Source organism: Bicyclus anynana, chromosome 17, assembly GCF_947172395.1.
Source record: "Bicyclus anynana chromosome 17, ilBicAnyn1.1, whole genome shotgun sequence".
NCBI lineage: Eukaryota > Metazoa > Arthropoda > Insecta > Lepidoptera > Nymphalidae > Bicyclus > Bicyclus anynana.
Genome location: NC_069099.1, coordinates 4,186,875 through 4,318,735, shown reverse-complemented (window position 1 = coordinate 4,318,735; position 131,861 = coordinate 4,186,875). Strand labels below are relative to the sequence as shown.

The following is a 131,861-nucleotide window of genomic DNA, read 5'->3' as shown; positions in this document are numbered from 1 at the left end:
TCAGCATCAGTATTTTTCAAGTCATGCCATGCTTTAGTGAGGCGAAGGTAATCTTACTAAAACTTTTGATAGGGTCCACCAAGGGTCCACCGAGATAATCGAATTAATCACCTAAAGCACTCTTGTTCATTCACACCTTTACAGAATATATTGAAAAAATGCAATAAAATTCCGCAAATCAATGAAAATAAAACGAGGGCTACATGATTCCTACGATTTTTCCCGCCAAATTCTCATTTTAATTTTAACTTTGAGTTTGAAATATAAGTCTAGGTTTTACTATTAACGATCAATCCGTCTCTATCAAAGTAGGTATCTAAGTATATATTTATTAATTTTGATAACATAATTTTAACAGTTTTTTTCTAATATATTAGGCATAGAAGCGGGGTGATCACTAATCCACGCACCTATTAGGGTAGGTAATCGATATTTCTATGGTGGGTATGTGTAATGTACGTACAATAATATAAAAATTCAAGCAAACATATTACCATGGAATAAAATATTATTACAAAAAGCTAAAGTAAAGCCTGACATACATACTCGTACTGATTGAATTTCGTACTTGTTTTAAAATAACATTAAGGTTCGAGTTCACCGACATTCGTTTAAACATAATCAACCGTTTAAATAAGTTAAACGCCGTTAAGTCCAAATTTCCTGTTCACCACAGCTCATATGCCGGTTAAGGACGTAAATCGGGCGTTTATCTTAACCGAGCGTGGATACCCCGGTTAAGACGTCTTTGACAGACATAAGTGCAGGTTATGTTTTTGTAACGCTCGCAAGTTTCGCGAAGATTACTTTATCAACTACCAAAATGCAAAGGACCCCTAAAATTATAGAAGAGTTTATTTTTCATTTCAGAAATAATTCATTTTCTCTCAAAAATAAATCACTTCTTAGCTTTGAGGTTTTATGCCACTGGATGCAGGCAGCTTCGTTTTCGAAACAAAAAAATATAACAAAATGACAATCATTTATCAATTAGACATGGTACATAATAAATCGGTGTAGCCAATACGTATTTTTATAAATCCCTACAAATCGAAGCAGAAACTCCCCAAATTGGGGAAAGAACATACCGCAATTTCCCATAAAATCCCCGCCATTTGGGGAATTCCTCGCAAGTTGGCAATGCTGTTATAGATAATAAATAAATTGTTCATAAATCGTTCACTCGTAGTTCTCCATCGCTCGGTTTACAAACCAGAGTCAAAAATCGTCTGGTGAACAGGAAAAAAACGCTCCTTGTTCAAACTATGTTTAATATTTGACGGGCCGGTTCTGCAAACGCCGTTTATATGAAAGTCGGTGAACTCGGGTCTTAGAACTACATAACTACCTATACCTCACATCTCATCCTAATGTAAAAAAAAACATTGTTGTTGTGATGACGTTATGTTCGAAAAGTTTGGGAACCTCAATTTTAACGAACATTTTTTGTTTCCAGAGCGAGATAGTTGCGCTGCTTGCGTTGCACCTTTGCCGCTATTACCGCCACCTGCACCAGCGCCACATTAACTCCAAACAACAGACTGGCCATACGATTCAAGAAGCTATTGATAGATGGCGCTGTAAAACAGACAGTTAAAATATTGCCATACGCTAAAAATAATACTTAATCTGATAATAGTGAAATTTATTGTATTAGTGCTACGTTATCAAACTAGTCGAAGTAACAGTTTAGTCACGTAGAATATTATTAATAAATGTAGATATTATTATAGACTTATGAAAGAAAATACCAAAGCAATCAAAATGAATTTAATTCATGGCAATTTTAATTGTTTCCTCAATTTATTTATTAAAGTCTTGAAATCATTTAGTTTTAAAATGTAAACTTGAAGTAAATAATAAATATTGTACATAGTGTTAAATATCAATGGATTGCAATTTACATCAAAATATAATACAAAATAAATGATTTAAGTCTTTAAGTAGCTGTTAATACACAGTAGACATTGTTTTGATCAAATAAACTATTTTTAAAATGAAGATGTGTGAATTGACCTTATAATAATTCGTGTGTAAAAAGTATTTCAATCTTCAATACATATCATATCTGTGTACTTTGTAGTGTATAATGAATATTGATAGCAATATTAATATTAAAACTTTAAGTTAATTTATGTATCTATTTAGATGTAACTTAGCAACACAATTTAAAGTACATTAACTATATATTATAATAATACATTAAAAATAATTAAATACAATGAGGTGTGTTTTTTATTTTTGATTTCCATGATCATTATTTTCTAAAAAAAAAACTTATTTACTACTTTACTTCAAATGACTAGAAAATATGTACGTCAATATATAAATACATAGGGCAGAAAAATGAGCGAAAGTTCTTCTGATCACATGATAGATATCAGAACACACACCTTTCTTGATATTATACAGGGTATACCGTAATTAATGAACACAAGTGGGAAATACACCATCTAATTATCTAAAAATAAGTATACCTACCAATACCTAGTACAAACGAATTGTTTTATCAGTTTAAAGAAATTATGTAATTGCTGTAAACAACGTGTCCCAAAACTCAACGATAAGCCTAGATAATGGTCCTGCTTACAACTACTTGACGAAAAATACGCTCGAAAAACATTACCCTCCTTCTGACGCAGTCGGTTAAAAATGATAATATTTCAATAATATGAATGGAATATTGATATATGAAATATTTTGTTAAAAGTTTTAAGAAGATGTAGCACAGAAGTTTTGAAATTACCAAACGCTAAACTTCAAAATCGGTCAATAGACCCCCATTCGTCTTTAAACGCTATTATAAAATATTGTACCTATATCAGAGAAAACATATGTACAACTACAAAAGATTCACTCCGCAACGTCATTAAAATAAATAGCAACTCTCGGTACGATACAATACGGCGCCATTAATTCCAACAAAATTATTAGTTAGCTGTTTTATTTACCTACAGTTCTTATCAACATTTTTAGTTAGTGATAACGTCACTAACGTCGTTTGAGTAGATTTAATTCATAGTAATGCCATTCAAGTACATAAACTGGCTTTTTCATGATGCTCTATAAACGACAAAAACGATTAAAACAATGAAACATCGATTCTATAGAAAAAAAATTTATAAACACGTTAGATCATTGATCTTTGACAGAGGGATAATATCTAGCGAGTCAGGTCCTTTTATAATTGGTCTAAGTACTTATATACTGAATACTTTACTATCTTTTTAGAAAATAAACATAACGTAAATATACGTTATTTTATAGTAACGTTATAGATATTGAATGTAACGTTTTATCTGCGTAGATTGTTATCTATTCTCTTATTATTCATATGGTAGCACTAATCAAATGTCAAACTTCAAAGTTTAACTTCAAACGTATCTGTCAATTTTTTTTGTCTATGCCTTTTCCTGAATAAAATTCTCTTGAGAGGTTGGTTTCGGAATTTATAAAATCCGATTAAATCTTAAAAAGTATTGAATTTTTAAAGTAAAATGTCTGTGAAATGCGTCATTAAAGTGCGCGCTATATTGCGTTGTGTATATTTTGGTGTTTCTGTGAGATTGCTACGTGAAGCAATTGATAACCTTAGTTGGTGTTTTGTGACTTAAAAAAGCCGCTCTGTTTCAGTAAAAATGGGTCGTTATTCTCGAGAGCCGGATAACCCTGCGAAGTCATGCAAGGCGCGCGGGTCAAATCTCCGCGTTCACTTCAAGGTAACCTTAAACTTTGGTTTATTTAGGTTTTATTCCTACTGTCCACATGGAATGTTTACCTGTTAATAAATGTGCCAAATAGACAAACGTTGCACGAAATTCCTATGCGACATCCGATAACAAACAACAACAATACAAAAGGGACCTTTGCCTTCAATTTCTCAACAGTTATTGATAGAATCAAACAATCATGAATATAGATTCTAACTCTACTACCCATCACTGTACTACACATTAAGCATATTCTACAGTGTCCAATTCACACACATCTAATAATCAGTAGGCCACTTGATGTGATGTAAATAACAGATAAATAAGGATTAAATAATCAAAGTTCATGAGCAAAGGGACTTCTTTTTGTATAATGTGCCTATAATTAGTCTTCTAATATTCAAGTGTAAAATAAAAAAAATACATAAAATAAAATAGCTTTTATTCACTGCTTATTACAAAAAAAAATTATACTATAGATCGTTTACATTCCTACAAAATCCACGCTTATAGTGATCCGAATTTAGCTTCACCACTGAGCTACATGGGATTAAATTATATGGTATTATAAATTAAGCTTTTAAATTTCCAGAATACCTATGAGACAGCAATGGCAATAAAGAAGCTGCCTCTGCGCAGGGCGGTCCGTTACCTCAAGAATGTGGTTGACAAGAAAGAATGCATACCATTCCGCCGGTTTAATGGTGGAGTAGGCAGATGTGCACAGGTAAGATTTGCTCTGTGTTCGTTATTTGCAAATTTGTTTCTACTAGCTGTGTATAAAATAATGGTATTAGAAATGGTTCTTTCTTCTGTGCTGTTACCGCTATCCTATTAAAAAGTGAATGCACAATCAGCAAAAAACATCCCCACTCAATGAGTGCCCAAACACTACTTCTTGGCACTCAATTTGCAAATTCAAATTAAAATTCAATCCTTGAGGTTGAATTTGCTCTGAATTTGGAATTCTATTGAATATTGAATATTGTTTACCAATAGTTCTAAACTCTAAAGCTGTCCTTGTGACGGAGTAAAGTGCCATCTGTTAGTATGGTGACAAAATGCATAAAAAATGTGCTCGCAAAAGGTTCGTAGATATTGTGTGATATTCATCAGTAAGCACCGGATGACATTTCTACATGAAATTTAAATTTTTTCAACTAGCATACATCAAATATAGTGAATAAACTTGCTGGTGTTAATGAGTTGATTTGCCTTTATGCTTGGCAGTGTACATATTATTGTACATATTGTTTTCTAAAGGCAAACAGTAACAGTGACAAGCTTACCAAAGGATAATTTAATTTTATTTGTCCTTTAATTTATTTATTTTGTTACTTACACTTTTTGTTGGATATTTTAGTTTAATTTACTTACTGAACCATTATTTTACCTTTAAACATTTTGTTTTTATTTTATTTAACTTTTACATATTATTTATTTTACCAAATTTGGATAGGTGGGGTGAACAACACGAGCAGAGAAGGGGAGTGTTGTTCGATCGTCAAGGAATTCCTTAACCCTACATCCAGTAGTCACAAGTCCTGGACTTTGCTTGGTGTTTTTCTCTCTACCATGCGATGGACTCGGCACCCGCACAGTGAATCCATGGAATGCTGAGATATTCGTCTTTACTTATTTAATTAAAGATTTATTATAAACTTTATAATTAAGAAATTAAATATCACATGTCTCAATCGGTGAAGGAAAAACATTGTGAGGAAACCTGCATACCAGAAAATTTTCTTAATTCTCTGTGTGTGTAAAGTCTGCCAATCCGCATTGGGCCAGCGCGGTAGACTATTGGCCTAACCCCATTCTAAGAGGAGACTCCATTTCAGCAGTGAGCTGTATATGGGTTAATAATGATGACTTATTTTACGCTTTTAGCTAGACAAATTTTATACAAGGTAGATGGACGGTCTGTCTGTCTGTCGGTAGATCATAAAATCAGTCAGTGTTGTTTAATTTGTACTTCTTAAAAAGCTCTTCTTTAATAATGTTGCATAGACTTCAGACACTTTAACATGAGTTTTTAATTTCAAGATGGTTACTGGTGCAATATAAGCACTCAGTGCTTACACCCTTTATTGTAGCTCCTTAAATTTTAGTGTATAAAAAAAATTCAATAATCATCGCAAATCAGTCGACAAATTGTTATTACAGACTCAGACTCAGGTCTCTAGCTTTTCTACGCCATCCTTTTGGCAGGTCGTCTTCCCATCTTTTGGCAGGTTGTCTTCCCATCTTTTGGCTGGTCGTCTTCCCATCTTTTGGCTGGTCGACGACCACACAAAATATAGTTTTAATTGAATATTATTTTTAATTCTTGTGTGTTGGTTCCTCATGACTAAGGACCGTGACCACCTTGGAGAGTCATCTTTTGGTATTCAATACTCCTCCATTGACAGAGTGAGAGAGAGATATAGTCAGAGGCCATTTGGACAGCACTGTAAAATGTGTGGGCTCCTGTTTCTTTGAGAGGATCCGATCATTGGGTTGGGGATCTACCTTGTGGCAGTTTGCCTCCCACATTTCCCAGTGCATTCATTTTTTTCCAAGTTCTCGTTATCACGGCATGTGATATGTCCAAAATAACTGAGGATGCGCTGTAGACAGATGGCTGAGAGTTAATAAAATTAATTAAAATATATTCATATTTTCAATAAATTTTTTTCAATTTCCAGGCTAAACAGTTTGGCACCACACAGGGTCGTTGGCCCAAGAAATCGGCAGAGTTCCTGCTGCAACTGTTGAGGAATGCTGAATCTAATGCTGACTACAAGGGCCTTGATGTTGACAGACTCGTCATTGATCATATACAGGTATGTACTTGACAGAACAGTATTGTTATGTACTAGTTCCAGTATTTGGAATAAGACACCATTTTGTTATATCCCTGGTTTTAAGGTTCAGGAGTGGACAGTAAGGGGCATGAAATCTCTTAGGGTACTACTTACTGTGGTACTTTATTGTGGACGGACATGACAAACATGCGGCGCAGTGCGTTTTTTAATTGTGAATGGATTATTTTGTATATGTATGTACATTAGCTAAAATGTAAAGCTGCCAACAGATGGCGCTATATCATTTTATATCGCGCTTCAAGAGTTCTTATTTTTTTATATTTCTTAAACTAGAACCCAAACCCCCATTTCAACAATTTTACATTTTTGACGCCTAAAATAAAAACTGTCAGATTTCATAATTTTTTGAACAGATACCGCTTTGGCGTCTGGCCGTTATTGAAAAAAAATGCCACCCTACTAAATATGTTTTTTTAAAAATAATATTTGGTAATTGGTTCAGGCACATGTCAGGCATTGTCCTTTCACCCGAATCGGTTCTGTGGTTTATTTGTGAAAAGAAATAATATTAGTGTGGATTTTTAAAAGATACCTGTAGATATAATGTGTAATCGCGGACAAAACAAATGATTTTTTTTTGCATGGTGAATTGGGGGCGTTTTAAAGGCATATGGAGGTTAGGCCCAAAATGCTGCTGCAATGCAGGTTGGTGGGCTTAAGGTTTGGGTAACGTTTACGCATTTGTCTGTTTTGTTAAAACTTTCTTTGAAGAAAGAGATGTACAGCACTTCAAAGCCTGAACCAGGAATTGAACCCAGAAGCTCGTGATCTGAAGCCCCATAGACTAACCACCGAACCACTTTGCCTGTTATAGCTTGGCAAGTTCGTTCGTAACACTCCCGATGGTCCGCGCGGGCCGGGAGGGGGGTAGCGATGCCCGCACAGTCCTTCTCCCCCGTCGCCCGCATATCATGGTGTCACCAACGGACTTGCCAAGCTTTAATCAACTTATTATAAGCTTTTTATTATAATCAAATTCAAGTTTAGGCATGCCTTTATGCTTGGCAGTGTATATAACTATTATACAATTTGTTTTCTAAAGGCAAATATTATAAAAGGTAATAAACATTACTTAGGGATGATTATATTTTTATTTTTGTCCTGTTTATTTTGTTACTGACAATTTATTATTTATTTTCTTTTATTGTTTTATGCATTAAATTTTTTCGCATTGTATTGATTTTTGTCGCCAATTTACTTTCCTTGAATTACCTGAAGATCGGAGTGCAAGCTTAAAGCAGTTGTTGAGTCCAATTCTTTTTAATAGGGTAGTTGACTCGTATCAAATTTCATATAATCAATATTAATTTCGTGTAGTAATAAGGGTGCGAAATATATTGATATCAATTAAGAAAAGTCGAGGAGGGGTGAATTTTTTTTTTAATTTTTAATAGTGTTTTGTATATACATATACATTTAGATTATTCAGTCGTGGGTTGTAAATACATAACAGCTATTTAAGACAAAACTATAATTCACAACTATTATCAGAGACAATTTATTAACAAATTCATCAAAATGAAACCAAAACTAAACAAGCTCTAAAGTAATCACAATAAATACGAAACACTGAATTCACCTCACGAGAAATAGCACTGAACACTACGACGGTTGGGTAACGAATGTTTTTGCTTGCACCACGAGCGCCGTTATATCCAAAACAAGAGCAAAGAGACGAACGAGTCACAAAGGGTTTTTCTTCGAATACCCTCTAACCCATTGATTCCCAAAGTGGTCTAGGTGGACCCCCAGGGCTCTACAGCTAGGGTCTACGTTGACGTGACATGAAAATGGGGGTCCACGAATTTTTTTCTGATTTCATATTGAATGAGGAGTTTTCTAAATAAAATAATATGTGAATTGATTGCTTCCTTGTGCTGTGAGTAGATATCAAATATTCAAGTTGGCTGAAATAACTTTTCCCTGGACAATTTTACTTTTCACAGCACAATTAATTAATTAATGAACCAAGTAATAAATTCTAACAATTTTTTCGTGAGGTGGCTGTTGACTCAGCTATAACGAAAATTTCCATAGGTGAATCTAATCACATTTTTGTTCGAGTTTTGGATAGAAAATTAGCACGGGGTCCACCGGAACCAGTTAAATTAGAAAGTGGTCTATGATAAAAAAAACGTTTGGGGACCTCTGCTCTAACCTAAGAATATATTATTGAAGTCGGTAATGATGATGATGTATTATTCGCAGGTGAACCGCGCCCCCTGCCTGCGCAGGCGCACGTACCGCGCGCACGGCCGCATCAACCCCTACATGTCGTCCCCCTGCCACATAGAGGTGTGTCTCAGCGAGCGCGAGGACACGGTCGCGCGCGCCGCGCCCGCCGACGACGCGCCCGCCAAGAAGAAGCTCTCCAAGAAGAAGCTGGCGCGCCAGAAGGAGAAGATGATGAGGGAATAGACGTTTAGGGGTTAATAAAAACACAATCAAAACTTGTTTTGTTTTATTGCTTAAACTGCTCCCCAACTTCATTGGGCTCCGACCCACCTGACTGATTATTATTGCGACCACAGAGTAACCAGCGTGAGTCTTTACAAGCAACGCACTGAAGCTGGTGAAAGCCATTAAAAAATAAACGTCACGCGTATCCTTGATAACCGCGTATACAAACTTTTTTCATAATTTGTATTTCAAAATTCAACATTAACAATTACATAAATTAATATCAATAAAAAAAATCTCCATAATAATGTTAAAAATTACTGATGCGACCATAGATTTACGAGTCTGTACAAGTGATGCGACGCTTTGTGTCGTACTGACTCGAGGATGTATTCGTTTTTTGAATTTTGTATTTGTGACGGGTACGACACCGTCGTATTCCGTACGCTCCATTTGTATATTATTTGTATTATTAATATGTGATTGACACTTAAATTGCATATGCAATTTCGAAAAGGGCACATGTGGGATATTCTGTACATACATCACAAATATTTAGGGTCTAGTTCTTTTAATTTCAGTAGTTTTTCGAAGGTTAATTTAACACCAAAATGTAACAATAGTTACTTTTAGGAATTATACGCTGGTGGAAAATAATCGGTTTTTTTATAGGTTTTTTAAATTCTTTAGACATGTGCCCTTTTCTAAATAGCACAATCAATTAGAATTAAATCAATAAACATATATTTCCTTTTCTAAATTGAGAATTTATCATTTATTCAAAAATACTTTCCAATATAATTCATATTCAAGCGTCAACCTTCCAACCAGGTGATAACAAACAGCACTCAATCTGGATTCCGGACATTGATACGTAACAAATAATAGAGTTGACTACCAAGAAAACTTCTTAATATAAGTTGGAACCCACCTCTTGACCGATTTAAAAAGGTGTTATAAAAATATCACAGAAACCCTAGTCATTGTGAAACAGTCTCACGGCGTGGACCAGTAGACTATTTTGAATTACAGTGTCACAAACTTATTTAGCCTAGTGAGGGTGTCTCTATTGTCAGGCTTCTTAGTATAATGTTTTGCAAAATGGCGACGTTATTAGGCCTATTTTGATTTTTGGATGGTAAATCCAAACATTATTCGTACTCACCTAAAATACTAAAGTAGTCTGTAGTACGACCTCTTATTAGTTTCAGTTTGCAGGTATTATTTATGGTTCAAGTTTTGGCCACCGGGTCAGATAAGTTGGCGACACTACCTATTAAAATATAAAAGATTTTTAATATTGATATGGTCAATATAAGATGTTGTTAGGTCAGCTAATTTCATAATAACTTGAAACAGAAGGTCCTTAATATTAAGGACTAAATAATGTAACCGTCTAGGTATTACATGGATCTCACAACTTTTTACGGTACTTTAATTAGGTACCTAGCTACTTAACTAATTTTAATTAGGTACCTAAGTACAATGATATTTAAGGTTCACTAGTGATGCTTTTGGTCTTTGTATGATATTTATTATTAATAACTGTCTACAAGCAGCCTCCGATTTCATAACGTTGATGTGTGTTCACTAAAATATAAACCTGCCAACAGATGGCGCTTTATCATTTTATATCTCGCTTCAAGAGTTTCTATAGAATACATGATATCAAACGACCGACACAAATTCATTAATCAGACAAATAGTCAAAATCAAGTATATAAAATTTTTGACACGGATACCCTTTTTTAGGTATCTGTACGGAATTCATTTAAAATTTATCACGGTGGGTGCACTTTGCAAAGAATCAGCGTGAAGTAAAATTATTAATTCTTAATTTCATATATCCAAAATCAAAATCACAAGAAAAAAAATACAACCGACTTCATTTCAAAATTCAAATCGAAAACAAAACGAAAAACAAAAATATCACAGAAACTCTAGTCATTGTGAAACAGTCTCACGGCGTGGACCAACAGACTATTTTGAATTACAGTGTCACAAACTTACGAGGGTGACCCTTACCCATATAAGACTGATTTTCTGGCGACACTACCTATTAAAATATAAAAGATTTTTTAATATTGATATGGTCAATATAAGATGTTGTTAGGTCAGCTAATTTCGTAAAAACTTGAAACAGAAGGTCCCTAACATAAAGGACTAAATAATGTAACCGTAAAGTTGTGAGATCCATGTAGGTATTACATGGATCTCACAACTTTACGGTACTTTAATTAGGTACCTAGGTACAATGATAATTTAAGGGGTACTATTTGATGCTTTTGGTCTCTGTATGATATTATTGATACCTGTCTACGAGCGGCCCCGATTTGTGTGTTCACTAAAATATAAATCTGCCAACAGATAGCGCTTTACCATTTTATATCACGCTACAAGAGTTTGTATAGAATATATGCTATCAAATGACTGACTCAGATTCATTATCAAACAAATAGTCGATATCAAGTATATAAAATTTTTGACACGGATACCCTTTAGGTATCTGTACGGAATCGTAAAGACGTTTATAATCAATCACGGTCGGTGGCTCGGTGCACAATAAAAATGCAAAGAATCAGCGTGAAATTATTAATTCATAATTTCATTTCATATATCCGAAATTCCAATTTCCAATAAAAAAAAATACAACCGACTTCATTTCAAATCGAAAACAAAACGTACCAAACTACCAACCAAACTAAAAAGCGAAGAATAAGAAGATGATGTACCTATTAATTCAAGCCATGTAAGAATATCAAAGATTTGGATTTTTCAGACAGTGTTCTTTCAGAAACGGCACCACATATATTTATATTATATATTATATTTGCACCGCCTTCAAACTGATCAGTAGGTAGAACATAATAATATGATCTTATTTTACACTTTTTAGTTTAGTCGGTACATTAAACCGTCTTAAAACCGTGGATGCGGTAACGTTATCTCACTGGCCTACTCATTAATTTGTTTGAATCTATTAAACAAAAAAACAGACTCGAATTGAGAACCTTTTTTTTTGAAGTCGGTTAAAAATTATGTGTTAAATAATTACCTCCTGTCTCAATAACCTCCTCTATACAGTAAAAACCTCGTTAGAATCGTTTATTGACGCATGATAAACAGTGAGTTTTACATTACATTACGGCACAATGGGGATGATGACTAGGTTTGAATATATTGATTTTTATGATACATTCGGGTAAATAGGATCAATGTTAACTAATTTATACATAAAAAGCAAAGATTGTCTGGATATTTGCAAAATAAATGAGATTATAAAATTTCAAAAACTATTAAAATTTTTTTATCGTAATTAGATGAAAATTCATACAGTTTTAGCTTCCTTACATTAAATGTGACATTTTTTAATAAGTGAACTATAAAGATAAACGCACAAATAACAAAGATATTAGTAATTTTGTTTGAACGCGCATACAAATCTAACGATCATTACATTGCCTATGACGTCATTTTTTCGAGCCATTTTGTATGGGACGTTTTTCAGGGATTCGCGGCAGCGCCGCAAATCTGACCCTTTAAATCCCTGTAACTCCGAAAGTAATGATCGCAGATACCGTGTTCCTTTTACAAAATTGCTTTACTATTAGTATACTCTTAATTTTTATACAATTTAAAAAACTGTCATCATCCCTATTGTGCTTAATACATTACGATATTGGAATTTGTGATTTAAGAGACATTTTGGAAGCAAATGTGTTATAAAATAACTTTATGCAGTTAAAAATCATAGTTATTTTGAAATCACATACAGATCAGTCTTCAAGCTTCAGTTTTATTTAAACAAGGTATGTAATATTTATTTATTATTTATATAAAATATATCTCTCTTTTTAATTTTTTTTAAAAAGAAGTGCGAGTCTGGTTGACGTATTTTGATGCGGAGTTTTCTCCTAATTTGACAATTTCTTCACGAAGTTTGGTAATGTCTCTATGTAAGTAATAGTTTTGTTCTGCTAAATTTTCGGCGTTATTTCTCGCTTCGTTTCGTTTTAATTTAGATAGTGCAATCTCGTATCGCAGCATATCGTTTTCATTTTGCAATGACTTTATTTTGTCAAAGATGTATGACATTTTTTGCATTTAATTATAACACATGCAAAGTTAATGTTTTAGGTAGCTTCCTTTTACATGTTTTTTGATTAGTCTCTGTAAAAAATAATATCGGTTGTTTATTTTACATAGATGTAGGGTAAACATAACATCGGTCCACTTATTGGGGGGTCGCTATACCACTCACACCAGCACATTGGAATCATAACGCGACCAACGCCCATCGGCTCTTCAAACTTCCTAACTCATTGAGATATGTCAATAGTTTTGGTTCTTCTAAGGATCTCCTCATTTCTAATCCAATTATACTTGTAGCTCGTCGCATAGTCTGAGTGACTCTGAGTTATAGCTTGACAAACTCGTTCGTAACACTGCCGATGGTCCGTGCTGGTCGGGAGGCCTGAAGCGATGAATGAAAAACCCACGACTGATGCAACTCACTTCCCCGCACGCACGATTTTACACCCGTCGTTCCCCCCGTCGCCCGCATATTATGGGAGTGTTATCAACGAACTGGCCAAGCTATAGCGACCAAGATTCAATGTGCAATGTAACGATGAATTTGGATTCTTACCGATTTCTTAATGATTCCCTTAAAATATTAGCTTCCTTTTCTACTTCTTTCAACTGCTTCCTTAATTTGCAGTTCTTTTCATACAGTTCGATAGCTCGGGACATTTCTTGGTGTTTTTTTGTGGTAGTTTCATACAACTGATTTATCAATCTCCGGTTTTCTCTACAGGCGCTGCTCAATTTATCTATGAGGGTTAAACTTCGTTGGGTTCGTACGTTTTTGTGTGATTTTACGAACATAACAATACACTTTTTAATTTTTAAATTGAAATTTAAGTTTGCTCAAAATTTAGATTGTTTATTTGACATACCTGTGTCAAAATATGCTTGCTATGTCAGTCAACTGTCAACGCTATACTCATTTGAATTTCTTTTTTATTCTACACAAGCCCTTGACTACAATCTCACCTGATGGTAAGTGATGATGCAATCAAAGATGGAGGCGGGCTAACTTTTTAGGAGGATGAAAATCCACACCTCTTTCGGTTTCTACACGACATCGTACCGGAACGCTAAATCGCTTGGCGGTACGTCTTTGTCGGTATATTTTGAATGCAAAATCAAGGATGTAAGTTCTTTTACTGTATAGTCAACATTAACTCGTGCGCATTAACTCGACACCTGGCTACCAAACACAACCAAACAAAAAGTACACCTATCATTCGAGTCAGGTGTCATGTTAATCTCCACGAGCTCTACCTACGACTATGACCAAAAGTGATATTATTATCTCAGAATACATAAAACACCAGAATCCACGTTTAGGCTTTAGCACACATTGTGTCCAAAAATTGTACCTATATTTCACACAACACGGCATACTCAGTGTTTCTAATCGCTTGTTCGTGAAATTCTACCAAAATAGAGTAATTTTAACGGCTTTATTTCTTTGCGCGTTAACACTTTCTGGAGTTTTCTGTATACTGATATTACCATGGATGTTACCGATGTTAGGTAGTTACCAACATGGTACCAACGACTCGAGGCATCAGTCATGGGGTACCTACTGGTACGGGGTTCTCCTGAGACTCCTGGGTCAAGTTATATAATATTTCTTTTTAGTTCTTAGTATAAATGCTTAAGTAGGGTGTTACGGGTATAGAACTAATGTTGGACGCCAGGAGGGTTTGCGTTTAGTTGTTCTGCAGGCACCCTACCAAGCCTTTCAATAGTGCTAGCTCGGAGCTGACCCTCAGGGATCCGGTTTGTGAATACAATGTGATACAGTTCCCTCGTGCTGAGAAGGCGTTTCAAGAGGCTAAGAACAATAGAAACAACATCATGTTTAATCTAATCGTTACCTACGTATTAAGTAATGCGCGAGTTTTATATTAGTCTAACACTTACCCTTCTCAACACATCCAAAATACACTTTAGACAATTAAAGCAAAACTAAATCACTGACAGTAATTATTCACAAATGTCTGTACACAGTAGTAGCTTTGAAGCGACGACGCCTTACACAATGCAACCGTCTGACCTCAACTCAATCTCTCCACAAAATGGCCGATACAATAATACAATAATTTTAATTAATTGCAAATAACTAATACACGTCATACATATTCCCTATAAATTAAAAAAGACATTTTGACATTTTGGCTAGGGTTCGAACTCACGACCATATTAATTTAGGTCCGACAGTTTACCCACATTGCTGTGCAGTCTTTACTAAGCTATGTGGAAATGTTCTTCGTATTTGAAATATTCCTACTCATTGAGCTGCTATTCATATCAAGGGTAACATATCATTAAGTTCTCGCATGTCGAATTCCCCGTGCTTTCGGAAGCACGATATGCCATCGGTTTCAGCCATAGTGATTACAAACTTAATCATTATCTACTAGCAGACGCCGCGGTTTCACCCGCGTGGTTCCCGTTCCCGTAGGAGTAGGTACAGAGATAAAATATAGCCTATAGCACTCGGGGATAGTGTAGCTTCCTAACAGTGAAAGAATTTCTAAATCGGTTCAGTAGTTCTAGAGCCTATTCAATGCAAATAAACAATCAAATCTTTCCTCTGTATAAATAATACAATATATTAGTATAGATTAACTGAGTCCGTTAACTCACATTGAAGCAGCGTGTTGGGTCAACGCTAGACGCTCTACAGAACACTCGGCTATTACAACTCCGTTAGCCACATGACGCGATGAAGTAACAAATCCGTGAGATAATTGACAATTAGACGGCAAGATTGCGGCACGGCGTACCGCATAACAAAACAAACACTAGTCAGTCAGTCAGTCACTAGACACTAACTCACTAACTCTAACTCACTCGTGTCCCAGTGGCCAGCCCCGCCGCACGCATGTCCCGTGCCGCCGCCTTACTCTGCGCGTGCGCGCTCGCCGCCAATGTCGTGTCTCCCGCGCCTGCGCCGCCTCGACGAACTGATACCAAAGGTAACCTAAAAATATACATAAAACCTATAAATAGCACAATATATTTTTGAACATCTTCAACGAAAGCTGAATAGGCATTTTCTAGGCAAGAGCGCTAACTTAGATCTCAACATTGCTATCAAACAGGCAGTCAAGCAAAGCTCATAATATTCATAAAAAAATATATATTTCTAATCTTGTATAATAGTGAAAGTGACATCTGAAAATCAGTTTGAAAAGTCAGTGATCCTTAGCTAAGCTGCGATAAGTGCATCGCAATAAAGCGGATCACTTAGGATATTGCAATGATTGGCCGTTTGAAGGCCTGCTACCTCCCAAAGCCACCTATGGTAGGAAGCTGACAGACTACTCTTATAAATTGACGAAGTTCCGGCAGTCCTGGTTTAGCATAAAATTTATTTAAGCAAATGTATCGAGACGAAAATGAAAAAAAAAAACGAGCACACGAAAGTTAAAATTTCATAACCCGCGTGTTAGAAATTGACTCGTATATATTACATATTGCCATAAATACCTTTATTTTTTTATTTTGTTGCCTCACGCCTGATGCTAAGCGATAATGCAGCCTATGGCGGAACGCGCTTGCCTAGAAGATGCCTATTTACTCTTGACGTGAAGATATCCATTTTTCAGTACCCAGTAGGTGGTGGGGAAAACGGAAGCTGGTAGAGCATTCCACATCTTTGCAGTGCGTATTAGGAAAGATGAACTAAACCGCTTAGTACGCGTCCGAGGAATAGCTTAGACGACGACGTAGCTACGTAGCATTAATTTAATTTAGTCTAAAATGTAACAAAATTGTCTTAATGCTATATTATTGTTAAAGTTATTTCTAAGAAAATATTATTTTAGTTAAAGTTATTTTTAAGCTTAGTTGCAGATGGACACCAAGGTCAAATCTTTGTGATTTTTGTGGTTGTCCGTTTAATTTACCTTTTTATGTTATGTAATTTATTTTTAATAAAACAAAAAAAAAAAAAAAAAACGTAGCGGTGCAGATCTCTACAATGACCAGCAGTCCTGTGGTAGAACGGCGAAGCTAGCACAAGATCGAATAGTTCCTGAGTGCACTCCCCGAAATATATTTTGTAGAACACCGATAGACAACCTTTCGGCGATGCTCTAGATTTTGAAGTTCTAGAGTTTATTATTGCCTCATTGCCAAGAAAGCCTTCAACTATCTATTAACATTTTTTGAAGTAAATTCTATAAAGTTCACTTAAGGGTAGGAGAGCCCCGTATGGGTTCGAAACTAGTCGGGTATACTCCGACCTAATATCACGTTAGTTTTAGCCGTGTTTTATAATAAATTCTTAGCGTCTATGAATAAACAATGTGCAGGAATGTGAACCAAGCGCGAACCGCAGTAACAGATAAATCTGGTTCAAGTCCCTCCGAGGCATTACGTATATGGATCATTGACACCGAAACACTGGCGCGGCGCCTTTGATCGAGATGACCCACATCCCTCGCATCTCGCGACACATAACACTGTCCCACGTTACGAGGCAGACACCATCTCACACCCTATTTTAAACCTGATGTTCTTATGGGAAATTGATAAAGGTAAATCGCGAAAGTACCTAAACTTTAAAACATTTGTAAACTAATTGTCTGAATCAAATGTTTTAAAATACTTACCTTAAAAACTTCAGTTTTTGAAGAAGAAGAAGAAGAAGAGTTTAATCTGCAAATATATCTGTAAATTAAATCTATACTAATATTATAAATGCGAAAGTAAGTCTGTCTGTCTGTCCGTCTGTTACCTTTTCATGGCCAAACGGCTGAACCGATGGGATACTTTTTGAACCTAAAATAAAAACATAAGGGGGGGGGGGGGTGAAATATGAGTTGAAAGGTTGTATGGGAAGTCTTTCATTATTAGAATTACAGTCTTAAAAATTTGTTAATTAATCATAAAAAAAATACGCAATTTAATGTGATACAAGAATTTTCAAAGTTCAACCCTTAAAGTGGTGAAAAAGGGTTGAAAGTTTACATTTATTTCCACGCGGACGAAATCGGGGGCGTTCGGTAGTATTATATATTTTGATCATATATTTTTGTCAATGTGTTTTGTGACTCCGACATCCGAAACGGGTTATTTGCCGTGAAACTTAATTTCTGCAATGCGCAGAAAGCTGATTCTAGAGATATGATGTATGTATTTTCTGAGATAATAAATTTATTTAAACTATTTTATAGCCCATTTGAAGTTAAGTGAAAAACCAAACCAGTAAAGACATACATTTCGCAGGGTATAACTATGCACTTTCTTCCGTTTATCAATCTGAAGCATGATAAGATCAATCAAAGATGACTGAATGAATGAATAAATGAAGTACACTTTATTGTACCTATACCAAAAAAAAAAGAAAATAACAAGCAAGAAATTAACTTAAACAACTAATGTACAATTGGCGGTCTTATCACTGATGAGCGACAAGAAGCAAATGAACAATTAATCATAAAAGAGAAAATAAATAAAAAGAATAATGATGCCTTTCAATAAGCTTCATGTGCCTGCAATTTCGCCGACTGTGTCATTTTTAGAGCATGGCAGCAATTCTACGTGTTCTATATAAAGTCCTATTTATTCTTATTGTGAATTGCATAGCAAGAAGGTGAAAAAGAATATAGGTCAAGCAATTCAACAGTAGGTAGGTAATTGCTCCATTTATATTTTTGAACGGTAGACACTCAGGCAATGATTTTTATAGTCAATTTCATTTCACTTCATCTGATCACCAGGTCAGTTGATTATATCAGATGTGACCCACTTATTTTTATGTTCTTGTATTATCTCCTGCCCACTGTGAGAACTGAATGGCGTATGAAAGTACCTATTTAGTTATTAGAGGATATGACTAAGAGTTATAGTTTATATTTGAAGCTATGTTATTTTATATTATGGAGGTATTTTACAGAACTTTGCTAAGATAAACTCTAACTATGCATGATATTAGCCTACTAAGAAAAGTACCCGTAGCAGTATTAAGCAAAGACCAGTAAATAATATGAAAAAAATAAGTAACTTGAGTTCGTCAAAATTTTAAATAAATAAATCTAAGCACACAAGGAGTAAGTAATATGAAAGAAAAATGAATTAAATCCTATCAAAGTTTTAAGAAAACAAAGTAAAGCAAACAATCGAGATAAAGTTAAATAAAAACTAACTAGACTTCGACAAAGTTTAAAAAGATAAATGAAAGCAAACAAGGAGACCAGTAAATATTATGAATGAAGAACTAACTAAAGTTCGTCAAAGCTTGAGTAAAGTAAAGCAAACAATGAGACCAGGAAATAATACGAAAGAAGAACTAATTAGAGTTCGACAAAGCAAACAAGGAGAACCAGTTATCAACATGAAAGAAGAGCTAACTAGAGTTCGTCAAAGTTTGTAGTAAAGTAAAGCAAACAAGGAGTACCAGTTAACAATATGAAACAAGAACTAACTAGGGTTCGTCAAAGTTTGTAGTAAAGTGAAGTAAACAAGGAGTACCTACTAGTTAACAATATGAAATAAGAACTAACTATAGCTTGTCAAAGTTTAAATAAATAAATTAAAGCAAACAAAGAGTACCAGTTAACAATGTGAAAGAAGAACTAACTAGAGTTCTGTTAAGTTTGAAATAAATAAAGTAAAGCAAACAAGCAGACCGGCAAATAATATATGACTTTACGTCCAGACGAGATCCGATTCAATTATCTATTTAACTGAGGGTAGGGGGCGATACTGATTTCTTTGTTTCGAGAAATAATCATATGCTTGCCGTCCTGTTGTTGTTTATAAAACGTCAGACTATACAACTTGAGACACTGATTTTAATATTTCAAGATCATCATCAAAAAAAAAGAATAATAAAATATATTTTTGTTATTCTTTTTTTTTATGATGATACCTCATACATGAATTACAAATAATTATTGGTACATACATATGTATTATACATAAAGTTAGGAATTTAGGTAGATATTCCGTTATTTTCTTAATTTTAGGAATTATTTGTAGTTATTATTAAAGGTTTAACCATGGTTAGCTGTGCCATAGATTCTAGTGTTTAGATTCGATACCACATAAAAACTTGTCAGGGTATTAAAGTATAAACCTTCCAAGTTGCAAGTTAGGGTTTTTTTAGATTACTTCACTTAATTCGTTTGCTATCTAGCTAACTTATTGTTAAATTAAAAAAAAAACATAACCATTAACATTATAATGATCAATAAGAACTAGGTCCTATCAACAGGTAACGGTATCAGTAGGACTACAGCTCGAGTAACGTTTAATGGTCTAAGATCCGATATTAAAAATATATACCCTCATCTGTTATTCATTAATGTTTGAAATAAATGATAGATAATGTTCACAGTGACACATTGCAAATAGGTTGCCAAGTTAAATTGCGGCCAAACACATTTTTTATACAAAATCTAGGAAACTATGAACTTGATCAAAGGTAATACAGTTAAATTATGCATAAAATAAGCTTTCATTCGACATATTAGAATACTAAATAACTTATGAAGGTATATAAATAACTGTTTATATCTGGCAACTCCACAGTTGGAGTGTGGAAGCAGACAACCTTTACTTTTTTTATTATTTACAATTATTTTGGGTAGGTATATTTTATTAATAGTGTACGTTTTTAAATTAACCAATGAGGAAGGAGATTAGATAAATTTAAAAAATTAATCATTTAAATCTGTTCGGCTTAATTTAACTATCAATCTGTGTGCAATGTGTCAATGTGAATATTTTTCATCATTTATTTCTTATCCCAATCAAATAACAGATGAGGGTATATATTTCTTATGCCGGACCTCGTACTATAACAACAAGTGATAAATTGTAACACTTTACACTTCCCTACTACGCGTGTCATTATCTCGTCCACGAGCATACTTGTAGGTACGCACGAGCAGTGACCGTTCAAGTGTTTGTTTTTGAGTTTTCGTGTGTTAATTTAGCCGAAAAAAGTTGAGGGTCTGACCCCTAACCCTCGAAATCTCAAAAAGTCAACACTTACTTAGGTATGTATCTAGCACCTAATACCTAAGTAAACGTTAACTTTGGGACTTTAAAGTAATTAAAGGTTTCAAAGGAATAAGTTAATTTTTGATTTTTATAAAATAACGAAAGTTTGACCATATCAGGCTCTTTGACTATTCACGATGAACGAGAGTTTCATCTATACTATAATATAATTTGTGATGTTGTAGAGGGTAGGTAATCTCTGGATCTACTGAACCGATTTTAAAAATTCTCTTACCAATAGAAAGACACAATATTTGCAAGTATCATATGCTATGTTTAATCCCCATTATTCCCATTTGAACGGGAACTACACAGGTGAAACCGGTGGGTATCTGGCAGTACTTAAAACTAAAAAACTGAAGAGTTCGTTAGTTTAAACGCTCATGAACCAAAGTAAACCTGACACCTGAAACCGCTGGTTTTTTTTTATGATGGATAGTCCATTTATCATAAAAGACATAATGCTACGACTAATAGTATTGTAGTGTCAATGAAGAATATGCCAAAAATAAAATTCAATTACTCCCTAAGAGCTTCGATTGAGTACATTTGTAAACGGTTAAAGTTACGCAAAAATCAACACACAACGCAATTGTTTCCCTTCAAAAGTTCTGACATATTTTCTACGCGAACGAAGTCAAAGACGTCCGTAGTTTGAAAATAATGGACGTCGCGACGTCCAAATACGTACACAATTTTCATTACCTTTCTTTTAAAACTGTAAGATTACCAGTTTTTAGACTTCCTGGCAGTACTTACACATAAACTTCTAAAGTTGGAACGTATACGGATATCTAATTCATTCTAGACAACGTACCAGACAGTTCTATGTCTGGACGCTAAGAAAAACATTCTTATTCGATTACACCTATAAATCTATGACGTATCAGCCGTTTTTACTCTGCGCTCTTAAGTGAAAAATAATGGCTTCACACCTACCTACCGGGAAGTCTCGTTTAGAATGTGACATTTGATATGATTTTGCATATTTAATACCTGTGATCTGTTTGTCTTACTTATTGTATTCGTGTTCTTAATTTATGTTTATTATGACAAGTTCGCCCTTGACTGCAATCTCACTTTTACAATGCAGTCTAAGATAGAAGCGGGCTAACTTCAAAGAATACAAGTTTATTCTACGGCTGAAGGTTTCTATGCGGCATCGTTCTGGGGCAATTATATGGCGGAACGTCTTTGCAGGTGACAACTAGCCAGTTATTTTTAATAGTTAAAGAAATTAACATTATCACCTTTTTCCGAAACTCGCGTGGCGAGTATAAGTGTTACAAGTCCCTCGATTACAGGTGGTATTAACATTAATTATTTAATGGTATTAACATTATTATTGTAGACTGGAGGTATCAGATTTTGTTTAAATAAGAGGGTGTTTATGACTTGAGCTCAGTTGTTTGTGAGGCAGCGTAGACATGGCCACGCTGTCAGTCACGTTAATGATTTTGTGCAATATTGTTTATCATAAGTTGTTTAGTTTGGGCATAGAGAACATGTCGGGCAGGAAGGGTGAGTGTTGGCTAGTCGGAAGAGATCCCTTAAACCTACTTTTAAGGTCACAAGTCATGGGACCTACTTGTGTTTCTTCTACCACAATCGCTGTCACTTCTACCCACATAAGCTCCATATCTCCAAGAAGTGAGGTCCCGTAATGAGCCCGTAGGCTAATAATGATAATGATGAGTAGATCTTCTAAATGGGTGACAGGATCAAAATTTGTAGAAGGTTGAAAATACTCAAGTACAGAATGACAAAAACATTGACATTGCAAATCTTCCTAAGTACCAGATAGACGCTCAGACCTGAAATATCTCTCTACTAGTATGTCTTCTAAATCGATGACAGGAGCGAAATCTGTAGCAGGTTTAAAATACTCAACTACAGAATGACAATAACATTGACATAGCAAATCTTTCTGGGTACCAGGAAGACGCCCAGAACTCGTAGGTCTTCTAAATTGGTGACAGGAGCGAAACTTGTAGTAGGTTGTAAACACTCAAGTATAGAATGACAATAACATTGACATTGCAAATCTTCCTTAGTACCAGGAAGACGCCCAGTCCCTTCCTCATTCGTTTGTTGAACTCGCGCGTACTTGCGTTATGTAATAGGATATCAACCTACGTTGTCCTGATTGTATTATTGTCCAGGTAGGTTACGTAATACATTCTTAAATGTTTAACTGGAAGTTTCTGTTTGCTACGGAAACTGACGACGCTTACTGTATCTCCACTTTGAAGTACTACGGCAAGTGGTGTGCATAAAGTTTTTAACTGGGGTATGCGTCACAGAACATGGAAAACGTAACGGTTTAATTGGATTTTTTTGGTATTTGTTGACGGCCTGCGTAGCGCAGTGGTATGCCCGGCTGGTCCGAGTGAGGTTTTCTTAATTGATCCAGGTTATGCTGGTAGGAGGCTTCGTCCGTGGCTAGTTACCATATATATATATCATATAGGCAAAGACGTACCGTCAAGCGATGTAGCGTTCCAGTACGATGTCTTGTAGAAACCGAAAGGGGTGTGGATTTTTATCCTACTCCTTCTTAAATATTGTATTATGTAATAATAACCAGTGCACAGTAAAACCAACTGTGGTTTGTGTTGCACTATGGTTAGACTTAATTGAAATGTGTTCTTTATAGAATAATAAATAAATAAAATAAAAAATAAAATAAGCTAGCCCGATAGAAGATTTAATTTCATCTGTGATTACAGGTTTGTCTGTGTAGGTACCATTATGGATAAAAGTGATAGACGTGTGTTCGTTAAATACACATTAAACATAAAACATTAATTTTTTTATTGATTATAGCTTAGAAAATTCGTTCGTAACACTCGCGATGGTCCGTGCGGGCCGGGGAGCGTGTAACGATGAATGAAAAACCCACGACTGATGCACCTCACATTCCCGCATGCTCGATTTCATACCCGCAGTCTTTCCCCCCGTCGCCCGCATATCGTTGGAGTGTCATCAACGAACTTGCCAAACTATAAAATCTAATATTTTAAATATTGGATAGACGCAGGCGTTACTTTGCTTTGGTTTATTTATTTTACTATTATCCGCGAAAAGTCGACGAATCCATGTGACAACGTCACCCAGGTCCGACAAAATACTCTCTACGTACGTTTCCCGAAAACGGAGCATCCTCAGGAGATGTTAACTCTACAACGTGCAATTGCAAAAGTATTTTCTCGGACTTGGGTGACGTTGTCGCGTGGGTTCGTCGGCTTTTCGCGGATGATAGCAAAATAAATTAATCATTATATAATCTAATATTTTGTTAATTGTTACAGATTTACAGAACATGGCGCAGGAGAGATCGATAGTGATACGAAGGGTGCCGAAGGCTTATGCGTATCCGTTCAGTTTGTGGCCGCTGCCGAAATATCCTCCTCTCCAAGGTAATTTTAAAATATTTGAAGATAGATGTATAGTGTATAGTCTGCCATGTCTTAACCCATATTCGGCCTACTGCTCGAGTCTCCTCTCAGAATGAGAAGGGTTAGGTCAATAGTCCACCACCCTGGCTCAATGCAGATTGGCAGACTTCACACACGCAGAGAATTAAGAACTTTCTCTGGTATGCATGTCTCCTCACGAAGTTTTTCCTTCACCGTTTGAGACACGTGGTATTTAATTTCTTAAACTGTACTAAACTGAAAAGTTGGATGTGCATGCTCTGGACGGGATTCGAACCGAGTTCGAGTACAACTCTAGGTTGTACGTGTATACCAAGGCATTCCAATTGCGCCAGATCCATTCATTATCTTTATTTATAAAGGAAAATACACATTATAAAAATAAAACAATAGACTTATTACTAGTAAGTTACTACTAAGTTTACATGTATTATAAGTATATACTTTGTGTAAATCAAGAAAATTAATAAAATGGAAGTTGAAAAGCATGAATCGTGTCGCAACTTCCATCGCTCTTCCATCAATATGAAATTTTACACCATTCAAAATTTTATTGAAAATTTACAAAACTTTTTAATGATAGAAAAAAAATTGATTTAGATAGATAATAAAAACAAATAGTATAGTGTAGTAAGTTAAGTGGATATTTTTAAATTATTATGTCATTTGTTACAGCGGAACCTCAGTATGAATACTTGTACAACGGCAAAACGTTTAAGAAAATCAGAGTGGACGACTATAACAGATGAAAAATATTTTTTTTAGGATCTTTGCACATGGCGATATTTACAAAAAATGCAGTAGCTTAATCATACACTATACCATACGTGGAGCCCGTGACATATTAGTCAGATGAGGCCCCAGAATAATAGTGATTTGGTTTTTAACACGCTTATACTAGCTTCAGTTATAACTATGTATGTAAGAAAATCTCGGAATCTTAATTTGATCCACTTCCCGGTTTTCGATTAGGATGAAATTTTGCTCTGAGTTCTGATGACAATACAAATGACTAATTTAGAAACGTCATTACAAATCCAATATGTCGGCCTCCCCAAGATGGCGGATTGGCTGATTGACCTCCATGATATGGATATCAAATGAAAGGGCTTGCTGTCAGGAATTAGAAAATTAGTGCATGCTAAAAGCGTGTTTTTTAGTTTTTTAAACTATTATATTATTTGATTGTTAGATTACTTCTGAGCTTTCGGCCTCTAGGGCCGGGGGCATGTCTAGTCAGAGAATTGTGGAATTTTGTTAGTCCTGCCAATCTAAATAGTTAGTTTGGTTGGCGTAACCCAGGAAGTTACGGCATTGAATCTATGTAGCATAAATGTAAAACTCTTGTAAAGTATTCGTGACTAGTGTATTCCTTCTGCTTTCGATTCTTCAATGGTCTTAAACAGAGCTGTCTAAACTTCGGCCCATATGCGTCTCACATGTTAAATGCAAAATGTCTTCGGTCTACCTTTAGCCCTCATTCTCACGAGAGTTTTCATAACGGACGTTAAAGAAGCGTTCAGCCGTCTGGAATCAACTATAATAATTGCTAATTTAAGCATTATTTATTAGTTAGTATATCGCCATGTGCAAACATTACCTGGAGTGTGGTTCAGAATTAGATATAGTCATAGGTATTTTAATTAAAATAAGTGTATTTTACGTACTTTTGCATTTTGAATGTTATATCCAAAGGTTTAAATCACTAGATACGACAGAATACGCTGTATAGTCATCGATCTTTGTCTTTATTTACTAGCAGTCGCGGTTTAACCCGCATACTCTCCGTTTCAGTGATAAAATATAGCCTATGTTACTCGCTGATAATGTAGCTTTCTATTGGTGAAAGAATTTTTGAATTCGGTTCAGTAGTTTCAGAGCATATGCAATGCAAACAAACAATCAAAGCTTTCCTCTTTAAAACATTAGCTAGTTTAAAAATAAACCTATGCAACATCGATTGTGTTGTTAGGAAAGCTGTAGTGTATTTACTGAATTAAACTTTTGGAAATTATAATTTGGTAATCAATTACCTATTTGAAAACGACGAAACATGATCTTATTAGTGTAATTTTTTATTTTTATGTTTAGCTTAAGTTGTGGTTTTGATTAAAATTAAGATTTTGTACATCGTTTTTTATTTACCTACCTTCACCAATGATATTAAATCCTGCTAGATGTGTTACTTGCAAATGTAAAGTGAGGCGCCCAAAAGAGGAAATTTATAGTCAACTCAATGTTAGTTGTGGTCAACAACGAACGTTATTAAAACAAATAATACCTAAATATCGTACAATGTCGAAGTGTAAAAACTATATATACATAAATATATGTATAATGAAATTAAAAACAAAATGTGCATGTGTGCGCTCAGTGTTGTAGCCTATTATTACCTACTAGCTGACGCCGCGCGGTTTTACCCGCGTGGTTCCCGTTCCCGTAGTAATACGGGTATAATATATAGCCTATAGCCAACACTGAAAGAATTTTTCAAATCGGACCAGTAGTTCCTGAGATTAGCGCGTTCAAACAAACAAACAAACTCTTCAGCTTTATGTTATTAGAATAGATTCGGATCACTTTTACAGTGATTTTGTAGGAACGTAACCGATCTATAGTATAAAATTATAATTGTCCTATACAATATATACCAATTAAGTACAATATAATTTAAGATATATTCCTATATAGATCTGTAAAACCTGCAACATTTGCAGGTCCGTGTAATCCATATACCTAGATAATAGGTAGATATTAATTTCATTTTAATAGCTGAAGCTTTGAAAATATTTGTTACCAAGTTAAAATTAAACATGAAACCCCCGAAGGTGAAATTCAGTAGAATAATGACTTTTATGCCAGATATTCTTTCCATCATAATAGAAAAGTTTAATTGGTGTTGCAATATGTGTACCAAATAAAATATGCGTACCAAAGCAAATTATTTTCTTTGATCTAGCTTATCGATCAAAGAAAATAATTTGCTTACTGGCTATCGAATGAAATAAACCGCATCGAAATCGGTCCATCCGTTTGAGAGTACGATGATAGGCACACATACATTGACAACAAACTTCTAACACTCTTATTTTTGCGTCGGCGGTAAAATGGAGGAAATCAGTAGGTACGAGCAAAACTTTATTATTTAGTTTGATAATTAACTACAGAAATAAACTTGAATTTAGAACATGTTGCATCACGATATTAAATAATATACTTGGGTATTATTAAAAAAAAAACAATACAAGTGCAGTGGTGCTCTGTCTTCCTTGTGTTAAGCAGTTTATTTTTATTTCACTGTTCACACGTTATTGTGAGAATCGTAATAGAAAATGAGCATGAGCATGGGAATCATATTGTTATTGTTTATTAGTATGTAAGGTACTAAAACTATTCACAGAATATTATCAAGCTTTTAAAACAGTGCCATCTATTGACGCTACGTGGAACTTCTAGTTCCACTTTCCCCCACTGCAAGCGCTGTTGTCTACGGGCGTAGAGTATATTGATTACGCGTGCGTTATGCACTTTATCTCAGCTCACAGCATCTTCGTAAATATTGTCGAAAGGAATGCGCCAAAATGAAGTTAACCTGTGTCGTGGGATTGATATTTAGCATATTTAGGAGTTGTTATGGTGAGTGATAATAATTAATTAATTATTTTTTCTGATTCGTAGTACTATGTTAAAATGCATGAGATAAAATTTATATATGGATGGTTGATGGAAGGATAATCTGCGCTTTACGTGACACAATTACTTAAAAATAAGTGCGTTTTTTACCAAAATATTCTTACATAGATATTTATATAAATTATTATAAACACGCTTCTTTCCCGCAGGGGCATAGACCTTCACCCTTCCACTAAGCTACGTTCCTTGCTTATCGTACTTGCTTCTTCCCTTCTTATTTATCTTTTCATACAAGTTCGTTGGTAACTCTTGGAGTTGGTAACCTAAAAATTGTGTTTGATTACAATATTAGAATGGTGTGTCATATTATAAATGAAATAGCAAAATTCCAAATAGTTGACCGTATTAACGCCATAAGTTATAAAAATGTGGGTAGATATAGAGTTTCACCAAAATGGTAGTACTGTTTTTTTCTAAGCTTATTATGAAGCAAAAGGGTCGCTATTGTTACATTTTATTTCAATTAAGAAACATAGTAGATATTCTAAAATCTAAATTCAATGTCTATTCATTTTACAGTTAGTTTCTTTGAACATTTGTTTCGTTACATTTACGCACCTAAAAAAAATATTTAAAAAATCGAATTAATTTCAGACGACAAGAAAACAGAAAGCTACATTATCAATACGTGTTATTTTATTCACAATTGAAACTATGCGAAACCGCGGAGGGTACTCTCGTATTTTCATAAAATACATTAATTGATTATGCCAACAAAAAGGAATCGATACTTCTAAAATTGTCTTGTTTAAAAATAAATTTTCTAGACAAAAGCGAACAAATTTTGAACAACATATTGTTGTAACGTGATCAAGATCTGTCATTCCCATACATTTTTCTAGTTTTCGAAACGTTAGCGATCGTAGAAAGAGAATCGACGTGCCACTAGTTATAAATCGAGATGTTTCTATTGTCTCAAATACTGCCTTTGCGTTTTGTGGTAATTGTAAGACAAAAGTCTGAAATCGTGTTCCAGGTGTAAAGCTACTAGAAGCAAATCCAGATGTCAAAAGACTCTACGATGACCTCCTCAGCAACTACAACCGACTGATCCGACCTGTGACCAACGTGAGCGACATACTGACGGTGCGATTGGGCTTGAAGCTGTCGCAGCTTATGGAGGTCAATCTGAAGAACCAGGTCATGACAACCAACCTTTGGGTCGAGCAGGTAAAGATAGAGCTATTGATATTTGATTAGATTTCTAGATAACTTTATTTAACAAAGGTGTATAAACCGTCGAAGGAAACGAATTTAGGCGTTTGTTTCTTTTATGGCAACATTATCTCTTTACAGACCTTTGCCTCGCTAGAACTGTAGTAAGTTAAGTAGGTAAAGCTATATGAAATATGGTTGGGCAGGGAAACCAAAGGAACGAAGAAGGGAGTGTTAATTGATTTTAAAGGAGCTTCTTAACCCTAGCCGTTGGTTACAAGTTTAGGGCTCTGCTCGGAGATTTCACTCTGCCACGCATGAATCATTTCTTGTATCCATGGAATGCTAAGATATTCGTCTCAAATCTCCATGTTTAGTTTTATATTTTTTTTTAACAGGAGAGATATATGAACTGCTCAGATTTTTAATAAAACGTTATTCTAATAAAATCATTATGTTATGCTTTATTATGCTTGTTTTAAAATATGGTCATTGTTAGAATTATTAAAAAAATTGTGTTGTTCGTAATTCCAGAAATGGTTTGACTATAAGCTGCAATGGAATCCTGACGACTATGGTGGACTTGAAATGCTGTATGTGCCCTCGGAACATATTTGGCTACCTGATATCGTCCTTTATAATAATTGGGACGGAAATTACGAAGTAAGTTATAATATTGACAATATTTTTATTAGTAATAGTTTCCGGAACAAAAATGTCCCATCTGATATAATCAGTGAAAATTCATCGCCTACACAGCATACTTCGGACATGCTTAGAGCAAGTTTTACATTCATCATCATTACCAATGGACGTTCTCCCTGCATTACATTACCTGAGACATAATTTGTAGCATATTTTAGAGCAATTACAGCTACAAAGCTACACTTTTCTGACAATATACAGAAATACATTCAGAAATAGGCATCGTCTTAGTAGTTTCCCTAATAAGCTCTGCCACAAAGGGAATTACTACAAACATTGCCGTTTCTTTTATAGTTCTAGAAGGGATGATACTAATTATTCGGACTATCGCAACAGATAACGTCTAGCAAGGTACTCTAGAAGGTTTCGTCAAAGACGCCGCCAACCCATGCCCTGGAAGGGTGGGCGTCATTAATCTGTTAACATACTCTTCAATCTAGAACGCAAAGGCGGCAGAAATGGGCGTATAAAGGCGCATGGCGTACAGTAAAATTCCTCTTGGGCTCTGTTCATTATTGCTGAATTGGTAATTTTGAATTAAAGAAATTTTTCAAAACGAAATTGCATTTTAATTGAAATAACTCAGAAAATATTTATCAGCAAAGGACACGAAAAGATAAAGGAACAAAAGAGAGGGAAAGTTTTTAGTTAAACAAACAAACAAATGATGAGATTAATTTAAAACTGGCGAATTAAAATATCAATTATTATATTACAGGTGACACTAATGACAAAAGCAACATTAAAGTACACGGGCGAAGTGAATTGGAAACCACCAGCGATATACAAATCATCGTGTGAAATAAACGTAGAATACTTTCCGTTCGACGAGCAAACTTGCTTCATGAAATTTGGCTCGTGGACTTATAATGGAGCACAGGTAACATTATTACTTATTAGATAGTATCATGAAGATTATCAGCATAATATAGAACGAGAATAGGAAAACAAATTTAACCGATTTTATTAACAGGTGGACCTAAAACATATGGACCAACTGCCTGGTAGTAGTCTTGTGCATGTTGGAATAGATCTCAGTGAGTTCTATTTGTCTGTGGAATGGGATATACTTGAAGTACCAGCCACTAGAAATGAGGAATATTACCCATGCTGCCCTGAACCTTTTTCTGGTAAGATACTAATTTATTTGAATAAACTAAAAATTGATATAAATTTGCATAGTTACTTCGCTGAGAAAGTTTCTCGTTGTTTTAATTATTGGTTGTGTTTATTGTAAGTACACTCTATCGGCCCTATTTGTAAACATGGAATAGAATATAAACCTCAAATATCTTCAAAGTAAACTTTAAACAGTAGTGATTAGGACCACTTTACTTTGAAAAAAATTGTGGATTAAATTTCAATCCACATTAAATGAATTGAGAGTATGTGTCTAAATGATGAAAATTTCATTCTTGAACCTTGCCCACGAGATAACCACCATGTGGATTGTTGAGTCAACCTATATTGTTTCGATAGTCATTTAAGTCAATATTATAGTAAAAAGCTGCAACTAACAGTCCAATATCCTAAAAAGTTTTTGCTTGACTGCTTGACAAATTGTTTTCCTAAGTTTCTTTATTGTTGCCTAAATTTAATTCATCAGTTATTTTTGTTTCAGATATAACATTTAAATTGACAATGCGAAGAAAAACTCTGTTTTACACAGTGAATCTGATTATTCCTTGTGTTGGATTAACGTTTTTAACTGTGCTCGTGTTTTACTTGCCATCCGATTCTGGTGAAAAGGTAACGTCATAAAATTTTGTGTGCTTATTATTTGCATTATAATTTAGACGAGAATCAGCAATAAAAATTATATTAGATGTGTATGTGATGTCATGTGATAAAGGTTTTATAATATTGATGTCGTTAAACACTCGGTATAATGTTGTTACATTTGTTTTCGGTTTACGTTTGAATCTTGATTTATTTATAGAGGTATAAGATGCTGAATACGTTGATTAATCAAGCCCTGTCATTAGTCGATAGTAAGTCAGATTAAACGTGATTGACGAAATCCAAAATATTTAACGCATTAGTGTTAGATTAGTAAATCAATTCTGAAATTAATAAAATCGAAAGGTCTACATACAGACTCTACGTACGTTAAAGTTCATAGTTCACATTCTTAGTTTTTAGACAATTTAGAAATTTGAGTGATTTATTTCAAAATTAGTTACTAGTAATGTAAAATTTGTTCATCGTCATAAACGTTTTCAGCAACTTTAACTCCAATCTGATCTATCATACAAACAATAGTCATTTCAAAATTGATTTGCACGTATGCATTTGGTGTTTTTAATTATAACAAAATACAACCAATCATTTCATGTATTTCCATCCTTCCATCCGTTCGTAAGTCCAACCTCTTGCCTGCTCCAGCTATGGTCTTTTTTGATTCATTAGTTAGTTGTGTGGGTGTGCTAGTATCATTTATATGATTTTGCTTTTCATTTATTGTTGTCTTTCCACTAGCTATTACTACTATAACTCTTCTACTAAATATATAACTATCTCTATATTATTTCCTAGTAAATTAATTATAGATTTTTCTACTTGCGTAATTTATTAAATATTTATTATCTGTATGTACGTACCTAACTTTCATGCCAATTACCGATTAATAACGCTAAAAGATAAGTTAACTTATCTTAGTACTTAAGTGCAAGTTATCTTAGTAAAATATATTTACAATAGCTTATGGATACTTAAAAGTTTTCAACGACTGTCTATTTAAAAATAGTATTTATATTATTTGCTTAGTCTTGGATAAAAGTGTTATTCAAACCAAATTGTGCTATTAAGGGCCATAAAATGTATCTACATTTATGAAGATATTTTAGATTTTTTAGTACTTGTGGAAAGACAATGCTATTATCAAAATTGTACGTTGTTAAAATTTTAAATAAAAACGCTTGAACTCATGCTTTTATTTGATTAAAATCTGACCGACTAGTTTAAACTGTAATCAAAAGCCATCTAAACTGGTGCGTATTGATAAATAGTTAAGTAGCTAAAAGTACTTAATCCTACTGGCCTTTTCACTAACTTTGAGAAATCTAGTGGATTTACTAACTAGCTATTGTTAGTAATTATTAATTAAAAGAATTTCGTATTCACTATTTATTTATTACTAACTGATCAAAACTACTAACCAATGTGTTTGACATTGTGAATTTCGTTAGCAATAATAGCCTTTACGGAATACAATAATTGCGGTTGTTATTGATTTGATGTTAATTATAGTTGATAGAACAAAATTAGTGAATAGGCCAGATGAGTAATAAACTAGTCGGTTATACACTGATCATTTAATGCCGTGAGTACTGTCGTGTTTATTTATAACCAAGAATGTCACTCACTTTAAATTCTAAAACTGTACAATGTCATTCAAAAAGGACTTTTCTCCTTTAGATATCGCTCTGCATCTCCATCCTGGTGTCCCTCACTGTGTTCTTCCTTGGTCTGGCCGAGATCATCCCGCCAACGTCTTTGGCGATCCCCTTGCTCGGGAAATATCTGCTATTCACAATGATTCTCGTCTCGCTCAGCGTTTGGGTCACTGTATGCATTGTAAACGTCCATTTCAGGTAAACTATATGATATATTTCTTTCTCTCTCGTAGATATCGTTAAGCATCTCAATTCTGGTATCACTGACCGTGTTTTTCCTGTTAATGGCTGAAATTATACCGCCCACGTCTCTAGCCATACCGCTGTTAGGGAAGTATTTGCTGTTTACGATGATTTTGGTGTCGCTAAGTGTATGGATGACGGTATGCGTTCTGAATGTGCATTTTAGGTAAGTGTTGTAACCATTGGTAGCAGATCTGCTGTCCTGTCCCACTCTGTTTTAATCTCTGTCTCTATCTCTCTTCTAGTAAATTTCTTTGACTTCCGAATACTGAATTTAAAATTAAAGAAATTGTACAGTTTCTAACTAATTTTAATTTAAGGATTTACTAACGAATAACCACCAGAATGTCGTCATTTTGTAAATTTTAAAATTTTGCAGCCCATTTTCCTTCCATAGCAAAATAGGTACGGAGGGTGACTATGGAGATTTGTTTTGATCTAAATTATCTCGTAGAAAATATTATAACAAGATACCTACGTAATATGATGATTAAGGTTTTGCATTTTATTACCTGTTCTTTAAAAGGCGCCATGAGACAAAGTTCAAAGTTGTCCATGTTAGAAATATGGACTGCTAAGTTTCAAACGCTTTTTGAATGTCTATGGTCATCACGTTTTCAGACCAATAGCATATATTATATGTATGTAATATTTGAGTTTTTGCCAAATAACGTTTCAGTATACGGAAGTTACTCCTTTTGTAGATTTAGCCCCTACCTCCACTGACCCGCTGTTTTCACATTCTCTGATTTACAACACTTTTAAATTAGGTTTTTAATAAATGAAAATGCACATCAGATTAATATAAAACTTGTCAACTTTAGCCAATTAGTAGTATAAAGTATTTTAATATACACTGTCACGGTCTCAAATATAACCACGTAACAGGTTTTGGTTAGATTTGTGTTTTTTTTATTCTTTACAAGTTAGGGCTTGACTACAATCTCATCTGATAGTAATTGATGATTCAATCTAAGATGGAATGGCTAATGTCTTTTTGGAGTTATTGAATGAAGTATGATGAAAACAAGATAATTAAATTCTTAATTAAAAAAAATAGTAAAGCAGGCAGAATGAATAAACAATTTTAAATAAATTATTGCACAACCCTGAATAGCATGTTTACAATTAATTTTATATGCTGCACTATTTACTTTATTAAGGCATTAAATAGGGCTTCTGAATTTATTATTAATATAGGATAAGAATTTAAAAAAGTAGAGGCCTGCAATAAATGGGACATTAATAAAGGTGATGATAATGGGTGTATGCTATGACAACATGAAACTTTTGACGGCCTCCGTGTCGCAGTGGTATGTGGTGGACTTACAAGTCGGAGGTCCGGGGTTTGAACCCCGGATTATGTTCAACAGATAATTTACCTAATAAACAATCACAGGACACAAATATACAAGCAGCAGAAATGAACATGGCGGTTAGATTGCACCGTGCACAAAGTTAAAACAATCCCACATTTGGGTGTAAATACTTTATGGTGACGGTTTTGGCGAAACCGCACGTTAGCTTGAGGTCGTGTACCCCTACCCTTAGTGGCGTGCACAGAGCTTTTAACTACAGTATGCATTATACGTATATGTCCCAATATTTTTAATTTTTTTTATATTGAATAAGCTCGCGCTTGACCACGATCCCACCTAATGGTAATTGTAGTGTGGCCTAAGGTGGTTCGCTTACCTAGAAGATGCCTCTTCTTAAAGATGCCCACGTTGTAGGAAATTAGGAAACACTGACCTCGGGGGAGAGATCCATACCCTAGCCATACGAATAAGAAACGAAGAAGAAAATCTAGGTTCTAGGGATGTCAGTGACATAGGGAGGGAAACCGATCCGGTGTCTTGCAGTGCGATGGTAAAATAGTAACAGTGGTACGATTTACCACCTATATTTTGTAAATATAGGTTCAAAATTATTCCTCCGGGTAGGTAGTGTATTAATGCATCTATGAAGTGCACTGTTTGCTCAAATATCTGTTGTCGACTGTAAGCTGGCCGGAAGTCATGGAATATTGATTTGAAAACTAAAAATATATGAAAATGACAGATCCGGTCGATAACTTGATCACGTAAACTGTCTATAACGAATGTCATTTGCATACAATATTTAAATTTTGAAGCGTTTGCGATTGTAGAAAAAGAATCGACGTGCCACATAGCTAGAGGCCCAGGCTCGCTTTGCTAGTAGTCGATCATGTGTTAGCAATTACCCGACAATACAAATAAATGAAAGAAAGCGAAAAATGTAGCAAATAAGATGATTTAACCAGTTATTTTTTTATTTAACCTTTGATGGCGATTTTACTTAATGTTAAGGAACGATGCAGTCTAAGATGAAAGCTTATTCAGAGAAGGCACTCATCGGAAAGCTAAATCGATTGGTTACATCTACCACTAGATCGGATCTGCCCTCTAGCCAAGTGGCACGTCGATTCTCTTTCTACGATCGCTAACGCTTCGAAAACTAGAAAGATGTATGGGAATGACATTTGCTATCGACAGGTCACGTGATCAAGATCTGTCATTGCGAGGCTAGGCTTACTTAGCTAGGGAGGCTGAAACGGAATCGGATTTTATGAGCACGCGTCAACAGTAAAAAAAAATGGACATCAAATTCTCAATGTCAACCTCAAAAAGTTTAGCCAGCAAGGGAAGTGCTAATTAAGTGCAAGTATATTAAGCCTGCTACCTTCTACGCTAAGCTACCATGGTCTAAACGTCATATTTAGCTACCCTAGTCTTCATATCAGCTATGGTAGGAGCATAGGCTCACAAAGGAGAAATCCAGTCTCCATACAAACTTGGGCCCAAAAAATTCAAACGATACAAAGCTGAATAGTTACACTAAATTAGAACTTAATAAGAAAATCTCACGAGGCCATTTTCAGGAAAATCTGCGTTGGATAAACCAACTAAATTACTTGTTATATGTGCATTTGCACAACTTGATCGGATCCGTTTGATATCAAATTCGTTACATTATCTGTATCAAAATTACAGTTTTTCTACAGATTTGACATTAATTTGACATATTATGTTATAAACTTATTCTTTACAAGTTAGCTCTTGACTACAATCTCACCTGGTGGTAAGTGATGATGCAGTCTAAGATGGAAGCGGGCTGACTTGGTAGGAGGAGGGTGAAAATCCACACACCTTTCGGTAACTACACGACATCGTACCGGAACGCTAAATCGCTTGGCGGTACGTCTTTGCCGGTAGGGTTGTAACTAGCCACGGCCTCCCACCAGCCAAAAATCATTTGGAAAACTGTCAGTTTGATTTTTTTTTTTTTTTTTTTATTTGTCCCCAACTTTGGGACAGGCAAAGATCGTTGACCATACAGCCTGTTCAGACGTCAATGAAGTTCTTTCTTGAGTTTGTATTTTATTAGGCATAGCCTTGTCTATCGTGTGTTATGTTATAGATTTTCTTCTATAAATATTAATCTTTGAAGATTCATCTGATTGTATTAATAAGTATAAACTTTCCGATTTCCGATTGGTCCAATCCAATCTTGTAATGTCATATTTTTATCTTTAGAGTCTTATCTGTGATGTATTATATCTTTGGGATTGGCCCATTATTTTCTCATATTTGGTAGGTATTTCCGTGATGTCAATGTCAAAGTCTAACTCTAAATAGTAAATCGTAAATCCGTGATCAAAATTAAATTCAAATTTCTTGAACTGTGTTAATAATAAAGTGATATAAGTATTTATAATTTAGAGGATTTTTTAACAAATCTTGCAATGAGCGCGGCAAGTCTTCTATCTTTTTGTAAATACTGATTAAGTGATCAATCAGCATTAGGCGCTGTATGCCATGCCATGGCAACTTAGAAGAACGTGAAATCTTTATGAAGCAGCGCCATCTACATCCTAGATTTAAGATTCCAGGATAGTAAATTCAATTACTTATGGTGTGTATGTATTATAATGTTTTTAGAGATTCAAACCCTGTAAGTATGGAAAAAAAACCAAAAAAAAAAGAATTATTTATCCTTTTAATTTTGACGCGTAATAGGAAGAATGTGTTTGTATTTCTGAAGCAAAAGGATTATTAAAGAAAGACAGTAACCGTACATTAATTTCAACGATGTTTCATATAGTTATTTGGCCTAGTGGTGCATGACAAAGGTACGAACTAATAATCCTGAGTTCGAGCCTGGGGGTAACAAAGAAAACTTTTTGTCTTTTTTTTTTGTTTTTCTCAATTGGTTTCTTCAACTATTACAAAATCAAAAATCTCTCCTTTACAAAAAATATGCATTATTATTTTTATAACATAATGGATACTATACTAAAAATTCCGTAGCTAGACACTAGATGGCGCTATCACAAGCGTTCCGAAAAAAGTTAGAGTTGCCTATCTATTTCCAATAATACATTGTAATCTTTGCTGTATGCCGAATGATGCACAAGAGAAGAATATGTGATCTAGTGTCTGAGATTCATTGCAATTGCAGAAGTTACATGATGATGAATCAATTAATTTTAATCGATATAAGTGTGAATTAATGCGGCAATGTCCAAATCTTAACCTGCAAATTATTGTATAGTATTTTCTGTTCTTATAAATTGTATCTTTACAAAACCACGGCTTTTTATTTATATTATCTTTGAAGTTATACCACAATCCTTTATTTACATGTTCAGGGGAGTTCCTTATCTCTTGCCATTCATTTACAAATCTATTTTTTAAATTGTTATGAATATCTGTATATGGGACGGCAGCGCAACTTTTGTTAGTTTGACAGTTTTGTATGTTGTAATTTGATATGGTTTTTGCTAAGAAATCAGCATTTTCATTGCCTCTCACTCCTGTGTGTCCAGGAACCCAAACCAAAATTATACAAATTCCATTTAAATAAAGCTGATGAATTTTATTCCTAATTTCATATAATATATAATTACTTTTAGCATAAAGCCTGCAACTGACTAGAGCCTTAAGAACACTCATACTATCGCTTGCAATCGTCCAATATGAAGTGTAGTCTTTATGATTTCCAATGTATTGTAATGCTGACAGAATTGCAAGTGCTTCAGCTGAAAAAATGCTTGTACTGTGATCAATTTGCTCACCAGAGCCAATCTTTGACTTGCTATCATAAATTGCTATTGAAGTATTGTTATCATTCTTTGATGCATCTGTATATATAATTCTGTGATTTGGCCAATTTGAAATCTTATCATAGAATGTCTCTCTTGAAGTAACAGAACTATCTATTTCTATATTAATATTAAAAAATTTGGAATCATAAGTTCCATCAAAGCATGGCCAGTTAGTTTCTGTTCTGTGAATATTAAAGGTTTCGAGGAACTGTAAATACTCAGATAAACCATGGAGCAAGAATGAGGAATTTGTGTTCAATATTATTGATTCGGCCCTTTTAAGATTCTTTAACAAATTATTGGATTTTAATGAGTATATTTTTAACAAAAATTTATTTTTTAAATAATTAAATCTAGCACATAGAGGAGGAATATTGCATTCTATTTGCAAAATATTAATTGGAGTTGTTTTGAAGGCTCCTGTAATAAGGCGTAAACTTGAGTTTTGAATGACTTCAAGCTTTTTTAATAAGTTTTTATTGAAAGCATAACATAAATAACCATATTCAAAGTGACTACGGATTAATGACTTATAAAGTAAAAGTAAAATTTTAGGATCAGCTCCCCAATATGTTTTGGTCAGTGATTTCAAAATGTTCAAAGCTCTAGAAGCCTTGACTACTATGCAATCAACATATTTGTTCCATGACATATTACTAGTTAGTAATATACCCAGGAACTTCACTTCCAATGCTGCCATTATGCAAGTATTATTGTAATAAATGTGTGCTAAAGGGAGGGTTCTTTTTCCAAAAGTAACTACTTTGGATTTTTCTGAATTGATATTTATATCTAAGTAGTTAAAATATTTTTGCAATTTGAGTAAACTCAGATTGATTCTGTTTGTTATTTGGTCTATGGAATTTCCAGTTGAATAAATTACTAAGTCGTCTGCAAACTGTAGATTGTTGATGTAAGGATCTAAATTTACATTTATTCTATGTATGTAAAGTATAAATAACAAAGGACTCAATATTCCTCCTTGACATACGCCTTTAGAAGAATATTGAGGACCATACAAACTGTTATTCCATTTAACAAATACTTTCCTCTCATACAAGAAGCTAAATATCCAATTAATCAATTTTTTAGGTAATCCAATGCTGGAAAGTTCATTACACAGTATATCCAAATTTACATTATTAAATGCTCCCTCTATATCAAGAAATACAGAGACCATAAGTTTTTTTTGGGCTATTGATTTCTGAATATCAAGTTGTAATAAGCTGATACTTTCTTGAGCAGATTTTCCTTTTCTAAAACCAAATTGGTTTTCAGGCAAGATAGAGTTTGTTTCGATGTAGTATTCAAGACGTTGTTTTAAAAGCTGTTCAAATATTTTACCAACACAAGACGTTAAAGTTATTGGACGGTAAGAGTCTTCGTGAAATTCTTTTTTGTGAGGTTTTAATATTGGTATCAAACAGTCAACTTTCCAATCTTCAGGAATGAGATTGTTTGTCCATAAGTTATTAAAAATGTGACACAAGATTCTCAATACATTATCATCCAATTTTTTTAATAAAATATATGGAATACCATCTAAACCAAATGCTGTGTCTCTTCTGTAATGTATTGCTGTTTTTAACTCTGTAACTGTGAATGGGTTTAAGAGAAAGCTGTTGGTAGGATTAATAGAATTGTCAACAAAGTTTAATCTATTTATATTTACATAGTCAGGAGTATATTTATTTAAAAAATTTAAAACCCACTCTCTGTCATTGTTGTTAAATTTTTTTTTATAAGAATATGTTTTATTAAATTTTTTCATAAATGTCCAAATTGTTGTTAAAGGAGTGGTGCGATTAAAAGATTGACATAACTCATGCCAACTAGCTTCTCTTTCCCTCTTTAAAGTTAGTTTTTTTAAAGCTTGTAATTTTTTAAAACTTAAGTAATTTTCTTGTGTTGGATCATGTTTAAATTGTATGTATGCCTGCTTACAGTTTTGAACAGCGTTGGTACATTTGTTATTCCACCATGGAAGACACAACTTTTTTTTAAAATTATTTGGGTATTTTTTATGTATTTTTTTTTTGGGGTAGATTTTTGCACAACTTTATGAATTAAGTTAATAAATTTCATATATGTATCCAATGGCGAATTTTCCTCCAAAATAAAACCTGAAATCATGTCTTGCATTTCTTTATTAAAAATATCCCAATTTATAGTTTTATAGTTGGGGAATTTTGGTAAATTGTGACCTCCTCTTATATCTTCAATATCATTCTGTCGTACTAGTACATTTAAAATTACAGGCAAATGATATGATCCAAGAGGGTCATCATGAACAGACCAATTACAATTCAAAGCAAGAGATGGAGAAACAAGAGATATATCTAAAACATTAGGGCGCCAAGATAGCGAGCCAATAGTTGTCAGCTCCCCGTTATTTAATAAGACTAAATTGTTATCATCAATGACCTCAAGAAGATTTCTACCTCTACTGTTAATATCATAACTTCCCCAAACTGTGTGATTAGCATTAAAATCGCCACCAAGTATGAGAGGCTTTGGAATATTTTTAATTAATGAATCTAAAATACTTCTGTTAAAATTAGCACTAGGTGGGCTATAAAAACTAATAATACTTATTTCTTTATCATAAATCTTAATTCCTATGCATATATTTTGATGATCATTGTCACAATAAGTGTTTATATTTGTGTATGATATACTTTTGTGTATAATGATTGCGACACCATTATGTTTGCTGCCTATATCTTTTCTTTCAATATTGTAGCCCCTGATATTCAATTTTTTTTCTGGCTTAAGCCATGTTTCACATATTAAGGCAATGTGAATGTCATGTTCATATAAAAATTGTGTTAAAATATGTTGATTACATAGCAAACTCTGAGCATTCCACTGAACTATGTTAATATAATCCATTATTTTTTGGAAGATGGCTTTTTACTGAATGTTTCAAGGAGAATGTTTTTTATATTATTTGTACTAATTGGATTATTATCTGTTTTTGTTGCTATGATTTTAATGATTGATTCTACTAATAAATTTAAAAAGGTGTCAGACTTGAAAGCATTTTGTAATTGCTTATTTGGATCATTATGTAAGGGTGGAAATGACTTTTCATTGAGTAAATCTGAGTACTTAACAGCTCTCGCCTTTATTTTATTTTCGTTAATTTTATTCTTTTTAATGGGACACTCTGCGGAGACTGCTATGTGGTTGCCTCCACAATTGCTACATTTAGCATTGGTTTTATCGATAGTACAGTCCTTGAAATTGTGATTTTCTGTGCAAATACTGCATTTTACTGCATTTTTACAATACTTTGCAATATGGTCAAATCTTAGACATTTAAGGCATTGCTTAACAGGAGGTATATAAGGACTTACCTCGTGCCTCCAAGAATCCAAATGAACGTAATCTGGTAGCTGGGTGGCCGCAAAAGTGATTGCTACCGTCCCTGTAGGCTGAAATGTATATTGTTCTGATGACTTAACTCTTGACATTAATCTTCTTACTTGAATTATGTTGCATGTACTAGCTAGTAGATTAAATATTTCCTTATTAGAAAGTGTAAGAGGAACTCCCCTTAGTACACCTGTGACCTCGGTAGCAGATGCCGGGATACTAGGATTTAAGTTCAGATGTTTGTGGAATTTTTCATTTTGTATAAATACATTGGCATTATTTGCAATATCAAATACTATACCTACTTTAAATTTATTTATTGTTTTTAGATATTTCACACCGTTAACACAATACTGTCTGATTCCAGACGAAATATTTAGTTTTTCTTTTTCTCCTATGGGGTTTTCGGAATTATTGCTGGTTAAAAATACAATATATTCATTGTTGCGTGTATTTTCGAAGTATTTACGTATATAATTGCTGGATTTGAAGGGAGTAAATTTTTCCTGCTCCATTTCACAGTCACTTGAACCGCCACTTGGAGAAGGCGAAGCCTCTTTTTTTCTCTTAAACCTGGAGCCCCCCATGATAAGGGGCTCCCGAAACTTAAAATTTGGTCTAATAAATACTTTAAAACAATTTATCAGAAAATTATTTAAAAAGATGCGCCCACTTAGTTCAAACGTTCCCGCGCTTTTTTTCAAAATCACTGTCAGTTTGATAAAGATTACATAGAATGAATTTACTGTCAAATGTATCCGATGACATTGACGTTCACATTTAAAAACAGCGTGCATTTTTAAAAACAACTGACAACCGACGGCATTCAGTGAAACTAGCATTTCTAAAGCTGGGAGTTGGAAAATAATGAAATCAGCTTATTTTCCCTGATGGCCAATATTATTTCGTCCAAGATTTAAATAGTGTAAAAAATACATGAATCTCAGTACATTTTTTATTTCTGTATCTTTCTGAGGAGAAGGGAGAAGGGAGAAGCCCGAAATTGAGCCCACTCAATTTCGGGCTTCTCCTTTTAAGCTTACATAAAATGAGGTCACCCTACCGCAAGCTCTTGTCCTAATATCCTCTGATAGTTGAGTTCATTTGTGTTAAGCTTCCTAAGCTCCCTCCATTTCCTTGTCCGTACCTAAAGCCTTTCCTACTTGTACGTGGTCTGTAGCCACCCTTCCAATATTGCAATTAAGCTCAACATAATTAAAAGCGTGACAGTTTCCATCAAATTAAGTTAAAAAGCAATAAATACAAAGCTTAATTAAACGCAAAACAAATTGCCAACTCTGTCTGTGTTACGGAATTACGTGATGACTATTTATTTAAAATTAAAATTGACTCGGCGTGAAGCAATCACAGCAATATTATAAGTGGGGAAGTTAATGAAACGATCTAAATAAATATTTAAATAACTTTTAACTGAACTGGAGTGTTCTACTAATATGAGACAGAGGTTACTTTGTTTATTACAAGTAGGTATACTTTACTTTGCTTTGCTCAACGACCTCAGCAGAGTTTCTCAGCATAGAAGCATAGAACGGATGAAGCGATTTCAATTTTTTTGTATTAAAGGTGACTTATGGGCGAGTGTTCTTAGACATGTTTGATGAAAATCGGTTGAGCCGTTTAAAGGTAGTGGGGGTGATAGAGAATATTGATGACTTGATCGAGAGTGTAATTAATAATTTCCTGATATTTGGCGGTATCTCAATTTTATGTTATGGCAAAACATTGTTAGAGATTTTTTTGAAGCCGGCTTTGTTCGAACGTGTTTTTAATGAAAGAAAGAAAGAAAGAAAATAAGTTTATTCACTTTTTAGTGTCACAAACAGTACATCCTATCTTAGATATTACATGACTGTCTGTGACACCAAACAGAAAGGGTTTACAGCTCAGCATTAGCCGTTCATCGCTGGAAAGCAATGCGCAGCGCTGATTTTCAGCTGAGACCCGGATGACGTTACGTTAAATTCAAAATAAAAATTCATATAATAAAACACAAAATAAAAAACCAAAAAACAAAAAACCTTGATAAGAGCGTATAAATAAAATGATAATAACATAAAGATAAATGCCAACATACAATAATTAATATGACATATATATATATATATACATATAATATATATAAACAGATATATTGCATCACAGATATAAAAGGCAGATTGTAGCCTAATCTAAAGGCATTATTTTTTTATATACTTTTTTTTGTACACCACAAAACAAGGATACAAACAAATAAGAAAATAGGAAGTGTGATACAAAAAGGCGTAGGTACTTATCGCTTCATAGCGATCTATTCTAGGCAACCTTAAGTTTAGGAAAACATTTGAGTAAAATATTATTGATCATTATTGTATCTACCTCTTTTCTCCCTTCCCTAACTTTCCTCTAATGACGAGAATTGACGCACGAAAATATTAATTTTATTAACTTTCACAAGAAAGAGTTCATACCCACAATGTAATATACCGCCTTGGCTCATGCCTAGCCTAAGTTTTATATCAATATTCAATAGTTAATAATTGACATAAATGAATATTGATATTTGTTTATGTCTGTATCCTCTTAACCAATATGAAGAGAAGAGCCTGGTTGTGAAGTAGCTTGGTCAAAAATATTTTTAACAAAAAAGTTCAACCGACTTCAAAATCACAAAAAATAAACTAAAAAGCGAAAAATAACCATGTATGTGCTACCCTGCTGATCACTTTGAAGGCGATGACGTATTAATTAAAGCCGTTTCTGAAAGAACCACGGGAAAAACTAAGGGGAATGGGAAAGTTGGTTAATATATTTTAAAAGATATGGCAAATATTAAAAAAAAACCGCAGGCGGAGATCGCGAAACTATATCGGTTTTCTGTTGAATACGGAACCCTACAAAGAAAACGTCGTTCGAGATATTATGTAAATAACTTGACTATCATTGCGCAGTCTATATAAATAACGTACTTATTGTGAACGTACCGGGATGATTGAACGATTTCTTCCCGATCATGCGACGATAGCCAAATAACACAACATTATACGTGGAAATGGCACTTTGTCATCGGGGACTGCAAAATTGCAAAATAAAATAGATGGTCTAGTATGTGTAAAGGCGTGCGTCATAAATCGAGGCTCATTGTACAGTTGGCTCGATAGCGGACAATGGGCGGCTGAAATATGGCAAGTGTGGCGATGCAGCGCTTTCATTGAATGCGTGAAGCTTTGCTGTGTGATACATTTATGTTGTGTGGTTAGAAATTTGTTGTATTTTTAATCAAATCAAATTAAAAAATCATTTATTTCAAAGTAGGCTCAGTTTACAAGCACTTTTGACACGTCAGTTGACTATTTGTAAAGATTCTACCACCGGTTCGGAAGGCAGGTTCTGCTGAGAAGATCGATATAGAAGATTCGGCAAGAAACTCAACAGTTGCTCTTTTGAAAAAGTCATACAGTATTATAATTTACAATTGATAACAATTACAATTTCTTATAGTTTTATTTCCTGTGTGAAGGTGGAAGCTGATCCAATGGCCTCCAAGCGCTTTTATCTTTGAGGAACTCATCAATGTTGTAGTAACCTCGAACCTCGACTAAGTAAATGTTTTTTAACACATTGCTTAAAGCATTGCATTGGCAGGTAATGCTTTAGTACGACTAGTCCTCGAGTAGTCTTCGCTCGCTCGCGGTCTTCGTCCACCCTAAGGGTTCATTTACACGAGCGGCAACTCTATCGACGACCGCAATCGACTGCAGTCGGTGACGTCTCGGTGGTAGGCGACGGCACTCGACTGCAGTCGGCAACGTCTCTGCGGCAGTCGATTGCGGTCGTAGGTAGCATCTGCCGCTCGTGTAACTGAACACTAAAACGTCCTTAAACGTCGCAAAACCCGTTTTTTAGAGGACGTCTAATAACCATAAACTATCTACCAAAAATCTTTAACTATATCAAGCGGTATTCGATATTTTGTGATGGGTGTCCTTTTTATTTTAAATGATTAATAATAATTAATATTCATTTATCTTGGTGATTTTTTTTTGTAAAATGAATAATGCTATTACATTGCATGATAATTGAAGTTGACGAAAGAAAATGAGACGCTATTTAGCGTCTCAATGTACAAAAGGGACATGGATGAATATGGATAAGATAACTAATTAACTAGGTAATATGTTCATACCACAAAACAAAGAGTACTTATGCGTGATTCATGCACTAGCAATGCTGTAAAATAGAAGCACCTCTCGCAAAGGATAGACAATTTATAATCATTCAATTTTCTTTTGACATCTTTTGTAGTTAAAATAAAAAAAAATATAGATAGAAAATTTACTAAAATCTCTCCACGATAAATTAATAGATAGAAAGAAAATTGGCTAAAATTGTTCCACCGAAATAGATAGAAAGAAAATTGACTAAAATGTCTCCACCTAATTAATAGATAGAATGAAACTTGACTAAAAACTCTCCACGTAAAATTAATAGATAGAAAGAAACTTGACTAAAATCTCTCCACCGAAAAATACTTGATAGATAGAAAATTTACTAAAATTTCCCTGACAGGACATAATATAATTCGTGTTGTAATATATAACGAACATCGTGAATAAAAATTTTCAACATTGTTTATAATTGCTCTAAATTGTCCAGTAATGATAAAAAAAAATCCAGATTGATAAGTTTTAAAAAGCAATATTCGGGCCAAAAATTTCCCGTGTAATGCAAAAAACTTAATTGTAACAACAATGACGTTTATTTTTCTATATATAGGTTCAATAAGTAATTGTCCTATACAGGTCACCATCCACCCACACGATGTCGCCATGGATGAAGAAGCTGTTCCTGCAGCTGATGCCCAAACTCCTCATGATGAGGAGAACCAAGTATTCCCTGCCAGACTACGATGATACCTTCGTTTCTAATGGCTACACCAATGAGTTGGAAATGAGGTTAGTGGAATTGCTATTAGGTTTTTATCGACAGATTTATTGTATGACTACTGACGACAATCCTACTAATATTATAAACGCGAAAGTTTGTATGGATGTTTGTTACTCTTTAACGCCTCTACTACTGAACCGATTTGGCTGAAATTTTGAATGGAAATAGATAATACTCTAGATTAACATATACTTTTTATCCCGGAAAAATCCATGGTTCCTGAGGGATTTGTGAAAAACTAAATTCTTTTGTGAAAAACTAAATTCCACGCGGACGAAGTCGCGGGCGTCGTAGTTTACTGTAAGTGATGATGTAGGCAGTTTTAAATGAAAATGTTTTTAATTTCCAGATGAATGAATTAATAACTAATGCGGCTTGTTACATTATTAATTATTTAATCATTTTCAAGAAATAGATCAAACGGTACTTCCGATACGTAGAGGTGAGACTAAATGATCAACAAAACAATACCTAACTCGAACATTCCTGGCACACACAGATATAGATAATTTTTGTAGGGGTAGTGATTTAATGCTAATATTTACTAAACTCGTAACTTTAATTGTAAGTTTTTGACTAATTATTATCACCATTATCTACTTATAACATTATTACCTGATGTTTCGAAAGTGCTTGTAAACTAAGCTTAGTTAAAATAAATGAATTTCGAATTTGAATTTAAACCTACTAGCATATTTGTTACGTTTGTTACATGCCCAACTACTCAACTGTACAGAAAAAAACGTATTTAAACAGGCAAAGCACTTTTCAATATTACTAAAGTGTTTACACTAATAAGTAAATTAAAGTAGCAGAAGTAAAAAAGTTAATATTATTAATTATAATAATTCAATGGTTGGTTGATGGTTAAATTGCTACACTGAAGTAAATAATTTATCCTGAGCTACAGGTTTTTTCAAACTCAAATCAGATTCCTCAGCACCGATGTACAGAGACTTATATTAGCAATAAATTTCATTTCCTTAGTGTACCTACCGGTAGTGAGTAGTAATTTGTAACGAGCTTGCAAATTACTACTCACTACGGGTGCAGCATACGTAAAATAGATGCCGTATACTTAATAATAGTTCAGCTTACTGTGACTTTTAGAAGCAACTTTTTTTTAAATATTATTCATGCCAGGAACGTTGTTCTCAGTTATAATATTAGTAATGCATAACCTAAAGCTACTATGTACCTCCCAGTTAACAAAAGTATTAAGATAACAAACTTTTTACGACATTTTTTTACCGAGCGCCGACCGTGAAGGAACTCTGTCATGCCTTTTTATTCGGTTTTATAAGCTCCTTATTTTATCACACCGTTTATTGGACGTAAAATGTGAAGTATTTTACGATTGGAGCCATTTTGTTTGCGCCACAGGAAACCGTTTGCGTATTAGCGATAATTTTAGTCGATATTCTGTAATTTTATTGCGCTGTTACTTGCAGTCGATTTAACTTGCCGTACCTTATTTCTTGTTGAAGGTCGAAAATTCAAGTTACCCTTTCCATTTCTCTTGGTTATTTCATTACAGCGCAGTGTTGGCCGACTTCCAACCAGGTGGACTGACGACATCAAGCGAGTCGCAGGGATTCGCTTGATGCAGGCGACTCAGTACCGTGATGTTTGGAAGTCCTTACAAAAGGCCTATGTCCTGCAGTGGACGTCCATCGGCTGATATGATGATGATGATGATGATTTCGTCACATTTATATTGACATTTTAATAATTTTGCCCTAACCCTGCCACTAGTACCTCGTCATTCTCCTCAATGTGGTTGAGACAACCATCGCGCGGCACGAACGCTGTCACCTTCTTGGCGTTTTTGATTAACTGTACACGCACACACATCCTGATGGCAGAGTTGGGCTGTTTGGCTTTTACTCCCACTTTCTCTGCCTTCCACCTCGTGCCCATTTGGGCCTTTTTGTAATCCTTGTCAGGCCACCGCTGCTCGTGTCGATGGTTCACGTGCTTAAGCGTCATGCGTATTCCACGGGGCTTGCCCATTTGGATAGCACGGCACCAATCGGCTACGGATGGGAAAAGGAAAGCTTCTCAAAGGTAGTCGAGTAAAAGCTTCTTGGCGTTAATCGACTTGTTGCTTGACTGCTATAATTATTATCGCAATGACGACTTATCCAGTTTTTGGAAAGCTAGTTTGCTCTTTGAAAGATGACAGCGTAAAAGCATAATATGAGTTCGTATCCTTGTTGACTTTTTTTGGTGTTTTTTCATTTAAGTTTTGATTATGCTTATCTTGTTCCTTATTTTATCATAGTCACTCCACATACCTGTATCTACACAGGATTCTCTGAATTTGCGTAAAATTCAGAATTAGTTTTTGAAGTTTTTAACTTCAAAAACTAATTAAAATTAAATTGATTTCAAAACACAAACAAAATAATAACAAAATAACATCGTATGTGATACTAGCGGACTCCCGCGACTTCGTCCGCGTGAAATTTAGTTTTTAACAAATCCCTCGGCAACCAAGGATTTTTCCGGGATAAAAAAAGTAGCCTATGTGTTATTCCAGGCTATAATATATCTCAATACCAAATTTCAGATAATTCGGTTCAGTAGTCGAGGCGTGAAATAGTAACAAACATTCATATTATCAAAATCATCAGTTTTCGCAAATCTCGAGAAACCATGGATTTTTTCAGAATAAAATGTGCCTATGTGTTAATCCAGAGTAAATTCAGTATAATCGCTTCAGTAGTAGCAGCGTTAAAGAGTAACAAACATCCAAACATCCATACAAACTTTCGCGTTTATAATATTAGTAGGATCTACCAATCGTTTAGAAGTAGAGCTGCATTTTATATTATTTATATTAAATTATTATGAGTATACTCGTATCTTTAAAATAAAGATAGTCCTTTAAGCATGAATTATAAATTTAGTTGAATTTTATTTAACAAAAATCGCAACTTAGGAATTTTTCATACACGCATATGAGGTACTCAAACATAAAAAGGCCCTTCAAAATAACATTTTTGTAAGAATTATGGCAACATAAATAAATGAGGATAACAGTATTATTTCACCTTCCCATTGTATAGAGCAGGAAAGAATCCAAGCGAGCCCTTTTTATTTGCTTTATAAGCTCGTTACTTTATACGTTTTTAGGACGTGAAAATGCAAAATATTTTACCATTCAAACCATTGTTTAGGAGGGGCAATGGCTCGCGTAGAAGTGATAACTTTCACCGATAAGTCCAGCTCTATTTTTTCGGGGTTAATAGTAAAATAAAACCCTTTCATTCTATTTGCAGTTTAACTGATAGCGGTCGTTATGTAGGTACTCGTGGTTACTACTTTCAATACATATTGATTTTTTTCTTCCAATTCCGGTTTCTCATACTATACTTACATATGGTATTTGTACGAGCATTGGCTGTCAAACTTTTTCGAAACTTAAGCTTTTTCGTTCAATCTCTTCTTATCTGATGTTAAGTGACGATGCGGTCAACGATGGATGGTTTACTGAACAATGAAGGAATAAGAAAAAGGGAGATGTACAATTTTAGTCATACTTCGGTTTCTAACTCAATCGTTTGGCGGTACGTCTTTACCGGTATGGTAACTAGCTTCGGCCGATACCACCAGATCAGACCTGAGCAAATATAGAAAATATTAACTCTATTAAACTGACCAAACTGGGAATCGAACCCAGGACATTTCTATTGAGAACTACTACCAACTGCACCAGAGAGGTTGTGTTATTGTTTCGCATATTAATTTTAAGATTTAAAATAAATTATAATAAATAAATCAGTAACTTATACACTGACAAAAATAAGCTATTAAAACAGCTACAGACGTTTAGTCATTTATTTATTTCATTTCAGTGAATGACATTTATATATTTATTTTATATCACAGACAGTACCTCCTATTTTTACACACTTTCTGTTTGGTGTCACAGACACATAGACTGTCTGTGACACCAAACAGAAAGAGTTTACAGCTTAGCATTCAGCCGTTCATTGCGAAAAAACAATAAGTACCCAGAGCTGAGTTTCAGCTGACACTTAGGGAGGTTGCATATACTTAAAACGGGTGCAGCATACGTCAAATAAGTGACCTATACCACAGAAAAGATATTACAACCAGTAGTTGGACTTCATACTAGAGGTCGAAACGCGAGCTATACCTACGCTCCTTGAACATGGGGTGATCGTAGGGTGAAGACAGTCGCGACTGTGCCGCGGTGACGAACGAACGCACGGTGTATTACCAGAGTAAAGTGTATTAATAGTATTAGATTTTTTTAATTATGACCAGTAGGAAATACTGTGCCGTTTTTGAATGCATGAATTCAAAATTATCCCATCCAGAGATAACTTTTTTTAAGTTACCTGGAAACTCTGAAAGGTTAACTTTAAAATAAATTTACTTATTAGTAGGTAGGTACATAATCTTGTATTTTTTAATGGATAAGGTATTTCCTTTTATCTCCAGAATAAAGGTAGGTATCTGGATTAGTAAATAAAGTGAATAGAGTAAAGGAAAGTGATTGACACGATTGAAATATGTAGCTATACGCGGTTCATGAATCACGATACAGTAGGTACGATAAGCTTGTATTAAAACCTCGACTGCTTGTACAATGTATTGTGTGACTGTGCTCGGATCATTTGTGTTTTGTTACCCGACTGCGGCGAAGCCCAAAGGAGGAGTATGTGTTTGAATGTTATGACTTGTTGTTGTATGCGGGCGACGGGAGGAAAGGACTGCGCGGGTGTGAAGTCGTACGCGCTGGGCATCGTTACCCCCCTCCCGGACCGCGCCGACCTTCGGGAGTGTTACAAACAAATTTGCCAAGCACACATACTGATAAATGATATGTCATTAGACTCGTCTAGATAGGCCGAGTGTCACTGGGTAACTTAGTTCTTAAAAAATCAAAATGGCGGATTTTATGCACTTTAATGTGCAAGCTCATAAAACTTTTGCTCAGCTTGGCATTGGTGACAAGAATTTTAACCGACTTCCAAAAAGAATCGTATCGTATTTACAGCGATATTTCCCGTCATTTGTAAACCGTTTCTTTTTTGTTTGGATGAATATTCTTTCAGGTTAGTCCCATTTTTTTCATGTCAGGATCTGATAATGGCATCCTAGAGAAATCTAGGGGAACTATCGTATCGTAGGGACAATTAGTGCGTTTGTTCATTGTTTCATTATCTATTTTAAATCACTACAATTTCATGAAGGTATTTATCTTTTTTTTTATTTGTTCACGTAGTGTGGAGGTAATACCTAGATGGCATCACCGAAATAAATATGTTTAAGAATACGACCAATCCTTCAAGATCATTGACGTAGTATCAGCCTTAATTAAATCAACCAATCAAAAAACACGCATTTTTATTTATCACTTCCCATTTTACTACAATTTACAAAGTATTTTATTTGTTTATATAAAAAAAGTTTATTTACAATCACAAAACTAAGTGGAAACACAAAGTTAGCAAATGTAATTAAATTGCTGCATGCGGGCAGCCCTATGACATGTTTACGTACCGCGCGGCTGTAGGTATTTATTTCAAAAATACGGCCGAGTTATTATACTGCTTGTAATATCTTTACTGTGCCTATACTTAGTAAAGGTGCAGCTTACTGCGCCGTTTAGAAACAACACCATATTTCATATGAAGCTACAACTGCTTGTATACAACAAGGCGTTACAAGCGTAATATTGTCTGGTTTGCTACGTATTATTTTCTGGTTTGCTACGTATGTTATTTAAAATTAAGCCTAATTATAGTGCAACATTAACCACAGGATAGATTTTTCTCAGCGTAAATGTTTGTTGTACAGCAGGGACAGTTTGACGGATGCTTATGACAGCAAGGGTGAGGAGGGTGACTACCGCAAGTCCCCGGCCCCTGAAGACGACATCCTCGGAGCTGGTGTACATCAGAGACCTTCAGGTAAATAAGATTTTCATTTATTTCAAGTAACATCCGTATACTTTCATAACATAATTATTTAAGCTTCTTTTAAGACTACAATTACGATAGTCGACCATGGAATCAAAAATTTATCATTTTTTAAATAATAACCAGATGAAGAGACATTCAGCTGAATATAGAATCTCTTTCTGTGAGAAACAAACATCTTAGAATTCCATGGATTCACCGTGCGGGTGGTAGAGAGAAAATCTCCGAGCATAACCCGGGACTTGTGACCAACGAGTGACCACTATATCTATGATAATAAAACTGTCAGTGGTAGGACTGACTGCAAATCAATCATGAGACCCTAAAGATAATCTCGTGAAGAGAAAAAGACAAATTTCAACCAATAGCGGTGCAACTGGATATACCGACATACATTGCGTTGGGGCGAAAGAGATGAGACTGGGACAACTCCTCCGCCATTGGACAACATTTTGTCTTTATCTCTTCACTTGGTCTGGTCGCACGGCTGAAGCTTTTTCGTCATCGTGCATTGCCCAACGTGTTTAAAGATGATTTCATGTTAATATTTGTCAACAGTGACGGAATCTGAGAACATGCTGCCGCGGCACCTGTCGCCCGAGGTGGCAGCCGCCCTGCAGAGCGTACGCTTCATCGCACAGCATATCAAAGATGCGGATAAGGATAATGAGGTTAGTGACTATGATAGACAAAAGTGTGAGAGCATGATACCGCGGCTTGTGACGGGGTCTGCGAACAAGTTGCCGCAGCACGTGTGTGGTTGTGGGCCGGAAGCCTTTGGATTCTTGGGTAGATATCTCCTTTCTTATCAAGAAAGAGGCCTGACACTATAGAAAGCAAAAATGCGCGGCCTCCGGCCGCGCGCTTAATGCCCTCCAGCGTGGCTAGGCGTAACCATGCGCGTTCTCAAGCCGCGCACGTTACTGTCTTCCAGCCGTGACCCGGACTTTGACTAGGGACTTCAATCATTTAAAGATAGATACTCGTACTGTGCCAACTACGTATTTACGTACAACATTTCAATGGTGTCTATGACACAGCCCCAACCCATTTTTTTTTTATTAAATCGTATGGTTGGCGAGCGCAGAGCAGTTAAGATATACGAGAACTTTTGGCGATTGCGTGGTATACCGTACGTACGTACCATCGGTATTCATCTGTACAAATAGTCTAAGAGTCGCCTTAAAATAATCAATTCACCACGTCAATATAATGTAGCAAATTATGTATTCAAACTAACTACATCAACTCAAGTACCTAATAGCACAATTAGTATGTTCTTATCCCAAAGTTTCGGCTATAAAACTCTCTCTCACTTTGCCAACTCACGAAGTACTTCCCGCCCAGGCCTTTCTTTCTCGTGATAACTTTAAATTGCCTCCAAATCTCCTCATATAAATACGGCCCTTGAAACTTTGTACTTCGTGAGGTTTATATTACGTGCGTTGAATAAAATTTGTGTGTCTTTATCCTGGATGCATTTTTAATTATCTTGATTGAGCAACATAAAATCGTATAGGTATGTTTTAATTAAACGACAGAATTGACTTTAAATTCATATGTAAACTCATACAATCATACGAGTACATACATTTTACGTACACACATATTATACACAAAACGAGCTGCTTCAGCTACGGAAACTGAGGCCAAGGGCATGAATCCCAGGCAAGGCCAACAAAAATAAAAATACTTTATTGGGAATTTTCTTAGAAGAAAAATCATAATAGCAGCCTGGAGCTGGAGGATGGAATTGTTAATCTCACAATGAGATTGGCGGCCGTGGCCGAAAAAAGACAACTATTCGGTTGGGAGCATATTATTATTATTATTCATTAGATACTTGGCAGTAACATAATATTTATAATGACTCGCGATAATGTAGATTTTAACGGAATAGATACGAGTAGAATTGTACTATGAATGAAATTGTAGATAGGATGAATGCTCCCATAGTCCTTGCGTCCTTTTCTTAGCCCCTGGTGTGTAATGAAGTACGAGTACATCGTCGTCGTTATCAACCCATATACGGCTCACTGCTGAGCTCGAGTCTCCTCTCAGAATGAGAGGGTTTAGGCCAATAGTCCACCACGCTGGCCCAATGCGGATTGGCAGACTTCACACACGCAGAGAATTAAGAAATTTTCTGGTGTGCAGGTTTCCTCACGATGTTTTCCTTCACCGTTTAAGACACGTGATATTTAATTTCTTAAAATGCACACAACTGAAAAGTTGGAGGTGCATGCCCCGGACCGGATTCGAACCCACACCCTCCGGAATCGGAGGCAGAGGTCATATCCACTAGGATACCTGGCTTTCACCCAGGAGGCTCGGGTTCGATTCCCGGTATGGGAACGAGTACATAGAGGGTGAAAATATAAAAACAATTCTACAGAGAAATATCTCTTTAAAATTACATGGTATTTTACGAATAACCTGTGAAACTTGTTTACAAATTTCTAAAGTCCTTACAAATAAACCGTGAAAGTACCTACAAATACTTAAAGTTCAAGCTATTGTTGTAAAGTAAAATATTTATTGGATTCTCAAACCCTGCAGCGTTTTATGTTGCTTCACATTTTAGCACGAATTTGTGCTCGCCTGTATTCGCAGTGGGAAAGTGAAATGTTCATTGTACTACAGAAAGAACAATGTACAGTCGCGTGCACATTTGGTGAAATAATAAAAATGTAGAAAATATTTAATATTATAAAAAGTTTACAGTTTTAAGTGGTTTCTTCTATATACAGGTGTCCCGTAAATAGTACGACATACTATACAGGGTGATAGCTGACATTAAGGCCTACTAAAATAACGCAATATATGTTAGCCGAAATTTAACGGTTTTTAAGATAATATAAAATACAAAAATCCCTAATACAAAAGTATTTCGTAATATTTACGAGATATCCTGTATAAGGTTCTGTATGTTCGTCGAAGAAGAAACATTAGGATTGTTATATTTCTTGCAAATAGCTTGTAGATGCTTCGTAGATTGTAACGGTTTTTTGAATTTCTTTCAAAAAACCGTTACAATCTACGAAGCTAAGTATTTTTAGCTATTTGCTAAGTATATTAAACTATATGAGTTCCAGGGTTTAGTCTGAATTACAGCTTAGACGAAAAACAATTTAATTTTGGTCAAAAGAGTATAACGAGATAATATTGATGGTGTAAAAAACTAAGTAAGTGTAAAAAGTACATTTTCTCTCCTAACGTCAAAGTTAAAGGCACACTAAAATTTAATATTTGTAATGCCAAACTTTTCATTAAAATATATTTTTTTTCGTTGCTTCACTTTGCGATTAATTTTCTCTAAAACTATTTTTTTTTATTTAGAAAAAAAAATATCGTCGAAGTGTAAATAAGCGAGCTGCAATAAAATTTAAAGAAAATGCAAAACTTTGCATGTAAATTCAAAACTTATTCATTGCCTCGCTACTTTGCGACTAATTTTGTATACTCTGCTAAATTTAATTTTTATTTTGAATTGTAAAACAACATCTGTATAGGAAATATTGTTCATGTAAAAAAATATATTTTCTCTCCTAACGTCGAAGTTTACGTAAGGTACACTAAAATTAAAAAAGAATGTACCTAATGCTGAACTTTTCATGTAAATTTAAAATTTTTTCGTTGCTTCGCTTTGCAACTAATTTTCTCTGAGACTCCGAATTATTTTCATAAAAAAAAATCGTGGTAGCAAGCTGTAATAAAATTTAAAGAAAATTCAAAACGTTTCATGTAAATTCAAAATTACACATGCTCATTTCAAGCACGAAAGCATGCTACTATTGAGCAGTTGTTGCTTATTAGCATGTGTATCGCAACATAGCTAATAATAAGCATGCTTATTTCTAGCTTGCTCAAGAATCAGCAGTCGTACGATTTATGAGCATGCTACTTGCTGCTTGGTGGAAGGTTTGCTTATTGAGTATGCTAGTCGATCAACATTGCTATTGTATTCTCTTCACCTTCATCTCTGTCTAAAACGATACTATAGACAGAGAGCGATAGATACAAATTAGCATGTGTAATTGAAATGTTTGCTTTGAGAATGCTTATTCAGGAGCATACTTTATAGCATGTTTTTAGCATGCTATTTTAGAGCATGTGTAAAAGTTACCTTTAGATCATTGTTCTATGTCAAAACCTATTAACAAAGCTACTCGTATCTACTTACTTACGTCTTTCTATCTATCCATTATGCTCCAATACATAAAGGTTATGTGGGAAGTAAACGCGTTATAAGTAAAGCCTCTCTATCTTATTAGAAGTGTTACACGTGTTTTCATATAACAGATATAATACTCCTACATTATAACATTGTCTTACCCGTGATTCATGACGTATTTCAACTTGTCAGTAATAAGCAGCGATATTATATGATAAAGATTGTGTCACGTAAAATGAACACTGAAAGTCAAATTATTTTTGGAGTTTAAGTTTTCTTTAAGAATCGATTTTTCATATATAGCACCCGGTATGAAAAAATATGGGCAATAAAATTCGATGAACGAATGACAGCGTTACGTTTTTTGTGCGTCACCTATTCTGCACACCTTTAACTTTTTAGGCGTGAGTATTAAGACGTATCTACATAGTGTATGCTGCGGGGCAACATACACCTATTTAGACAGTCGATCTGAATGAGTAAACTCCATTCGTGCGTCGGAGTTGACACACACTTTTTATTTATTTGTTTTTTTTTGTCACATACCTATCGTCAACTCAACTTTTGTAACATTTTTTAATATGTTCAATATTCCAATTCCTCTCATAATACTCAGAATGAATGTGTTTTTCGAGTGGGTATGACATTAGTCCAGTTAGTGAGGATCGGTATATACCGCGTTTTCACCTATGTGATTCCCGTTCTGATAGAACTATGGAAATTATAGCTTTTGCTACATGCTGATAATAAAGATTTCCATTGGTGAAAGATTTCTTAAAATAGGTTTAGTGGATTAGGCGTGAAAACGTAATAAACAAAAAACTCACACTCACATTTATATCTATACTATAGCCATAATTAAAAAATTTATTATAATTTATTTCACAAAGTCCGAAAATATTTTAATGTTACTATTATGTCATAGAATATATTAATTAAAACTAAAACTATTTTATTTATTATAAATTTAAATTTAATATACTGTGTAGTTCTTAGTTTTAATTAATATATTCTATGACATAATTAAAAATGAAAATCTATAACGCATGTTATTTCATAATTTATTTATTTTAAATAATGTAAAAATATATTTATTAAATCAAATTGTTCTAAGCTAATTAATCATTCTCATTTATTTAATTAAAATTATAAAGTGTGAGAAGACAAGCGATTTATACCCTCATTTTTAATTTGTTTGTTAGTAAACAGTACACATCGAGTAGGGCTGTAGTATAGTTAAGATTTTTCCCAGCGATCTTTTTACATTACACCTATTATACGTCGACTACCACTTACGTACAAATATAGATTAAACTCCCAATTTATTAGTATTACGTTACCATAATCTCGTAAGTAGTGCTTCGAGGCTGCCTCAAAATGTATCAAACAGCTTACTCGTAAAACCTTAGCTCGACGGCGGAGACGTAATTGGTGCGGACTTTATACAATATTAACAATGATTTAGAAGCTTCAGCAAGCGACATAATATTTTAACACTCTATCCTCTAATACCTCGTGAATATTTAATGTAGAAATTCCGTTGTAGATCGTTTCGAAGCGCTTTATATGTTACGACACGATAGCTATGCGACTTACGACTTGCGAAACAAATGCAGATAAAAAGTCTGGGCAATTTACCTTGTTTTTGGGTGACCGTTCAGTGGTTTTTGGCAGATCGTGATTTTCCATGGAAATCCATTTCACTTAGAGGCGAAACTTATTTAAACTAATGTTATAAATGAGTAAAGTTTCTGGTATTGTAGGGGGTAATCTCTTGATCTACTAAACCGATTTTAAAAATTCTTATGCCATTAGAAAGCCACGTTATTTGTGAGAGTCATAGACTATGTTTTATTCCCGTATTCTCACGGAAACGGGAATTATGCGGGGTGTCGGCTAGTTGTATTATAAACAGACAAACCAAGGCTGTGCGGTAGCCGGTTTTGTTAATCAAATAAGTAAGCCATTGCTTGCATATAAAATAATAGCGGACGCCCGTGACTTTGCACGCTCTTGAAACTTAATCTGACCCTATCGCAAAATCCATTCTTAGTGGACATTTACTAGCTATAAACTACACCTACTGTCAAATATTATCTCTGCATGTCAAGCGGTTTTCAATATATTGTGATGCCTTTCCTTTTATATATTTAATTTATGTTGGGTTATGAAATTCATGCATTGTTTCTAAAAAGATTGCCTAATATTTGTACCTATATTGGTACAAAATTTATTTCTAAGCTTGTTAAATATTGAATTTTAAATGATGGATTTAATAAAACGTAAGTATTTGACAGTAATTAATCGTAAGACAAAAAATCGTTTTACCTTGTAATATTATGTGTTCTGCAATATTACGTACCAATCTGACAATAATTGACCGTTATCTCTGTTTGGCTATGAATTTATCAATTAAAGAGTAAATTCTTTGAAACCTTATCTTAAACCTAACATAAGTTATTTCTGCTTCGTATTTTGTTGTCTGGTTTAAGAATAAGGTAAGAAAATGTCGTATCGTATGTTATATCGTGTTGTACAGTGTAAGTGAAACCACGCTCATGTAACGCGTTTTAATTAAGATCCTGTACGTGCCTCGCAGTCTGCGGATCCGAGAACCGTGTAGAGGGAAACAGTGATTTTCCGGGCGACTTGTTGTGCGACAAGTTGTAAAGTTAATGCCACCAGTCACTTACACTGGGAATAAAGCGTGCTTTGTATTTTTTAGCCAACATCTAAAAAGTAGGGTTATCAATTCGAACCATATGTTTGAATGTAATCCTGTCAGAATTGTACAATTTTTATATATGTTAGTCTATACCAACTTATTAACGTTTGTGGTAAAGAAGATGTTCCAATTCAGGTCCACTCTTGTACCACGTATCATTAACCAATTTAAAAAATACAAGGATTTTATTAAAATCTAATTAAGTGAATAAATCTTACTAAATAAATATAAATAAGAAAAATTAAAACACATGGTTTTGAGGTATATCAAGATGGCGCCCTTAAAGCAACTATGACATGACAATTGACAGCAAACGTCAAATCGAACACTGCATTGAAAACGTCATGGAATGGGAGGGTTTCAAAGTTACACAATATAACCCTTATATTTCTGTTATCAAGCAACGTGCGCTGGTAATTCTTTACTTATTTTTAATAAAATAAACTCCTGAATAATCGCTCTAATGAATGTTTTCTAATGATTTGAGTAAGCCAAAGTAATAAAAATTGCCTTTAAAGTCTGTAGTTTTTTCCCCACCGCTGAAAACGAAAAAAGTATATAACTACTAGCGGACCCTATCAAGCTTCGCTTTGACTTATGTCTCCTATCTTTCTTCTCTATCCCTACCCTACACTATTCCTACCGTACACCTACCCTACCTCTACAGTTTAGGGGTTTGAAAAATAGATGTTGGCCTATTCTCATAGAAACCGGATAAGCACAAAAAATTCATCAAATTCGGTCAAGCCGTTTCGGAGGAGTATGGCAACGAAAACTGTGACACGAGAATTTTATATATTAGATTTATTCTTTCTATCATCTAGTCTAGCAAATGTAATCGATTCCCATGACGTTTTAGTAACTGCAAATTTAGCATCCGGGCTCCCCTACTATTCGTTTTATATTGAAAATCTCTGTAGGTACTCAAAATGTAAAGGCTGTGCATGAATTTGGTATGCGCATAATATTGGCGCGTGTCGCGATGCTGCTAACTCGACGCAATGCGGGTAACGAGCGTTTCCGATAACCTCTGCAATCTGACGATTAGTTGCTTAGTTACGTTGTTTCCTTTTGGGTACTAAAAATTAAACAAGATGGTACAGTCTGCTATGAATAATCACAATTTTTAGATCAGGCGCTGTGAGGTGTGTGCATAATTCAGAAAAACAACAACAAAATTGAACTCGGAAATACATGCAGATAACTATTCTGCATGTTGCTAGGAGGTTTGTAGGTCTATTCTTTTATTAAGTATACCCTTGTGGATTTTCATCCTCCTATCAACAAGTTAGCCCGCTTCCATCTTAGATTGTATCATCACTTACCATCAGATGATTTTGTAGTCAAGGTCTAACTTTTAAAGAATAAAAAAAGAAATACAAGTATCAAGCGTATGGACTGAACAAAGTCTTGGTTTTATTGGTTATTTATTAAGACTATCCAATTTTTAATCATGAAATTTGTATACTTATAGCTAATCTATTAACAAAATACAAGAAAGTTATAAACAAGCATTTATTTCTATAAATGTATCAATCCGAAATTACTGGATGAATGAAAATTAAACTTCTAAAAAACAGTTCAGTTCGTCCGTACTCTTTTATTTCTTTGAATGTTTCTTCTTCGATTACTCAAAGATACTTGGATTGTTTTGGAAATTCCATTCATTGGTCACCAGGTTCGGATCTGACTTTCTTGGAGAAATCGAAGGAATTCTTCAGGTTTTTAGATATATTGAAGTCGCTATACTTATTTTGATCTAAAATTATAACGATACTTACTACTTATTAATATGATAAATTATTATTTATATTTCCTAACATAACATGGCGTAAAAGCCTTCTCAAATTATGGCAAGGATAGTTTTTATAAAGAGTGGCTTCATAATAAGCTAGCCATCCATTTGACTCAGACTAACAAGGGCATGTTAAATATTTTCTTGTACAACTATTATTTTTATAAATAAAAGTTTATTAAAAACTAGCGGACGCCCGCGACTTCGTCCGCGTGAAACTCGATGTAAACTTTCAACTACCCCTACCCTACCCCTACCCTACCCCCTACCCTACCCTACCCCAAACGTACCCTACCCCAAACATACCCTACCCTATCTCTACCCTGCCCTACCCCTACCCTACCCTACCCCTACCTTTTCCTGAATTTTCTCTGCTATAAACCTCACGAAGCCCAAGACCTTTCCAACGAATGCAAAACCCTGGAAATCGGTTCGTGCGTTCTGGAGTTATAGCGTCAGGAAGGAAACCCCGACTTATTTTTATATAGTAGATAATAGTTGTGCAAGAAAATATTATCAAACTAAAATGAACATTGAAAAAGTTTCAAATTTGATCGACACGAAAATGTTCTAGTATGTACCTCTGTAACAAACTAAAAAATCGTAGCATGACAATGAAACGTGAAACACAAATATGACCTAAAAATGTTAGATCAAACAAGATAAATAACAAATGAACACACACAACGGGCGGGGGCCGTTAAAAATGACCCAGCATGGCCGAAACGGGCCACTGGGTTACCGGGTTGGTGTAGCTCCGGGCTAGGCTGGCGCGTCTTAGATTTTTGCAAAACAGATACCGGCTTTTTTGTTTCGTCTTAACATTGAAGGCTGTTTTGGAAAACCCATGTAACAAAACTTCTTACTAAAATTATGAATGCGAAATTTGTATGGATGGATGGGTCTTTGTTACTCTTTCACGCAAAAACTACTGAAAGAATTTGTATGGAATTTGGAATAGAGATTGGTTGTACCCTGAATTTAATACTGAATTTCACCAAAGTATATTTATTATCAGTTTGGCTTAGTTTACAAGCACTTTAGAGACTTATGTCATGTTATGTCATGATTTAATTAATGGTGGTAAGTAAAATCGAACTGTTACGAGGGTCCAAACGTGTTTTGGTCCGAGAAGAGCTTACAACAAACCCAGCCAAAGTTTATATTATGATAAATATGGGCTATTACGATAAATGCGAAAGTAAGTTTTAACTGATAAATTAGTTTCATAAATTCTTTCTCCAGTGGAATGCTATATTATCAGCAAGTAACGTAGGCTATAGTTTACATTCATTGTACACTTATTGTACCTACTTATCAAAAGCTTGTTCGTAACAAGTAAGCAATATTAGTTTTGATCAAGTCTTGCAATTGAATTTTAAAACAGTTATCCATAATTTGATTTAGCTAAAACTTTGCATGCAATTTTTATAAATATAATCATAAATATAATTTCAACATTTTAACATTTCGATAAAACATAATATCATACAATATATTGCATAGGAAAAATTACAAAAATAACGACCAATTTTTATTATTAATTTTACGTAAAGTTAACAATATTGCATTTGTGTAACACTTATAGGACATAATGTGGACATCTATACAATTGTATATGGTTTCAAAGCAACGTTGATAACAATTTCATTCCGCAATAACACCTCCATTATCACCATACGCACACAAATCCCCCACCGCACGGGGATGTCTGTCACATTCACGCGAGTCAACCTCACAAACATGTGCCTCTTGACATAAGTCCTAGTTTTCCCTCAAGGTCCGGATTTATTTACCTCCGGCCTCGGAGACGTTTTCCTTTTACTCCGTTGTAGTCAGGGAGCTGACGGTTAGAAATACATTAAGTTTTCTAACTTTGTGTTTTTTGTAATGATGAAAAGTAGAACTATTTAAAAGTCTAAGCGAGATGGACTATTGGTCGACCATTGGTGGTGTTACCGAAAATATCGCTGTATTTCGTTGAGATGGAACGAAAGATAGAGCGATATTTTTATATGTTAACAATATAGTTATGATTTTTTTTCGTCACGAGATAATTTGTCGTTGACGCATCCTAGGACTATGCGTCGTTTCGAAACTTACAAACTTAAGCCCTATAGAAAATGTTATTTTAGTTAAGTTTAGTTGCAAATGGACAGCAACGACAAATCACTGAAACCTTTATGGTTGTCCGTGTAATTTTGACGGCGTTCGTGGCGCAGTGGTACGCGCAGTGGACTTACAAGACGCCTGGGTTCGATCCCTGGCTGGACTAATTGAGGTTTTCTTAATTAGTCCAGGTCTGGCTGGTGGGAGGCTTTGGCCGTGGCTAGTTACCATCCTACCGAAAAAGACGTACTGCGATTTACGTAAGGCGATTTACGCCAAGCGATTTAGCGTTCCGGTGCGACGTCGTGAAGAAACCGAAAGGGTTGTAGATTTCATCTTCCTCCTAACAAGTTAGTCCGATTCCATCTTAGATTACATCATCACTTACCATCAGGTGAGATTGCAGTCAAAGGCTAACTTGTAAAGAATTAAAAAAATACCTTATTTTGTAAACATTGTATTTTTAATTAATAAATAACAATAATAATAAACTTACACACATCAACTATTGCTTTTTTAATTTAAGTGTGGTAAAACCTACATTGTAGTCGTATTACACGGTTTGCCGATACCAAAATAGCCACACGATCTTTGCCTAGTGTGTCGCGTACGAGTATGTTTTGGCAGCCATTTTTGAAACACGGAAATGCTGGGGTGAAATATGCGAAGGCGTTCTCAGTAATGTTGTTTTTTATCCTCGACTGCGCGCGAATAGAATCTAGGTAAACGTGTATATTATTATAGGTGTGAAAGTTTTCCTTTTCGTACGAATATATGGCTTCTTTGTGCCCGTAAAATAAAGCAACTTTAAGGTTTTTTTTTATTTTTTACAAGTTAGCCCTTGACTACGATCTCACCTGATGGTAAGTGATGATGCAGTCTAATATGGAAGCGGGCTAACTTGTTAGGAGGAAGATGAAAATCCACACCCCTTTTCGGTTTCTACGCTAAATCGCTTGGTGGTACGTTTTTGTCGGTAGGGTGGTAACTAGCCGAAGCCTCCCACCAGCCAGACCTGGACCATTTAAGAAAATTTCAATCGACCCAGCCGGGGATCGAACCCAGGACCTCCGGTTTGTAAATCCACCGCGCATACCACTGCGCCACGGAGGACGTCGGTAAAAATGTAGTAGGTTTTTATTTATTAAACTAGCAGACTATGATAAATAAGATAGGCGCGTTGCTTGATGGCCGCGCTTATTATGTACTTAGGTAAAGTGCCTGGCCGAAGGCCTGGATATGCTAACCCACGGACGGAGGTCAGTTATGAGCGCAGCCGAAGGCCGCGCATCTTTAGATACTTGGGTAGATATCTCTTTTGATATCAAGAAAGAGGCCTGGCCCTGGAGTAAATATATACATGCGCGGCCTCCAGCCGCGCGCGTAACTGTCCCCCAGCCGTGACTTCGCCTACCCGGGCTTTGGCTGGGGATTTCACATAACTGAAACGTTGGAGGTGCATGTACTGGACCGGATTCAAACCTACAACCTTCTAATAGAAGACAAAGGTCATATCCACTGGACTGTCGAGTCACTTAGTACACACAAATAAAGGTGAAGAAGAAGTAAATTCTCATTTAAAAAAATCTAATTTGCATGTAGGGGAAAGATGTTAGAAGGGAGTTTAACACGGCAGCATTAACAAAGATATATAACGAATCTCTCGGAGCGCATCATCCCCGGAGGTCGGTGAGCCGTAATGAACGAATGAATGTTTTAATAAACCCGGGACCGTCACGGGGAGTTAGTCAATATTATATATCTACATATTTACCTTGCAGATTTTGCACAGCTTTCTATTTGTGGGGTGTTTTAAAATGAATGCATAAGGTCTCTCTCCCGCATACACAATCCTCCACAATTTTGACGGCCTCCGTGGCGCGGTGGACTTACAAGACGGAGGTCCTGGGTTCAATCCTCGGCTGTGCCGGCTGGGTACGATGCCGTGTAGAAACCGAAAGAGGTGTGGATTTTCATCCTCCTCCTAACAAGTTAGCCCGCTTCCATCTTAGACTGCATCATCAGTTACCATCAGGTGAGATTTTAGTCAAGGGTTTACTTGTAAAGAATAAAAAAAAATCGTATTGACAAGGTAGGTAGGGTAGGCCATAAGAAAGAAACAAAATCTGTGTATCATACTCTAGATTCATGGTGCTCGCAGTTGCTCTCTTAAAAAAATGGACCGATTTTAATGAAGATTATTTGGATGTTGATGAGAATAGGCCACAAAGTGTCTTTGCCCATTTCATAATTGCATTTTTAGTAGTTTTGTTTAACGACTTCAAAAAGTAGCAGGTTCTTAGTTCAACCCGTATATTGAGGTAATGCATCACTGTTGGCACCGCCTTCAAAGTGATCAGAAGGTAGCACATACGATGCTACTTTTTGCTTTTTTAGTTTATTATTGTGATTTTGAAGTCGGTAGAATTTTTTTAGGCAGTTTCGTTATTTACATTTTAACACATAATTGCAATTTTTGTTGTTTTGTATAAAAGAATTATGACAACAGCCTTTGCCGGGTGAGCTAGTTACTGTAATTACACCATCACCACCGCCCGGGTAAATTAATAACACAAACCTTTACAAAAAAAATAACCGACGTCAAAGATGCATTATAACACTCTAGAGGGTGATCAACAGAAAGGACATAACTAGGTACGATTTTATTTTTTGCTTTTTTTATTTTTGAAGTAGGTTAATTTTTTTGTACGGAAACATCGTATGGAAACAGCGGACTCTGCGCGGATTTACCCGCTTAGTTCTCGTTCCCGTGGAAATAAGTATCTACTTATCTCCTCTATTCATTATGTAGGAGGTGCATGCCCTCAGGAATCGGAGGCAGAGGTCACATCCGCTGGGCTATCAGGGCTCTAGAGCTTATACAATTTAAATAAGCAAATCTTTCCTCTATATGTATAACATTAATGTGGATCAGTGATTCCCAAAGTGGTCTATATCGACCCTTAGGGGTCTTTGACAACCTGCAAGGGGTCAGCGAAAAAAAGTTCGAGGGTCCATGAAATGAAAATAGGGGTCCATGATAGTGGATCTCAACACATACACTGATAGTACCTATTTACTTACATCATACTATCTTTTATCTTTATTATTAAAGTATCAGGTTCATCCTTCTCACTAAAAATATTGACTTATTACTTATGTTATTTTATTTATAGTTTATTTATGTTTATTCAATGTTATGTATATTTTACATAACAGATACAAAATTTGATTTTGAGTAGTTTTAATTTAAACTCAGTTAATAAATTTATAAATTACATAAATACATAATAACATGTGTTTTTATTTTAAGTTTTTAACACTAAACTTCACTACAGAAATTTATAAGAAATCAATATCAGGTAAGTAGGGGGTCTACCCAACACGGAAAAACATCGCAAGGGGTCTACGACACAAAAAAGTTTGGGGAACTCTGATGTAGATTATACCAACCAAGTCGTTAACTAATACTGCAGTGGGAAACCTTTAATTAAGTGGTCCATTAGAAGTGTGCCACTTTCTTGGTGGGAACTTGAAAGTGGTCCCGCGGGAGGCTAGCGAAGAGTCGCAGGCTCCGCTGGGAAAGACGAGCTATAGTGGCAATTTAAATCTGCTGATTTCGTCTCTTGCCCGTAATGAGATAAATCAGATGGACCAATTAGATTAGGTTTCGTTCCCTAAGGCATTGGTCAACCGACGTTTGGAGATTTTTTTTATTTTTGTGCCAAGTTCTATGTATTTGAATAGTTGAATTACGTGTTGAAACGAATAGGATATAGTGTTTGAAGTTCTACATTTGAAATGGCTAGATACTGTAGTTTAGGTTGTAAAACAACATTTCTTACATTCAAAAAAAAAGATTGGTTGTTGCAACTAGCCCAGTCAAAACTTAAGCTTTTAGCTTAAGAATTTGGCATTTAGATCTTAATTCTTTTATCGCAGTTCAGTCTGTTTGTTCAGTCACTTTGCTTCAAACATAAAAAAAATATCACAGGTATTTTTCATGGGATTTTGTCCTACACTAAAGTGTTTTTCAGATAGCATGGGTACTGTGACAATCGCCTGTATGACATTCATAGTAGGTACGTACAATTATCGTGAATGGTGGCAAATCACCCGCACCATCCTAATTTAATTTTTTTTTATATATTAGATATATTATACATAAAATAAACAAGCAACAAAGATGTTAATCTAAGTTAAGGGTGCTGAATCTAGTTCACCGTAAAAAATATTAGTGAGTTGCATAGATAGTAAGTTAGTGTGAACATTCAAACAGACCAAAACAATCAATATTGTGTACCCATACTATAAGTACTTGCTGATTTTTTCAAGAGTTAAATTACTGTTCGCCCAAATAATAAATATGCTAGATCTTAAATATACTAAATACCAAAATGGCGTTCTATTACTGAGAAAAGAACCTAAGCCCGTCAACCCGTATTGCAGTAGCATGGTGGACCTGAGCTCCATAACTCATTTCTTCCTAGCCTGGTCAAGTAGAAATTATTAATATCAGACAAAAAAAGGCTGGTACATGGATTTCTATACCAGCTGACTAAATCTTTAACAGCATTAAAACCACTAAAGTAGCACGAAAGTAAATTATAAATTGGATCATTCCACGAAACTTTGCATAACGTTTAAATTTCTAAACTTGTCGTTCACGTACGTACCGGGTAGAAGGAAGCCTGCGATAGTTAGACAAACCTCATTTTAGGATGGCTGAAAATTTTATCAGCCTTTGGTATGTACGGTACCCAACTATGAAGTTTGGAAGGAACTCGTAGCAATTTTAAAGGGTCTCCAGCCAGACTCTCATCCGTCCAAGTATAAAGCATATTTCTTTAGTTTTTTTTCGGCACAATATGAGAAATTATGTCCTACATGATAACTTAGCTTACAACCTTTCCAAAAAAGTGCGTGTCTCCACTCAAGGTCATTCTCTGCCATTCTAGGGTCTTATTTTGGTTGCAGTTTAATTTGTTAATTCCTGACAAATATTGTGAACCCTTGTTAGACATTGGTTTTCTTATTTTTGTGTAGATTACAAACTGAGTCTGCTAAAAAAAAACATGTATTTTGTTATTTAAGTAAACGTGTTAAATGAAGTGCGTCAGGCACTCGCAGGCTCTCAGACCAGGGGCTAAAGATGAATTCACTTCGGAAACTTTTACATGGGTCTTTGTTTAATCACTTGCTTGTTGAAATTTTCAGTAACAGCCAACCGAGGCTGGGCAAGTCACTTTGGAATAACCAAGTGACTTTAACTCTGAATAGTCAACGCTCATCAGATGTAAAAGTTTGCAACTTTGCCCGTACAAGAACAATGACGTGACGTTATTGAAACTTTCCGCTTTTTGGGCTGTTGTCTATGGCCTAGATGTGGTGGGGGAGTTAATTTTGAAGTGATAACTTCGCATGGGAGTGTAAACCGCTTCGTAACGTAACGCGTTACAGTGTCTGTCAGGCTTCCCTTTCTTTCACGCATACGGCAGCAGGTTTAAGTTATCACTTCTATCGGGGGTCCTCGATCTCACATCGAGATCACACGTTTTTTTGACGTGAATACGTCTTTAAAATTGCTTCCATAGTGGGGTGCCATTCCAAATAATCGAATGTACGAAAATCGGGGAATTAAGTTTGCTATTGTAGCTACGTAACTATTATATCTATCCAAAATTTAATGATACCATCGAATAGCTTAAGAATCCAGGAATTTTATACGCTAAGTTAAAACTATGATGACAAGTCGGATGCTGTGGAGAGAGAAGCCGCGCTGATATAATTTGAGGTAATTTTCGGTTTTCGAAATTTCCAGTTAGTATAACTTTTGATTCAGAGACGTTACAACTTTCATTTAGGTTTCAATCGTTAGCTCTTTTTAGAACCTATCTATTGTACATTACAAACAGATACAGTAGGTAGGCCGTGTCTAACCAACCTACTTTTTTTTTATAGAATAGAAGCATGCGTTAGTTTGCGAAACTTAGGACAATGAATAATGAATTTATTTTGTTCTAAAGTAAAGAACGCCCTCGCCTCTGCGGAATATGTGCTTTTTGCTGAATAAACAGTCGTATCTTTTTTTACGTAATTTATGTAAAGTTTGATTTTTCAGAACTTCATTGTACCGTAGTCATGTGCATAGATACGGTTTAAATTTCAACTTAATACCTCGTCGATATAATGGGTCTCGACAGACAGACAGACGGACCGGTACCGTTTTTCCTTTTTAACCACTTGACTCCTAAATGGACGACCGGTCGCCCATCGTATCCGTTACGTGACATGTAAAAAAATATAAAGTAAACTAAGGGCAATAGGCGAGCACAGTATCATGCTCCGCGCGATAGAGGAATATAAAGATTTTTTTAAATGGCTCACAACGGTAGATTAGAACCGCATTCCCTGACTGTCGGCTTCTTCAACGCAGACGGGCTTTTCGATAAAATACTCGCGGGCAGCGAATGGTTAAGGTAAACCCAGAAAAGTAGTTTTCATTGTAATTTTCTTTATGCTTTTAAATTTTTGAAATAGCCACCAATAAATCCACATTCAAGTTTTAAATGTATCCATCCAGCGATACCAGTGGGAACTATTTACGTTAGGATTTGAAAAATGAGCGGTTATCGAATATCCATAGACCGTGACAAACGTGTTCGGAATAACAATTTTCTACTGCGGAACTGGTTTAGTTCATGAGTATGCTCTTATATGAGTATGCTGCTAGATTTTTTTTTATTCTTTACAAGTTCGCCCTTGACTGCAATCTCACCTGATGATAAGTGATGATGCAATCTAAGATGGAAGTGAGCTAACTTGTTAAGAGGAGGATGAAAATAAGATAAGATAAGATAAATATACTTTATTTGCACACACAAAGACAAAAACAAGTGAAATAAAAACAAATTAGGAAGAGATCAGCATACAAAAGGCGGCCTTATCGCTAAGTAGCGATTTCTTCCAGGCAACCTTCGGTTTAGGAAAACTTAAGGACATCAGCAGGTGGCGTAAAACAAAAATAACCATAGTATTAGTAATACACATACATACAAATAATTTACATCCTAATACATAAACAATATTACACAAATACCTACAATAATGAATAAAATACATATCAAAATATACTAATAAATACCTTATATTGAAAAGAAATAATATATACAGATCGTCTTTACTGCACCAGATAATGAGTCTTTACGGCATTTTTAAAAATGTCCAGTGTCTTTGATTGCCGTATGTTTAAAGGGAGAGCATTCCATAACTTAACGGCTTGCACAACGAAAGAATGTTCATAAAATTTCGTCTTATGCACGGGTAAACATAGAGTTAGTAATCGACACCCTTTCGGTTTCTATACGGCATCATACTGGAACGCTAGAGGTATGGATAGAAACTTCCGAAAGGTATCGTAAAAGAAGATAAATTGATTCCTTTTAAATACAAATTATTTAAAAGGTAAATTGAAAAAATGGCTAAATAAAAATGCATCTACGACTTAAAAGAACTATCTAGACTAGACCTCAATACTTCAACGTTCTATTACTTTATTAATAACATTACAATATTAAATTACATTCCATCCATTCGCATTGCATTGTTTTTAACCGACTTCCAAAAAGGAAGAGTTTCTACGTTCAGCTGTATGTATGTTTTTCTTTTGACATATCACTACATAGTTTAAAACAAAGTCGCTTTCTCTGTCCCTATATCCCTATGTCTGCTTAAATCTTTAAAACTACGCAACGGATTTTGATGCGGTTTTTTTTGATTGAAGAGGAAGGTTTAATGTATAACTAGTGACCCACCCCGGCTTCGCACTGGTGCAATGCTGATACTAAAAGCACTACAGAAAAACTGTGAACGTAATATATAAAAAACTATAGCGGAAAGTCCATGGTTCCCGTGGGATTTGTGAAAAACTGAATTGCACGCGGACGAAATAGCGCGCTTGTAAATTAATATTTAAGACATTTAACTCTAGATATGCCTATTTGTTTAGTTTATTAAATGAATGTAGATTATAATAATATTAAGTATTAGCAAAAAGGGCCTCATGTAACGTGTATGTAAATGCATGAAGGCTATTTAAATAAATAGAATAAACTTCAAAAAGAGGTGCATCCTTCTAAGTAAAGCTCGCTTCCATCTTAGAACTGAAGACATTTTTTTTTATTCTTTACAAGTTAGCCCTTGACTACAATCTCACCTGATGGTAAGTGATGATGCAGTCTAAGATGAAAGCGGGCTAACTTGTTAGGAGGAGGATGAAAATCCACACCCCTTTCGGTTTCTACACGGCATCGTACCGGAACGCTAAATCAATTGGCGGTACGTCTTTGCCGGTAGGGTGGTAACTAGCCACGGCCGAAGCCTCCCACCAGCCAGACCTGGACAAATTAAGAAAATTTCAATCTGCCCAGCCGGGGATCGAACCCAGCCCGGAGGCCTGCGCCACGGAGGCCGTCAATTGGCTATTAAAAATAGGCTGACGAATGATGATCATTAAAAGTAATGAGTAATGAGTAATGACACTTCATGAGCAGCTTTTACGGTCTATAAGAATATAAAATTCGAATTTGTAGTGCGCATAAATTAATTAAATTAAAGTCGGGTAATTTTTTTTACGGTGTCATTAAACGCGTTCGTAAAAAGCGCGCCGCTTATAAATTCAAACATTTTAATAAAACATCGCGAGAAATGAAGCCGTAAGACGTCTCAATAATTAAAAGTCATCATGTAAATTTTGTTTTAATTTGAATTTAAGACGGCGACAATTACGGCCCGTCTTGTAATGGACTGAGGGCCTGGAGAAGTCAGACGTGCCACATTTTATGTATCTAGGCTGTAAGTTTTCTATGCTCATACTCAGAGCCCGATCCAGGGGCAAGCGGAGCATTTGTCATAGCGGAAAAAATTAAGTGCGGCTAAATTGAGTAATTCCCCAGCAGACTAATTTTATTAACCGACTTCAAAAAGGAGGAGGTTCTCAATTCGGTCGGTATTTTTTTTTTTATATATGTACACCGATTACTCAAAGACGCCTGGACCGATTTCAAAAATTCTTTTTTTGTTTGAAACGGTATAGTCCCCATTTGGTCCCATTGACATCATGTCAAGATCTGATGATGGAATCTTGGAGAAATTGAGGGGAACTTTCAAAAATTATATAGGGTGTCTAGTGTGTTCGTAAACTTTTCCATTTAGTACTTTTAAGCACTACAATTTCATGAAGGTTTAAAATCGATCTGATGATAGAGCCATAAAACAGACGAGGGAACTCCTCGGCGATTTACAGCAGTTACCTTGTGTTTGGGCTTGATTAATTTGTATTAATGAGAACTTTCCACATAGATAGGTTGTGACTGTCATTTAGGGGTTTGGTGATGAAGACCAAGGACAAATTAAGGGAACTCCTTAAAAGTTTACAGTAACTACCTTGTGTTTGGCCTTGATTAGTTCGTATTGCTGAGAACTTTCTACCTAGATGAGTTGTGTCTGTTATTAGGGGTCTGATGATGAAGGCCAAGGTTAATTAAGGGAACCCCTTAACGGTTTACGGTAGCTAATTTGTGCTTGGGCTTGGTTAATTTGTATTGCTTAGAATTTTGTAACAAGATGGGTTGTGACTGTCATTAGGGGTCTGATGTATTCGTTTGAAATGAAATTTTACACTAAAAATGGAAAAATAATAAAAATTTTAATAAAAAAAATACAACCGACTTCAAAACCTAAAAACGTACCCACTAAACTAAAAAGCGAAAAATAACATCATAATATGTTCTACTTGCTGATCAGTATGAAGGCGGTGCTAAGCCGGTGATGTATTAATTCAAGCCATGTGAGAATATCTTATAAATTTAGATTTTGCAGCCAGTGTTGTTTAATGTGGTCCTGTCAAAAATGGCTTAAATTAAGACAACACTGGCTAAGCACCGCCTTCATACTGATCAGCAAGTAGAACATATTATGATGTTATTTTTCGCTTTTTAGTTTAGTGGGTACGTTTTTAGGTTTTGAAGTCGGTTGTATTTTTTTTATTAAAATTTTTATTTATTCCATTTCTCTCTCTCTCTCTACAGTCGGCTGAGCCTCATCACTGAGGATCGTGACCACTTTAGCAAGTCATCTGTCGATAGACAATGCTTTGCTATCGAGTACAGTATCTGGCCATTTAAACGGCACGGTAAAACTACTAATATACACACGTAATAATATTTTATTTATATAAAAATAAAAAACAAATGAATGGCCCAAAAAATGTTTTTGGTGTATGTAAAAAACAAAATTTATCTTTGCCCGGAGCAGCGATATTAAAAGTTGCGCAATGTTGGTCGACCCCCCATTAGCTGGACCGAAGACATCAAGCGGGTTGCAGGGAGGTTGATGCTGGCGGCTCGAGACCATTTTGTTCACTGACACACGAGTGGTGCGGCGTCGCAACGTTGTTATGTTTCAGCGGCGTCGTAGCAGAGTTGGAGAGTCTGTAAATCCTTGTGACGCATAAACAAATGAGTGGTGCCGCTCCGATGTCCCAACGCATTCACCCCTCCCCTGCCCGCCTCGTCTCGGTGGTTGCAAGTACGGTGCGGCGCCGGAGCGCACATGCCACGGTGTGATATGCCACAGATATTTCTATGTAGAACGACGCAGCGACACCACTCCGGCGCCGCACCGTCGCCGCAACGCAACGTGTGCCCCCGCTCTTACTTATAGTAAAGAAAGAAAGAAGGAAAAAAATAAATTTATTCAAAGGAAAGAAAGAAAGAAGGAAAAAAATAAATTTATTCAAATCTAAAAGTTACAGACAGTCAGTACCCAATCCTTATGACAGCATGTCCGTCTGTGAATGTGTTGGCTGACAAAGCCAGCCTTCCTAAAATGAGGAAAGTATGGCTACCGCAGACTTTCCTTCTATAAGGAATGAGTGAACGTAATTTGGCGAACATTAAGCAGATTAATATTGTTAATGGAGTTCGGTGTTGCCGAGGTGAACGAATTGTTCTCAGGGGAACGGTGAGTGAATGTATAGGACAAAATACGGAATTTTATCGCGAACGAACGTAAATTTTTTTGGTCAAAAAATAAATTACGTTGTACCTTTTTTGAATGTGATGAATCATTCAATTAAATATGCTTTTGTTTGCTTATAAATATAATTCAGCGCATGTTTTTTATTGGTGTTTACAGCGTGGTCGGAAAAATTACATCCCCATCGTATTAGGGGTTAAAGTATGAAATTTCCGATTTGTACTGAAAATCTAAATTGTTTATTTTTTAATTTTTAACAAATTTATTATTACGGGAAACAAGAAACTCCGATAGCATCATTCGGAGAATTTAGTGTAGAAACCGAAAGGGGTGTGAATTTTCATCCTACTCCTGACAAGTTAGCCCGCTTTCATCTTAGATTGCATCATCACTTACCATCAGGTGAGATTGTAGTCAAGGGCTAACTTGTAATAAAAAAATAAAAAAAACAGCAGCATGCACATTATAGATGCCTCAACGCACTGCATACCCAGAGGAATTTGATATCCATGGATTTTTCATATTGTACAATTTGTACGCTCAGTACTTGGTTAAAAACCCTGTGCGTCTGTGTACAGATTACTTTATGGTTTATTAATGGTTGCCTGGTAAAGATCGCTACTAAGCGATTTAAGCACCTTTTGTAGTCTACTTCTTATTATGTTTCTATTTCGCTTGTATTTTAATTGTGGTGTACAAATAAAGAGTAATCTATAATATGAAAATGAATCGCAAAATGCGTTGGTAAGCGCATAATAATAACTCAACAACGCCTGGACCTATTTGGCCAATTCTTTTTTTTAAATGTTCGTTGAAGTTCTAGGATGGTTTTTACGGCGAGAAAAATTTAAAAAGACCAGAAAAAAAAATATACTCCCATACAAACGATTCGTAATAATTGGAATTTTAATATGTATAGGGTAGGGGTAGGTTAGGAGTAGGGTAGGGGTAGGGTAGGTGTAGAGTAGGTGTAGGGTTGGAGTAGGGTAGGTAAGGGTATGGAAGAAGTGCACAAAAGTCAAAGCGAAGCTTGACCGGGTCCGCTTGTAAATAAATAAAAAGTACTCATACCCTAAAATATAAAAATACAAACACCATTCAAGCATGATTCTCCTCTAGTTTATTTCAAAAATATCTTAGCTCAATGTTATGTTAGAAGTACGGATCCTATTACGAACTTCAATCACAATATAGCATCTATGTTTACGATCTCCGTCATACGTAAAGTCATATTACGAAAATATCTTACGATAAATGGAAGGCAAGTGCATCGGAACTCCGGTGGGATGCTACCCCGACATAATTCTCGAACTACCACTTAGTACGTTGCAAGCTCGCAAGGTTACATAGTTCTCTAGTATCGAGGTACTACGGCTTTTTCTTCTCTATTTTACATCGAGTGAGCGTTTAAGTGCGATCTTAGTGACGATGCATAATTACTGAGCGATTTTTTGAGCTTACTCCATTTTTATAGGTTCACTAGCAGATGCCCGCGACTTCGTCCGCGTGAAATTCGATGTACATTTTCGAACCCTTCGCCCCTTCTATTTACATTTTCGATTTTTTTATATATGAAAAATACAAAATCATAACCCCTATACAATAAAGTGCGCGTTTTTTTTGCTTGGGTAAAATGCCCAGCCGTAACCTAGGTCGGTGGTCCCATCATAAGCCCCCGGCCGAAGTTTTTTGTGCATCGGTAAAATGCCCAGCCGTAGCCACGATCAGAGGCCACATCACAAACACCCGGCCGAAGGCCGCGCTTCTTTTTTGCTTGGGTAAAATACCCAGCCGTAGTCACGGTCGAAGGCTGTATCATAACCTCCCGGCCGGTCTATAATAAAGTGCGCGCGACCAGGAAAAAAGGAGGACTTTTCATACAAACTTTTAACCCCTATTTCACTGCCTTCAGATTTTATTTTCGTTATAAAAAGTATATTTTATCCTGCTCCGTATTATATTCTTATACCGTGCTAAGTTGCATTTGAATTCATTCAGTAGTTTCAGCGTGATGCCCGGTCAACAAAAAATACGGACAGACAGAGAGACAAGAAATCGAAATGAATATTTTGTATCGATTGTATAATGCCCTCTAATAAAAAATTTTAAAATATTATCTATGTACAGAATTTGACAGAAGATTAGCTATTGCGCCAAATTCGAACTATTTTTGTTTGTTGGCCGGCACTTTCATAAAGGCCCAAAATGAATGATCTCCTTTTAGGTCAATCTAATAAGTAGCCCTTGCCCTGAACTTTGCTTAATCTATTTGTGAAAACCGCATCAAAATCCGTTTAGCAGAACCAGAGAATAGCGCGAACATACAGACAGAAGGACAGACAGACAGACAGACAGACAGACAGACAGACAGACAGACAAGAAAATTAAAAAAAATATTTTTGTATTCTATTGCTCATTTCTAATCGCCCTAACTTGATTTTAGTTAAATTTGGGCAAAGTACAGACACTCGATTTCTACTCTTTTATTATAGTATAGATATAGATAGATAGAATAGATAGATAGATAGAAGATAGAAGATAGAAGATAGATAGAAGATAGATAGATAGATAGATAGATAGATAATAAAACTTGCATACCATTTTACGATAAAAAGCAGATGATGTGACTATTTAAACACAAAAAGAATTATCCAATTTGAACCTGAACTTTCAAGTAGTTCTTATGATTAGCTTGGCGCGTTCAACCAAATAAACAAACAAATTGGTCAGTTGAGTATAGAATATGTGCCTCAATATCGATTTTACACAGTTTTAGTGAAAAACTCGTTTCTCCAAATAACGCCTGTGTATCAATTTGAGCAATCCGGTTTTTTCAAGATAACTTTTTTTCTATCTGTCAGATCTTAATGAAACAAAGCCTATATGTTGCCCTGAACTTTGCTTAATATATTTGTGAAAACCACATCAAAATCCGTTCAGTGGAACCAGAGTATAGCGCGAACATACAGACAGAAGGACAGACAGACAAGAAAATTAAAAAAAATATTTTTGTATTCTATTGCTCATTTCTAATCGCCCTAACTTGATTTTAGTTAAATTTGGGCAAAGTACAGACACTCGATTTCTACTCTTTTATTATAGTATAGAAGATAGATAGATAGATAGATAGATAGATAGAAGATAGAAGATAGATAGATAGATAAGATAGATAGATTAGGATTGGTTATTCAAACGTAGCCAAAAATATACTAACGTTATCAAATGCGGTCTTAAGGAACGACTTATAGTTATAAAGGTTATAAGCACACGTATTGTTTCGGAAAGGGATAGGTATCGTATCACCTCGCTGTAAATTAGGCGTCGCCTCGGCGTCGCCTCGGCAACGGCTAAGTGACGCGCTTACGTCTCTTCGTATGGTCCGAGAGCTAGTGGACATTTTTGGGTCATGTATGTATATATATTATTGTATCGCCTAAGGGGAAATTTTCAGTTGCAGTCTTTTTCAGTTTCAGTTGCGTTGGAAATGTATGTATGCGCTGTAGTAATGGCACTTTTTGTGATTGTTTTTGTCCGAGAAAGTACTATAGCAATACAAATACAATCATGCAGTTTGATGCGCATTTTGCCCGTAAATGATTACATGCTTATCATGAGTCCTAGGCAATACCTAAGTGAGGTGAGCGGGAGGAGAAATATTGTAGGACATGTTCTTAAAGTGCTATGTACTCGTATGTTCATGTTATTGACGATGGTTTCCACTTAATATCAAATAGGCCATTTGCGCGTTTCCTGAACTAGTAATGTAATTAAGTTCTTGGTACATTCCTGTTCCTTACGGTGTAGGTTAAGAGTACATGTTAGAAACTAAATAATTTGAACTATCAATTAATGCAGGTAAATCACAGGATCTTTGAAATGAATTTGAAGAACTTCGTACTTAAATAAAAGCTGAGCTGTGAATCAAAGTCAAAGCCAAAATCATAATTCATAAATAGGCTTAGTATACAAGCACTTTTGAAACGTCAGCTTATATCATGGTAATATGGTGATAAGTAAAGGCGAAAACTTAAATCAAAAAAAAAAACAAAAAATAATCGAAGACAGGAAGACTATTCTTCTAAAATCTATGGATTTCTTTTTATCATCAGTGCGATTTTTTTCTAATAATATATGCCATATTTTTAAATAATATGACCAATATTCCCAGTCGGGGAAAAGTGTTTTAGGAGTGGTTATGACAGTAGTCCAACAAGGCAGGGATCGAACTTTTCCCGTTGAGCTATTGAGGCTCTACATCTCATCCCGTCAACTTTAATGAAAATGCACTAGAGAACGTCACGTGAGTAGAGAGGCCAACGCACCTAACCTCAAAAATTCTAAAACTGTCATACTCTCAGTTCACTGCAACGCAATTTACTTAAAAACTTAAACTCGTAAACACAGAGTAAATGAACAGCAGAGAACTCCCCGTAGAAATGAACTCAGCGTCTGAAAGTTGTAACCAACACAACAGTCGTCGGGAATTACGACTCAATGACGTCACACGTCCCGCGAGACCTCTGTTGCACTTACTCTTCGTTTACCGCATCTTATGTTATTGAGGTGAAGTACTAATGTAACTTGAATGGCATAGTTTTACGGTTGCATTTGAATTTTGCACACAATGTGACAATTGTCTTCAAACAGTGCGTGTTGCCAGTGATGTCCTATGGTTCCGAGACTTGGTAGGCAACTGTAGGCCATAAATGAATAACCAGAGTCACTAAGATGGCGATAGTACGAGCTATGCTTGGAGTATCTCAGCGTAATCGAATCAGAAACAAGGAAATCCGCCCAAGAACTAAAATCACCAACATAGAACCAAATTATAGTCAAGTAAACCAAAGTAATTAGGTCACGTGATCAAGATCTGTCATTCCCAAACATTTTTCTAGTTTTCGAAACGTTTGCGATCGTAGAAAGAGAATCGACGTGCCACTTAGCTTCAGGGGCAGAGAACCCAGGTATAAAATTATATGGAGATGATAATATGATGTACATATGAGGATTTGGTTAATTAATTGGCATAATAAAAGCATGTTTCTTGAAGAAAAATATTTTTTTTATCACTCTTCTAGGGCAAAAAGTTCGCCGGTGTACCAAAGTGGCGAAGTAACATTTGAAGCTGTATAATTTCTTCGTTTATTTTTATTTTATTTTATTTAATAAGGACAACCAACAGCTGATACAATGTCACATGTCAATAATTTACATTAATATACTAAGTTATTGCCCAGCTAATTACAGGTTATCACAGCATTCACTAATTAAAATAACTTATGTCAAAACTACAGTTGTCAGCAATGAAATGTCAAAAAATATACAATGCAAATTAATATCTAAAAAAAAATGTCGGATTACAATAAATTAAAAGCCATTAAAATAAAAAATTTATATTTTTCTGTTACTAACAAACAATAAAACATACAAACAAACCAATCATAAGTCTTAAAAAATATCGTAAGACTCGGCACTCTTTGTATGCCCTGCGAAGCTTTGCTCTCGTTTCATGTGATGGTTCCATTTTATCTTACCATCAAGTGGTCCATCTGCTTGGTCCATCAATTATTACTATAACAATAAATCAGCTGTGTGTTTGTAGTAGTTGATATCTTTCTGATTACCTAGCATTGTTTTCTAGTGACGCAAAAAAATCATAACTTACTTTTCTTTGGCAAGCTAACAAAGAGAACAAACAGGCAGTTAGTATTTTCAGGAATATAATTTGTATAGTGTTCATTAATCTTTAAAATGAGGTTCTCGTAGAGAGCTGATAATGAAGCTGCAGGATTGTAAGCATGCTGTTATCTCTCAAAACGGTCACTCTCAGTCAGGAAATTATTCTATAATACGCCTTCCATTGCTCACGTTAAGCTAAGAAAATGATGAAAATATTTCAGTGTCTAAGGCTTCCGGCTTAACTTTGAAGATGAGATTCTCTCCGTGGCTGATGAAACTTTGCAGGGCTTCCTTAATTATATTACATAATTAAGTTTGAAAACAATACAAATATTAGGGGAAAACATCAACTGTGTGGACTTCGTTTTTTTTTTAAATATCTCAGTATTGGGTTCTAGTCCTGGTCGGGGTAAGAAATGTTTTTTTTTTGATTTCAAAAACGTTCAGCAACCCAGAGTTTGAAGATGACTGTCTTATACTCCCTGCTTCGAGACACGTTGTTTGTTCTCAGTCAACTTTACAGTGTATGCCTCGAATTCGTCTCTATCTTTCTTTGTCTAATACAGAGGTTCTCAAACTTTTTTTTTGTTATACAACTTTTAACTACATTTCTACCATTTTCCAGACCTTAACATAAATGTGAGGATTAATAATATAGTGCATTGCGGCTAAGTTCAATCTACAAATTAACAGTTTTCGAAAAGCAAAAGTGATATTTGATTAGTTCATCCATTATATTATTGTTCTGTGATGAGTGGGTCAATTGAAAAAGTGATTCCATCAAACTTTTTCACATATCCATTGTATTGCAATATCCCATCTCACAGGATATTGAGATTATTTATGTTTAGGTTGCCTGGAAGAGGTCACTATTATAGTATGCGCATTATCATCTGAGTCGTCCGGTCATAAAAGTCAAAAAAGATAGGAATGTGCAGCGCGCCTACCTGCGCACCCTAATTATCGATAAACGGCTACCTGCGCACGTGCTAATGATGAGTCAATAATGATTTGGACGATTCTGATTGGTCGGTTTCTAATGTAATTGCATTGCGTATTTTTTTTGCTATAAATGTGTTTACTGCAATTAAATAAATACATTCATGTGTTACTCGTTGCGCACTATGGATACTAATATATAATAAATTTGGCAGAAGACGAAGATTCTGATGATGAAGACTCAGATGAAGATTAATTTTATTTAGTTAATAATTATATAATATGAAATATGTATTATATTAAATCAAATATTGTTAATTTTTTTAATTTTGTGAACAAGATACGATAATAAACTTTACTTATCGATAATATGTCTTTCATTGTTACACCCTTCACTAGACGGCTCCATAAGACCCATAAGTGCAAGCGAGATAGATATAGAGAAATGATTTATGGCCCTAAGACTCAGTTGTTAATGCTATTAGTATAGTGATAAGGTCGACTTTTGCATATAAAATTGATGTGTTCTTTTGTTATTTTCTTTTTTGTGCAATAAAGTTATTATAAATACGATTTGTGAGCCCCCATTTTTTGTCGCGCCAACGTAGACCCTCATTGTTTCTCCTGTGAACCCCTGGACTACTTTGGGAAATAATGGTCTAAGACGATATTAAGATAAAGAAAAAAAGGGATGTATTCAAAATTCACACTTTCGAGTTATAAAACATTAGAAACAGAAAGAGCCACTGTTTCACAATGTATTAAGATTAATCCTAAAATGAGTTGAGGAACATTATAATACCACTTGTAAACAATAATTTTAATCTATACTTATAATAAATCTGTAAAAAGGTCAATTCTGTACATGAAATATATTTTCAAAATGTTGTTCGTTATAAAAACAAAAACTACTCGACGGATTTTAACAAAACTTCGTACAATTATTCTTCATACTCCTGGGCAGGTTATCGTATAATTTTAATCACGCTACGATCAATAGGAGCAGAGCAGTGAAGGGAAATGTTGAAAAAATGGGAGAAGTGCCGCCTTAATGGGTAAGGTAGGGGTAGGGGCAGTGTAGGGATAGTTGAACGTTTACATCGACTTTCACACGTACGAAGTCGCGGGCGTCCGCTAGTTATATAATAGAAGTCAAGAAGTATAGGCTTCACGCTTTGTGCTAGATACTAGATAATTTAAGTTCTCCAGGCGTATTCTCATCCAATTACGCCAGGAAGCAACCATCCAAGTTGACTCGATCCAAAAAGCTTTGAGGCTTGTATGAAAGATGTATTAGCGAACAATTTCCTTGCACAGATTAAACGTTGAGATGAGTTTCTTTGGAATGAAACGCAACAGGCATTTTGAGAGAACTCGAGTGGGTATGAGAAATTTCTTTGTCAATCGGTTTATGGTATTATATTTATTTTTTGGCTTTTGTCTGTGACCTAGATATTTTTGTTTGGTGAATTGAAAGGATGTGAAATTTTATTATTGGAGTATCATTGTTTTTTATACACTCCGTCCTTGACTTTGCTTAATACTAAGTAATAATAATACTTTGCTTAGTATTAAGCAAACAAGGTTCTGGGGAGATTTCCCATAAGTTTGGGGTTATATTCTCTACCGAAAATTAATTTAAAATGTTCAAGGAGCATGTGTTATTTTCGAGTTCTGCACAGAGGACGTTCGGTTATACCTAGAACCAAAAAGTGTTTATAATGAGCCGTGCCTTGTCATTAGTTCTATGACCGGTTTAAGAAGTTTTGACAACAAAACTTTCATAAACGCTTTAAGCATTTCAAAAATCCATGTAGTAACTAAGTAAAGAGTGATATTCCGCACTTGTTATCCGGTGTGAGGGTAAATCGAAATTCAATATCCGTTACTGGGAGTGCACTCCTCATAATGGCTGCGAGGATATTTGAAGACACCCGTTAAGGGTTTATGATCTCTAATATTGAAGCGCAGTTTGCGACGGCAACAACTATCGAAAGTTTCTGGGAAATATTCTTTCATTTTTAATATTTAAACTATTGTAAGTGGATTTATTTATTATAGAGCCGTGATAGTCCAGTGGATATGAACTCTGCTCCCGATTCGACGAGAGTCAAGGGTTAACTTGTAAAGAATTAAAAATATGAACAATATTCCTTTCCTATTAGTTTCAAAAGTGGCCTACTTGAAACTTTGGTGGTTTTCAAAAGTAGGAGGTTGCAAGCAGCATTAACTTCATTCATAAAATACCATACCTGCCTTGTATGGCTACCGAAGGCTCTCCTTCTGTAGGGTTAAGCATAAACGTTAATCAGAGAAATAGAAAAAAAGGCAGACTTACCGCCAAGGGGTAGAAACCGAAAGAGTTGTGGGATTTTTATCCTCCTCCAAGTTACCCCGCTTCCACCTTAGATTGCATCACCACTTACCATCAGGTGAGATTGTAGTCAATGGCTAACTTGTAAAGAATTGAAAAAGATGTGACTAATATTCTCCTTAATTTCCAATTAGTATTAAAGGTATTTGTAATCTAAGCTTACCTAAGAGCTTACTAAAAGTTTGCAAGGCCGATCCTTAACTTTATTCACAAAATACCATACTTACCCACCACCATACCATAGCTACCGAAGGCTTTGTACGGTTAAGATTAATCGTTAATAAGACAAATAGAACATGACAAAAACCCACTTCAACAAGATAAGCCAAGTGTAGCCGATATAATTATTTAACGACCAATTTAAGGGTTGTTTTTATATTCAAGCCTTGTCCTCCCCATTAAGATAACGGGGCAGCCATTAATACGGGCGGGGGAGGAGTGAATAAACCATTTTTAAAACGTCACAATTTGCGGGGTTAGGCGATATTGATGGCAGCGCTCTGACTGATGCGCAGGGTTATTGGCGAAAAGGGTTTTGGGAAATGATAAATCAATCGCGTCGGCATATGTCCGGTTTTTTATTCACAGCCTAACGAAGGACAGTATATTCTTGGTATAGGTATGAGTATAGTAAGGTGAGTTTTGAGATAAATTGACATTAAAGAAAACAAAATGAAAAGCCTTTTTACGTCTTCTTAATACTTCGTTATCAACCCTTATTGCACTGCTGAGCTCGAGTCTTCTCTCAGAATGAGAGGTGTTAGGCCAATAGTCCACCACTCTGGCCCAATGCGGATTAGCAGACTTCACGCACGCAAAGAGTGTTCTCTGGTATGCAGGTTTTCTCACGATGTTTTCCTTCACCGTTTGAGAACTTCACCTCCAACTTTTCAGTTGTCTGCATTTTAAGAAAGTACATATCACGTGTCTCAAACGGTGAAGAAAAACATCGTGAGGAAACCTATACCAGACCAAAGAATATCATACCATTACAGAGAATTTTCTTAATTCACTGCGTGTGTGAAGTCTGCCAATCGGCATTAGGCCAGCGTGGTGGACTAAGGTTTACTCTCATTCTGAGAGGAGACTCGAGTTCAGCAGTAGCTGAATATGGGTTGATAACGAAAGACTATTGTAAAATAAGAGTAATAAACTGGCCAAGAAAGAATTGATTTCAGATAGTAAATATATCTTTTTTGGGATTCAATAAGTTATTTTTATCAATCAAAAACGACTTTCATCTTCAGCTGAGTTCAGACTTAATGAATATTACAAATCGTTAGCAGTTTCGAGAAGTTTCCACTTTTCCGCGCTGGAAATGACCATTGTATTTTTTAATTCGCTTTTAAATTAGAACGAGCTTACCTTTTGTTACTTTATGAGACCTATTTGAAGATTTCTTTATGGCTATAAAACTGTTGTCTGTTTTTTAGATATTTGTTCATCATCATTATCATTAACAGCCAATGGACGTCCACTGCTGGACATAGGCCTCATGCAACAAAACGGTCTCGAGCCGCCAGCATCCAGCGGCTTCATGTAACCCATTCCCATTGCCACTTCAGCTTGCAGCGCTGAGCTATGTGGCATTGGTTCTGCTGCGGATCACTTCATTTCTGATTCGATCATTTTCCAAAAAATTCCAAGCATAGCATCGCTCCTTCACCCTCTGAGTGACTTTGAGTCTTTTTATGAAGGTCTCATAAAAAGGCCGTTCCAGAGATTAGCCTAGACAAATAGATATACAGACAGACAAATTTCTTAAAAAAGCTTGATTAAGTTTTAATGTCATACATAAGTTAACGCGTAACTACAATCATAATTTTTTAATTTCGATTTTATTGATGTCCGCTCTAGTGAATTCAAAAAACAATAAAATTACTTTATTTACTTAACTATTGTATGCATTTTACATTATGTAACGATTGTTTTTTGAAAATAGTTAAGCCACACTTTCGATTGTACACTTGATATATGTATAATTTAATGGTAATTTGTGGTTAACGGTGTTGGATACGAAGAACCAAAATACATAGCTTAACATTCTTGTGTAAAAATAGTCGTAATTCCGTTTGTTAACACCAGTTAAAAAAAATTTGTCTTGTAAATATCTATTAGCACATGAAAAAATACAGTTATTTTTACACTACAGACAGACACATCAATTTCATTTAGGTATAATTATGTGTATTGATTATTGATATAGAAAAAAATTAAATTGGAATCTCACTCAGGTTTTAGAAGTTTGAACAAACTCACTGAGATTTTATTGAGAAACTCAAATCGTTGAGTACAAGTCGCACTTCCCCTCCGACAAAATTAGGAGTCTCCGATCTCTGCGAAACGGATCTCAAACGAAATTGCTAATAATGTTCCTCCTTTGCTGCCTTTTGAGGAAAGAATTGTGCGGGGCATCAAGTTTCGAGATACCTAATCAGTTTTAAATCGATTTTTTTTAACCAACGGCAGCGAAAATCTTTCTATAAATTGTCTTTTGCATGTTAGAAGGTATCTATACTAATATAATAAAGCTGAAGAGTTTGTTTGAACACGCTAATCTCGGAAACTACTAGTCCGATTTGAAAAATTATTTCAGTGTTAGATAGTCCATTTATCGAGGGAGGCTATAGGCTACATATTATCCACGTATTCCTACGGTTGTAGGAACAAAGTTTAGAACTAATTAAATAAGAGAGTGAAGTGTTACATTTCTTTTTTTATTTGTGTCTAAATAAACATAGAAACAAAAGTTATCAGTGCCCAAGCTTTGACGCGTCCTTAAAATAAAAACATCACTAAAATCTCGTCCAATTATTGTCGTATCTGAGAAGTTTTACTTCAAAATAAACTAAATATGCCGGGTATCTATCTCCTTTGATATCTGCCTTAATAGCGATTGGAGGGAACTAATTTCATCCAGTTAAACCGATTAGTCACGGAACGAGGCGCGGCGTTTCGTTTTATGCCGGACAATTTAAAAGTTACGTAATAGAATCCTATCCAATCACTCCCAGTACCGTTATTCTGCTTGTTTCCCTCTTTTAAAAGAACCTTTTAACTCCTTTTTTGAGACAATCAAAGTAATTAGAGGGATTGATTGACTTTATAATTCTGTTACATTTTGTTTTCATTCTTAAATTATTATTTTTTAAATATTTATTATGCTTCTTAGCTTTATTATTTAGGCAGTAGCTGACGCCGCGCGGTTTCACTTGTGTGGTTCTCGTTCCCGTAGAAATACCGGGATAAAATATATCCTATAGCCGTCCTCGATAAATGGGCTATCTGACACTGAAATAATTTTTCAAATCGGACTAGTAGTTCCTGAGATTAGTGCGTTCAATCAATCAATCAAACAAACAAACTCTTCAGCTTTATAATATTAGTATAGATTTATACTTTACAAGGGTGTTGTCACAGTTTAGGGCAGTTTCATTTTTTTTCGAAAGTGGTCCAGGTAGACCCGACTCGAGAGGGTTCTGTTCGTATGTTGACGTAACAAAAAATAGAGGTCCACGATTTACGAATTGTGGACCCTCATTTTTTGGGGTCCACAAAAAAACTTGATTTCATAGTAAATATTGGCATGACTTCCTTGTGCAGATATAAAATGTTAGCAATTTTTAATATTGGTCCTATTAAGTCATAAATAGGACCAATATTTAAAATTGCTAACAATACGAGTACGAGAGGTAGGTCCTACTTCTCATCAAAAAAATCGAAGCAGTCCGCCTTAACAGTACTTACAAACTTTCAATTTTCGAGAATAATATAGCAAAACTATATTTTTATATACGTATAGTATATTTGCATCGAAATTTAATATACGAATAAAAGTTTTATACATTTCGCCGTGTTTCCATAAAAATAATATAAAAATGAATTTCGTCGAAAAATCTTAAACTTCGTGCATAATACCGAACTTTAACGCCCCAAGTCCACTCAAAATCTCCTCTAATACTGCAGCCAGTGACCATAAAGCCTTAACGGGTGTCTCCCGATATCCTCTGAGGCCATTATGACGACTGCACTTTGTAGAATGGTTATTGAATTTCGATTTACCCTCGCAAGTACTTACAAGTGCGAAATATCAATGTACAATAGTCATGTTTCATTTTACTATTGCTGTATTCCTTTATATCGTCTAGAAAATGGTTAGGAAAATTCTGAGACGACTTTTCTGACATTTTTTGACGACCTATGCCTGGCGCAGTGGAAATATCTATACTAATATTATAAATGTCTGTCTGTGTTACCTTTTCTGGGGTGTTTTCCATTAGTGAGTCGGGGCTGACACATACTTTAAAAAAAACAGTTTAGTTTAGGTGTGTTAGCGAAACAAACAAATCAATAAACTAACTTCATATTTTTTATTCTCAAACTAATTATAAGGAATAGTATCGCACCTAAATTCACGAACAATGTCAATTGTCTGTCAATTAGGTATTTAACTTATATTTAGTATAAGTTGTTAGAAGTTGTTGATGGTTGGTTTTTACACCATTCAACTACCTACACTAAAAAGATATTTTATTTAGCTTTTTAACCGATAAACAAGAATACAACTATGAAATATCGATTCTATAGACAGTTTTTATAATCGCATTAGATCGTTGATCATATAAAGAAAAGTAACGTCGAGACAGATCCTTATGTAATTAGTCTGAGCTTTTATCGTAAGATCAACCATTGCAGAATCTCTTCAAAACTGAATTATAATGATGAGTGTTCCGGAAAAATACGTGCAAATATTCGTGGTACAGTTTGTCCGGAAATCGTTGGAGGGCCGTAATTACCTGGGAAACGGAAATTAAAACCCGGTACCGGAAGTATGAATGGAGCTGGAAGCAACGCCGGAAGGTGCCGCGAACTGACCGAGTGTTGTATGAGAGGATGGAGTGTGAAATATACCTTGTTTTTATTGTCCCTCCATTCGGTTGGCTTAGTAAATTATTATCAACTCAGCATCAGCACAGTAGATATATTACAAGCAGTAGTTGGACTTCATACTAAAGGTCGAAACGCGAGCTATACCTACGCAGCTCGTACGTGAGGTGATCGTGGGGTGAAGACCGTTGCGACTGTGCCGCGGTGACGAACGCAGTGTATTGGATTTTTTAATTATGACGACTAGGAAAAAAGTTATTATTTTTATAAAGTTTGATTAATATTTTGTATTCTAAAGGCATAATTTAATAAATATATATATAAATAAATGCTTAAATGATAAAATTGTGTAAACAGGTAAATGACGTAAACGTTAATATAATATTATTAAATAATTATTTATTAACTTCTTCATTTAGGTTGTTTTCTTTGATTATTATGTAATACATAGATTTAAATCTTATGACATGTATGTTTTGTATACCTGTATTTTAAGGTAATAAAGAAGTTACGTAAAGAAGTTGTTTGAATTTAACAACATTATTGTGTTGCTCATACTTTAATGTATTTGAAATAAAAAAGTAAAGAGCCAGCTGATATCAATATACCTATCCAGATTTTTTTATTAAACTACTAGCGAACCCGGTCAATCTCAATTTGTTTTTTGTAGTTCCTTCCCTACATGCCAAGTCAGGGTCAATTTTTTATCGTCTATTCTATAGTGTGGGGGTATCGTTATCGGTATTTTTGTACATTACATAAGGGGTTAAAGTGCTAACATAATCTACGGAACCCTACACTGCGCGTGGCCCGACACGCACTTGACCGATTTTTTATTATTTGGTCACCTAGTGTGGTGGTAATAGATAGATGGCATCACCAAAATAAATATATGAAGGTCCTTCAAGATCATTGATTAGTATCAGCCTTATTTAAATCTACCAATCAAAAAACAACACGCATTTTATTGATCACTTCCTATTTTACTACAATTTACAAAGTATTTTATTTGTTTATTTAAAAAAAAGTATATTTACAATCACATAACTAAATGGAAACACAAAGTTGGCAAATGTAATTAAAATGCTGGAGGCAGGCAGCCCTATCACATGTTTACGGAGCGCGCGGCTGTAGGTATTTATTTCAAAAATATGGCCGAGTTATTATACTGCTTGTAATATATCTACTGTGGCATCAGCCTTAAACAATCAATTATTATTATTCTCACGATCTTGCAGCGTTAACGGCTAGTACTGATCGTGTGTTTGTGGCTGCGTGCATGATGGTTCGACTTGAGGTAAAACATGTATTTTAAACGTCTGCGCTGCTGTTTCCGCTTCAAACTCTTGATAATAATTGACGGTCAATGGCTGACAAATAGAAATATGTATTAAAGGTACTGTTACACATGCTCTAAAATAGCATGCTAAAACGTGCTATTAAGTATGCTCCGTACGAGCATGGTTATCATCAGTATACATTTGCTAGCAATAAGCATGCTAGCAAATGTAAACTTTAAGTATGCTCCTTAATAAGCATGCCGACCCTATAGGTCGATCAGGAAACGGTAAAGTATCTGAATTATTTTCTTGTTTCGTCCTTTTTAAACTTTATTTTTATAATATAAAGTATGGCAGTATATATATAAAGATTAACAAAATAGCTTTTAAGCCACATGATTCGTTCCAATCACTTTACCCGTACGTCCGGAAACTGGCCCAATTTTCTCCGTAATCCGGAACTATGATTGCTATATTGTTACTCCGGACACGTTTTTACGGTCGACAGATAAACGAGGCTCATTTTTGAGACGCCGATACAAATAACGCCCGGCGGGCAGTCAATTTCAAAATAATTTCGTAGGATTAATTCCTCACTTCGGCGGCTTTTCGTTTTATCTTGTACTTGCGCTATATAACAAAGGAAAACAATGTCAGTGCCGCCTTTTATTGGTAAATACATTTTATATATGTTCAAGGAAATGTAATATTGTCTTGTTCAGTGGAAAACTTTGTTTAGGACGCCCTGGGTTCGATCCCCGGCTGGGCCGATTGAGGTTTTCTTAATAGGCATTTTTCTAGTTTTCGAAGCGTTATCGATTGTAGAAAGAAAATCGACGTGCTACTTGGCTAGGGGGCCAGGACATTCGCGATTGGGGACATCATATTTTGTCATGTTATGCCAAGGAAAATAAATATGTGTGTTGCTGGTCTGGAGAGTCACAGCCTGCAACCTTCCAAAGCTCACAAGTTAAGCCCTCCTTCGAACGAGAGTTTTTTTAACGGACGTTAAAAAAATGTTCAAATATAGTATGAAGTTAAATGAAGGGTTTCAAAGCCCAAAACTGTAAAAATGTCGTTTTTAAAAACGCTGTCGTGTGAACATATCATTTGTTGTGTTTCAACGCTTATCCGTTAAAAAAAATCTCGTGCGAGTGAAGGCTAAGCGATTGCAAACACGAGTGGGGCGAGTCAGTGTGGATTGAATTATCTAAATAGAAAATCGCATTCCAATTAAAATAACTAATGACATCCGGAATCGGAAATTAGGCCAATCCGCTCCGTATTCCGGAACGCAAGCGCATTGTTATTCCGGACACGTTTTTACGGTCTACAGATAACCGCTCATTTCTGAGACGCCGATATAAATAGCACCCGCTGGGCGAATAAATTTTAAAACCATTTCGGTGGATTAAACCGCGGTCCCAGTCGGAGTGTGGATTTATCTCGCCGCTGGATGCTGGGAGGCACTTAAGCGCTCTTAATTTTTGAACTACATCTAACGGCTTCAACGTATATGGGAGAGTTAGATGTTTTTTAAGCATTCATGTACATATACTACTTATACTAAAACACAGGTAGTTTTAATGTTAATAGTATGGTTAGATAAGGCCCTGTCAGGGCATTGCTGGGTTATACTAAGTTTAAATTAAATTGATTGGAAATTTTATTATAACTGAGATCTAGGTAATTGTATTTAGTTGTCAATATTACAATAATGTCAAGAGGATAAATTATCATTGTTAATCCAGCAGAACAATAACGTCAGGAGAATAAAGTATTAATTAAGATGTCAAACAATTATGTCAAGAGAAATTTAATTTAATATTATAAAATTAATAATAAGTATCAGGAACGTCGAACTATTGAGGTCTATTAAGGAATTCATCAATGTCGTAGAAACACTTATCGATTAACCATTTTTTTATTTTATGTTGGAGTTCGGTACAATTTTACGTTTTTAACAAGTTTTTTTAACTATTTCATTCTGAAATTATTATCTTGTTGTAAAGAAAACTGTCTTTGCGCGTTTTACTTGATGCTGCGAGGCACTTAGGTGCTTATAATTTTTGAACTACATCTGACGGCTTCAATGTCTAAGGGAGAGTTAAATTTATGTTGGAGTTCGGTAGATTTTTACGTTCTTTAGCAAGTTTTTAGCTATTTTATTCCGAATCTATTTTCTTCTTTTAGCGATAAGACCATATATAATATTATAACAAAAGAGGCAGATATATTTTTGCCAGAAATTTTTAGTAAATAAATCTCAGCCTGCAGTAGAAGTGACTCTGAGTGTACGTAAAACCTTCGTTATGTATTATTATCATTATCATCTGGTATTGGTCGTTAAAGAATTCCACCAACCCGCATTGGAACACTGTGGTGGGTCGTACAATACTTGGCTTCATATACCTACTCTTACCTCTCCTACTCTTATGTAAGTAAGCCTTCTTTGTAGTGGGTCATCAAAAATAATAATGATTTTTTATTGTCTGCAGGTCGTGGAAGATTGGAAGTTCATGTCAATGGTTCTCGACCGGTTCTTCCTGTGGCTGTTCACCATCGCCTGCTTCGTGGGCACCTTTGGCATCATCTTCCAGTCTCCTTCTCTCTACGACACCAGGGTACCGGTGGACCAGCAGATATCTTCCATACCGATGAGGAAGAACAACTTCTTCTATCCAAAAGATATAGAAGTAATCGGTATAGTTTAAGAAGATCTTAAAAGTACACTCAATTTTTTATAGTTATTCTATTTAAGGATTTTTTTTTCTTTTTTTTTTTTTAATAATTTTGTTTGGATGTAAGACGAGCACTAATACTAACTAAGGTGAAACTATAACAGAAATGTATTGGTAAATTATTTAGGTTGATAGTTTATGATATGGCTAAAAGTTTGTCAGCCTAATATTAATTTCGTATATTACTTACAATAAGGGTTTCAGACTCTTATTCCCTATATATGATATAGGTTCCGTTTTTGTACTACGTACGTTTGGAACCCTGGAAATAGTAAAAGTTCATTTAAAAAAAGTTATAAATTTCATATTTTATCTATTTTTTCCAAACGCTAAAATCACTGTCCTCAATTTCGTGACGTCATAGTATTAGTAAACATACACACGTCAAACTAAAGGATGTGTTTTTTTTTGCTCTAAAACGATCCAAATACTTTGTCTCACAGTTTTCCTGGAGACTCGTTATACAGAGACTAGCTGACACCGCGCGGTTTCACCCTCGTGGTTCCCGTTCCCGTAGAAATACGGGGATAAAATAGCCTATAGCCTTCCTCGATAAATGAGTTATCTAACACTGAAATAATTTTTCAAATCGGACCATTTGTTCCTGAGATTAGCACGTTCAATCAAACAAACAAACAAACTCTTCAGCTTTATAATATTAGTATAGATAAAGTCGATACAGAGATGGTAATAACTATACTTTCGGTGTAAATATTATTATCGGGGGTAATTTGAAATAATTATTTCTGTATATTTCTTATGATTGTCTTTAGTTAATTATGATGGCTGTGAAGTAACAACATATTATATGTAACAGTTAAGTATATGTTTAATATAATGAAGTTTATATTAATGTTTATAATATACTAGTACTGAAATGAAGAAAAAAAAAATAATATTAAATAATAAGTTTTGTCGTACTGATACGTACATCCAATGATTTAGCGTCTCGGTACGATGACGCATAAAACTAGTCTTGGGTAAGGGTTTAGACGGTAGTCCTCACACGTTATAGCGTGTCAGACTGCATTAGTCACTTACCATCAGGTGAGAGCGCTTATCAGTCACAACTTATCTATCGGAAATACTAATACACTGTTTCTGCGATAGCCTATAAATAAGTACGTATTGATAATAACTGTTTAGATCTAATAATATATGCCTAAGTATTTACATAATACTATAAAATTGTCTTATGATAAATTAATAAAACTGAATTAATAATTAGATATGTTTTTTTTCACTCCCAAAGATTAGTCATAAACCTAGGTAAGTTTAGTCTTGAACTACATATTCATTGAGTTATTTTGAACACGAGCGGAGGAGGTAAGTGTTAATCGATTTTCGGCAAGGGCATTCCTAACCCCTTCATCTGTATTTTGAGCCCTACTCCTGTATTCTGAGCCCTACAGCTGTATTCTTAACCCTACACCTGTAATCTGAGCCCTGTCCGGGGCTCTGCTTTTCTCTCTGCTACATGATAGACCCGGCATCCGCACGGTAAATCCATGGAATGCTAAGAAATTCATATGCATTTCAGATCATTAAAGTAAAATAAATTATAATACGAGTAACTCTTTGAAAAAGTGCACCTCCAAAAAACAATATATTGAACGGACGATGGCTATCTATATCACGGATATTTTACGGCTTTGTGTGCTGTCTAAGAGTTACCTGCACCACTATTTTTTTTATTCTCTACAAGTTAGCCCTTGACTACAATATCACCTGATCTTGTCAAGAAAAAAAAGAAATATAAGAAAATACTTCAGCTTAATGTTAGCTCATGAAACAATACTCCTATGATCTTTCACAGTAATATTAGCAATTCAAAACTCCGTTTCAACTCTTTACCTACCTAATTCATGTACAAACCATAAATCTACTTTATAAACAAAGCTGAGTGGAACACTGTCGTATATTCGGCTAACTTTAGCGTAGTATGAACGCTAAGGAATGCAAGCTACGGAATATTTGCGAAGTCGCGGAGACACCGCCCCGCCGTGTCCCGCCTTTCGGGACACATATTACACATTGTGTTCACGTAAGTGTGCCTGTTTGTTTTTGTCCCGCGTGTTGCGGATACGGCCAAAATTGGGACACAAAAATCAGCCTTTGTAGACATATTGTCTAACACCAAACAATTGTGTTATATAACTTATATTTATGTGTACCTACTTAAAAGCCTTGTTAGCTCAGTGAATGACCTCTGCTTTCAATTTGGAGGGCGTAGGTTTGAATCCGGTCGCGGGGACGCACTCCCAACTTTTCAGTTATATGCAATTTAAGAAATTAAAGCTCAACCCCTCTGATTCTGGGACTCGTGCTCATTAGTGAGCCGAATATGGGTGTTAATGTACCGCCTCTTTGGTACTGTGGTTAGCCCATGTCGCTTCGGATCACAAGACTGGTTTGAGTAGCTTACCTTACCTTATTAGCCGATAGACGTCTACTGCCTCATGCATGTACCTCTAAGCACAACGGTCTCGAGCTGCCAAAATCCAGCGGCTTCCTGCAACTCGCTTGATATTATCCGATGGACGTCCACTGCAGGACATAGGCCTTTTGTAGGGACTTCCAAACATCACGAAAATTAACCGCATGGCAGCGTATACCTGCGACTCGCTTGATGTCGTCAGTCCACCTGGTAGGGGGTCGACCAACACTATGTTTTATGGTGCGAGGCCGCCATTCTAGCACCTTGGGACCCCAACGTCTATCGGCTCTTAGAACTATGTGGCTGTATATAAAAAACATTTTTTATCTGATAAACAGATGGGTGAAGATCGTTTTTAATGCGAATCTTAGACTAATAGTCCAACAGGCCTTGTCAGTTTTAATACACATAACAGTAGAGGCCTCGATAGGAAGTTTACAAGTAAAATGTGCTACTGCATGAGCAAAGAAATGTTTCAGTCCGATAGTTTAGAAGTTGACCGGCGCCCCATTCGGTCAACGTGTGCGAAATATATAAAAGTTTAAAACTAAGTCTATGAATTTACACGGATCGTGTAGGCAGTTACAGATAAAACTACAACTTGTTACTGAGTGTGTTTTGCACTTTGTTTTTTGTTTTACTAGATGAATAACATTAATTTTTTTTCTAATTAATTTTAGCCGTGATAGACCTCTGCCTTAGATTCTGGAGGGTGTGGAAACCTGCATTCCTGAGATTTTTTTTAATTCTTTATGTGTGCTAAGTCTGCCAATCCGTATGGGACCATCGTGGTGGACTAAAGCCTTAACCCTCTCATTCTGAAAGGAGACTCGATACTCGACGAATATAGGTTGTTAATGATGATATCATAGCGTTAGTACCTCCAGTGACCAGTTCCGTGTCTACACGGATAGTTGAAGTACATTAAAGTTTCTTTCTTCGAAAAAATTGTCAGTATGAGTGAGCCCGGAGTTGGGAAGTTGATGGTGTTACATCCCCGTGTCGAGAAAGAGCAGGATAAGCCGACTATCACTTTCGTTGCCATTAATATTTGATAACTAGTTATGCAGCGCGGTTTCACGCGCGTGATTCCCGTTCCCGTAAGAATATGGGGATAATATATAACCTATAGCCTTCCTCGATAAGTGGGCTATCTAACACTGAAAGAATTTTTCAAATCGGACCAGTAGTTCCTGAGATTAGCGCATTCAATCAAAGAAACAAACAAACTCTTCAGCTTTATAATATTACTATAGATAAGAGTCAAATACTAATAAGGCAGTAACAGTGTTTATTCCATCATTTTGTGGAAGAGGAAACACCACGAGTAGGTCGCAGGACTTGTGACCTTGGGTGTAGGCTTAAGGGGTCCCTATAGAATGCATTAACACTCACCTCTTCTACCCGAAATGTTCTCCATGCCCACATTATAATAAAATCAATACTATCAATCACTAAGTAATTTAAAAAATCAGTAACTCAACTAGCAGCGTGACGGTGTTTACGCTGCCTAACAATAAACTGAACTAACTAACACCTGCCACCCGTCGGGAATGACATGTTTTTTTTCCACTCAACTAAATATAATTTTAATAATTTAAAGAAATACAATAAATAATTCAAATAAAATAGAAATTATCATCAATATAACAAGTGAATAATACAATGAACCCAAATAAGATAAAACATGCGACGTGGAGGCGGCAGAACGAGCGCACAAATCAAGAACTATGAATCGTCGTCATCATCGCCGTCGTCGCCGGAGGAATTTAAAACCCCGCCAACATCTGCGGGGGATGTGACACCCACTCCGGTTCGGAGGACTCATCGGGGTGTCACCACACGGCGGCGGCAACAACAACAGCAACAATACCAGCAGCAGAGTGACGACGATATACTACCGGAGAGCTTGGGGCAAGTGGAGCTGCGGGCTCCAGTGAGTGCTCCCGCTGCCGGTGGTATAGTGCGCCGCATGAGATGGTCTCGTCCACTCAATGAGAGCGTCATGCGTGCGTACTATGGGGCAACAGAGGGGGGAACTAACCTTACTGCGTACCGGTCAAGGATGTTGTCTATGTTTCAGACTCTTGAGCCAACAGTGATCGTGACTGCGCAGCGACTATCGGATCAGGTGCGAGCAATCCAGCGACGTCATCTGCTGGATGAAGCTAACCTTGAACGACTGCGCTCTACTTCAGTACAAATCGATACCATCCGTAGCTTACCTCAGCAAACATTGCAAACCAACATCCCAGAGGTGCTACAGGATGGTATCGATATGCAAGTAAGTAGCCAGAATTATGAGCTATTGAGGAGAACTTTGGAGGATTCTATTATGACATATAGGTACATGCCTCTTAATTTAAGACCAAAATTGCCTCGTTTGCCTGTACATAGACGAAATATGGCGTTAGTGGGGGTTCTAGATCAGATTTTAGGTGAATATCTCGTAACATCTGAGGACCTAAGTGATACGCATTCGATTCTATTCTGTGGAGCCGTTGCGGCGTGTCGTATTGCGGGTGTCAAATTCCCTGAACCACGCACGGCTCCGCAGAGGACGGGTCAAGCACCAGCTTGGCGGACCAGAATCGAAAGGCGTATCACACTGACTAGAACTCTCATAGCTAAGCTAATCTGCTTCAAGGAGGGCAACAATCGTCCTAGAGTTATGCGATTTGTGACTCAGGCTTTTGCTGGGACTGACACACGTCCGTTCCAGTACTTGGCTTGTGTCACCGAACGCATTGACTTCTTGAAGCAGAAAGTCTATGCATGGGCACAACGCATTAGGCGTTATAAAGAGCGTATTGACCGGTATAATCAGAATAGGATCTTCCAAAGTGACCAACGGAAAGTGTACAGGAACTGGGAACGATCCAGTGTCTGTGTGACAGATGGGGAACCTCCGACTTCTGATGCTATGTCAGATTTCTGGCGTAGCATCTGGTCGGCCCCCGTAGGCCACACTGAAGGCGATTGGATGAGTACTGTCAAGGAAGAGTGTGCAATGGTGGAAAAAATGATTCCGATATCCATTACTACAGAAAATGTAAGTTGTGCAATTCGTCCGGCGTCAAACTGGAAATGCCCAGGACCGGACGGATTGCACAACTTCTGGTTAAAATGGTTTCGTAGCGCCCATTCTATCTTGGCAGTGCAATTTCAAAATGCCATTGACACTGGATCGCTACCGGCATTTTTAACAACTGGTGTCACGTTCCTGCTACACAAATCCGGAAGTACCACAGACCCCAAAAACTACCGACCGATAACATGCTTACCCACCATCTATAAGCTCCTTACATCCATTCTGTCATCAAAATTAACGATGCATATAAATGCAAATCATATTTTGGCCCCAACACAGAATGGATGTAAGGTCCGGTCTCGTGGTACAAAGGAACTTCTCCTCATAGACACTGCTATTTGCCAACAGGTTCGGCGAAACAGAAAAAATCTCATGGCTGCTTGGATAGACTACAAGAAGGCCTATGATTCGGAGCCTCATTCATGGCTCATGGAGGTCATGCGGTTGTACAAGGTCGATACAACACTATGCTCTTTTCTTGAGTCATGTATGGGACAGTGGATGACAGTTCTTCGTCACCCAGGCGCTTCTGAGTGTTCTGAATCGAATGAACTGATAGGGATTAGGCGAGGTATTTTCCAGGGCGATAGTTTGAGCCCTTTATGGTTTTGTCTAGCCCTTAATCCTCTCAGTACTTTACTGCGGGATTCAGGGCTAGGCTTTCGCCTTCGCAGGGGTGGTGAGCTCATATCTCACTTGCTTTACATGGATGACCTCAAGCTGTATGCATCAAAGCGTACAGACCTAGTGTCATTGCTGAAGATTACTCAAACCTTTAGCAATGACATAAGGATGGAATTTGGTGTAAACAAGTGTGCGGTCATCAATGTAGAGCGAGGAAGGATAGTGAGCTCCGAGAATATAGTTATTTCAGAAACTGTCATTCTCAGATCACTCCTTGAAGGCGAGACCTATAAATACCTTGGAATGACAGAAGCACTTTGTATTGAGGCAGGGAATATGAAACAGGTAGTGAAGGAACGCTTCTTTGGCCGCCTGAAAAAAGTCCTAAAAAGTCTTTTATCAGGCGGTAACAAGGTGCGTGCCTTTAATAGCTGGGTCATGCCCTTACTCATATACACTTTTGGCATTCTAAAGTGGACTCAAACCGAACTGGATTCCCTGGACTGTAAAGTCCGCAAACTGCTGACGTCATACCGGATGCATCACCCCCGTTCATCTGTAATGAGATTGTACCTCCCACGCAAGTGTGGAGGACGTGGCTTCTTAAACGCCAGGAACCTCCATAATCGTGAGGTGTGCAATCTCAGAGATCATTTTCTCAAGATGAATGTGAGTATGTATCAGGATGTCGTTGCAGTGGATAAGGGACTTACCCCGCTATCCCTAGGCAAAGAGAACTGGCGCAAGCCTATAGTAATCAGTAACTCAGATCGTGTGGCAATATGGAAGAGCAAGGAGTTGCATGGACGATTCTACAAGGCCCTTACTGGGCCGGATGTAGATCAAATAACATCTGTATCTTGGTTGCAATTCGGTGACCTCTTTGGGGAAACCGAGGGTTTTGTCTGTGCAATTATGGACGAAGTTATAAAGACGAGAAACTACCGGAAACACATTATGAAAGATGGCACTCTAGACATCTGTCGAGCGTGTCATCGTCCTGGGGAGTCCCTCAGGCATATTGTGTCCGGGTGTTCTCACCTTGCTAACGGCGAATACTTGCACAGACATAATCAAGTAGCCAAGATAATCCACCAACAGCTTGCTCTTCAATATGGCCTTATCGATTTTGAGATGCCTTACTATAGGTACGACCCAGCGTCAGTTCTTGAAAATAGCAGTGCATTGCTCTACTGGGACCGAACGATTATCACTGACAGGTATATTGTGGCCAATAGACCTGATATAGTGCTAGTCGATCGGTCAGTGCGTCGTGCAATAATTGTTGATATTACTGTTCCACATGACGATAATCTGGTTAAAGCCGAAAAGGAAAAAGTATCAAAATACTTGGACCTTGCTCACGAGATTACCGCCATGTGGAATGTTGAGTCAACTATTATTGTTCCGATAGTTGTTTCAGTCAATGGTCTTATAGCGAAAAGCTTCGACCAACATCTTAAGAAGCTTTCGCTTAACTGTTGGATCAAGAGTCGGATACAAAAGGCAGTGATTCTTGAGACGGCGCGTATTGTGAGGAGGTTCCTCACTCTGGAGCCCTGACCACCGGTTGCTTGGACACTCAAATGTCCCGCAGCGGGAGGGTGAATTTTTTTTTATAAATTTTTAATAATGTTTTGTATTTTATTATACTTATATTGTTAAAAATTTAAAAAAAAAGAAAGAAAATAAATAAATGAGAGAATTAAAACTGAAGTCAAGTCATCAAATACACTTATCTATACAATCACTGTTGCAACAACTTTGTACAAATACCTCCTTTTTATAATAATATAAAAAATTAAGCACCACCCTTACCAGAACTCCACTTATAACCACTGGTAGTTATTATACCAACGAGGAACGTTATATAGCGTGATTATTTAAAAGCAGTTTTGTCTATTTATGTACAGGTTGGAGAGTACGTTCTTTTTAGATGCCGCAACTTACACGCTTTTACAAGAGATGAGAGCACTATTACCTGTAGGACAAAGAACTGTCAAACAGACCTGACTTTTTAAAACAAAAGTTACGCGACCTGATATTTTAAAATATAAAATAAGCGAAGTTGTAAAACAAAATGTACGTAAAACAAACAAAATATCCCAACTAATATTATTTTTGAGGAAAGAAAAATATATAAGATACGAAATATGAGCGCCTTTGAGGAGGGAAGGGAGATTTAAAATTAAAATGAAGTTTGCGCCCGACGGGTGCCGGTCTAAAGGAATTTTTGCTTCCTTATACTATAATAGGTTTTGTGTTCGGAATATGGGGACTTTATCTGCAAAAATGTCTTGACACTTCATGTTTTTTAATGTAATATATTATGAAAGTCATGAAAGAATTACCATCATAATTATAAATACCTTCGCGGTACTTGGATCAATACGGCGTAGTACTTGTTTTAGAGATTTTCTCCAATAGCTTGAAACTTAACACCGAAAATTCGTAGATTCGATCCACGCCCGTTGGACTGTTGTACCTATCTTAACTTTGTCTTTTCGACTAATGAAAAGGTAAACGTGAATATTATTAATATTTAAAAAATTGACAAATATGATTTTTTGAGAAAAAAAAACAAAGATGATTAGCGCGCGCAAAATTTTGTTTTTCACAAATCCCGCGGGATTTATGGATTTTTTCGAAACAAAAAGTATTCTATAATCTGCTTCAAGGTCTAATTTATCTTTATATTAAACTAGCGGACGCCCGTGACTTCGTCCGCGTGGAATTCAGTTTTTCACAAATCCCGAGGGAACCATGGATTTTCCGCGATGAAATGTAGCCTATGTGTTAATCCAGAGTAAAATCTATTTCTATTATAAATTTCAGCCAAATCGCTTCAGTAGCCGCAGCGTAAAAGAGGAACAAACTAACTTACACACTTACACACAAACTTTCGCCTTTATAATATTAGTGTGATTTCACTTAAATCAGTTATGCGATTTGGCCGTGAAAAGAAAAAAAACAGACTGACAGTCTTACTTTCGCTTTAGTATTAAAGGAACTATGGCTATAACTATGGCTCACGTATAACAGTGTCTCGATCCACAAATAAAGTGCACTCGGACCAGTTTTGTGGTCCACATTACACACAAAAGTGTTAATTTCAGTGGACAATGAGCTGACCGCTCGAGAATGGATCTCCTTGCTAATTGCTCTGGAATGCATGCGGGCGCGTTCAAATCTTCTCTTCAATAAAAACTGCTATTTTATAATTTTTTTAACTCTAATATATGAGTAACACGTCATTTTAGTATGCTTTACTTGTTGATGAGTATATTTATCCTAGTTCCTAATATTATTATAAGCGCGAAGGTTTGTATGGATGTTTGTTTGGATGTTTTTTACTCTCTAACGCCGCAACTACTGATTCGATTTGGCTGAAATTTAAAAAGAAGATAGATAATACCCGGGGAGTAATAAATAAGCTAATTTAGATTTAGAGAATTAGCCGGGTTAAATTAGAAATTATTAAATCCTAAACTGACTCGATCTGGCAATTGAACCCTCTCTGTTAAGAACCATAGCACTACTCGCACTACGTAAGAACCACAACTCCAGAGGGGTCGCACAATATAGCATTCAAGACGACGAAGAATAAAATGAATATTGATTGTATCTATACTTTAGATCATTATGGATACCTTACCATTGATGTTCTGTGGTAAATAAGGAGTAACAAGATTGTGGAAATCTTGAGCAAACTCTCCCAAGTAGGTATAGCCGATAAAATTACCGATAAGCATGCGACATTGTGATGGTGCTGCAAAGTTTGCAACTTCGACTGCTTCACTTCCAATTATCTCCCTAGCGCGGCGATAAATCGAGACTAATGCATCGAGCTGGAATTTATTAAATTATTCACTCTTATTTGAAAGTTTGTTGAGTTACTAATCTAAGAAATAAACTAACTGAAAATGTGATTGCTTTATACGCGTAGAAGTGCGAGAGGGACACTAGAAAAATCTCTTTATGAACTTTTTATTGTTTAAAGACCTTAGCCTAATCAGAACTGAAGTTTTTATATTAGATTGGATATGCAAAGCTGCTGTAGTAATACATTTGGCTGGACAGGGAGAGCAACATGAGTAGATATAAAGCAAGTGTTGACATGTAAATATTAAAAAGAACTTCTTAACTTTACACTCAAGTCCCGGTCTTTGCGGTTTTTCTCTCCATAATATGGACGTGGCACGTGAATGGAATAGTTATAATATGAAGTGTATTTTTAGTTTTGCTTTGAAAGTGTTTTACTTGTATGTGATATGGTCATTACACATAAGCTTGTAGGTGTTAATTTAAAAAATCAAAAAAGAATTAAAATTATTTTTGTATATTAAAAAGCCAATCAAACTAAATTATCCTGTAGCGGTTTTTGTTGCATTTCGACTAGCCTGGTGATAACGTCAAACAGGCTGAAGGGGCAGAGGTCTAGGTATTTGTCGCAATCGCCTCGCAGTCCGTCAGCTTCGGCCTCGTAGTACTCGTCGTCTAAGCCCTCCTCTTTCGATGATGATGGACTGTAACAAACATATTTACTTAGCTAGAAATAAAAAGAAAATAATAACAATGATGCTTTGCAAAAGTCAGTCTATCTGTCTGTCTGTCTGAATACCTTTTCACTGCTAAACGTCTGAACCGCAAAACATAGGGTACTTTTTGAAATCAAAATGGATGAAATAGGGGTTGAAACGTTGTAAGGAAAGTCCCTTACTTTTATTGTTACAGTTTTAAAAGATTGTTTATATAACTCATAAATAAATACGAAATAAAATTTTAAAAATTCAAAATAAATGTGAAATAGGGTTTGAAAGTTTACATTAATTTGCACGCGGACGAAGTCACGGGCAATCGCTAGTAGTAGATATAAAAATAGTATAAACTGTTGTATTTTTACTTTAACTTCATCTCCCTACGTTAGGTGTAGAATTTCATTTCCCATTTTCTTAGATTATCTACCGAAGGGAAAAACGCAAGACTTAGTTAAAGAAACTCTGTTCTTTTCAGCGTTTCGACGTTATTTGACAAGGGTCTACTTAATATTCTGAGCCAGAGTTGACGCGGAGTTCAGACATCTGACTTTTGCATATAAAGGCGTACCTATTCATACAAATAGCTATCAACATTATTTCATTCTGAATAAAATATATTTTTCAATAAATTATTATCAGAAGATTTTTGAAATAACAATATAAAATGATCATCATCATCATATCAGCCGATGGACGTCCACCGCAGGACATAGGCCTTTTATAGGGACTTCCAAACAACACGATCCTGAGTCGCCTGCGTCCAGCGAATCCCTGCGACTCGCTTGATGTCGTCAGTCCATCTGGTGGGTCGACCAACACTGAGCTTTTTAGAGCGGGGTTGCCATTTCGACATCTTGGGACCTCAACGTCCATCGGCTCTTTGGACTATATACCCCGAAGATTTTTAAATCTATGCTAATATTATATAGCTGAAGAGTTTGTTTGTTTGTTTGATTGAACGCGCTAATCTCAGGAACTACTGGTCCGATTTGAAAAATTCTTTCAGTGTAAGATAGCCCATTTATCGAGGAAGGCTATAGGCTACATTTTATCCCCGTATTCTTACGGGAACAGGAGCCACGCGGGTGAAACCGCGCAGCGTCTACTAGTACTTATAATATAATGTAAAAATGCACCCATGCTTATTACACAGATATATCACGTGTCTCAAACGTTGAAGGAAAAACATCGCGAGGAAACGTGTATGCCAGAGTATTTTCTTAGTCTACCAATCCGATTTGGGCCAGTGTGGTAGACTATTGGCCTAATCCCTCTCATTCTGAGAAGATATTCGAGCTCAGCAGTGAGCCGAATATGGATTGTTAGTGATGTACCGTATGTTTTGCTCCAAAGTCCCATTTACCATTATACCAAAATTCATCTTGATCGGTTCAGCCGTTTAGCCGTGAAAAGGTAACAGACAGACAGACTTACTTTCGCAATTATAATCTATACTAATATTATAAAGCTGAAGAGTTTGTTTGGTTGTTTGTTTGATTAAACGCGCTAAACTCAGGAACTACTGGTCCGATTTGAAAAATTCTTTCAGTGTTAGGTAGCCCATTTATCGAGGTAGGCTATAGGCTATATTTTATCCCCGTATTCCTACGGGTACGGGAACCACGCGGGTGAAACCGTGCGGCATCTACTAGTATTACTATAGATTAAAAAAAGGTACGTACGTGAAGACGATATGCATGATGTGTCCCAGTAGACCGTTGTGGTGCAGCGGCGTCTCGGCAGCCTCGCAGATGTTGCGCAACATGCAATCGCGCCCGCTCATCCCGTGTCTGGAATTGTGAACATCGATACGTATAAATAAAATTGTGCTGTCTGTCTGTGATTTTTAAATAACTGTGTTTTCTGAAGTCCTTATAACTAACTAGCAGAACATCTTAGTTTTACAGTCGTAGTTCCCATTTACATAGAAATACAGGCATAAAATATGGCCTATGTCACTCCCTGGTACTGCAGCTTTCTATCAGTGAAATAATTTTCAAATCAGTCCAGTAGTTTTGAGTTTTTTCGTTACTAGCGGGCGCCCGCCACTTCTCATCCGCGTGGAAATCAATGTGAAGTTTCAACCCCTATTTTATCCCCTTGGGGGTAGAATTGATCAAAATCCTTTCTTGGAGGATGCCTACGTTATAATATCTACCTACATGCCAAATTTCAGAATGATCCGTCTAGTGGTTTGGGCTGTGCGATATAGATCACTATGTCAGTCAGTCAGCTTTGGGTTTTATATATTTAGACAAACAAAAATGCTAATCTTTTCCCTATATGATATTAATGTAGGTTATATTACAAAAATATTTGATTTGATTACAAAGACAACAAGCTTTCTTGCAAGTTAAGAATGGTCAATAATTAGCTGAAACATAATTCATCATTTATTAATATAAGTTAATATTAAAACATAGAGGTCAAAGTTGATTTTTTTGTTTCTATGTTTTTTACAATTTGACTTAACAACTAATTTACCGTTTTAACAATTTTTTACCATTAGAGAGCCACATTTTCACTGAGTAAATTAGGATATACTTTATCCTAATTTACTCAGTTAAACTTCAGTTTTTTAGTCCTAAGTCTCCGAGCTAAGCCGTGTGTGGACTAACGGAGATAATGTAATTATGTATACCTACTGTAGTGTATGTATTTATAGTGTTTGTCTCGAGCGCATACGTCACAAGCAGGCCGGGAGAGGGGGCAGTCGGTGTCCGACCGTGAGACCGGTTGCACGTGGTGGTGGTACGTTGGGTTTATATAAGAAAACTATAAAAGGAGGTCATGCCTGAAAATCAGCACTACAGCTCTCAACTGTAGTATCGAGCTGAGGCAGCGCCCCATTCAGCTGAATTTTTTTATTATATTATTATACTAAGTACAGACAAAGGAACTTTGTAATTTAAGTAGGTATCTTTAAGTAGCTTGTAAGCTCTGTTAGTATTAGTTTGTAATTTCTTCTTGATTTTTTAATTTGTTTTTTTAGCTGAATAAAGGATTTTATTATTATTATTATTAACTATAAGAGTGTTTACTACGAAACTCTAAAAACGGGCCGTTCTGTTACTATCAAACAATAATCTGACGAATCAAAAAACAAGTTCGGTCGGCACTCCACTGTAGTTGTGTTCAAATTTCGGAAGTTTCATATCGAACAGTCGGGAACAAAGTTCAAAGAGTGGGTAGTTACTCACTTGATTGAAGCGGGCACTGTTATAGGAACACGTACTTTTAAAACAAACAGTCAATATCCGAGCAGGATTTATTTTTGCTCTTGAATCTTTACTTAGTTCATATTTGTATTTGGTACAAAGGATTTACTTGTTCTGTAAACCCCTTTAGGAACTGAATGGTGAAATATCCATCATCAATAGCTAAACATCCAAATTAACAGCCCGTTTTAAAAGCCTAGTCATACCTCCTTGGATAGGATATGGAGATCAGAATCAAAAGGCTGCCGGGCTTAGGGTGATAATGTTTCATTCTGTAACTATCACTATCGCATGCTAATGACAAAAGTGCTCGATTTGAATATGACGATAATGACTAGCACCCCAAGCCATGACTCTCTGAGACATGAGGGTGTAATACCACTAACGTCAAAAAGCGAGTCAAAGGGAAGTAGCTGGATGTAGACGCCTTACACCGTGTCCCTACAAAATGCCTGTGACTTGCAGTGGACGTCCATCGGTTGAAGTTATGATGGCGATGTGACTACTAAACCCCTTTCTCATTTATATATATACTAATCTTTTAAAGACGTAAAGTTTATAAGTGTGTGAGGTTGTAGGTAATCTCTGGATCTAGTGTCCCGATTTTGAAAATTCTTTTACCAATAGAAAGGCACGTTATTTGTGAGTGTTAGAGACTATATTTTTATCTCCTTACTCTTACGCGGATGGAAGCAACGCGGGTGAAACAGCCTAGCGTCTGCTAAGATAAAATAGGGTTATAGTTAAACCAACGATGTGAACATGTACCAAATTCCACGTCGCAAACTGCATTTCTCACTTAGTTACTTGTACAATGCCATACATCGGGCGCCTGCATAATTCAAGTAACATGAAAGTGAAACATAGTTTTCACAACTCTGTGTTTGACTTACTCTTGGAACTTGGTTTCGAGGGTCGTGTATGCCAACTCCCGGGTGATACTGCGACTGTGCCTTGCTGCGATTACCTGAGAAGTTTATAACGTTTTTAACTTAATTTAAACAAGTTCTAAGATTTCTTGCTATTCCCAAGATTTTTTAATAAGGGAGTAAGGATGTTAAGATGGTTTGCGGACGTTGTAGTCATCATGGCAGAAACTCTGGATGACTTTAGTACCATGCTCAATGAATGAATGTTTCTCAACAGGTGGGCCTGAAAATGAACATGGCCAAAACGAAAATAATGTGTAACGTTCATGTTTCACCCCACCCAGTTATAGTTGAGAACGCTGCACTCGAAATTTCAGACGAATTCATATACCTAGGACATATGGTTCAGTTAGAAAGGTCCAATTTCGAGAAAGAGGTGAACCGCCGAATCCAACTTTGCTGGGCAGCATTCGGGAGACTCCGCGAGATCTTTTCGTCCGAAATTCCTCAGTGCCTGAAGACAAAAGTCTTCGAACAGTGCGTGTTGCCAGTGATGACCTATGCTTCCAAGACTAGGTCGCTAACTATAGGCCTCATAAGAAGGCTCAGAGTCGAATCAGAAATGAGGAGATCCGAAGAAGAACCAAAGTATGGTCCTGATATTGGGACTGATTCATTCATTAATTTTCATCACAGAAAAATACGAGAGCATTATAGTGAGCAGATTTGCTTGACCGAATCGAGCGATCGCAAGAATTCCCAAGATGTTCGTAGCAATATTTGGCTTGGATTGGCTCGTTGTTCACTTTAACAAATATAAAAACGGCGAATTCTCGACGTTCTGTTACAAGTGAATTCTCAAGTCTATCAGCACCTGTCATCATCATCATCATCATATCAGCCACTGCAGGGCATAGGCCTTCTGTAGGGACTTCCAAACATCACGATACTGAGCCACCTGCATCCAGCGAATCCCTGCGATGCGCTTGATGTCGTCAGTCCACCTGGTGGGGGTCGGTCAACACTGCGCTTACTAGTGCTGGGTCGCCATTCCAGCACTTTGGGACCCCAATGTCCATCGGCTCTTCGATCTGCCCCGCCCATTGCCACATCAGCTTCGCGACACGTTACAAATTGTTCTACCACCTTTATACTATATTAATGATCACTTACAGGTAAGTTAGGGAATATAACTTCGTCGAGCTGCGTTATATTCGTGACGACCGAGTAATTGGACTCGAAGTTGTACGACACGAACACGTTTCTGTCGGGTATGTCGAGCGGCACGGCGATCGCTACGAACGTCTGGAACACAAACAGTTTACAGTTAGGGCCGGAGCATATAGGGCGGGCAGCGCATTTGGTGCTACTAATCTAATCAGAAGGGGGAGAGTGAGTATCAAGGAACAAGGAGCGAAAAGAGAAAATAACTTGTAGAGAGTCAAGAAGGCGTCCCGGGAACACGCAAAGAGCAAGTACCGGGTTCGCCCTCCCTCGATTCGGCCCAAATTACTGAGAGGTTGAAAGGGCCATGGGAGGTGGTGGGTTGTCCCCTAATCTAATCTTGAATGAAAGGCGAAAATATTTTTTTTATAATAAATGTTGGCCAAATAAGCAAATGACCCAACTGCATGTTATGTGGAAAATCATCACTTATAATTCACTAGCAGACGCACTCGACTTCGTCCAACCTAGACCTCCGTAAGCCAGCCCTGTCGCAAAATTTGGTTTTAGCGTTCCTCTAGGTACCAGATTGGGTACTACCCAACTATAAATACCCCCCTGTTTGTACAGGGAGGTGCGAAGATGTATTTGTTACATCTTTGTATGTCGGTTTGCGGTTATGCGGTTTTTAAAATTTCGTATTCATGACCTTTCATTTTTATGTATATAAATAAATCAACATTAATTTCGTCTACAACATCAGCTCGTCATCCCAAGTATAAGCAAAAATCCTCGTCTTTCTGTTATTTGACCGTCAACTATGTCCTTCAGATGTAATACCAGTAATGCTTCTTTGATACTTATTTGGCTGATATGTTTATTAGTTTAACTACTTTCGCGGGTACGGTCTGCACTAGCCAGATGTGTACCAGCCTGTATATATATCGTACACAACTTGCTAGCACTGTATAATTTGTACAATGGGATTATTTGTCATATTTTAAATGTCATTGTAACATTTTTTTTATTTAATGACAAGTTAGTCCTTGTCATATAATAAAATTCTTAAAAAAACGGTAAAAAATACTTACCCCGTATAAACTTGTCGGTGGAAATATAAGTGTTCTTTTTTCTACATTGTGGCATTTGCAGAATGGAGACACTAATAGCGTCATACTGTAAAAACAAATTTTGGTTATAAAATAGTGTCAGATTTAATAGTGAAAAAGGTAGAGTTTACGTTAAAAATGAAGTCGTCCTTGGTCGCTTAATATCATCCTTTAAAGCTTAGAGTAATTCAGGATGACAGAATCAGAAATAGCATACCGAGTCTCAAAGCTGAAGTGGCGATGGGCCTGTCCCATACTTTGAAGAGGCAATGAACGTTGGTCTTAAATCTCATCCCAGCACAGGGAAACAGGGACTATATCTAGCTTCACTGCTAGACGGACGTCCATCGGCTGATGATGATGATGAAATAATAGTCTTTCGTCATGAGATGTATCGATGTGTCATCATCAACATCATCATCATTATCATATCAGGCGATGGTCGTCCACTGCAGGACATAGGCCTTTTCTAGGGATTTTTAAACATCACGATCCTGAGGCGCCTGCATTCAGCGCCTCGCTTGATGTCGTCAGTCCACCTGGTGGGCGGTCGACCAACACTGCGCTTTCTAGTGCGGGGTCACCATTCCAGCACCTTAAGACCCCAACGTCCATCGGCTATTCGAACTATGTGCCCCGCCCATTGCCACTTCAGCTTCATGGCCAGTTTCAGTCTATATCTTCTCGTATACTTTAGTAGGAACATGACCAGAAAACTTTCAAGTCTTATAAAATAAAGATTGTCTAGCCATGACAGGCGGTTAGTCCAATATTAGAGTTAGACGTTCTGTAATTCCTTAATGTAAATGATTGTAAACACAGAACGACGTACGTGCTATTTATTTTACAAATGAAATAACTTAGTTTACGGAGCGAGTTTCTTAGGGAAGCAAAATTTTTCTTTACCGAACTCGCGTCGAGCAAACTCCATTTTAATTTTAAATCTTTTCCCTCTTCTCAAAGACTGGTTTTGCTTTTTATATTACGCCAAATAAAAATGATAGTTGGAACGTATTATTTATTTCTTCATTTGATAATAAAGTTATATGGTTACGTTTCACAATCCAAAACACAATAATTTGAAATGTAGGTAATCTATTGAAATATTTTTTTGTATAGTTGATATTCTTCTAAGAATTTTAAGAATCATGTGTGGCATAAAATTAGTTTTTTCGAAACGAATGGAATTAAACAATAACTAGTGGATATCGATATAAACAAAATAGTTACTTATTTAATTATTTAGCTCATAATAACTAAAAACCTTACAATTAACGAAGAAATACAATGAAATTAACAGTTCGTAAACGTTTCAAAATGTTATGATCAGAAGTTATTTGGGATTTTCATAACTAAATTAGAAATAATGTTTATTGCACTAACACTATATATTTAAACTACTAACAAATAAAAATGGAAACTATAAAACATTTTTCTTACTTACTTTTAAAACATTCCTTAAGATAAATAATTTTAAAATTTTCAATAACATTTTTCTACCCGTCTTTCATTCTTTACCCACCTTTAATATATTTTTATGATAACTTTCTCTCGCAACAAAACTTTATTGGACGACTTGCATTTCTGTACTCGTAAAACAAATTTTATAAGCAAAATGAAACCACAACGGCATACCTATTACAATTTCAATAAAATATCGTTTGTAATGAAAATATAAAAAGGGTACTTACAAAAATACTACACTTTTATTCCACCTCATGTTTGTTTTTAGCACGAATATCACAAAGAATGGTATAAAACATGCATGTACACACAGACAGATTTTATCGAATGCGACTCAAACCGCTACATAGACCTACTTCGCGACGGACCCAATTGAGAAAATTTACACTCACGTGCTAAAAAATTGGTGATATTTCCTTAATTTTATTGATAACACCTCAAAATTTTAAACAAACATACATTATTCGTATAGTTCTGTAATACACATTGGCAATACAAAAAATAATAATTAAAATTGTAATTGGATAGTACAAAATGTATGGAAAATTACTATTCCTGAGTAATGTTAACATACTGTTAACATTACTCAGGAATGGCGTTTTAATTATAAGTTTGCTACTATATTGCTATAAAAAGATTTTTATATGTGTACTCCTATGTATGGTTGGTTAATTTCACTATAACTTCTAATGTATCAAAATAATTATTGTACACGGCTCAAGAAACTTAATAAAAGTAAGATTTTTATAAAACACGTAAACATTAACACACTTCTAAATTCAAATAACCATAATGTTCAATAGTTCTTTTACAGAAAAAATAAACGTTTATTAGTTTTAATTACATTTTTTTTACTTAGTTTTGTATACCAATTTGCAAGTATATTAATATATTTGTATTAGATCTATATAGCAACCGAGTCTTATACGTAATCACTGATAAATACATTAAAAAAATGACACCAGTTTGTTAGTATAGTACCAAGGTAAAGCCTGACTTAGTAACCGTAAGGAAATAACGTTTCTTTGAGAAAACGAGCGTGTGCTAATTGCTCTAAATGCCATCTCAGAAATGATCACGACACGAGGGGACCCGTTTTTTCAAAGATCCTCCAACGCTGACCTGGTATATGATTTAATTTTAATTTTTTTTTTTTTAATTTAAAAATTTTATTCCATTGTAACTACATAAATATTAAAACTGATGATGCTAGTTTTTCTTTCTCAAGTCATAATAGTAGTGTTTTGAAGTTACATATTCAACAATGTCCCTTGGTTAATGTGATGGATGATGAGAAATGAAATTTGAGTGATGATGTAAAGTTAATATTTAAACGTCACAGAAATGAATGCAAGTTTTATTATCTCATATTTTGTATTGGACATTCAGTCTAAATAGCGCTATGATAATAACTCGAAGTTTGGCAAGGCAATAAAATCGCTGCATCGCAAACAGCGGGGCGCAAACAGTTTAATTGGCGTCGATAAATTAAGCCGACGCGCGCCGTTCCTTGTTTATCTGATGCAGATGCAGGGAGTCATGCTTTTATACGTGCTGGTAATTGGTTATGATTCTGTTGTGCCGAAAATTTCAAATCCGTTTATTTCAAGTACCTTAGTTTACAAGCACAGTCGAAACGTTTGACGGTGTGTAGAGACTCTCATTGATTTGGAAGGCAGGTTCTGCTGAGACACAGCAGAGGTAGGCTTTTTTTGTTGTTTTTTTTCTTTTTTTTTTAATAACTGATGTCACTTTTTGATAGGCTCCCACCAAAGACTTTTATTTAGTCACTGCGGTTTTTTATTTTCTGTAACATCTTTTTTTCATTTTAACAGAATATTGCTGTCATAGGTGTTGGTAGTAGGTAAGAGCTGTGATAGCCCAGTGGATATGACCTCTGCCTCCGATTCCGGAGGTGTGGGTTTGAATCCGGTCAGGGGCATGCACCTCCAACTTTTCAGTTGTGTGCATTTTAAGAAATTAAATATTACGTGTCTCAATCGGTGAAGGAAAACATCGTGAGGAAACCTGCACACCAGAGAATTATCTTAATTCTCTGCGTGTGTGAAGTCTGCCAATCCGCATAGGGCCAGCGTGGTGGACTATTGGCCTTACCCCTCTCTTTCTGAGAGGAGACTCAAGCTCAGCAGTGAGCCGAATATGGGTTGATGACGACGAGGTGTAGGTACGAATTTTCTGGCACAACAGTGTACACTTTCTGAAACCACAGATACGATTCCTGGTATAGATATAAAGCTGTAAAGGTTTTTGGAATGTAAAGTTGTAAATTCTATTCTCGGTTTGTGGTATATTGCTGAGTCAAATACCTATTTTTGACTAATTCAAGTACCTATTTTGAATCCATAAATTATCTTTTGTGCAGTGTTGTCTTTGATTCTCCATACAACTCAATCTAGAAGCAATACTGCCAAGCAACATTGCTGTGTTTCTGTAATATGAACGGTGTAGCTGACGGTCTTATGAGGTTTAACACTGATGCCTCATATTGATGAGCGCAGTATGTATTCTGCGAGGTTATATTATGTGGAAGGGGTTGCGAGGGGGGTTGCGAGGGGTCTGCGAGGTTATATTATTATACATATTTTATCATCATCATTATGATCCACTGCTGGACATAGGCCTCTTGCATGGACTTCCAAACATAACGGTCTCGAACCGCCAGCATCCAGCGGCTCCCTGCAACCCGCTTGATGTCCTCAGTCCACCTAGCAAGGGGTCAACCTACACTACGCTTTCCGGTGCCGGCCGCCCAGTACCAGGCCCTTGGGACCCCAACTTCTATCGGCTCCTCGAATATTATAATACATATTTAACAGGTTTAAAAAACCATTAGATGATACTTTTTTCTTTGTTATAAAATATGTAAACTCCAAAATCTCTAAATATCTGAATCTATCAACAAGATTACAATTTTAATTTGAACGTAAAAATATTATTTTTATTAACCGCTTTGCCGAATGACCTTTCGCTTAGTTGAAAGTGGTAAGGGGTAATAGTTACGCATTTTTTAATATAAAACATTCTACTCGTATTATAGATTGTATTGCCACTCAATATTAGAATGCTAAGACAAACTTGTTATTGAATAATAAAAAAAAACTTGTTATAATGTTGTATTCCTCATAATATACACTGCAGCGAGTCTGCAAGCAATTTACCTACACGTCAATATTGACTGCTACACGTCCCTGTGAAATGAATCAAAGTTTTATATTTTGAACCTTCTGTTAGTAGATATAAGGTTCATGTGTTGTTTAGGGCAACGTTTACAGGTGTACATAGGGTTGACACTAACATAATTTTTGGGGAGCGTTAAGTTTGTAGCTCAAACATGCAAATGCGTAAGACCGCACGTGTACTACGCATTAAAGTTTTAGTTCAGCTAGTATTCCTGACCAGTAAAATAAAAAACGTTGCTACGTTACTAGCTAACTATAGTGTTTTTCAGATAGCATGGGTACAGTGACAGTTCGTTTCACTTTTGAAAGTTTGCCGCGATTCACGATAATAGTACGTATTATGAACAGCACCGGCCCGAAGTAAATTTTAAAATGGAGCAAGATCCAATTATGGCGCCTCTTCTGTTTTCTCCTAATAATCAGGCGCAGTAACCTCTACAGTACTGCGCCTAAATTTCGTACATAACCTACGTTATATGGATAACTTTAAATATCATACTCCCAGATACCGAATAGCGAAGCGATGGCGCCCATGCACTCTATTCACGCGTGTCTCGTTGGTCGTTTCTCCTAAAATATAGACAATTAAAAAAAAAGAAATTTCTTTAATCTTTCTTTGCCATTTAAGCGCTCTCTAGGATTTGGCGATAGCGACTGCTCTTTTCGCCGTATGGCCGTGCCGGCTCTGATTATGAACGTCATAAGGCAACTGTCATAGTAGCCATGCTATCTGAAAAACACTTTAGTTTTAGCAACATTTGCACAGTGGCGCCTTCAATCTAGGTTATTCATTTTTCTGGTCTAGATATAACTTAGATTAAATATATAATATTAGTTTTGAACGAGTTAAACTATATACAGAGCTATCGGTATCTGATAATTATGTTTTACATTGAAAGCGTAAAGCGCATCAGAAATGCAAATCAAATGTACTTTAACGACAATATATCTATGTCATCTGGTATTCAAACGATATTTTGTTTTTTGTTGCTATAGTAGTGTTGTCGCACTAGTTTAAAATAGTTTTGTATTTATTAATTTTAGTGCTATATAAAACAATTGAAAATATTTTTCTTAATGATTTTGGTCACATTTATTTCGTTTCCTAATATATGGAAATAGTAGGTGGCGCCAGTGACAGCAAATTTGAGGAGTAGAAGGTTAGCTTGATATGGACATGTAATGCGTAGGGTGGAAAATCATATTACTAGAAAAATGTTGAATATACAAGTGGAAGGACATAAGAGGAGAGGAAGGCCAAAGAAGAGATGGTTGGATTGTGTGTAAAAGGAGTGAGTAGATGATGAGTTGACGAGTAATAGAGAGAAATGGAAAAGATTGACATATTTTTCCGACCCCACGTAAGTGGGATAAGGGTAAGGAAATGATGATGATTTGGAAATAGTAGGTAGGTCAGTATTATTTTAAATGATTTTGAACGAATTTTAACGAAATGGTATAATAAAGTCGTAGATGTGGCAACCCTACATGTATCCGATAACGATATTTTGATTGAACACTGGATTGCATGGTGAAGCTTTTGGACGCTCTTTCGCTCAATACAACGGATTGTTGTTTTATCTTTTGCCCCTTGATAGCTGACTCGTATTTTTTAGAAAAAGAGTTACAAGTTTCCATTTTTCACTATTTTGGCCTATTGCAATAGCTTGGGTCCATTTTTACAAGCTTTCATTTTACTTTAATACACTACAATAAAACTACGATAAAATTGTAATGTGCTACGTATACTAAACTAGCTGACGCCGCGTGGTTCCCGTTCCCGTAAGAATACGGGGATAGTATATAGTCTATAGCCTTCCTCGATAAATGGTCTATTTAACACTGAAAGAATTTTTCAAATCGGACCTGTAGTTCCTGAGATTAGCGCGTTCAATCGCAAACAAACACTTCAGCTTTATAATATTAGTATAGATAAACGTTTTTCCTTTCGTTGTTAACTTGCCTTGAGCATATCATAACCATGTTTACAAATACATTATTATTATATTATATTGATCAGTCTTGAGAGCTAAATTAGAATAACTTCCTGACATTTGATTTCTCTTTTAATTGCTATAGTTATTGCTTATACAGATATATTACACCAACAGGGGGATTTAGGAGTTACTCGAGCGCAGCATAGGAACATTAAGGAGGATACCTGGCATGTAGTTGAGTAGCTTCACCAAATATGAACGCTAATATATGGCCGCACGGCTCATTTGTTATGGTAATTATTCTGGATTTATAGACATAAGGATTTATATAAAAAGCAATATCTGTGGAATGTATTTTTAAATTTCTCATTTTATTTAATACAAATAAATAAATTTTAAAGGTCTAGTTTACTCTAAAATAATGGATATCTGATCGATAGGGTTCTCTGGACACAAGTAGACATAATCTTCGCAATTCTTCTCTAAACCCCAATACTCTGCTTCGTAATAGATGTCCTCTATATCCTCCTCTGATAGCGACGTAGAAGGTCTGCAGATAAACAAGAATAATTATGTTATTAAGTATCTTTATATACTTTTATTATAAAGAGGTAAAGTTTGTGAAGTTGTAGGAGGATCTCTATCATAATCATATTAGCCGATGGACGTCCGCTGCAGGACATAGGCCTTTTGTAGGGACTTCCAAACATCACCATCCTGAGCCGCCTGCATCCAGCGAATCCCTGCGACTCGCTTGATGTCGTCAGTCCACCTCTGGGGGATCTCTGAATGTACAGAACCGATTTAAAAAAAATTATCGAATAGAAAGCTACATTATTTGTGAGTTCTTAGGCTAATATTTTATCTTCGTATTCACGGGATCGTGAACTACGCGAGTAAAACAGCGTGCGTCCTCTAGAACATAATATAGGTACATGTATAACATATACGTTGACGGCCTCCTTGGCGCAGTAGTAAGCGCGGTGGATTTACAGACGGAGGTCCTGGGTTCGATCCCCGGCTGGGCAGATTGAGATTTTCTTAATTTGTCCAGGTCTGGCTGGTGGGAGGCTTCGGCCGTGGCTAGTAAAGTTACCACCCTACCGGCAAAGACGTACCGCCAAGCGATTTAGCGTACATTTCTTTTTCAACGTGACCGTTAAAAATACATGCAATAAAAATCGTTCAACATAAAAAAAATAATTAGTATATCACCTAGCATACGTCAAAGATAGTGACTAAGCCTACTGGTCTTTGAAAAGTGCTTCTAAACGTAGCTTAATTGAAATGATTGAATTTAGACTTGACTTATTCGTAGCCACATAATATAACAACTCGACAACGATAACACCAACTGTTATTTTATTATAGAAAATGAACTACATGCATTATTAGATCACCCAATAATATTCCTACCGTTTAGGACAAATGATATACTATATTTGCACGTAGACATCGCTCCCCGTAAATGGCTGCTACATTTATTAGATTCCATCTCTCACAATGTTTCACAGCCACATGTTCACATATTACTGCCCTAATATAAAACGTTAGCTCCTCATTTCGAAAATTAAACCTTAAGCACAATGTGATAGGATTTAAAATCGATTGCATTTTAGAATGTCAACATTATAGGGTAGTACGTAGTTTAATGAGGTAGAATCGCCGGTCAATTTTTTGATTGGTTTTTGGAACTGGTTATATTTGCTATTATCGGGTTATGTGTGCATTATTATTTTGTGGACTAGTTGGATTGTGTTTTTAGTGGGCGGCTGGAGTTTATAATGTGCCAGCTGCTAACAATATTATGCGGTTAGAAACTTTTTAGCATGGCTGCCTAGCATAGAAACTCATAGTTTTGCTGTTATAGTAGTTATAGATTATACTAGCGGACGCCCGCGGGTACCGTGATATTTTCATCAATATGTTATCGTCAAAGGTACCTTTTACCCTATACACAGTGTTCACAAGTGCGTGACTTCACTCAAGGCCATTCTCTGCCATTCTAGGGTCTTATTTTGGTTACAGTTTGATTTGTTAATTAAGTTGTCCTGACGAATGTTGTGAATCATAACTATAATTTGTCCGACATTAGTTTTTTATTTTTGTAATCACTTCTGAGTCTGCTAAAAAATATTATTTTGGTAAAAAAATCAACTCTCAAGAGTGTAACTTATCTCCGAGCAACTCACGTGAGCAAAACGTGCAGTAAATCGCCCAGCACGCCGTTATGTGGGAGCGGGGTGGCGCTCTCGCAAATGGCTCTGAGCAAGCAACGCCGGCCCGGGTAATCGTGTCTGGAAACCGACAGAAAGAAAACTTTACCTTACTTTTACTTACTACTACCTACTTTACATTACTGTGTACATACGTCGTATGTAGGCATGGCATAGGCATCAATACATATACCTAAATAAAATTCAAGTGTCTGTTTCTCTGTTTGTCTGAATTAATTTTTTGAACGGGCATAAATTAGACACGGGCATAAATTAGTTATTTCCGCGTATTGTCTCCAAAGAGTTAAAAAATCTTTTGTAGGTTTGGGTGTACTCTTCTATAATAAGATCCCCAAGACTGTGATGGACTTGCCAATGCACAACTTTAAGCAATGTGTTAAAATCATTTACTTAGTCGAAACTCATCAATAGTGTAGTAACTACACTATTGATGAGTTCCTTAACGATAAATGTGCTTGGAGGCCATTGGATCAGCTCCCACCTTCACACAGGAAGTAGCTATAAGAAATTGTAATTGTTATCAATTGTAAATTATAATACTGTATGACTTTTTCATTTAAAAAGAGCAACTGTTGAGTTTCTTGCTGGTATTTTCTCAGCAGAACCTGCCTTCCGAACCGGTGGTAGAATCTTTACAAATAGTCAACTGACGTGTCAAAAGTGCTTGTAAATTGAGCCTACTTGAAATAAATGAATTTTGATTTTGAACGGCTGAATCTATTTTAATGATATAAAGATTACGAACGAACTTGCCAAGCTTTAGCGGATGCCCGTACGCGTGGAATTTAGTTTTTCACATATCGGGAACCATGGATTTTTCCGGGATGAAAAGTAGCCTATGTGTTAATCGAGAGTAAAATTCAAATTTAGCCAAATCGGATAAGTCGTTGCGGCGGTAAATAGTAACAAACATCCAAACAAACAAACATCCATACAAACTTTCACGTTTAATGGAAACGATGGTATTCATAGGTCAATTAGTTCTGTCAACAAATGAGCTTCTTTAATCCTAATTAATTTTGTAAATGAATGTGACTTAGTTTATTTGTTACGCTCCCACGCTTAAACCACTATACCAATTTTAAAAATTCTTTCACCAATGGAAAGCTACATTATAAACGAGTATATACTCCATTTTACCCTCGTATTTTATCCAGAACGGAAAATACGCGGGTAAAACCGCGGGTATTCGTTGGTATAGTAAGTTTCAAGTACGCATTACAAATGTTCTTTAATTTGTTCGTTTTATCAATGTGTTCTTTGAAATATGCTTCGCACTTTTTTAGTAAAGCGGTAGAGAAAAAGTATCCTAATTCTTTTACATTTGTATTCGACGAGTAAGTACTTCATTTACGTAACTGTGCGAGTCGTGTTCGCCAACAAAATTGCTGGATTAGGGAAACGCCACGTACTAAGGGTTTATTAGTGTTAAATAACAGCAAATGTTATTATTATTATCTTACTATTCATTGTTATATTAAAGGCTTTTATTTAACGCACCCTGGTAGTTTGTATTGTGTCAAATATAAAGTCTAGATGTAAATTGCAACCAGTTAACAATATGGGCTCAAATTTGAGATATCTGCAAAGCCATATTTCTTGATTAACCTTGATTAACCTAGAGACTACGATAGTTGAAATATTCTCTCTCTCTAGGTATAATACAGTCGTGATGGCCCAGTGAATAGAATCTCTGCCTCCGATTCCGGAGGGTGTAGGTTCAAATCCGGTCCGGGGCATGCACCTCCAACTTTTCAGTTTTCATTTTAAGAAATTAAATATCACGTGTCTCAAACGGTGAAGGAAAACATCGTAAGGAAACCTGCATACCAGAGAATATTCTTAATTCTGCCTGTATGATGCCAATCCGCATTGGGCTAGTGTGGTGGACTATTGGCCTATTGGTCTCATTCTGAGAGGAGTCTCGAGCTCAGCAGTGAGCCGAAAATGGAACTAAAGAAGATGATAGGTGACACTTCCAAAGCCACCTCACCATCTGAGTCCAAACTCTAGAACATAATTATTCACTGGACTATTATGAGTATAGTCTTTGTCTCTAAAATAAGTAAACCCAAACGTCAAAGTCATTGTCAACGTTTGTCTATGTGACAACTGTCACTGTCATGTTATTAGCTCATTATTCTTAGTATTCATTACATTCGTCGTACTAATTAAAACATTTAGTTATCGACTTATATATTTAGAATCTAAATATATAAGTCGATAACTAAATGCAGTTTTAATTAAGATTTAAGTCATCATTATTTATATCTTCCGATATCCATTTATCAAATGGTGTCAGAAGTGGGATCAATTATTTTTGACTCTGACCTACTTTCATATTCTTGTTTCTTGGCCCGTGCCGCCATTTCCACGTGCACGCAATTTTTTCGATTTCGAAATGTGTTTGACTTGACTATTGGACCATTTCGAAACGAGCCAATTTTGATTGTGGTGATTCTGATTTTGCCTATGGCTATGATATGAATGTTTCAGCCTATTCAGCCAAGCGTCACTATGCTTATAATTGCGGACGCTTGGCTGAATAGGCTGAAACTTTCAGCAGTCGTAAGATGATTTCTGGATTAGGTGAAATAGTGTCTTATAATGAAATTTTGTATGAATTTAAATACGATTTATTCTTCAGTATGAAGCGCGCTACTTATTATGAGGTTATTTTTTCAATCTTTACAAGTTAGCCCTTGATTACAATCTAACCTGATGGTAAGCGACGATGCAATCTAAGATGGAAGCGGGTTAACTTGATAGAAGGAGGATGAAAGTCTACCCTCCTTTCGGTTTCTACACGACATTGTAAGGGAACGCTAAATCGCTTGGCGGTACATCTTTGTCGGTAGGGTGGTAACTAGCCACGGCCTAAGCCTCCCACCAGCCAGCCTGGACCAATTAAGAAAACCCAGGGTCGAACCCAGGACCTCCGTCTTGTAAATCCACCGCGCATACCACTGCGTCACGGAGGCCGTCGAAAGGTGAAAGCTTATTTTTACTTACTTCTCAAGCATCATTTCAATAGAGGTGTAAACACTTCGTCGGGTGATTGTACTGCTTGGTGGTGTACTGCGTCCATGACGAACGGAAGCTACCTGAAATGTATAATAGAATACAACATACCAAGCCAAACTTAATGTGCAATGTAACGACAAATAAATTAAAAATTAAAGAAAACACATGTCATGTCATACCTATTTATTAAAATCAATATATTGGTTTATAAAAAATATTATTTAAAAGATATTAATTAGAATATGATTTTAAAAAGCTCGTTATTCAAATTTATTGTCATTAATTTAGGAGATAAAAATTATTATTAGGTGTAAAATGACCCGTGTACCTCAGATAGCACTTCACGTAGGTACTTATGGTTCTCAATAACATTATGACAGTCATCGTTACAAAATCAAACACCATCATCATCATCATCCTAATATGGACGTCCACTGCAGGATATAGGCCTTTTTTGTAGAGACTTCCAAACATCACAATCCTGATCCGCCTGCATCTAACGAATCCCTTCGACTTTCTTGGTGTCGGCAGTCTACCTGGTGGAGGGTTGACGAATACTGCGCTTTCTAGTGCGGGACGCCATTCTAGCACCTTGGGACCCCAACATTTAAACATTATTAACCACATGGTATTATAGTTGTTTAATAGAGTTAAATAACTAGGTTTAACATGGTTCTTATGAGGAATGTGCATTGCTCAGATTGCTATAGTATACTATTCCTCAGTGCTATAGGCTATATTTTATCCCCGTATTCCTACGGGAACAGGAACTATGCGGGTGAAACCCCGTGGCGACTGCTCAGTTATATAGTTACTCACATCTCCAATGTCACCTAGTAGAGGGTCGAAATACGAGGCATTGGCGACATTGTAGTAGTTTGCTTCAAAAAACCATGCCACAGACACCAAGCTCTCCGGATGAGGCAGAGGGATAGACACTGTTGCGAATACCTGTTAAATTAAACAAAATTGTTTATCTATGGTATCCCTTAATGTCTATGCTTTTCTTTAATTAAAAACCGGCCAAGACCGTGTAAGGTTATGTTACAAATGGATCCGTTAATAGAAAAATAGTGGTAAAAGACACATCTTTCAAATACTTATCCATTGATGAGCCCAACACTATGAGATAAACGATTAAAAAACAGTCACCCCCACTATATATGTAGAGAAGGTACCTTACAAAAAATATTTTTCAAGATTTCATTTTTTTTTAATTATTTAATAATTAGCCCTTGACTACAATCTCACCTTATGGTAAGTGATTATGCAGTCTAAGATGAAAGCGGGCTAATTTTTAGGAGAAGGATGAAAATCCACACCCCTTTTGGTTTCTACACGTCATCGTACCGCAACGCTAAATCGCTTAGCGGTAAGTCTTTGTCGGTAGGATGGTAACTAACCGCGGCCGAAGCCTCCCACCAGCCAGACCTGGACCAATTAAGAAAATCTTAATCGGCCTAGCCGGGGATCGAACCCAGGACCTCCGTTTTGTAAATCCATCGCGCATACCACTGCGCCACGGAGGCCGTCAAACTTTTAAAACTTTGTCCACATTTTTAATGTTCATAGTTGTGCTAAATTACAGCAAACTTTTGCAGAAGCCGTCTGACATATTAACTTTAGATTTAAGGTATTTAAACTAGATGGCGTTGTTTAGAATAACAGATACCGAGGGGGACAAAATTAGGCATGGGGACTAAACTTGGCGACTGTGCCCTAATATATAGATAGTCTCTGCACTAAGCCGCGGACAGGCTGATGGAAAGACAGACGGACATAGCGAAGCTATAAGGATTCCATGTTGACTACGGAACCCTAAAAAACGGCCTAAATCTCCTTTAAAAAGTAAATGATTAACTTACTCCCCACTGAGTGCTGGGTGTGAAAATAAGGTACCTTTTCTGCCTCTTGCGGGATTCCACATTGTCGTTGAGGACGGTGTTATACAGAAGATATAGCCTGAAAAGAAAATTATGGTTATTATTAAGAGCAAACTTGAAAAAAAAAACAATTAAGTTGTAAGTCAATTGCAGAATTGGTAAGGTTGAATGTCCAAGTGAATATAAGCGATATAGACGCAATAATATAAAAATCATAGTCTTTATAATAATCGCCTATACATAACAATACTACACAAGAAGATTCTTCTATGTTTTTTTTATTTTAGGCAGACCAGGATGTATGTTCTACTTCTAGAAAGTAAAATATTCGAAAAACGTCCAACAATAAAATAAATGGACAGAAGATATAAAGGAGTGGACTAAGCTAATTCAGTTAATTCAGCTTATAGATATTTTAAGAAAGAATGGAAGAGATAACTTTAGTTACTTAATAAATATTATAATTTCAATTTTGTAACTAATTTTAATAAAACACTTACGTGATAAAGTATTTAATTAACCACATTAATGTCGAAATAATTGATAATTTCCCCGAACGACTGGTTTACTTGGAATTAACAGAGAGTATGTTTTGTCCCATAGAAATACATACAGTGGACGAAACAAGACCAATGTATACCTTTGTTATGGCTTTCTACTCTAATCCTAATCCTATAATGAGGAGTTAAGGTTTATTTTGGATTGTGGATTAGTAGATCATTGAACCTGTTGGAGCTAATGCGAGCTTATTGTAAACCTGTGAACGTTGTTCACACTTAACGACCGTCATAGGTTTATTTGGGTAACTAATTTGTTAAGCTAGTCTTTCTTCCTGTGAGTGTTCATATTTTAATCTATACCTATTACCTTAGTATGCATTTAAAGAGTCGTGATAGCCCAGTGGATACAACCGCTGCCTCTGATTCCGGAGGGAAGTGTCATTCGAATCCGATCCAGGCTATGCACCTCCAACTTTTCAGTTGTGTGCATTTTTAGAAAGTAAATATCACGTGTCTCAAACTGTGAAAGAAACATCGCGAGGAAACCTGCATACCTGAGAATTTTCTTAATTCTCTGAGTGTGTGAAGTCTGCCAATCCGCATTGGGCCAGCGTGGTAGACTATTAGCGTTACTCCTCTTATTCTGAGAAGAGACTCGCACTCAACAGTGAGCGTGATGGGTTGTTAATTATAATGATGATGATTAGGATATAAGTTAACACTTCAATTTTAATCATTTGTATAGATTGTTTAATTGCAGGTTAAATAAAAAATGTATGAAACACGCTAATTGGGTGAACCGTCAAGTAAAACTTGTAATCGTGTTCTGGTGGATTTGTCGGTTTTAACCCGACATTAGTTTAGGGATTTGGGTCAACTTTTGTTTTAACTTGAAATTGAATTTACGAGTGGCTATATGATTATGAATGTTTGAATAGCTAGAATGTTTAATTAGTAGGTACGATTTTTTACAAAATAACATGTTATTGCTATATGGTTAAGTTGTAATGACCCAAGTCGCTCATAAGCGATCAGATTTTCAAGTTTAATATTTTACGGAGAATTGACTGTTAATGACGTAGTCTTTTATTATAAAGAATATAAGAAATTTTTGACACGCTTTGTGGTACTCTTCATTGTATACATTTATACAATCACTAGCGGACCCGGTCAAGTTTCGCTCTGACTTATGTGCACTTCTTTCCTACCCCTACCCTACCCCTACGGTACCCCTACGCAACCCCTACCCTACCCTACCCTACCCCTACCCGGATAAGATTTTCTATTTCATCAATTTAAGGTGCTACGAAGCAATTATTACTAATGTTTCCTCTATAGTACGAATATATATGTGCAAGTTAATTTCACACATTTCATAATGTGGTGTAGTGCAAACTAAGCACATCAGTACAGGCTTTCATGTTCAGACATTTGTCGAAATGGAGTATTAAATAGGATTTTGCGGTCAGTGTTCGCCGTAAAGACTGCAACCACTTTTATGTTTCTAACTAATTGTATATTGCTGCTGTTTTCTGCTTGATATTTCTATTAATTTGATGTTTTATTGTAATTTGATATCAGATATTATTATCGGAACGATAAGTACATGACGTGATATGCCAAGAATATGTTAGATGCCCTTAGGCTCAAACAAGGTTAAGTACCACTTTTTTTTTGCTGTCGGAATTTTTTTAGCACTGGACCACAGTCTGTAAAATGACTTGATAGGAAAACGCACGCTCTACCATTAAATTTAAAATTAATTTATTCCAAGTAAGCAGGTGGTGGCAAGGATTTCGTCTGAAATTCCTCAGTGCCTGAAGACAAAAGTCTTCGAACAGTGCGTGTTGCCAGTGATGACCTATGGTTCCGAGATTTGGTCGTTAACTATGGGCCTCATTAGAAGGCTCAGAGTCATATAGCGGGCGATGGAACGAGCTATGTCAGAAGTATTTTGATCTGATTCGATTACGCAGAGATCGAATCAGAAATGAGGAGATCCACAGAAGAACCAAAGTCACTGACATAGCTCAACGAGTTGCGAAGCTGAAGTGCCAATGGGCAGGGCACATAGTTCAAAGAGACGATGGACGTTGGGGTTCCAAAGTACTGGAATGGCGACCCCGCACTAGTAAGAGCAGTGTTGGTCGACCACCCACTAGGTGGACTGACGACATCAAGCAAGTCGCAGGGACTCGCTGGATGCATGGATGGATGGATGGTGGCTCAGCATCGTGATATTTGGAAGTCCCTACAAAAGGCCTATGTCCTGCAGTGGACGTCCATCGGCTGATATGATAATGATGATGAAGCAGGTGGATTACAAGCACCGTTTGGAAATCAGGATCTGTAGAAAAAAGCCGGCTTTAAGCTCAAAAGTTTGTCTTTTGAATATTATTTACAATTATTTATTCAATTCCCGTATGAAGGTGGAATCTGCAGACTAATTAGCTAACTTTGACATATGCTAGTTGACTTAAACGGAATTGAGATACTATGTAACAAATGTCATACGGTGCCTACTGGTGGATATCATAAATCAAGTAGCAAGTAAATGACATTTCTCAATTGGTTTGATGTTTGTTTTAATAAGTTGATAATAAAGGCCAAAATAATGAATATGCAAGCTGATTAAATGGCTTCCAAGCACCTTTGTCATAAAGGAATCAATTCTCAATTTTGTTTAGTAACGTCAACACAGTTTTTTTACACATTGCATAAATTTGTACATTGGTAGGTTCAATGTATTTTAAGCATGAATATATATTGTGTTCTAGGGCATACAGACTCTGAAGTCTAAAAGTGGTAGTCACGAAAAGCTGAATATATCTAAGTGAGTAATTATGCAGTTACAATGCGTAATCAAAATAATACTGAAATGTTTTAACAAAGTCCTTTGCATTGCTTCTAAAAAAACATTAAAACAATATCATGTCCTAGTATTTCAATTAAAATAATTCCCCTCACACATCGTCATGCGGTATAAAATACAGTATCAAAAGCTTTTATGTTCAGAGTTTATTGAATAGGATTCAGCGGTCGTTCCCACCATAAATACCGACTGTGCAACTTTACTTTATATTTTGCTGAGCTAATAGCTTGCTTTATAAACTTAGCTCTTGTTTTACCTGCGCTAAAACTGTGCAGTTTCAGACTCCTTTATTATAATTAAAATATTAACAATATTCTCTAAAGACCTTCTGTGAGCTTATAGAAGGGTAACGTGAAAACAGGCAATGTTTGGAATTACCCAACTACATTATCATGCTCTGATTAAATTTTATAGACAGAACTTTGCTTTTGTTTTACCTTTACAGGCGGTTATTGAACTGGCAGAATGAGGTCTCGATTAGCACGCGCTCTAAAATTACGGTATCACGTAGTAAAAAGAATGAAACTTAGCTTGTGGAGTATTTATTATTTATGTCTTTATAGAGGTCTTCTTCTTCTTCTTCCTAGCGTAGTTCCATTATGTGGAGTCCGCTTTCCGGCATAATTTCGTCAACTTTGCCCGATCTTGAGCGTCCGACTTCTTGAGATTGTGGCGATGTCAAGCCAGCGCTTTTTGGGGCGGTCTTGGGATTTCCTTGGGATTTAGCTCCTTTATGTTTATAGAGACGTATGTCAGAAATTATAATTTACAACCAGTTCCATAATCCCTTTACAACACGCTCCATCGATTATTTATAAATAGCTCTATCATCTCTTTAAAACACGTTATAATATGCTCCCTTTATAGCTTGCACCATCGTTCTTATTACAGTTTTCTTTGTTGTTAATTTATTATCCTTTTATAATACCCTCCATGTCCTTACATACCACTCTTTATTGTCCCTTTACAACACGCTGCATCATTTCTTTACAACTCGCTCCATTATCTATGACTCAATCTGTAGTTCATTTACAATACAACCCATTGCATCTTAACAGGATGTCCTGACTTCTATTTACAAAATGCTTTCTTCTCGATACTCTCCATCGCGCCTTTGCAATACGATTTTATTTAATATTTAATACACTTTATTTGTACACCACAAAAATAAAAGAAAACAAGCAAAACAGAAACACAAGAAAAAGTAGAATACAAAAGGCGGCCTTATCGCTTAGTAGCGATCTCTTCCAGGCAACCTTAGGCTTAGGAACTTATTAGGACAACTGTAGGTGGTGTGTACGTAATAATATTGTACATATACATACATACAAATAACTACACACTAATACATAAACCATAATACACAAATTATATAATAATTATAAATATCATAAAATAAACTAATATATAAATATATCATTATGTCGTATGATAAATATTCTAATAAAATAAAATATGTAACTAGTGACTAAGATAATATGTCTTAACGGAATGGAATACGATATGTTCCAGCAATAGTTTACAACACGTTCCATCATCGCTTTACATTTACAACACGTTCTATTGTCATTGTCCCATTAAACATTATTACAAAAAGAAAAAAGAAACAAGGCCATATCCATTCACATGATAAGTTGAACTAAATTACTTTCACAGTCCAAATCGATGAGAAAACAAAACGGTTTATTAGATTCGGTGCGACATTGTTCTTCATTCTATCTCATATATACATTTACACCTCGGTGTGTGAGCACGTTTTAAAAAACAATACTGAAATTATTGAGTTATTTATATTTAGATTAAAGTGATAATGTATTAAGCTTTTATTTTATAAAAAATTTAGATTTTGTAAACAAGAATTATATAATAATAATAATGTTATTAAAGATAATGTTTTTATGTCTAATAACTTTTACTAACGGAAGAATTCGACAAAGGAGGTATCTTGTGTATCCAGATGGAGGACCCGCAAGAGTTCAGGTACATATTTTTATGAATTATTTACTAAAAATGTGTTTTAAAAAAAAAAAAATAGCGACCCCTTGCGTTTTTGTACTAATGGATCTTAGTGAACTAAAGTTTCGTCAAAGCTTAACCTAATTTATCCTTACAATAGGTCGTTTCTAAACATACAGATAAACTGACGTAAATATAAATAATATAATAGTTTAAAAAACTAAAAAACACGCTTTTAACACGCACTAAAAATTACAAATGGAGTTCTGAGTGGAAACAGAATGGAGAGAGACAGCAAACCCTTTCATTTCAGACCCATATCATGGGGTTGCATTTCATTTACATATTGGATTTAAGTCACGTGACTATATTTTTCGTATTCCTGTAAAACGTTTTCATTTGATATCCATATCATGGGGGTGGATTTCAAACAGCCAGTCTGCCATCTTGGGGAGGCGCCATGTTGGATGTTTTTTTAGCTAGTAGTCATGTATTGTCATCAGAACTCAGAGCGTGTGCAAAATTTCATCCTAATCGAAGACTGGGAAGTGGCTCAAATTAAGATTCCAAGTTTTTCTTACGTACATAGTTACAAGTAAAGCTAATATAAGCGTGTTAAAACTCAGCTGTTTTGTCTTTATGGAGTATCGTGGTGGGTCTAGGCTCCATATCCTCTCTCTTTTAAGAAGGGAGGGAGGAAGGAAGTTCGATTTCCCTTCTGAAACGACTTGTTGAGTGGGCCGTATTGATGATGGTAATAAGTAGTAATTCTTTTTCTCCGATATGAGTCAAATACATATTTTAACCTACAGTTCAATAAAGTCTTTAAAATAAAATACATAATTGTTAAATAAAATAAATTGTCTTAATGTCTCGTAACTTAACTGAATATTTTCTTTTCATATTGACTTAACGAAGCGAACAAATGACATTATTTGTTCGTAAAATCTGATACAATTAAACTTTGCTTTCGTCGCTTCCCGAGTTGATTTTTATTTGTCTTCGAAAGACCAAGAGACAGTGGAAGATTTTAATGCTTGCCAATATCCAATTCTTAATAGCTTTACAATTATATGGCAGACTATAACCCGTGAATTTTTTAGTTCGATCTCTGCCCTTTGGACTAACATCACATCCGCTCGTAACACAGTGTCTATGATTTAAAGTTGAGAGGTAAAGAGGATATGGGTATTAAATTTAATGTTTAATATTTACTCTTTTTCTCAATAACAATTCAAAAGCTTATAACTACTCAACTGTACCAACGGAGTACAAATAAACTGACCTAAAATTGTCTGCTTACTGTTTAAGAAATTTAATATCACTTGTCTCAAACGGTGAAGGAAAAATCGTGAGGAAACTTGCATACCAGAGAATTTTCTTAATTCTCTACGTGTGTGAAATCTGCCAATACGCAAAGGGCCAGCGTGGTGGACTGAGGCCTAAACCCTCTCATTGTGAGAACCCCTCGTGTTCAATAGTGAGCCGAATATGGGCTGATAATGATGATGAATGACTGTATACTATAGTACAAGTCTGAAATTGTACTATTTCTCATAAATTAATATCTTCAAATTAATGGGGCATGTGAAATTTATAATGCGATTCATTGAATAGGTCAATTTTGTCTCATTAATATCATTACAAGATTTAACATGTATCACAAACTTTATCTCTTCTTTGGTTTTATTTAACTTTTTCTACTTATTTAGTTTTAACTTATTTAGTTAACTACCTAAGTTTATAAATAATAACTTTTATATTATCACAAACGCCACTGTCGAATTTCCCACTGCCTCTTCAGACTTTCGACAAATGAGTTAAGAAATAATTACAGAGATAATAAAGTAAAACATTTAGTGTAGCGTTTTTAATCGTTATTATTGTTTTATTTGTTTTTCAATATTTTGGTAATTACCAACAGCTTATACAATCACAAAAGTCTAATATGCTTAGCCTGTATGTATGCCTTCAGATTTTAAGGCCCTGGATTCCACTCTTGGCTATGAAATAACTATTAATATTTCTGCCAAGAACCTCTCAGAAAAAAAATCGGTTGTGTGTAAAGTCGGTTTACTGACAATAGATAGTTCGGTAGACGTGACAACGTCATAAGAAAATACTGATGGATTGATGAATGGTTGCATTTTTCAAAAGAAAAAGTTCTTTTTTCTAAAATATTGTTTAATAATAATCTTCCTAGACCAGATTAGTACTTTATTTCTTGTAAAAAAAGTTGGCAACCCTAGAGCGAGGGAACGACGCATGACGTCATCTTTTTTCGAGTGTGCAGCCGGCTCCATCGAATTATAAGACGTTGTTATGTCAAAAATCTTAATCCAAAGTTGGAGGTATTTACACCCCTTGACTCGGAGAGTACGTTAGGCCGTCGATCAACGTCATCAACAAAACTACGCAACGGATTTTGATGCGGTTTTTAGAATGCCAGTTAACATTGAATGCAATCATACACATCAGCATGAAGTGAGTGAAGAGGTAAGAAAAAGAGCTAAATTTCAATGAAATTTGAAAAAAAAACCATACCGATCAACTTGAGAACCTCCTCTTTTTGAAGTCGGTGAAAAATAAGCAATCCTTCAATTTAGAAAAAGAAGTTTACACGAAAGTAAACCCTTCGAAGCTCCCGTCGTAATATTACTTTCGTTACATTTTGAAGACTGTTGTTCTAATTTTTTTAATTAAATTTTCCTTTGGAATTTTCTCCCCGTTTGCTTAAAGTTTACAGGCGATAAAAGTAAGCAAAATAAAAAGATTGCTTTTTGATTGTCTTTCAAAATGAGATCTTTACAATATTCAAAATCAAGATATTATTTTTGCTTCATTATAAATTTAGGAATTATTTTCAACATTTTACAGTTCAAGTTCTCATTATAGC

At 35.8% G+C, this 131,861-nt stretch overlaps 5 protein-coding genes across 8 annotated transcripts in view; 3 read left to right on the top strand and 2 right to left on the bottom strand.

Annotated features, from left to right (window-relative positions):
• LOC112044660 (SKI family transcriptional corepressor 2) overlaps positions 1-2,153 on the top strand; it is a gene marked incomplete in the record, with an annotated part of 23,122 nt that extends 20,969 nt beyond the window's left edge. Inside the window, 1 exon segment of the mRNA XM_052886458.1 lies at positions 1,457-2,153. Coding sequence (XP_052742418.1) covers positions 1,457-1,527 — 71 coding nt within the window.
• Positions 2,154-3,361: 1,208 nt separating this feature from the next.
• LOC112044661 (60S ribosomal protein L17) lies at positions 3,362-9,027 on the top strand. Its single transcript, XM_024080575.2, has 5 exons — positions 3,362-3,435; positions 3,634-3,719; positions 4,303-4,437; positions 6,398-6,535; positions 8,786-9,027. The coding sequence occupies exons 2-5, from the start codon at positions 3,639-3,641 to the stop codon at positions 8,993-8,995; spliced, it is 564 nt and encodes a 187-aa protein (XP_023936343.1). The 5' UTR covers positions 3,362-3,435; positions 3,634-3,638; the 3' UTR covers positions 8,996-9,027.
• Positions 9,028-15,875: 6,848 nt separating this feature from the next.
• LOC112044681 (acetylcholine receptor subunit beta-like 2) lies at positions 15,876-94,069 on the top strand. Of its 4 annotated transcripts, XM_052886455.1 has the most exons (12): positions 15,876-16,029; positions 24,379-24,486; positions 29,174-29,367; positions 29,887-30,015; positions 30,776-30,937; positions 31,031-31,187; positions 31,679-31,806; positions 33,475-33,650; positions 47,001-47,153; positions 52,981-53,093; positions 53,661-53,773; positions 92,600-94,069. In XM_052886455.1, exons 1-12 carry the CDS (start codon positions 15,936-15,938, stop codon positions 92,813-92,815), a joined length of 1,743 nt encoding a protein of 580 aa, XP_052742415.1. In that variant the 5' UTR covers positions 15,876-15,935; the 3' UTR covers positions 92,816-94,069. The 4 variants fall into 4 exon arrangements, with proteins under 4 accessions (XP_052742415.1, XP_023936369.1, XP_052742414.1 ...); XM_024080601.2 differs by lacking the exons at positions 15,876-16,029; positions 24,379-24,486; positions 33,475-33,650 and adding exons at positions 28,007-28,140; positions 33,686-33,861; XM_024080600.2 differs by lacking the exons at positions 15,876-16,029; positions 24,379-24,486 and adding an exon at positions 28,008-28,140.
• A 9,269-nt stretch (positions 94,070-103,338) lies between these two features.
• Positions 103,339-110,823, bottom strand: LOC112044691 (uncharacterized). Its single transcript, XM_052886685.1, has 6 exons — positions 110,762-110,823; positions 109,875-109,959; positions 108,793-108,924; positions 107,644-107,717; positions 105,215-105,322; positions 103,339-103,520 (listed from the first exon to the last, which is right to left on the bottom strand). The coding sequence occupies exons 1-6, from the start codon at positions 110,821-110,823 to the stop codon at positions 103,349-103,351; spliced, it is 633 nt and encodes a 210-aa protein (XP_052742645.1). The 3' UTR covers positions 103,339-103,348.
• Positions 110,824-116,901: 6,078 nt separating this feature from the next.
• On the bottom strand, positions 116,902-125,568 carry LOC112044688 (uncharacterized). Its single transcript, XM_052886684.1, has 6 exons — positions 125,549-125,568; positions 123,620-123,716; positions 122,574-122,705; positions 121,743-121,834; positions 118,686-118,790; positions 116,902-117,043 (listed from the first exon to the last, which is right to left on the bottom strand). Exons 1-6 carry the CDS (start codon positions 125,566-125,568, stop codon positions 116,902-116,904), a joined length of 588 nt encoding a protein of 195 aa, XP_052742644.1.
• Between the last annotated feature and the right edge of the window lie 6,293 nt (positions 125,569-131,861).

What these genes read in the sequence shown, in the direction of transcription:
- LOC112044661 (XM_024080575.2), top strand. Translation starts at nt 3,639, where the DNA reads ATGGGTCGTTATTCTCGAGAGCCGGATAACCCTGCGAAGTCATGCAAG. An exon ending in ATCTCCGCGTTCACTTCAAG is followed by an intron (nt 3,720 to 4,302) that starts GTAACCTTAAAC and finishes TTAAATTTCCAG; the next exon opens with AATACCTATGAGACAGCAAT. An exon ending in GAGTAGGCAGATGTGCACAG is followed by an intron (nt 4,438 to 6,397) that starts GTAAGATTTGCT and finishes TTCAATTTCCAG; the next exon opens with GCTAAACAGTTTGGCACCAC.
- LOC112044681 (XM_052886455.1), top strand. Translation starts at nt 15,936, where the DNA reads ATGTCCCGTGCCGCCGCCTTACTCTGCGCGTGCGCGCTCGCCGCCAAT. An exon ending in TCGACGAACTGATACCAAAG is followed by an intron (nt 16,030 to 24,378) that starts GTAACCTAAAAA and finishes TAATTGTTACAG; the next exon opens with ATTTACAGAACATGGCGCAG. An exon ending in CTGCCCTGAACCTTTTTCTG is followed by an intron (nt 31,188 to 31,678) that starts GTAAGATACTAA and finishes TTTTTGTTTCAG; the next exon opens with ATATAACATTTAAATTGACA.
- LOC112044691 (XM_052886685.1), bottom strand. Translation starts at nt 110,823, where the DNA reads ATGGAGTTTGCTCGACGCGAGTTCGGTAAAGAAAAATTTTGCTTCCCT. An exon ending in TTATATTCCCTAACTTACCT is followed by an intron (nt 107,718 to 108,792) that starts GTAAGTGATCAT and finishes TAAACTTCTCAG; the next exon opens with GTAATCGCAGCAAGGCACAG. An exon ending in ATCATGCATATCGTCTTCAC is followed by an intron (nt 103,521 to 105,214) that starts GTACGTACCTTT and finishes TGTTTGTTACAG; the next exon opens with TCCATCATCATCGAAAGAGG.
- LOC112044688 (XM_052886684.1), bottom strand. Translation starts at nt 125,568, where the DNA reads ATGTCTGAACATGAAAGCCT. An exon ending in ATGTCTGAACATGAAAGCCT is followed by an intron (nt 123,717 to 125,548) that starts GTACTGATGTGC and finishes TTTTCTTTTCAG; the next exon opens with GCTATATCTTCTGTATAACA. An exon ending in CACCCAGCACTCAGTGGGGA is followed by an intron (nt 122,706 to 123,619) that starts GTAAGTTAATCA and finishes TTAATTTAACAG; the next exon opens with GTATTCGCAACAGTGTCTAT.